This window comes from Mastacembelus armatus, chromosome 5 (genome assembly GCF_900324485.2).
Source record: "Mastacembelus armatus chromosome 5, fMasArm1.2, whole genome shotgun sequence".
Classification (NCBI taxonomy): Eukaryota; Metazoa; Chordata; class Actinopteri; order Synbranchiformes; family Mastacembelidae; genus Mastacembelus; species Mastacembelus armatus.
This window is the reverse complement of record NC_046637.1, coordinates 18,371,739-18,491,783: the sequence shown is the minus strand read 5'-3', so window position 1 is coordinate 18,491,783 and position 120,045 is coordinate 18,371,739. Positions and strand designations below refer to the sequence as shown.

General features: G+C 40.0%; 3 protein-coding genes across 8 annotated transcripts; 1 reads left to right on the top strand and 2 right to left on the bottom strand.

Annotated features, from left to right (window-relative positions):
- The first annotated feature begins 10,361 nt into the window (after nt 1-10,361).
- On the top strand, nt 10,362-16,001 carry LOC113130601 (EF-hand and coiled-coil domain-containing protein 1). Of its 2 annotated transcripts, XM_026307374.1 has the most exons (10): nt 10,362-10,388; nt 10,528-11,127; nt 12,480-12,921; nt 13,029-13,163; nt 13,835-13,914; nt 14,003-14,144; nt 14,558-14,696; nt 14,865-14,984; nt 15,121-15,190; nt 15,299-16,001. In XM_026307374.1, the coding sequence occupies exons 2-10, from the start codon at nt 10,530-10,532 to the stop codon at nt 15,472-15,474; spliced, it is 1,902 nt and encodes a 633-aa protein (XP_026163159.1). In that variant the 5' UTR covers nt 10,362-10,388; nt 10,528-10,529; the 3' UTR covers nt 15,475-16,001. The 2 variants fall into 2 exon arrangements, with proteins under 2 accessions (XP_026163159.1, XP_026163160.1); XM_026307375.1 differs by having other exon boundaries at nt 10,378-11,127.
- A 2,076-nt stretch (nt 16,002-18,077) lies between these two features.
- Nucleotides 18,078-41,540, bottom strand: slc41a1 (solute carrier family 41 member 1). 2 transcript variants are annotated; one of them, XM_026306981.2, is made up of 12 exons: nt 41,264-41,540; nt 39,254-39,366; nt 38,219-38,986; nt 32,730-32,837; nt 29,339-29,410; nt 27,858-28,002; nt 26,485-26,631; nt 25,196-25,343; nt 24,866-24,945; nt 24,502-24,636; nt 24,082-24,230; nt 18,078-22,134 (listed from the first exon to the last, which is right to left on the bottom strand). In XM_026306981.2, the coding sequence occupies exons 3-12, from the start codon at nt 38,702-38,704 to the stop codon at nt 21,949-21,951; spliced, it is 1,656 nt and encodes a 551-aa protein (XP_026162766.1). In that variant the 5' UTR covers nt 38,705-38,986; nt 39,254-39,366; nt 41,264-41,540; the 3' UTR covers nt 18,078-21,948. The 2 variants fall into 2 exon arrangements, with proteins under 2 accessions (XP_026162766.1, XP_026162767.1); XM_026306982.2 differs by lacking the exon at nt 39,254-39,366.
- A 10,220-nt stretch (nt 41,541-51,760) lies between these two features.
- klhdc8a (kelch domain containing 8A) lies at nt 51,761-88,872 on the bottom strand. 4 transcript variants are annotated; one of them, XM_026307410.1, is made up of 10 exons: nt 88,750-88,872; nt 81,882-81,927; nt 68,236-68,368; nt 67,289-67,699; nt 66,343-66,553; nt 63,453-63,617; nt 63,100-63,318; nt 55,824-55,925; nt 54,454-54,602; nt 51,761-52,088 (listed from the first exon to the last, which is right to left on the bottom strand). In XM_026307410.1, the coding sequence occupies exons 4-10, from the start codon at nt 67,451-67,453 to the stop codon at nt 52,035-52,037; spliced, it is 1,065 nt and encodes a 354-aa protein (XP_026163195.1). In that variant the 5' UTR covers nt 67,454-67,699; nt 68,236-68,368; nt 81,882-81,927; nt 88,750-88,872; the 3' UTR covers nt 51,761-52,034. The 4 variants fall into 4 exon arrangements, with proteins under 4 accessions (XP_026163195.1, XP_026163196.1, XP_026163197.1 ...); XM_026307411.1 differs by lacking the exon at nt 68,236-68,368 and having other exon boundaries at nt 67,289-67,479; XM_026307413.1 differs by lacking the exon at nt 51,761-52,088 and having other exon boundaries at nt 54,485-55,925.
- Nucleotides 88,873-120,045: the final 31,173 nt, after the last annotated feature.

Below are 120,045 nucleotides of genomic sequence, written 5' to 3'. Positions count from 1 at the left end.
GGTGCCACCAACTGGTTATGTCAATACACCCAGCTGCTAACACAGTAATAAGGGATAGAAGCAGGCAGATGTTTTCAGAGGAAAAGCTCTAAACAGCCACAGTTCATTAAGCAGCACCAAACAGCAGACAGACACAGTTGAGACCAGCTTAAGAACAATGGAGAACTTATGAGCTAACAAAAACAATGAATATTGGACTTTGATTTGCCAGTTCACTACATCTACCTAAAATGTGACATGATGTCCAAGAGGACAACAAACACATAGTTATTGGGAGGTCTGCTGAGCTAAACATACTTACCCTCACAAAAAGGAGTTTATTCAAGTGTGCTATTAGTATACTTGTTTTAAAAGAAAGTCAGTTTGTATGTACCTAGCCATATACTAAACAACATTTAAACAAAAAGTATACTGGGCTTATACTGACAAGTATACAGAAAAACTGAAGTACTGTATATTTGGAATGTATTTTTTCCTATACTTAAATATACTTGGCTTATATATACAGAACTATATAGAAGTATCTAAGTGTATTTGGGCTATACTTGTATAGTATATTTAAGAATTCTTGACTTGTACAGGGAACCTGTCGCCTGTTCAGGGTGTACCCCTGCCTTTCACTCAAAGATAGCTGGGGTAGACTCCAGCAGATCCCCGTGGCCCTAAATAGGAAGAAGTGGGTATAGATAATGGATGGATGGGTAGATGGACTTATACAGGGCTGGGAATAGAGACCTGTTTTATTTTAAAACCAGTTCCAAATGATCCAATCCATTGGAATCGTGTGCCTCATTCCTTGTCAATTCCTTTTATCAGTGCCAGCATTTTTTTCTGACAGTTGTGCATGGGTCATAACCTCAAAACTGCACCTCTCCTCCTGCCCTTTGTTGTGGAGTGTCATTGTCTTTCTGTTTATACTGACCTTTCTGTGGGCTTACCAAATTAAAAGAAAGCTGTTAAGAGTACAAAGTTGTCATAGTTTCTTGTTAAGGCGAGTACTTATTATAGTACATTTGTACTGTGTAAAGCAACTGTGAGGTAAATTAGCAGTTTAATCAAAGTTTTCTACACAAACAGAAGTATACTTTAATAAACTAACAATGATATATATCAGTGTTATGTGACGAGAAAACACTATATATTTATTTGCAGTTTACCTCAAAGTTTACTTTGATAAACTAAAAAGTTTATGTTAAAAAGTAAATATATTTGAACTTTAACTTTACATTTATATGAATATACATTTTTGTAAGGGTAGTCTTCCCTGTACCTATTAAGACGACCAGTTCTATTCAGGCCATGGTGTGTGATGAATAAATAGCAAATTTTCCTACCTATTCATAGAAAGGTTAGTGGCCTGGTCTACTTCATACAGCTTTCTGTTTCACAATGTGCTGGTTATAGCTCAAAGCTTGGAGCTAGGCTTAAGAGGCATTAAGGAGAATTGTGTATATTGTGTATGTGCTTTTGTCTGTACGCACATGTGAGACAAAGATTATTGATGAATTGTGGATTTCAGGAACTAAGGTAAAACTGAAAATACCAGGAATGTATAATTTGTTAACGCCCAAAAATGTGAGTGTTCAAATTTCATATGTGTTTACAAATGACTAATAGCTACTCTTAGTTTTATAGACACTGTGGGAGTGGGATGTGTTGCCTGTGTATAGTCACACCCTGGCACTCTGTGTGAATGTCTCAGCGCTGCAGCTCTACCTGTAGCCACATGCCCCACCTGCTCTCTCTAAACTTCAGCCTGGCTCTTCACTGGTTCTCAGGAATGCAGTTGGTAAATCTTTTGCATGTGTGTGTGTGTGTGTGTGTGTGCTGGTGGGTAGCTGTGGATGTGTGAGTGGGTAGGTCACTGAATGAGTATGTGCATGTGTGTCTCAGCCATGACCTTGTGCACAGGTGGGACAGGTAGACCACAGCTCCTTCGATATCTCAGGAATGAGGAAATGTTTACATTATCACACAGTGGAGTGGTGTTTACAGTGGGACACACACAAACACACACACACACACACACACACACACACAGGACATAAATCACATCTCCCCTGATGGAGTGAACTCTGAGCCCACTTCTGGTCCAACCTAATTTCCTCTGTCAAGGCTCATGTTGACACACTCCTCTATCACAATCTATCACAGATTGCAAGCCCAGAATGACTTGAGATCTTTGGGTAGAGGGAACTTTCAATATGAAGAGCATTTACATCTTTACCCACTTGTTTCATGCATTTGTTTCCTCAAGGCTAGATTACTGTAACTCATTACTATCTGGATGTCCTAATATCTTAATAAAAAGCCTCCAATTAATCCAGAATGCTGCAGCCAGAGTCCTGACAGGAACTAGCAAGAGAGATCATATTTCTCCTATATTGGCTTCTCTTCATTGGCTCCCTGTAAAATATAGAATAGAATTTAAAATCCTTCTTCTCACATACAAATCCCTTCATAATCAAGCTCCTTCATACCTTAAAGACCTCATAGTACCATATTATCCCAATAGACCACTTCGCTCTCAGAGTGCAGGCCTACTTGTGGTTCCCAGAGTTCTCAAAAGCAGAATGGGAGGCAGAGCCTTTAGCTATCAAGCTCCTCTCCTGTGGAACCAGCTCTCAGTCTGGGTTCAGGAGGCAGACACTCTCTGTACTTTTAAGGCTAGACTTAAAACCTTCCTCTTTGACAAAGCATATAGTTAGGGCTGGCTTCAGGCAACCCTGAACCATCCCTTAGTTAGTTATGCTGCTATAGGCCTAGACTGCCCGAGGACCATCGGTGCACTGAGCTCCCCTACCCTAACCCCCCCCCCACCTCATGTATATTCCACCATTGAATGTTACTAACCTTGTGCTCTCTCTCTCCCCTAGTTTGTGCTCTCTCCCTCCCTCTCTCTCTCTCTCTCTCTCTCTCTGTACCTTCTGCAGGTGTCCCTGGTCCTGGAGCTGTTTATCGCTGATGTGCAGTTACTGGCCCCACGAACTTGCAGTGTCTATTTGTTGTTTATTGTTGCTGTTCTTTTCTCTCTGCTCTATCCACTCACCCCAACCGGTCGAGGCAGATGGCCGCCCAAACTGAGCCCGGTTCTGCTGGAGGTTTTTTTTCTTCCGTTAAAGGGAGTTTTTTCCTCTCCACTGTCGCCAAGTGCTTGCTCATAAGGGAATTGTTGGGTTTTTAGTTTTAGTTTTAGTTTTTGTAAAGTGCCTTGAGATGATTTGTATTGTGATTTGGCGCTATACAAATAAATTGAAAATTGAATTGAAATTGAAATTGAAATTAAACACAGGCGAGTTTAGGCTATTTTTAGGGGTACTTCAGCACCCCTAAATCTCAGTTCAGCCCCCCCGAAAGATAAACTGTTTATCATCATGATTTTGTGAAATCGTGTAGTCCTAAAACCTTAGATTATGTGGACTTGCTTTTTAGAGATGGAATAAACAAATATAGGCTCAAATGGACCAATAAAATAAATCTGATTAAGTGCAGGAGTCAGAAGTGTTTCTGATTTTCTGGACATCTGTATAATTGAGTGGCCAAAATTCAAATTGTCAGTCTGTGCTTATAACTTTGAGTTAACGATCGGAACTGATGACAATTTTTCTTCAAAATGTGAAGGTAGGCCTAATAACTGAAATGTAAAGGAAGTACAAATGTGGGCATTTATGTAAATGGTTTATTGACTATAAGCCTATTTATTATGTAATCTATTTCTGTGGACTTGGTTACAATAATTTACTGACTACTAGCCTAAAAACTAGTTGTAAGGTGGACTATGTTGCTGATAATGTTTAAAGTAATGTTAGATACTCATAACTTCATGTAAGCAAAATATGAGCAGTGTCGGCATGGTGATTTCACCCATCTTTAGTGGCCACATCACCTTTTTATACAGTGTAAAAACTTGTAAAAGCAAACCACACTGGTACTTCAGCATGAATCTACCCACCCGTTTATCAGACAGCTCGGCTGTATAAAGTCTCCCCAGGCTTTTCATGCACTGTTCAGACAGGAGTGGCGTTTTCTCGTTTTGTCACTTCTGACTCCTTTTCTGAGAGAGATGCTACGATACTTTGAGGGTTTGATCCTCATTCTTGCCCTAGATATTAGCTCATCCATACTTTTCAGTAGTCTGGACGTGCATGGTGCTGTTTGAAGGAGGATGGTGACATCATCCATATAAATTTGAAATGGGGTGAAGGGAGTTTAATCCCATCCATTATCTGCTTCACACTGATGAGAATTATCTTAAAAGCTACCTCAAACAGAATGGGAGAAATGGGGCACCCTATGGCGATTCCCACCTCTAGCTGCTGCCACACAGTGGAGAATTCCTGGAGACCCCATCTGCAGGTCATCAAAGTGGGTTTTTACCAATATCCTAATATTGGTGACAATGTAGAAGAACTCCATAGAGTAGCTGATCAGCTGGTGAGGGTCTGAACCATAGGCATTAGTAAGATCAACCCAGATGACGTGCAGGTCCTTCTTGTTTCATTTTGCCCTCTGGATCTGATCCCAGATCATAGCTGAGTGCTCCACACATCCTGGGAAGCCTGGAATTCCAGCTTTCTGATTGTTGGTGTATATGTATCTGTTCTGTGTTAGGAACGTCATCATCCAATACAGAGAAGATTTTCCCTTTCATGTTTAGCAAGACAATATTCCTGAACTGGCTTCTGTCCTTGGAATTTTTGTCCTTTGGGATGAAGACTGAAACAGCTCTTTGCCACTCGGTTGCAATGCGTTGCTTCTTCCAGGCAGTTCTCATAAGACTCCATAGCAGTTCCAACATGCTGGGACAGTTCTTGTAAAGGTTGTAGGGCACACCACTGGGACCTGGTGCTGATGCTGCCTTTGCCTTGTCCACAACCTGCTTGTCCTCGCTGAACTTAGGGGGCATGACTTAACATCAGTGGGGCAGGCCAACGCACGTACCCTGATGAACGTAATGGAATGTTTCTTGCTGGGTCACTGTACTCACTTGATGTGTTGTTCCAGCTGCTCCTTAATGACCTCCAGTTTGCCATTCTTTTTCTCCTCCAACTGCTGTCTGACGCACTTGAAGGGATTCATGAGGAACCTGGCTCTTTCATTTTCCTTCTGTTTTCTTCTCTTCCTTATCCGCTCTGTTCTGCAAAGCCTGCCTAATCTGCACCTTACTTCCTCCCAAAACGCTTTCAAGCCCTCTTTCTCCTCCTGACTTTCTCCTGCCTTTCTCCAGCTCTTGCGGAGATGGCGCCACCTTTGGACCAACCAATCGTCTTCTCTCTCCTTCCTTTTTACCCTTGGTGCAGATCTCCATTTGGTGGAGATTTCTCCAAACCTGCTCTTACCCTCTATCTTCTTACAGGTCTGGCCTCCACTCCTCCCTTTAACAATCCATGTAGTATCTTGGACATCCACATAGTCTTCTTTTCATCTGTTTTCCTCACAGTCGTTACCATATTATCTGTCGTAGTAGGCTCATCTTACACCCCACCTCTTGAAGGGCCTGTGGGTTGTCTCTTTGTTGTTTGTGTAGTTAAGATTAGATGTCGCTCTTTGAGCTGCTAGTGGGTTAGGTAACTAGCTGCCCACTCCCAGCTCCAAACAAACATTTAGAAGAGGTCCTTTCTAAAGCAATTGCATATTATTGAAATCTGTGATTGTTCACTCTTAACCATTACTTTGAAATGTTAAAAACATATAAGCCACAGAAATGACAGATTTAAAATGGGGTTGAATGCCGGTGCAGTTTGTCCATATGGGTAGATGGGGAAGGACCCCACAAAAAAGATTCATAAACTAATCATAGATCCTTGTTCAGCTAGATTTTTTTTGCTAACGTGGGCCTATTATAAAATGTCTTCATACCCCGTAGCCCCATCTTTCACCTTAAGAATCGCTGTCACCTACTGATGGGCTGAGCCCCCCTTTAGATGGAATCCCACACAGCACAATAAGTGAATGAACATCATTCAACGACACATGAGTTTAGTTAGAGTGCACTTTATTTTAGTTAGAGATTGATGGATTGTTTGTATTTTTTAATGCTAATGTTACTTGCATGTGTATGGAAAATATGTATGTAAAAAACAAATTAACTTTAAAACATATAACTTCACAGGCTTCTAACAAGATGTTTTTATCTATAAACTGTAAAAATGTCCACATATAACCTATTAGGACATTGTGGAAACCTGTTCTTAAGCCCAGTGCATGAGCCTCCTCCATTGGTTGTAAAATAAATACCCGGTTTGATTCATTAAGCCAACATTAAGAAGCTAGACAGCTAAAACAGGCTGTGTCACTGTGAGAGCCCTTTTTCACATTTCATATAGTCCTTTTGTTTCAACCATAATATAGAAAATATAAATTAATTAACCTGTAATTATTATTATTTTTTTATTTAGTTGGTTGGACAAGTATTTCACTGTTACATAAAAAGCAGAAAATTACAGTCCAGTTTGGCTGTTATTCACTTAGTCAGAAATCCACACTGCTTAAAAGGTTTCAGTGACCAGTGTTTATTCCCTCTAATCTTGCTAAACTAAAAACAGCCTGTAACAGTGTCTACCTCTTATTACCTTTCAGCATTGTACATTGCATTATTTGCCAATGTTTTCTTTGGTGATCTCAGTATTTCACTTTCCTTTTTCTCACTCCACATCCACCTCTCTTTTCTCTCTATCTCGGTGTCTCCATGTCATTTCAGTTTTGTAAGAGATTTAGGTCAGCGATTGTCCCACTCTAGATACTTTAGATAACCACACCTGAGGGTACAAAGTAGTGGGATCAGCAAAACAATCAAAGCTGATGCACGGCTGACAATAGCTTGTTTGTCCTATTACAAAATAAAACATGCAGATTACATGTTCAGTCATATTCAGTGGCTCTAAAAAATGGCTGTTGACTCTTCAGCACAAGGACAGTGAAGATGAAGATCATAACTGGTTATGTAATATAGTCTGTCTTTAAACATTTCAAACCCAAAATGGCAAACCATCCATCCATCCATTATCTATACCCACTTATTCCTTAACCAGGGTCACAGGGATCTGCTGGAGCCTATCCCAGCTCTCTTTTGGGTGAAAGGCAGGGGTACACCCTGGACAGGTCAAAATGGCAAACCCTATTATTTATTTAATGTTTATGACCTGATTTTCCAGCCTGTAATGGGACTATATTGGTTAAGTGTGACAAATAGCAGCAGAACACAAGGCACAATGAGACATGGACTATAGATACTTTGTACACAGTAGCATCTGTACCTGATAGCCATTATCTGTCTTTTCATAGCCACATATGCTATGACAAAAGAGAAACTATACAAAAGCCTATGTGCAAACCTCATTCTGTCCTTGATATGTGGTTCAGTCCTGTAACATGATGGCCATGACAGAAAATGATCTGAGTGGACAACCAATAACTGGCAAATAGGACAACATGTGTGCACACGTTTAGACACTTTCACAAGCGAGACTAAGCCAGGACGAGACCTCAATGAATTGGTTGCAGCATATCGGTCAGTGTCACCACTTCAAAGAGATGGTATATGTGAGTGGGTGTGTGTCTATAATTGTCTTTTTGTGGATCCTCGGGGGAGAATATGGCAGCCAACACAAAGCCTTAATCCAAGACTACCTCATTCCCTCTCCTAAAGGTGAACAACAGGACACTTGGGCATGCATGCATGAGCACACACACACACACACACACACACACACAGACCTCTACCCCCTCTATTTACAGCCCCTTCTTCTTGCTTCCAGATCCTTTCATTTTCAGATCAGGTCTTTTCACCCAGAGCAGGCAGCAGATGGAGGACTGACTCTCAGAGGGAGGCAGGGACAACAGCAGGGCTGAGGGGACCACTCTTGAGCTGCACATTAACCAATAATTACTTCACAAAAAGTCACACATGCACACAAACTTCTATATAGGAAGAACGGATACAGTGAGCATTTGTCTTCAGCAAAACATCTATTATGTGATTTATGTAAGCCTACATTCTTTTTGTATACTCATTTTAGACAGAGGGGAGGTCTCCCATGGAAAATCTTACATGACAAGCTGCATAACCCTTTTTTTTTGTTTTGTTTTGTTTTTTGCTGAGCTGCACATTTAAGAGACTCTCTGACAACTAATAATCTACTAACATCAGCAGGGTATTTCATTAATCCATGTGGATGGCAGTGGTGAAAAGTACATTTACTTCAGTATGATACTGAAGCACAACTTTTATTTACCTGCACGTCATGTCATTTATACTTACTGCTCCTCTACAATTTACAAAAAACCTTTACATACGATTTGCTCTGCTACAATAATTTGATATATTTGGATGAAATTAGTGGTTGGTTAATCATTTGACAAAAATTACTTGGAATGTGTGGTATCAGTACTTTTACTTAAGCAAATGATCTGTGGCTCAGGTTTGTAATATACAGTAAACCTAAACTTATACTTTTTATTACAGAACAGAACTATTGACTGACAATACAAAAATGATTTTTCAAACTTTGATTTCAGCTAAAAATAGCCAGTGCTTTCAGTAGTATGTGTGTGTTGCTGTGACTGCAGTGCATACTGTATCTTGACCTTGATTGTCTTATCACACACCTCGGCAGCCATGAAGGAAAAACACCATTTCCAAGACACAGCCAAAGGACCTGAGCTGCGTACCACCACTAAGCTCTGCCTGTCTCCACACGTTTGCACAACATGCCACAGATGTTAAGTGTCCTTTAATAGCTTCGGAACAATTTCCAAGTGTTTGAGAGAAATATATTTATTTGTGTTAAGGAAATACACCATTTGTAACCTTAAGTGGAACTGGATGAAACAGTACACTCACTGCCTTTCCTGCTAAAATCCCCCAATGAGTCCCTGCAAGCACTGCAGCCCAACTGTATTCATATTAGTCCTGAAAACCAAAACAAAGACTAAACAGTGAGAGGTAATGTATGCAAAGGTTTAGATTTTAACTCTAAACATGCTTATCTTCAATCATTCATTTTGAATGATTCTTTATATTTCTTTGTTTGTTAATAAAAGTTAGACAGGTACATGTGTGCTTCTATCATCTTTGCCGATATATACAAAGCACACTTCTATTCACATACTTTTTTTTTTTAATTTCTAAATGCAACCAGGGTCAAAAAACACACAGATCCTGAGTTACACAAGCACAGCCACTCACCTAAAATCATTTTTGTTTAGCAGCCAAAAACATCCATATGTTCATTTTTTTTCACATTTTCTTCATATTATACTGTAAAACCCTTATCCTTTGGTCTAAATGATGTTTGAGTCCTTCATATCAAAAAAATGGGAAGCTAAATTTTGTAATGTCTGTCAGTATGATTGAACATAATTTACACTCAATTTGTTTTCTCAAGCTCAGTGAACTTAGTTGGTTTTACATTTTCACAGAAGATACACTGTATGACTATATGAACCTTTTCTTTAATGCAGGTTCTATTATCCCAGAGTCAAATATCATAACATCAAACACCCCCCCACCCCCTCAGCAATAATTTCAAATCTAAAGATGCCCAATCTACAGCAGAAATTGCAGTAAGTCATCAAAATGGACAAGATGAAGCAAAAGTTTATATTTTTTAAGTGATTTAGATCAATTTTCTTTTATCTGACAAATTGTTTTGGTACTAATTCAGATGTACTGAATTCTTTTCATTGTGTAATGCAAGTAGAGTGCAGCAGCAGAGTATAAGTCATGTGTTATTTGTGGTCCAGTCATGCCTAGGTGAATGTAACGAAGACACTCCCTTTGTTTTGGCTGTCGAGTGTGTGATAAGCAGTGAGGTCAGGGTGGGAAAGGTGAGTTGCTCGGTTTAAATGAAACAAATTGGCACTTGCTGTTGGAGTGAAGGTATGATTAGTGACAACTGTAAGCCAGACCATCAGGAACCTTTTCTTTGCACACACACATGACTCATTCAAGATTGTTGTGGTTCGTTTTTTTTGTGGCTAGAGGACAGGTACTACAAAAGTCCCTGCAGATGATATCATTTACCTAAAAAAAAAAAAAAAAACGTACGAACTCTCTCGTATGAACAAAATCTTTCAGGGATGAAGTTGGGCAGTGACTGACCAGTCATACATGTGAGCATTTATCATAGAGAAGGAATTATTCACTTTTCACTGCGCGTAAACTGTTTTGTGGGTATACTTGATATGTGGCTTACTGTTGTAATAAACTACCACAGCACTTTCTTGCATAATTGCTACAATTAAGTGAGAAGCACCTTACTGGCCATAGGTACACACAGACACACGTGGTCAGGGTGCACACCAAAGGGTGGAGCCGGTGCATTAAAGAATTTTTTCCTCCCTGAGGGGATCAGATCCTGACTTAATGCACCGGGAATGAAACTAAGGTGAGCTTTTCAGGGAAATACGCAGCGTCAAACCGAACGCGGAGAAAGTGTTTCAGATTTGAAGTCCTACCTAATGGCAACTGTTGTAATCTGATCTTTATTTGGTATCCTTAGAATTCAAAACTTATTTTATATGCAGTAATGGAGCGCACCGCACTGGCTCGGCCGAGTGTCCAGCCCTTGCCGCGAGCAGCGCGTAAAAGCGAGTGGCTCCGGAGCGCCCTGGCACATCACCACTGGCCCGATCCCGGCGTGGAGAACGAAATCGTCGTCTTGGCCACTGGTATAGACCAATACCTACAGGAGGTCTTCCACCACCTGGCCTACCCAAACCGGGACGATACAGTCTCGGCGGAGGATTTCGCAGCATTGTGCGCAGTGCTGGGGCTCACCGGAGTGGGGAAGGGGACGGTGAAAGGAAAGGAAGGTACTGGGGATGGAGATAAGGATGTAGAAGAGTTTGTGGATGTGTGTTCTGGGCTTCCCTGTCAGCTGTCCTTTAAAGACTTCCACTCTCGGCTCTGTGGGTATTTCCGTGTGCGCAATGCGCGTAAAGGCACCGCGGAGTGTGCCTGGCGCATGCCCGTCACTGAGGACACGGAGCTGGTGGAGAGACAGATACGGCTCCGGTGGCCGCGAACCAGACGCAGAAAGTGTGTCACTTTTGATCTGACGAGAAACCAAAGTGAATCTGTAAATAGATCTATTAAAGGTCGAACCACAGAAGAGGAAGCGACAGGTAGGCGATATTGTCTTACATGTGTTACTACATTTAAATACGGGCTTTCGGGGCATAATTATAACACATTTGATTGATTAATAATAAAAGGAAATACACAGAACAGTTTACATTGTGTTGTAGCAAAGACAGCATGTACATTCCTTACTTTTCTTTAATTAGTGATGTAACTCCTGACTTATTCTCCACCTCTAACATCTCCTACACCTGCAGGACTGGGACCATTCTCCATTCAAGTTAAAGTGCCAATGTAACACTCTGTTATAAATAAAGCTGCAATCAAAATACAGATATATTTCGATTATGTTAAGCCTGTACATTAACATGGTTCTTGTGACTGATATATCACATTGTTAGAAGAAAAGAATTCTAATGCATTAATGTGTGCGCAGCATTTTACTGGAACTTCCTGGTGTACAGTCCAATGAATCCCAGACCAGGAAATGAGGATTCTCCTAAAGGCCACAATATAAAACTGAGAACCTTGAGATGATTAATGACTGAAAGAAGGAGGAAGAAGTAAAGTGCTGAGAGCCATGCTCCTTGTTCTGTGAGAAAGAGCTTCAAAAACACACTGTGTTCTTCTTTTTCCAAGGGGTCACAAGCCAAAAGCTTCTGATTTAGTCTTGTGTAACATTGTATACTACTTACAAGCTTATACTATAATATAATATCTTTAGTTATAGCTGTCAGGGCTATCAAGTTGAGTAAAAGCATAAAGAAGCATAAAATAAAAAATACTTTAAAATTGTGTTTATGTACAATACTTGAGTAAATTTACTTTCCTCCAACAGAAAGCTAATTTTTACATTTGCCAAAAATACTAGTAATGGAACATGTTTTTAGATCCTTTACCTAAGTAAAAGCAAATCTATGATGCCCAAATAATCCATCACCACAAAACATTCTGCATTCAAAAGATTTCTTAATGAAAAGTTCATATGAATTATAATAAGGAAAAGTATGCATGCAGATACATTTTCCCTATATTCTTCTCCAGTATTTATATATTAGTGTTATTGGATTATTCTTACTGATACTTGGTATGCAAGTATTATTTACCTGCTGTAGTGGAGTTAGCTGTAACTGTCAGATAAACGTAGTGGAGTAAAAAAAAAAAACAATATTGGAGTAGAAGTCTAATCTAGCATTAAACCAAAATGCTTAACTAAAGCACAAGTGCCTAAAAAGTGCAAAATACAGTACTGTACAGTGTAAATGCACTTAGAAAAAAAGTCTTGCAAATGTAGCAGGGTAATATTAGAAATACTGCTCTGTGTTCCTGTAGCATAAAAGATCTTGAAATGAGCCCTGATTTGGTTGTGCCTTAATTGTCTTCTCTTCTTCTCCAGATGAGGTAGCAGCTCTGAGGGAGCTAGTGGAAGACCTCCGCTCAGCACTGCAGGGGAGCGATGCTCGCTGCTTGGCCCTGGAGGTGGCACTCAAACGGGAGAGGAAGCGCACCCTCCCTTCTCCCTCCAGGTTTAACTCCTCTGTTTCCACTCCTGCGACGTCCATCACCTTTAAGCAGGGAAAACTGGTACCAACACAGAGAATCAAAGGACAACATAGTGGTGCTGGGGGAGATGGAGCAAGGCGGATGGCGAGAAGACGGGAGATCAGGGACCCCCTTCTCAGGGAGCTGAAACTGATCCGTTCCTCACGGGATGGCCAGCTGGAGGAGGCCATGAAATACAATGAGCGCATGGAGGAGGAGCTGCAATGGGCATACCAGAAGGTACACAAGCTGCAGGGCGTAGAGTCTGCATTGAGGAAGGAGAATGCGCAGATCAGGTTGGAGTCAGTATTTCTTGCAGCAAATTTTAAAAATTGTGGATGATGTTGTAATGGAAGGATAGTAGTAGAATGATGGTTTGATGATGCTTGATGATCTCCATCAGGAGGCGGGCAGAGGAGGCCAGGGAAGCTCTAAGCTTGGGACTGCAGAGGGTCCGGCAGATCCAGGAACAGGCTCAGTGTGTGCCACAGCTCCAGTCCAGGATTATCCAGCTGGAGACTAAACTACATCAGTGCAGGTACAAATACTCTGCATAATCTTGAGTGAGTGGAGGATTTCAGTGTAGTCATTTACACATCATTTGCCTCTGTTGCTCTGCTGATTTGAAATTCAATGCACTAAAGCCCACAGGTTAAGTTACACACTATGTAAGAACACTGGGTAAAAGGAACCAACAAATACCACTGCATTACTGCTTAACAAAGACTTCTTCTTTGGTGACCGCATTAGCAGATTCATTTTCAGCCACACTGCTATAAAGACCATCAAAGAAATATTTGATATAATAAACCACACATAATAGTAATAAAGCTGCACTAATCAGTGCACTAGCTGTAAATGAGTAGACTGTGTGTAATGTGAAAGGGTGTCATAGAACAAACACTCAGATCATTGTTTTACTTTTACAGCCTGCAGCTTTACTTTACTTTTATTGATCTCATCTTAGAGCACAGATAGCCAACTCGTGTCTGCCCTTCTATTTTCTGACCAACTGAACACACCTGATCCAGGTAACCAGCAGTGGGCAGAAGTTCAGATGTGTTATATCAGATTAAAAACCTTCATTAGACAGGTCCCAGCTAGAGAAAAAATACATAGAGCAGGTTCAATAACTCACATACAAATACAGAAATGAGGAAGTCTGAAGGACAGTATATTTGAGTAATGTTCCACTTTTATCACTCTCAGATCCTTCTGTTCCTGCATCTCTGACTCCACCCACCTGCAGATTTACCCAATTGGAACAGAAGACACCTGCAGCAAGATGGGTGAGTGATAGGAAAATGGATTTTCACTGATACATAATTCTTTATCACTATATTTGGGCAGTAAAGTAACTGCTTCTACTGTATTCAGATGAAGAGTGTCTGCAGAGATCAGTGGAGGGAAGAGCTGCCTCTGATGAAGAGGAGGAGGACCGGGGGAGGAGGGAGGGAGGACAGTGCTGTGTATTAGAGGGGAAGCAGCACATTAGCCAGCTGCACGGCTGTGGTACAGGGTTAGTTAACATCTCCCAGGCACACACACACCTGTACATTTTAATTTACCCCGTGCATACCTCAAAATCTAAATGACTATTCTTATTTGGTGGTTGGGCAATCAGACTATGTGGTAATATTCATCTCTGGGTCTTCAATAAATTAGCTCTTTGCTAATATTTGAGAATATGCTACCAGAACTGAAAGAGAGTGATTGCAGATTTTCACCAATCAGAATTTCTGGAGTAGGTGTAGTAATTGAAAGCACCATAACTAAATGCCTGATCCCAATCTTTACCATAAACCTAATTCTTACTTAAACCCCAAAAGTCTAAACCCTCAAACAGTGCTTTGAAAGTGTGTCAAACTGGTCCTTACACACACACACACACACACACACTGGTACCTGTAATTCCTCTCTGCTTTCTCTCAGAGGTGGTCAGAACTATGCCGTCCGTCGTCTGCATGATAAAAACCTTGTAAGCTCTGCTACGGACATCAGAGGGTGCTTCGCCTGGAGGGCACTACAAAAAGAGCAGACAGACGGAAGCAGAGGCTTCGAAACAGAAAAGGTGCGAGAAAATTAACTTGACATTTAAGATGAATGATCACAAATGCAACAGAATCAAAGTCTTTATACTATGGTAGAATTTAAATTTCAAAAATGTTCAGAATTTGAATACCCTTAGATTGTGATGTAATTTAACTGGCATTCATCTATTTCTCTTCCTGTTGATCAGAGGCCTGAGGAAGATGAGGAGGAGAGGAGAAGGCTGGAGGAGAAGGAAAAGATACGTCTGTCTTTGCTGGAGGAGAAACTTACAGATGCCCTTACACTGCTGCTGCAGCTACGGAACAAGGTACAAACGTACACACACACACACACACACACACACAGACCACACATTCTTACTGTTCACATTAAACACAGGTACACCTCTTCACCGCCATCTAGTGTTTATTCCATTCATCCAAAACATCTCTCTTTTTCTATAGAATGTGTCGCGCTCGGCCATGGGAAAGATTGTGATGGACACTCTGGATGTGTGCAGTAGGAGTGGAGATGGTATGTTGGTATAGCTTTCAAATTGTCCAAATATTCGTAATTCGGCATTTATTGCCATGTAAGCTTTTTTAATATATACTGTATATTTTGCCATATTTCCCCATCCAGGTCCAGCCCATGTCCTACAGATAGCTGATGCTCTCTGCCTTCATTTGTCCTCCACTGATCTCCTTGGAGATGGGGAAGATGGAGGAGGAGGCAGAGGAGACAGCAGAGAGAAAGCCCTGGTTCCATCTTCAAGGCATCAAACCAACAGTATCAACCCTCTCCTTATTTCCTGTTAGACAAAACAATAATTATTTTTCTTTTAGTTTCTGCTTTCCCTCAATTATATCTTTGGCTTTTTGCACCCATGTACTTTTCATAGTTGTGCAGTCTTTGCTTTGAAAATGGTTTGGTGTATTTAAAGATTAATTATATTTACTTTATTAAATCTATTAGGATTCTATTCTGTATCTATTTAAATTTAATGAGTAAATATTTTTTCTCAAATTACTTGTTCCCTGTGTAAGAGTTGATACAGTGAGGTCTGACAAGATGAAACATTGGCTGATTGTGTTTTCAGCATTGTTGTTGGAGGTAAAAGTTATATTTCACCGCCTGGGGTTTCTTTTCCATAGGGTCTTTCTCAAGGAAGCAAGCTTTATTTTGATAGAACCTTAACCATACGTCATGGCTGTAAGACCATTTACTGTTGCATCACGGAAAGTCCACAGGGAGATAGTGATTTAATCATTTCTAAAGTGCACTGCAGGATTTTAACATGTTGTTAACCTCATGGAAAGGGTTAAACTAGACAAAGCGCATGTGCATGGAGCACCAAGTTTTAAATAGCGACTGTTTCATTTCTTTCATTTTGCACCAAACAACTTATAACTATTAAAATATTAGTTTCAGGATGGGAGAAGAGGTGGTTGGTTTTCCTTGCTGCTGTTGCCTATTTAAAACAATTATCCTTATTTTCATGCCATGCTACTTTATACTTCTTCCACAGTTACATTAATTTAACATATTTAGTCAGTTGCTCTACAGATTTTATATACAAAGCACATGATGTGCTTATAGAATATACAAATTATCAAAATAGCTAATATTATATAAAACTTTATATAAAATAATCCAAATAAGTTCCATCTTCACCACTTACAAATGTAGTACTATAAGAGAATGGTTTCTCCAAAAAGGCAAGAGTTGGTTTCAACCCAGATCACTGACCGATGGCCATGGCAGGAAGTTGCTACTTTGACCATAAACTACTGTAACCTTGGCAGGCTACATTTGTGGTTAGAATTGATGGTTGGGAGTAAGGCTAGGGTTAGTGTTGAGGTTAGGATTAGAGGTTAGGGTTAGCAAAGTTTAACATGCCCAAATCTTAGTTGTAAGCTGCCACCTTGTCTGCAGTTAGGTCTCTTTCCAAAAAGGACGAAGGCATTGTGAAGGTTTTTTTAAGCTTCAGTACAATGCTAACATATGGTTTGATGACAATTTAGTGATTTATGATACATACGTGTGGTTAGCATTTTTTGTCGAAGATGTTCAGTAATTATTTAGCTATGTCTGTAGACAGATTCCATTCCTTTGATAACTGGGCTGTGTATACCCAACAAAACTTTCTTATAATTAACAAGCCTACCATGTGATCATACCCAATAATAATACCCTAATAATAATGATAATACCCAAACTGGCTAAAATAGTTTAAAAATCCAGTTAAAGGTTCTGGTTGTGACTAACACAACACAAAGTGCTAATGTTATACAAAGCTTGAATTGCTACTAAATTAAAAGTATATAAATTCAACACAAAGATGAATTCATGATCAACCCAAGACATAATGCATCTAGAAAGATTGTTACATCTGAATCAAATCTGAGCCCTTTGGCTATTTTTAACAGCTCAAAAAGCTACACCAATGTTAAGTGATGGTTTTTGTCTTTTCTGTGCCCTTTCAAAGTCTATTTGGTCTGGCAGGCACTGTTTTGGACCTAGTCAGACTTCTGGCTGCCATGGAGAGCTCCTCCCTTACAGGCTGTTTGCAATGACTACGCCATCCATTTCCTATACCCGCTTATTCCTTAACCAGGGTCACGGGGATCTGCTGGAACCTATCCCAGCTCTCTTTCGGGTGGAAGGCAGGGGTACACCCTGGACAGGTGCAATGACTACTCACGCTTTGAAAAACACTTCTTATAGCCCTCACTAGATGGCAGGTGTGGAGGCCACACTTTATAACAGAACAGGGTAGAGAAGCAGAAATAGAGGGGTTGTGAGGAACGAAGTGTCATGAAGGGGGCTATAGCCTACTGTAATGGTAAAATCTGAGTTAATGCATTTCTAGGGATATAAATACTTCCTTTACATTTGCTTACAGTTGTATTATTAGACATAAACTCAAACATAATAACAATGTGACTCATAATTGAGCATGAGTCACATTGTTACTGCACGTAAGTCCATTCAAACATGGTTAGTGAACAATCAGTGACAATTTTTGCATCTGTATGGAATTTTTACAATTGACTGACTGATAAAAGTATTTTCTGCCAACTTAGTGTCATACTACTGCCTCTTCACATTGTAAGCACCCTTACATATCATTTATAAGTTCAAATGTTGAACTTCTTAGCAAATAGTTACCGTGGAGTGGTGTCTTTGGAGTGGTGTTTGTAGTTTCAGAGAACTCCTAATTGTCTCTGGCTCTTTAGCTATTAATGTGTTCAACAGCTAGTCTCTAATTGTATCTGTCTGCTGTTTCCTGCTGAGAAGGTAGGGTTCATTTCTGCTTCTGACATCTGTACTGAGAAAATGTGAGCAGACCCAAGTGCAGAAAGCCTGACACATTTACAGCAGAGTTGATAAAAACACTGAGACAGCCGAGTGGTATGAAATAATATAATCCTTTATTTCCAGCAATTTACAAAGTCCCGCAAGGAGTAAGCCTTCCTCCTGCCTCACAGAGGGAGGGCTTTTACAAGAAGAACACACAGAGAACGCAGAGACCTCAGTCCCAGTAAGAGTCAACATGGTTTTACATCAGGACAAGTGGACCGAGAGTCTGAATCAAAGGCTCAATCTTGATGTGGATGCAGCCTGAGGTTCCCCGTGGGTTCAGGTGCCCGAGGATTTGAAGCACTGGTGTTAACAAGGCAGTAGGTGGGTGGAGCTTTTTAAAGGCTGGGTATTTTAATATGCAGGGGTGAAACATCTGGAATCATGAGAAGTGACACTGTATTTTGTCATTTTCTCTTTGTTTTTTTTTAGGTTTTCTGGCGTATGTTTAGATTGATATCCTATTTACACTGGTGTTTAATTTGATTCCAGACCTTTCAGATGCCCTGTAAAGTCAACCTGCTGAGGTTTTTCACTCTGCCAGTTCTTGTTTTTGCAGATTAATATGAAAAGCTTGTAAGTGATGCTACCAGCCCTCCTCTGCACCACTGCATCATATAAGGTCATTATCACATTACACATCAAAATCAACGTACTGTACATTTTATTAATCAAATCAAATTAAAGAGACACTATTCTGTGGTGAACCTAGCTCCTGATTGGTTACTCTTGAGTTGAGCTTGGCTCTGATAGGTTAAGGCCATTCCATGTATTTATAAGTATGCTTCTCCTGTGTAAGACAGGCTGTGTGTGCGTTTGTGTGAGGTGTGTAAAAACTGGTATTAGGCACTGTGCTATTCACTGCCATTCTATTGCGGCAAATGCCTAAAGCTCTACAGGCTTTTTGCACAGAGAAAAAAAAAAAACATTACAGAGAAGAGAAAAATGACAACATGGTGACAAAGATACTGAGCCAAAATGAAATGATAAAATAAACAACCTTATATATAGAATAAATATAGTATGTACAATTTGCTTTGTGTGCTTCTAAAATAAATAGACAAAGCATTACTTGCCCCCTTATAGAAGTATTCACAACTTTCCATTGACATAGAGGCAGAATGCTGGCACCTGGTCAGTAAGAAAGTGGAGTACACAGAGATGGAAGGATGCAACTTTTACAACAAGTAAAATGCTGTAGAACAAAAGACAAAATAAATGTGACTCTGGGTGAATACATGTGGGTTTGAATCCAGAGGACACTGGGAAACACAGTTGAACAGTTAAGAGAGTCCCCCGGTGATGCCCTCTGGTGACCATTTTGCAGATTACAGTACTTTGTGCATTTGAGAACTGAACGTGCAGCGCTGCTTCATCGTTACAGCAGTTGTTTGCTTGATGAATTTCATGACACAAAACAACAATCATGGAGAGTTAAAAACTATAAGGGCAAGGAGGAAAGGAATAGAAAAAAAAAATCACAATTTTAACATGATCAAAAAAAATTGGTCAGACCATAACAACAAAAACATTTTTGACAGATAAAATAATCAAGTTTTGCACATTCACACTATGTGCCCTGCACATGCATTCTGCTGGCCCCTTCAAAACAGCACAGAAGTCAAGCACCTGATAAGTCAAGCATCACATGCAGGTTTCTCTTAAGACACTGGGTTTTACCTCTGGGCCAACATCTGTACTTGGTACATGCTGTCAAGATTTCTCATGACATTTTTCATTCTCCTCCTCACATGCAAATTCTTAAACAGAGTGTGTGTTTGGGTGAGCTGCGTATGTGTGGGTAGGCATTTGATAAAATTTAATTAAGTATCCTTCAGTCAGTAATTCACTTCCAAAACGGTCCGCTTCACCCCTGACTACATAAATGATTATTTTATCATTTTTATGTATAATGAGAAAAGAGTTTTTACAATAACCTGTAATGAACTCATACTTCATGCCCAGTCACATGAGACGTTAGCACAGCAAAATGAATTCATGTGTCTGTGAGAAAGGTGTTGAAAGCTTGATGAGTCAGGGTGCTCACTAACTGGACATGCTTATTTTTAAGGACTAACTCATGTCTCACAACTCACTACAGACTGTGTTATTCAGTTCATACTACTAAGCAAAAAGAAAGACGTTTGTTGGTGTAATTCAGGTAATACATTTGCTACACCTCAGTTTCCTACATTGTCAACACTGTCAAGATGGTTTGCATCACAGCAGTGTGAATTCGGGTGCTAAAAGATTCAGTGGTCCAATATGGGGTAAATTCTTTATGGGAATCGAAATTAAATAAAGCTTATGAACAGCCACACAAAATATTGGTACCTACATGTGGTATCATAATGTGCCACCTGAGCCCAGATGGGCACATCCTGGATAACTTACACACTTTCACATCATAGGTGGCATTCAATGGCATTCAGTTTACTAAGCTCTGCAGGTTTTTTTCCAGTGCATTGCAACACACTGAGCCTCTTGTCACTTACTGTAAGCCTGGCTTGGGCAACACCAACAAGAACAACAACAATTAGCATGCGCTCCAGTAGAGAGTTGGGAAAGAGGGACTGGTGCTATTCTAATCTGGAATATCTCGAACATAACCCTCATAAAAAAACAAAAAAAACAAAACAAAAACATTGTGAGCTGCAACAAGGGTGGGTGCTTTCCTTCCTAAACAGGACATTTGACAGACATGACCAAAAAAAAAAATAATAAGGTGGTGTAACCTCATAGAAGGTTTGAGTGTAACTGACTCACACCCAGCCGGGCACTTGACACCAAGAAGGGAGAGCCCACTCCGAGCTCACCTACCAGCCTCACCGGCTAAGTGAAAAAACGATAAGAGCAGTGGTATTTCATTGGCGGCCGAAGCCTCCCACATGTTCTGCCCTATGATGGACTGGCCACCAGTCCAGGGTGTACCCCTGCCATTCACCTAAAGAGAGCTGGGATAGGCTCCAGCAGATACCTGTGACCCTAAATAGGAAGTAGGTATAGATAATGGATGGATAGATGGAAGTGTAACTGAATACACAATCTTCATTACCAGAAAAGCTGCAAGCGGCATTAAATGGGTGATTCTCGTCAGCTAACACAGAATTAGAGGTAAGGCTGGCTTATGTGTTTGTTTGACCGTGACCTGACCTCAGATGTGAAATTTCTGTGTCCAGAACTGATTGAGAGTAAGTGCAGAAATTCCAATATAAAATTATGTTTATGGTCCAGTCCCCTGAAGTAAAACCCCATGCATATTTCCTTCTTCTCCAAGGCCAAAGTAAAACGGAGACAACAGCTAGCCCTATGCACTCTACTAAATCAGAAATTAGACATTAGATTTCAGATATTATTCTTCCTGTATATTTGATATAGCACTTGGTGATTAAGCATTCTGTTTGGATATATTTTTTGCTGTCTTTTCTTGTCTTAGTTTCAAGTGTTACAAGTTGATCTTTAAAAATGGGAGGGCTAACATCCCCATTGAAAATAATGAGGACTGGCCCTCCATTTAAAAGAGATATCAATTCATCAACAATATAATCACTGTCAATAGTACAATAATAACAAAAGTAGTAGGACTCAGTTATTAGGTGATATAAAGGAGGAGTAGTGGAGTCTGTGGGGCTGAGATCCACCAACTGTTTTGCTGGGTGGTTAAGGTGTGTGTTTCGTGAAACACAGATACAGTCTGGATTCCAGGCTGCTGCCGTGGTGCATCAGTGTCCTGACATAATGAAGATGAAACACTACTGCACTCTCAGTGTACTGTACAGAGCCCTACAGGACATTAGCCCTTTTATTTTAGACATTGTCCACTCCCAGATAATGTTCAGGCATACATTATCACGGTCACTGTCCGTACATGAGAGTGTATAGTATGTGAAGTTTGTTTTTTCCTTTTCTGTGCGTGTCTGTGCATGTGTTCAGTTGCCCACATTAGTGTCTCTGTCTCCAATGAACCAGCGCATATGGAAGCAGAGGGCGAGGAAGCCAGTCCCCAGCAGGTCGCCCAGAGCAGTCAGATAGGGAATAGAGAAGTTGTCAGGGTCCATTCCTCGGCCCCACATCCAGTGGACCATCCAGTCTGCCAGGTAGAGGAGGATCATCACCTGGGGGAGGATAAAGAACAAGCAAACAGTATTTATTTACAGGAACTGCAAATCTTTTACTCCTTTCAGAGAGGCTTTTCAGTAATTCTTCCTAATGCAACATGAACATGAATCAACTTGATGTTGACAGTGCTGCACAAGAGGACAGGAAGCACTGAGATAACCTTACCAATGCATTTGCAGCATGTTCAAGTTCCTAACTGAAGCTGGGCAGACATTACTCTAGAGCTGCCTTTTCAGCTTGGGTAAATTTACAGCAGGTTTTAGAATTAGTACCTCCTCTAAAATGTTACCTATACTCAGCTGCAGTTAAGAATCTCCATCCATCCATCCATTTTTTATACCCGCTTATTCCTTAACCAGGGTCATGGGGATCTGCTGGAGCCTATCCCAGCTCTCTTTTGGGTGGAAGGCAACCACCCTGGACAGGTCACCAGTCCATCACAGGGCCACATATAGACACACAAAGAAACAACCTCACACACTCACACTCACTCCTATGGGCAATTTAGAGTCACCAATCAACCTAACATGCATGTTTTTGGACTGTGGGAGGAAACTGGAGTACCTGGAGTAAACCCACGCAAGCACGGGGAGAACATTCAAACTCCACACAGAAAGGCCGGGTTGCGAACCCAGGACCGCTAACCACTCAACCACCATGCTGCCCCTGTTAAGAATCTCTTTCCTAGAAATACAGTCTCGGTGTTATGTGCTTCACATCAGCTCGTGTAACAATAAAATACTGTACCCCTATTAGGAAAGATTGTCCCAGGTGGTTTGTACCTGAGGGTGGATAAGGTGTCGAGAAATTTCACTTTCACTGTCATGTCAATTTTTTCACATTTATTTGGCTGTGTGAGAAATATGGCATTCACATTAAATAAATAAATAATTGCTTACAGATGAAACATTTTATCTTAATCACTCAGTAGCAGCTGTCTGTACCTCTACCAAGTGAAGAACTGATAGATGGCTGGTAAAGGGAAGTTCTCTGTATTTTATGACTTCTATCACAGTCAGACTCAACTTCCAGGAAACAAAAAAGGGTGAAGAATAGATATGAAGGAGGCAGAGTGGAAAACAGCACATTTTAAAGCCCAGGCTCAGTCTACTTACTGTATAAATGCGTAATGAAAACTCATGCTCCACCTGCCAGACTAAGCCGCATGTTTCCTAACATTCAAGATATTTTTTGTGAAGTTTAGGGGGTGGGGTGTGGGTGGGGGAGATAAATCTATTCTTTATGATAGTATAGCCTAGCTATGATGGTTCTAGTGGAGTGTGTATGAATGTGTAAGCCCTATAACTGGAAAGGAAGTTCTCTTTTGTGCCAAACTCTGTGCTCAGGAACTACCCTGAAGTCACTTCTCATTGACTTTGGACTTTTACAAGTCAGGAGAATAATTGCTCTGTAATGGGAAAAATGTGGACATATGTTTTATAGGAAGGTGGGCCCAGGAGCGCACAGCCTCTCTTGTTTTGGAGAGAGTAACTTATATTGTCAAAAGGAAAGAAAAGCCATTTGACTGGAGGTTTTCAGCTGTTGAATGTCAGTGAGGTCGATGAATATGGGAGCAACTGCAAATTTACATAAATGTAAAGTGACACATAAAAGTTACATAGTAGCATAATAAAAAAACTTATTGATAGAAAGACATAGTCAGTGGTGGATGAAAATGAATACTGATAGGCACACTTAAAACATAAAATAGTTCCATCAATGTACTTGAAGGTATTTCATTAATTACACTGTATTCCAGTGTTTCACTACATTTACCTTGTGATTCTACTTTATTCTAATGAAAAACCATTAGTTGGGAGTAAGTGACAATACAGTCCACATCATGTTTAGGCCCGACATTTTGATTGTCTAGGCATACTGTCCTCTTCAACAGAAGATAAAGAACAAAGAATGTGTGTGTGTGTGTGTGTGTGTGTGTGTACCTGGAGTAGTGCAGCAGCCAGGTAGAAAGTGATGAAAATTGGTGTCAGAGTGGTGTGGCCTCCCCTCAGGGAGTTGATGGTGTAGAGGAAGACAAGGTGACCCGGGGCGACCAGGAGGAAGAGCACACGGGCCGAACGAGAATTCACAGCTAGAAGAGAGTGGAGTGAGTTTTGAACCAATCAAATACTGAGATAAAAAAAAAAAGATTTTTGTAACTAGGTAACTATGTTTATTCATCATTTAAAAGAAACTACAGCTGTACTTTAGAAGAGAAAATAGATTTCGAAATCTCCATTCAACAATATTTAAAATAATCTGTGGTGTATTTGGGATCGTTAAAAGACAAAATAGATATTTTAGATATAATGAGTAGGAAAACATTCAGCAGTGGAACATTCTGCAGACGCCCATCAACTCACTAGAGCCAAAGAAGGAGGTGCAGGGTGTGGGGCACTTCCTTGGGGTGGGGTTGGGATCCCCCATGGGTAGACCATTCATGTGCAGATAGGTAGAGATTCGACTGGCCTGCACTGCGACGAGATTACCTCCCACACCTGGTACACATGCAGACACACGGAAAAAAAAAAAAAAACATGGAAACAGAGCAAAATATCCTCAGTAACAAGGTGATGACTCTGAAATAAACACCGAAGTTCCAGTTGTGGGAGTTTATCATTTTTGGAACATGAAATGTTCAAAGGCCTGACGTTATGGAGAAAATGTAATGTGTTTATTACTTTCGTTGCAATCAAAAACGTGAAATTGTCTTTTGCGACTCCTCACCGTTGATGACTGGGGTGAACACAGCCATGCCAGCAAAGTTTGGGTTGGTGACTGTCTTGTCAAGAATCAGACCACCGACACTGAAAAACAGTACAGCAAGGCCATGTCATTATTACATAGAAAACACACCAAGATCCATTAAACACTGCCACACACATTCTGCAAAATCTTTTAATTTCATAAGTGATATTTTGAAAATGGAAACAGCATGCTATGTAAACAAAGACGATGATGAGTGTATGTGTGGTACTGTATATAAACTGTATGCTGCATTCTGTCTGACTGATTTGATAAAGGTCAAATGAAGATAATGATCTGTGCATTTTGTACCTGCTAATAGCCATGGCGATGATGACTGGCTCCCAGCCAGAGTAGAGGACTTCTCTGGTCGATGGGATCCTCCTGGCTATCAGCACCCACAGCGGGCACATGGCCACAAACACCGCACACACCAGTGGGTTGGCATAGTCATTATAATCTATGTATGGTAGGAAGTGATTTCTTCAATGAACAAAAACGGTTTTACACACTTTTTCACAGAGAAGTATTTGGATACATTTTTAGGCTTACTTTATAATATATTTCACTTTTGGGTTTTAATGGGGTTTTTTTGCCCATGACCCAAATGTTCCCCAGTTGTTGGTCATCTCATTTCATTTAAAAAAGAAGCCTGAAAGTCTACAGCAGCGGGATTTGACAATGTCAGTGTTTCTGAAAAATAGTTCATTTTCCATAGACTGTTGGTTCTTGCAAAGACAACTCAAGACTTCTGTACAATTTTTATATTTTATAATGTAAAACATGTAACAATGTAAACATTTTCATATCAGCTGCAAATGACTTAAGTCCAATTTAAAAGCATGAGATAAAAACAACTGAAACCTGATTATAATAACACAAACTAACTGGACAGGCCTGGGTTTAGAGTCATAGTAAATACTTATTCTAGTCTCTGGGTGGCAGTGTTAATACTAAACTGACACTGTTGGAGACTAGCACCATATACAAAAGACTGAAGTAAACAGAACACTTACATACTCAAGACCCAGACACCAGCTGTGTTTTTTGGGAGAGAATAACCCAAATAAGCTCAATATAGTATCTGACTGTGGTATTTAAAGCAAGTGAGGCTCTTGTGTCAGTGTTTGTCTGTCTGTTTGTCTGCGGTGTGGAAACGATGGAACTGTGGGGAGTTTAGAGGAGCTGGATGTGTCGTGGTGAAGGCTATCACAGCTGTGCAGTTTCTCGCCCTAAAACCAAGCGGTTTAGGTGTTAGATGTGTGGGCAGCTTTCATCCTTATTTGCCACACACAGCTAGCTGCAGGGACACATGCACATTTCTACAAATGCTGCTCTGTTTTCTGATAACATCTTGTGCTGATAAGGTAATAGAAGCCTTTGAAGTTTATGAGCATCACTGAAGAAATGGGTCTGCATCTTAGAATCATTTGGGATTTACTGCCAGTTAGTGCTTTAAAAGGCTTCCTTTAAGATGATGTAACAAATTTTTCTGACCTGACAGAACAAAATGTTTCATTCCTTGAAAAATGTTGACAGGTATGTGAACACTGAATAAAAAAACCTCTCAGATCCTTAACCCATGTGTTTGTCAGTATTACCTAGTTCCTTGTACAGTCCTGTTGAGATGCCTGCCAGCAGGGACAAGGTGATCAGGTCTCCCAGGCTAGCAGCGATGGGTGTGGCCACGTTGTCAGGGTTGATGCCGACTTTTCGAGAAGCAACAATTACACCGATCATGATGAGCCCTGTCAACATGAAGAAATCTCAGGGCGCTATCTGACACACAGATTTTCTACAGTACAACCATGTATCATCATGCTTCTGGGGAATAGGTGACAGCAAAACACAACAGTAGAAAATGTTGTCTTGAAGGCTGTAACCACAGGGGTTTTTTTTTTTTTTTTTTTTTTTGGTATTTTATTTTTCATATAGAGAGTTGAATCTGGCATAAACAAAACTTGAAGGGTGGGTTAAAAGTAGACTAACTGGCACCAACATACTGTCATATTACCATCACTTCTCTTTCCTGAACACTTGTCCTGACCTTAACCATACCCAATACCTGACTAACTCTGTCCCTTACCCTATTTTTAAACCAAGACATCACCCATCTAAAACTGACAGAAGTTCAGTTTCCCACAGCAACAGCAAGCAGTTGACATTAATTTATGGTAAACAAGTTACTTTCATAGCAATGACAGTTTCCAACATGACTTCACTCAAAGAAAGTGAAAGATAACTTTGCTTAATTGAAAAAACAATAACTAAAATATTTGAGCTGTAATCTGCAATTTTCCTAATCTGATTTTCACCTGAAGTTTGCAGGATTGATTTTTAGATTTGTTAACTCTGGTACTGTACTGATCAGAAATACAGAGTGGCATTAAGGTTTATATGGCATATGCCTTCATGGATGAACCCCAATGGTTCTGGTGATTCCCTGACTTTTCCTCCAGTGCTCACATAAATTTCACGCTTGGTGTTTTGATTGAAATCTAGAATAAATCCATTATATTTAGTGCATTAATTCAATTCAATTTTATTTGTATAGCGTCAAATCACAATTCAATTATCTCAAGGCACTTTACAAAAAAGAAAAAAACCCAACAAATCCCTTATGAGCAAGCACTTGGCAACAGTGGAGAGGAAAAACCTCCAGCAGAACCTACATTTCTTATCTAGTACCATCACCTGGATGCAGTCATAATATGTTCACCATTTAGCCTCTGCTGTATAACACACTGTTCTGTTTAACCTAGAGTGCCACTAACCAAGCTCTATAACTAATCCATTCAGGAGTTCAGACATTTTACTTATGAGGTGACCTTTGGTTGTAACTGTAGCTAATGCACCTTGTTTACTAACTTTAATACTGGCAGACAGTTTCAACAGAATCCATGGGTATACACATGGATGAATGAATAGCTGTTTGCACTGTCAATACCTCTCAGATTGTGTGTGGTGGCCATACCTAGCAGCAGTGAGGCGATGAAGGCAGTGGCCACGCTGGAGGCACACAGCAACACCGCGTGACCCAGCCTGAAGTGGCCCTCTGGGATCCAGCCAAAGATCACAGCAGCAATGGAGGCCAGGAACCCCACAACTGTGGCCTGGACCTGAACACATACACACAGATTCAAAAATGGGTCATGCAGCTATTGATTACAGTAAACTCCAGAGAGATAGATAGAGATTATCTTATTATCTCTGAGCAGCTTTCAAAAGGAGTTCACCGCTAAAGTCTACTTCACTTCTTACAACTCAGATTTACATCCTATGGGAGTAACACCTCATAACCCCACAACAGGGTTATAAACTACATAGCTACCAACACAATAGATATAAAAAAAAATCTAAATAATAAATCACAAGCTTCAATATAATGAACTGAAATACATAAATCCTTACTCATTTAGCTTTTATTCAGTGTGAGAAACAAATCCTTAAAACACTTAAAAATGTGAAACTTCTCAAACGTTCAAAACATCTGACTTAAGCACAGACCCTGCTTTTTGCCTCGGGGTACAAGTTATTTTGAGACCGTGATTTACTGATATCACCTGCGTCAATGCAGGGAGGGGGCATTTGCAGAAATACCTAGAGTATTATGTGTGTGCAGAAACTGTGGTAAGGAATTTTGAGTCAGACTGTGTTTTACTGTCTGATCAGAGCCGGTGTTCAGAAGCCGTTTACAGTGCACAGTAATGCCCAGTAATGATCACTCGGTGTGTTTACTGTAGACACAGTACACTTATGAAACCCAGTTGTTCCAGGTTTGGCAGAAGCATAAATTCTGAAATGCCCTTTAAATGAGAAATGTGTTTCTTTTGTCAGGTTAAGGAATTAAGAGGAAACTGTTTTAGCTTCTGTTGAACAAACGTGATCATGGAAAACCGAAATCAGGGTTTTATAGATTTTTTTTGTGTATATGATAAATCAAGGCTAATGATTACTCTTTTTCATTTGGTTTTTCATTACCCATTTATACAATAATGATCAAGATCAAGGGCAATGATCATGTTGCTGTGACAAAACTGTGATATAGCAATGAGAATGGTGGCACACCAATCATAAATTATAAATCATTTTATCGATTTATATGCAGGCAAATATACTCGCCTCTATACTTGTGTATAGATAATTATAAATGTTTATGGTGAAATATCTTGAAAACTTTGGCCAGCCAGCGCCTTTATCACCTGTTTTCTAATACATCTAATCAAAATATGTAAGAATTAGCACATTTTATCTCGGAAGTCGATCATTTCACAAGTGTTACTGACTGAAAGGAAACTGACTTAGAGCAATCTAAGTACTGAAATGAAGCATATGTAAACCCATTATGTGATTCCCTGCCATTAACTTGGTTTGTTAAACCTGTTTGTATGTTAGCAGGGTCAGAGATGTTCTAACGCTGACTTTGTTCATTACCTAAATGTGTGTTTTATTTACCTGGATAAGGGCTAAATTCCCCATGATCATCTTCCACATGTCCTTGGCTGTGTCCATATGACCAATATTAGCCTAAAAAAGCATAAGAACATAAGAACACATAAGGTCAACATATCACAATTTTTGTGAACGCGTGGGTGTGTGTGAGCACAGCATGTGTACATGCTGTTGCCTCTTGCTCCCATCAGAACAATAAGATGTCAGTTCTCTGGACAAAGACACTCTGATCTGATCCCCCCATCCTGCGGCAGACTCCACTTATCTCATCTGCTCTGTTTCACACGCACATTCACATACACACACTGACGGTCTCAAGCGTCAAGTGGCTGTGGCCACAGTGGGCTACTGTGTGTCCAGAGCAATGATCCTAATGTCCATCAACAGCGAGAGGACACAAACAGAGGACCTCCTCTTCCTTTCTGTCCGCCAACATTTACATATGCAGAGGGAAAGGAAACACAAAATCACACACAGGTCAGTGTGTGAGATTATCCACTTCATGCTTGGGTTTAGGAGACATGAAAAGAAACTCTGTATAAGCTAGTACGATAACAAAAATATATACAGATTTATTTTAAATATTTGAAGTATATTCCAGTTTTATTAACACTTGTGTCTCATATTTGTGGTTTCAGCCATCTTCAGTTAACCTACAGTAACATTACTGAAATCTAAGACTATGGTGACGTAGCTCCAGCAAAGTGCAATGAGACAAAAAACCACAAGCTGAAAGGCAACATTGCAGTCATACTAGAAGAGACCATATTATTTGATAAAACCAAAGTGATTCTAACTATGCTAGAACAATCCAAAACATGACACTGAGTGCTATTTTAGTTCAAATGAAATTCAAAAAGTGTTTAATTAAACGCATATTACTCAATATTTTAGATAATAAAATTGAATGAAAGTTCTATCCCCAAGAATTATAACTTACTCATTATTATTAGCATTTTATTCAAAGCTTTTAACTTAGAATTCATAAGTTAATGATTTATAAGTAATAATAATCATTAGCTTTTAGCTTGTGATTATAATTTTAATTTTAGTCAGTTTACTGTGTGGCTCAGTCACAAGGCTTTCAACAATCTCTGTAGACCGTCACGTCAAGGTAAACCAAATGTTCACCACCTGCTCAGCTCGAGTCACAGAGACCAGACCCAGAATCTAGCAGCTTAAGAGATGCATATTTTAGAAAATGGTCGAAAGAGCCCAGAAGAGAGCTAAACATCGAGTAAATGTTTGACTCCACCGGTGGCAAGAAATGTGGTTCCAAATAAATGCTAATGCTATGCTGTGGGCAGCTACATGTGGAAGTGGGCGACTGTGTGCTAATGTGCCATTCCATGGCTACATGTATCCGTTCCTATATTCTGAGTAATTCAGCCTTAGATTAAAGGATTACCTTTAACTCTCAATGACTGGGAGCCTGAAATACTTTTTCTATCAGTGTGAGTGGGTGTGTGTGTGTGTGTGTGTGTGTGTGTGTGTGTGTGTGTGTGTGTATGTGGCTTTCCTCTCTTTCTCAAATTACTCTCAGCTTGCACCATCCCCACTTGTCGAATATGTCAGGGAGCATGACAGGGGAAACTCACAGGGCCAGACTGACATGATGATCGTGTACGCAGAAGTGTACATCACTAGAACTGATGTGTCTTCTAGATACAACCAGACAAATCATACTCCTCACCATGTAAATGTGAACAGGACTGCCTCCTGCTACAGCAGCCATGCTGAAGTTTCGGAAGGCTAAACTGCCAAAAACACTGATAAGAATGTTTGATGAGGAGACTCACTTTTATACAATAAGGCTTGAAAAACCTTTGCAACTCATGGAAAAATGTGCACTGAGAGAAGCAATATGCAAACAGACTGATTACACAGAAGCAGCCGAAATTCACAGAAACACAGCCTGGTGTTAGGTGATGATGTGTGATAAGTCTTCAGCTTTGAGTGTGTGTGTGTGTGTGGGTGGCTGGATTTGTTGCAATGATGTTTAGATCATAAATGAGATGGAGCAGGGTGAATGCTGTGAAAGTGATTAATGGGTGACATGAGATTCAAAATCATCACCATTTCAACTAACTAACAATGCTATTCTTTTTCAACTGGTTAACAACAGAGAAAATGTCTTTTTTACAAGGTTGTAACCCAAACATACCAGTAAGGAGCATATGTTGAAATGTTTAATACACATAAATTGAGAATCAAGTGCAGCAGTTGTAGTCTGGACTGCAGTTTTTGCAAGTGCAGAATAACCCTCATTTCAGTGAAATATTCAATCGCAAAGAGGTTAAAAAGACCAAAGGAAACACGGTCATGTGAAATGAAATTCCCAACAGCCAGCCAGTATTAAGGATTACATTATTTTTTTCATCAATAAGCGCAGCAGGAAACTTACAGTTCTCTTAATCTTCACATAATTAGTGGCAGCGTGGAAAGAAATGAGGTCCCGCTGGGGCCAGCCAGCAGAGAGCTAACAGTAATGTCACCGGACAAGCCCCAGACTCTGGCTTACTTTGTAATGCTGGATGTGAGAATCCTTTTACAGTGAACTGAAAACTATAAAGATTGACAAATGGCTTCTGGGGCCAATTCAAAATAACATTAAAAATAGTTGTAGCTCCTAATAAGTTTCAAAATCCAGTTCGTTTTGAACACAAATTGGGTCACACTGTTCGATGCTGTAGTGATTTCTTTCAAGATGAAGTATTTTTACATGAAACAAAGCCATATGTGACTCCAAATATGACACAGCTACAGAGGAACAACCGCTGACAGATAAATCAGCGTTGAAGCACTGGTAACACACTGCTGAATCAACTTCCCCATCTAACATTGATTCATCCCTGGACACTGCATTAATACTAAATCTAAACATATAGTCAAATGCAACATTGACCCAAAAAAAGGTTAAAACTTATCATGTTCACAGCATGTTCTGTTTTAGATTTTTAGAAAATTATGAATATTATCAATGTAAAGTGTAAAAATGCAAAATGAAAACTCTAAAATTGAATTAATTAACCATGTTACTATAAGACATTGACTATGAAATACAGTGTTTATCATTACTGCTTTAATTCAGTTTCACTTAGTTGATACTAAAAAGGAAGAAAATTTTCCAATTTGGTGGCAAAGGCAGATTTGTCATAGCTTGCAGAATGACCCAAACACTATACAAAAAAAAAAAAAATCATAAAATATATGGATAGAATTATGTTACAGATTAACCACAATTTTAAAAAAATATATTATCGGAATAAAATACCAACCATACCGAACATTTTTTTGTTATTTTTAGTTTCAGGGTAATTCTGGGTGGCAAGAAAGTAGCTAGTGACAAAAGCCAAGGCCTCTCCAACACACTAACACAGGCAAGTTTTCTTACCGCTGTGGAAAGTCTGGAGGCCAGCGTCATCTCCAGGTTGCCTTTGAGCCCCAACAGTGCTGGAACCAGGATGAACACCTCCGACACCTCAGTGAACACTGTCCAGTGCTGCAACAACCAGCATGTAATATCAGTACCATAGCATCAGTATGTTGAGCACAGTCATATTAAATTGGGCCATATTAGACTCACGGAGACACAGTACAATATCACATGCATCTGTACACTTCATTCTGAGTTGGGAGCAGAATGTCTCGGACTCCCTGACCTTGTTCAGTGATATTGATTTAGTTGTGAAACCAGAGCTGTATGATGGACCAGATAGTCTGGCTCTACAGGCCTTTCCTACTATATATCATGCCAGGTCACATTTAACAAGAACAAGGTCACTGGGACCTCATGCTGAAATGACTTACTATTCTGCTTTTTTTTGCTTTCATTCTCAACTTTCCCAAGTGATTTCCTTCTTTCACCTTAACCTACAAATCTTTTATTTTCTTTCTGCTGCTGCTTAACCACAAACAGGCTGGGACACTTCATATTGCATTATAGCTACATGGTACTTATATTACACTAGTTATCATTACAATATTTCTAATAATATAATCATTTCTGCCATTACACATGGCGGGAATAAATTTAAACTCTGTAGTTTCACTATTAATACTGACGTTTATACAGCATGCATTCTAAAATCACATCAGAGCATTAGTGATATAAAAATAAAATCCGAATATTGTTTAAGTTTAAGTGGTATTTAAAACAGCAGCATGGTGGATGAGTGGTTAGCACTGTTGCTTCACAGCAAGAAGGCTGTGGGTTTGCAACCCGGCCTTTCTGTGTGGAGTTTGCATGTTCTCCCTGTGTTTGCGTGGGTTTACTCCGGGTACTTCGGTTTCCTCCCAAAGTCCAAAAACATGCATGTCAGGTTGATGGTGACTCTAAATTGCCCATAGGAGTGAGTGTGAGTGTGTGTGGTTGTTTGTCTTTGTGTGTCTACATGTGGCCCTGTGATGGACTGGTGACCTGTCCAGGGTGTACCCCTGCCTTCCACCCAAAAGAGAGCTGGGATAGGCTCCAGCAGATCCCCGTGACCCTGGTTAAGGAATAAGCGGGTATAGATAATGGATAGATGGTATTTAAAACTCCTGGTCTGGTTCCAGACTTCTAAAGATCTAAACAACTAGCTAACCTTATTACATCCATAGCAAAACAGCAACAGAAAAACAGTTGCATGATTGTGGTGCAGGAAACTATTAGATGTGACATGATTATATGGAACAACTGATAATTTCCTTTTATTTTTCCAAGCAACCACAACTGCAGTTATATGGCTAATATGAACACAACATTGTGCCAAATTAATAAAACAAAACAAAATGGCAAGAAACAGTAAATCCAATGCAATAGCACATACTCACTTGGTAAGTGCTTCAGTATTAAGTCATCTTCCTGCCTGCTTAACCCCTACATCAGTATAAAAACACTAAAGTTTCTAAATATGTGTGAAAAAATCTGCCAGGAGCTAGGCTAGGATGAACTGGTAAAACAAATTAAACAGGTGGTGGGCTTGCTTAAAAAAAAAAAAAAAAAAAAAAAATCACAGAATGTTTAGTGTTTAGCATGTGCAAGAGAACATGTCCACTCAGCTATGTGTCCAGAGACTAGTAGATGGCCTCTGATGAAATTTATAGTCAGTGTTATTAGACCTGACCCTTGATAGCCTTCTCCCTGGCTGCTGGCCAGTCCTTGAGAGGTGGGTTCCCTGCGAGTCCCATGTCCTGTCACTGTGGAGAAGTGACTCTCTCTGTGCCTCCATTAGAGTTCATGCAGTGATAGCAGGTTTGTGGCCTACTGTGGCCAGAAACTATGCTATTGCTGAGGCTGAGACAATCGATCCATCTGCAGTGAAAGTGCTTATCTTTGGAGCTGGCCCCACAGGCCCCTAGCACTTACAGTCCAGTCTGTCCAGAGCTGAATCAATATTCACTGAGGCTGACACAGAAAAGAAAAGAGAGGAGAGGAGAAAATAGACGAGGCGAGGGAAATAGAGGAGTAGCTGACGCTGAAGCAACATGGAAACACTGTTGGCCTGCATTTCTCACACTAGTGTGTTTGCATTTCTCTTTCACTGTATGGTTCCAACTGTGCATCCCGTTGCACGGGGTGGTCTGATAAGGGGTGTCATTCACAGTTCTATATATGCTGTATCTCTAGGTGTGGCACCAAAACTCCAGTATGGGTTAAAGTCCTTCTGTCTACCCCCTTGCTGTCATCAGGCCAAGAACAGCTCCTTTCCAACAGCCAGCCCCTCAGCTTGGCTCACTGCCTTCTGCCAACCCAGCAGCCTTGTGAGCACCTCTGTGAGCACTCCTCTCTTCTTTCACAGGCGCATGTTTTCAAGGTTTCTCTCTCTCTCTCTACTTCTGTCTCTCTCCCCGATCTCCTTCTTTGCCTCCCCTGTGGTGATATATGTTGTTGTCTCCATGGAACACTGGCTCCGAGCCAAACAAGCCCTCCCTCCTCATGGCCACCTCCTCGGTTCTAGGAACTCTACTGCGCAACCCCAGCACCTCTGTGTACAGACCTATAGGAGCTCTGGTATGCAAGTCTCACAAGGGTTACATTGCCCAGTTGAGTAACTTGGCCCCATTTTATCTGTGATCACTGTACTTGCTGTACTGAGTGGGAAGCTGAACCTGATGGCATGTAATGTCAGGGGCGACACAGAAACTACACCATGTGGCACGTGCTTCATTGTCCTGGAGCTGCAGTATGGGTGAGAGATATAACATCCAGCCTCATGTTCAAACACATGTTACAGAGGGTTGAAACTGAAAGATGAAGTTCTGCAGTGCAACAACACTTAATTGATTAGCCATGACAGAGGGAAACACAGAACCATTCTATCCTCCTAATCCTTTCTAGCAATGCTAATCCTTTCTATCACTCACAACACAACCACGTAGCTGGCTGGGGTACTGTCGGCTGTTAATAGCTGTGAGCTGATATTCTACTCATTATTGTCAAGACATAATGTAGTTCACTGATTGAATATACGGAGTAAATCGAACTGTCATGCCATTGAAAGTTTTCAAAAACACACTTGGTTTAGTTTCTTAGATCAGATATTTTTGTCTTTTGAAGGGATTACTCAGAAAAATCCTAAAAGAAACATAACAGAAGTGCATCTATTTGAGAGGTAGCTGATTCAACTTTGTCCTGCACAGCCGAAGAAGGAAGCCAGTATCCAGAATGATGATTCATTTTGAGCCCAGGCTCTGGTTTTACAGTGGATGTTGTGTAAAAACTAGGCAAGTGGCTGTGGCTGGACCAAAATGGTGTTTGGTGGGCAGTGAGGGCTTGGCTGGGGTTAAACCTTTGTGTCCGCTACAATTTCCTGTTTATTGGTGTCTGTATTTTTAGATTGTTTGTTTTTGAGGCTGAGGCAGTGTCCCACTTTTTTGCTTTATTTTGGTGTTTTAGCATACGGACACCACAGCATGGGACAGACGGCGAGACTCTGAGGCAGACACACACACACACACAGATGATTACGACAGATGATTACTGCACCCAGGGGTTTTAGCATTCTTGGTTTATTGTTTTGCTCGAATTGTAGGTAACAGAATCTTAAGACTTGTGTTTTGCGACTGACCTCAAATCACATGTTGGCCTTTGACAAAGAAAAATAAGCAACACATGATTTTTACATATCATAAGATTTCCACTTTCCAAGTGTGCCTGTGACCCTCAGAGTCCCAAGTTTCTGGGACTCTGGTGGTGAGAGACTGACAGTTTTAGGTCATTCTGCTGCCAAGTCAAAAGGCAGAACTATGCAGACGTTTTCATTCCTCCATACCAGCCTGGACAGTCCTTTCTGGGCCGACCTTGAATGGGAATGAAGCCAGTGTGTGTGTGTGTGTGTGTGCAGTAGATAATCAAAGTGACAAATGTCAAAAGGGTTACATTTCAAATAAATCTAAAAAAAAAAGTCAATTTTCGCGCCGATTCAAGCCGCAACCTCTAAACTCAGGCCAGGGAGACAATAAATGGTTTAGCATGTTCCATTTCTTAAACTGGTTCAGTCTGAGGAACTGGTTCAGTCTGACCAAACTAGAAAGAGAGGGAGGGAGAGACTGAAACAGAGTTAGACAATTACCTTCTTGCAAGGACGGAGAGGGATTAGCTGAGTTAGCATTTCACGGTGTCATGGAGGGGAAATTAGGCAGTGAGACAACCTGCTCGATGCTCAGCCAAACTCACTTGGACACTTGTTTCAAACAAGCGTCTCTTCATATCTCACCGCAAACTAATTTTCAAGGGTTGCCCACAGGCGATAGCATGGTTGACTAGAAGGGAAAGATAAGGCCTGTACCATCTGTATCTCCTGTTTCACTGCCTCACCTCTAAAGGGATGGTGCACAGACGGGAGTGTTTTGGAAATTGGAGAAACCATAGCAGCATGGTGCCTAAGTTGAGGCAGCATGAACATTTTTTGACCTCAACCCTCTGCATTCCTGGTTTAGTGAGGATACCTAACCACATGGTAATAGAAGCTTTGACACTGCACTGTATTTTGTTTTCCCTGTGACTCTCACTCGACTGTAGCATGGTGCCATTTCAGGTGCTCAGATAAAATATAATTGTCCACGTTGTATCTCTCCTCTCTGTGCTGAACTCCTGAGGTACATCATGTTGGCAGGATGCATGTACACAATGTGCCTGGACCGGTCTCCTGGCAGCCTAACCTCTCCAGATTTATCTGCTTTATCTTTAAAGGAATACATGACCTGACATTGGCCTGCATTTTAGACTGCACAGCTAGATATTTTGAGTTAAAAAAAACAAAAAAACACTCGGGTGGATCAACAAGAAAATAAGGAGTTACATAAGTGAATAAATGAGTTATTTCTTGGAGGCAGAGTGGATCCATCAGCTCTCTGGCTACATACTACACAACAATAAATACCATCTATAAAGAATTCTGAACTACCACAAATTACCAGCCCCTGCAGACAGGCATGCAAGCTGCTAAGGGGAAAGATGTTATGTAAAAACCCCCATGGCATGTGACAAATCCCCTAAGGCAAGCTATTAGAAAGGCAATGCCACAGTGACAGACACATGTCAAAGAGAACAGAGCTCACTAAACCAGTTTACTGAACTGGCCCAGGAGCAAGCCCATTCCACAGTCTGGATCAGTACACACGGTCTGCCTGGAGCAATAGCTCTGCTCTAAACTATGAAGTGTTATGTGATGGTTTAAATGGACCACCTGTTGTTTTTCATAGGTAACATCTCCAAATAAAGATGAAACTACACTGGTCCAAAACTCTTGTTCCCTGCTTTCCAATATTCTCCAAAGTAAATTACCTGAAACATTTAAGCAATACTTTTCACAAGCTGGATCATACATGCTCTCTAGGCTTGTTAAAGTACAGAACCTCATCTGATGCAATATAACAGAATATAACAGGATCACTCACCTGGACAATGTCTAGCACCATTCCCGCTGCCACTGTCCCAAACCCAGCCAGCAGGAAGGGGAATACCACCTGCAAGCCAATGGAGAAAGAGGTCTCCTTAAGGGGTGCTGGTGGTTCAGGGCTCTGGTCGGTGCTAGTGTCGTCACTCTCGTTGCTCTGGCTTGCATTTTCCAGCAGAGCGTCCTCTTCCCGCTGACCTTTGGCGTTGGCCCTGCAGTCCATTGCAACCACAATCTCTGACCTCTCCTCATCCTCCCCAGTCTCATTGGTCCTCTCTGTGAAAGATGTGACCTCTGTGAGCTCGAACTCGCCTCCTGTCCCGGGACTCACCTCCTCGGGGCCCTTGGTGAGGATCACTGGGTGGACGGAGCAGTTGGAGTTGAGGAAGGTTGGGGTCAGGGGGCCTCCCTCCTTCTTCGTCTCGATGGCCCCAGAGGACATGTCGATGTCGGGGAGTTTATCTTGTTCTTTCGACCAAAGTACCATGCGGAAGCCTTTTGAAGACAGTGGGCTTGACAAAAAATAGTCAGAATGCTTTGGCCTAACAATTTTGGGGAAGTCAGAATTGAATTCTGATCTGGTATTGAACCTGATCAGTCCAATTAATTTATCCCATTAAAGAGGCTTGCTGGGAGTGGGGATCACTATTAGAGAGGCAAAAACTGCTCTGTTGGAAAAAACCTGCAGCAAGGCACATGCAGCCGTGCGTCTGCAGAGCCCGTGTTCCTCTCGGTGCTTCGGGAGCAGGACCAGTATGTTCTCCATTCACTGCAAGGTGCTCAGGGAAGGCCGGTAAAAAAAGAAGAAAGCATACTGGTTCAAAATAGAAGTGAGAAGAAATCAATGAGCTCAGGGACTCACCATAGAAATCCCCTAAGTTACTTTTAAAATGTCCTTCAAGGTACAGTGCAAGCTAAAAGAAAAAAAAATTAAATCACAGTGCTGAAGGGGCCAGATCCCAGCGCAGACTGGTCAATGCTCTCAGTCCACTGATCAGGTCAGACTGGTCAGTGGACTGGGCTGAGAATGTCTCACCTTACACCACGTGGCTGCTGTGAGGTTTCAAGAGAGATATTTAAAGATCTCTAGTAGAAGGATTGGATTACTGGTTGCAGCACATTACCTCTCCCACCAGAGTAGACAGTTACCTAAAAAAAAAAAAAAAAAAAAAAAATCATTGATTATTTAGTCTGTAAACGTTGGCATTATAAATTTGATGACATTACCCCTAAGACCTTTAAATAATACAAAAACAACAATGCCAAAGTAACTTCCCCTTTATCTAAAAAAAAAAAAAACATAAAAAAACACTACTACTTATTATTATTGCAATATACACAAGAGTTGAGACATTTTTATTTTCATCAGAAAAAAAATCCAGATATTTTAGGTCAATATGCGATGCAACATTTGCAGCAAACCAAGTCTGTTAGAGCTAATCACAGGAAAATTAAAACCTTAAACTCACTAGCACACACTCACTAAGCACAGCAATAATATAACACTTAAAAAAAAGCAAATTTTTTCTGTTACTAAGGTGGATGATAAGATGATAACTGCACTTTGAGTACCAAAAGAAAACTTCCTGAGAGTCATTGTGAGCACCTATCATAGCATTAAAGCCCAGCAAAAGCACTTCACTTTCCTCTGACATTTTGGCTGAGATGGGCGGAAAAAAAAATATATAAACCCACAGTGAGTTTTAAAACATTTTGAACAAATGCGAAATTTCCACCCGGTGGCTAAAAATATTCCAGCATTAACAGAGGTGCTGCTACATCCTCTGGAAATGGAGTATCACACCAATTCCTGTCACACCTTTCAAAATAAACCCCCTCCACCTCCCCAACTTTTATTTTAACACTACCATCTTCAGCAGTTAGTTGAAGTATTTTAGACAAATCTCAAGTTCAAAGTAACTAACACACAAAAAAATCATTTAAGGAAACTGTAACACAACAGACTTTCTTCTCAAGCATTTCAGACATCTATTCTTAAGTGTCTGTTCTGTTGGCCAAACAGGTGGTACAAAGTAATGATATTTGCAAAAGCTTTCATCCTATTTACGAGTCAAACAAAACATAAGCTTACAAACCTCCATCACCAACTTCTACAAGTGGAATTCAGCAACCAGTGAGGCAAAGCTGAGTAATCAGCTTTGAAAGTGGAGGTGAGTCACACATTCCCCTTCTTGTTTGCATTCTCCAAGCCACAGAAAACAATCACACGGCACATTATCACAAACACTCCTCAGTCTATTTCTACTTTGATGACCAATGACAAAATCTTATAGCAGGATTATTAAACCTCGATGATCTCTGCTGTGATCCTCTGTTGTGCAGAGAGCTATTATAATTGAAAGTCACTTTATGTATAGGGTTTGATTAGAGTTCCACTAACTTGATCTAACTAAAAAAGAAAAAGAAAAGAAAAGGCTGAGATGAAGCAAACTATACATTTGATCAAAACTACCACATACTTTTATTTCGAAACCCAACCTACGTGTTTCCAGTGCTATAGTAGCTCACTTGACGCAGCTTTTCCTGCTGCATGTTGCGACATCCGCACATAGACTTTGGCTTCCCCCGCTGAAACAATCCTCTGTTTAGTAGTCAGGACCAATACCACCCGAACCCAACATGGCAAAGGCGTAAATTAGTGCTCCCCTGGTCAGGGCTGAATAGACGAGCCCTCCTATTCTATTCTACTGCTCATTTAAACAAGGGCAGAGGGCTTTCTGTTCCAACACCGAGATGGAGCCCATGTCACTGCCACTATCACCACGAGTATTTCACCAATAAAAATGAATGCAAACGCACCATTATTTCCCCTTTATGTATCACTATCATGGAAAGAGAGGACTATCTAGGATAAAAGTTGGGGTTTTCACACCCCGAAGCCAGCAGGTGACACATTCCGTTAGATAAGATTTTACGTGAGTCCCTAAACCGGCAGCTTATTCTGCCGAAAATTACAGAAGAATAAATAAATAGGACTGAAATGTCCAACAGGTAGTGAGATACAAAGCTCCTGAGCCGTGGTTACCTTTTCGTGTCAGCGGTTCAGAGAGGAGAAGCGGACAACCTGGAGTGACTCCGTGTGGCTTGCTGTGCATGTATCCTCCACCTCTTGGTAACGCGCTCAGGCTGAGGCGTGGACGCCGGTGCGCACGCCTTATGTACGGTACCGGCACTGCACAGCTACCTTAATGGTTAATGGTGGTTAATGATTAAATCCTCCCTCCAGCGTGGTTGAAGGCTGCGTCCCAGTGTCTCCCGATCCCGTCACATTGCACCCGTCCAGTGGCCCCCGCCGCCCGGCTGCTTGGATGCGCATCTATAATACACCCGTCCGGTGCAGGGGGCCAGGAAGCCACAAGGCGGGCCCTCCCTCCACACTCTGAGCTGACGACACGGACCCCCCCCCCCCCCCCCCCCCAGTACCACCACACATCACCAACCTTCCTACCCCTTGGTCTCAATTGCACACAAGCACGTCCCCTGCCTCTGTCCCCATGTGTGTGGAAATTTGTGCCTGTGCGGTGCCAGTCTCCTCCACTACCAGGGAGCCGAGGTAAATGTTTTAATTTAACTAATAGACTCGGATTGCTCAATGAATGGACACACATGCATATCAGTACAATCTAACTGAGCCGGGGTGCGTTTTAGATATTGATCCATCAACGCAGGGGATAAATGAGAGTTTTAAAATTAGCTTATACACCAAAGTAGGAGAGAGGAAAAAGCTGAAAAGAAACCCTTACTTAAGATCATTTTAACACTGCTATATTTTAGGGACACATAATGAGTGCCTATATGCGACACCATGTTTGTCCCTGTGCACTAACCAGACTTGAAAATAGGGTTGAAATAAAACCAGCCCTTGAGTTTGCCCAGAGTGCAGGCCAGCATAAAAAAGAGCATGCACTCAACATAGCTCAGGTCTGGGTCGCCTCAATACCAACACTGTATAAACTAATGCAGTACTAACAAGCTACTAGATACAACAATACTCACTCAGCCATGCTGTTACATCATCATCTCAGATATACAAATTGAAATTGCTTTCCTAGTAATCCAAGCATGACTATATCATCTATTTAGTACAGTCATAATGGTAAGATTGAATAAATGCCCTTCCATACACAAAAAAAAACAACTTAAAACAGCTTTGTTGAGTGATACTTGAGCTGTCCTGCTCACCAACTTTCTGCTTTGAAATCTGTGTTTTGTATTTCTCAGCTGATCAGGTATAAATCTAATACTCAAACACTGCTCGAACATCCATCAATCCCTCATCTACTGCTTATGCTGGAACATCCAGGGTCGCTGGGGCCAATCCCAGAGGACATTTGGCGAGAAGTAGGGTAGACTCTGGACAGGTCATCAGTGTATCACAGGGCTCCACTGAAACAGCAGAATAAAAAGAATTCATCTCAAATTTTGGTTTTATTCTTTTTTTTTTTTTTTTAATTTGTTTGGATAGATCAGAGATTCAGTCTTTAGTGGCTGACTGACTTGGCTGGTACTGAGTCGCTTTTTTTCCTTTTTTAATTTATCATTACTCTTGAGTCTTGAGTTTCAACGTCTCTCGCTCTCGCATCTCTCCTCATCTCTTCATTCATTTGCTAAAATAGAAAAAGCATCAGCAGTACCGAAACTTGCAGAGTGTTAATTAAAGTAGTTGAGAAATAAGAAATCAATATGTATGAATAGACATGAGTTTGGAAAGCACCATCAAAGCCGATAAAGGTTAAAACAGTGCTGCATCGAGAATGACCTATTCAAGCACTCCCAAATAATTACGCCATCTCCTTTTGACTGATATTTGCACTAAAGATGTCACATCTTTCTACTGAACTCTGATTCAGTCTATACAATGACTGCAGCTCCTATAGTCTGAAGTGTGTGTTGGGTTGATAGTTTATTCTGTTAACAAGGTGCCAATAATGCTGACATTTTCAATAAACAAGCACTCCTGGTATTTGTGGAAGCAACTGAAAGCCCTGTATTACCACATTAACAGGTGCAAGGTCAGCACAGATGCTGTTTCAGAATTTGACAGATGACAGTTAAACAGACCTGTTTAGTCCTCACTGCAGCCCTGAATTTGGGGCATTTGCCTCAGATCAGATTTTGATAAAATTTCCAAATTATCAATTTTCCTTTTCTCTAATACAGTGTATTTTATTATTGGTCATGTATAATATATATAGGTATATTATAGATATAGGTTAGTTTTTATTGTGCCTGTGGGGTTACATGGATTTATTGAAGTACCTGTAGAGTTCTTCAAGGCTCAGCACAGACAACACCCATATTTACCTTTGTCTGTCATCAAGCAACAGTTGTGGACTGAAAAAGTGAATATGTGCTTGAGATAAATATAGAAAAAAACTGAAATTAAATGTCTTTGTTGCGAAAGAATAAAGGCTAGGAATGGGTGCTCATGTTCACACTATTTGACACTAAAATCAAGCCAGAAATGTTTGGAGGAACAAATAAAGACACAAAACAGAACACAGAACACTTACACATCCAGCAAATAAACGGCAAACATTTGGACACATGTTTCTGGTGACTAGACAAAAAAATACCTCATTCCTTAGCTACTAAATAACCAACCAGTTTCACCGAATAGTTGCTAATTCTCTCTTTGTTATTTGGAGCTTTTTTATTTTGCCTCCTGCTGCTGCTACTGGAAATATCTTGAAGTATGTTGACTCAAAATACAAAAAATATTAAAATTGCTGGCCATAAACCCAAAACAGTGAGCTCAAAGGGTCACATAGTGGTCTATGGCTTTTTTGTTACATCTTCTGTAGCACCATACCATTATTTCTTTGATATTACAGTTCTTAATTAGCTGAAATAACCACACAGTATAATGTCCTATTGGATACCAAGGCTCTTTTTCATCTAGGCATTGCACAGTATGTGTTTGTTTTTGTGTCAGATAGACTGCATGCTGCCTCAGTCTCCTCATGCTGTTCCTAGGAGGGCAGCAGCTCTAACAATGTCCCCAGAGGACTTGCAGCTTTGTTGTGCTGTTTGCCTGTTGCTATACAGCTGCTCAGCTCAGCATCAGCAGTCCCAGCACTGCCCAGAAAGCAGAGGCTACAGTCAGTCCCCAACCACCTTAAGATAGTGGTAGCCAGTTCACACACGGTGTAAGCACTCAATATCGACAGGGGAATGAGAGTCAGCTACATTGCAACACTCGTGTTCTGTGGGTGATTGTCTTGCTGCTTTTAAGCTACACTCATAGATAACTGGGAACTTTGCACTCTGTGCCCATATTACTCATACTGCAGGTTTTAATTTGCATATTTCTACTGACACACACAAATATGCACGTGAGGAATGGGAGTAAAATGTCTGAAAGAAGATGTGTTCCCGGAGAAGGTTGGACCCTTCTTTGAACACATGCGTTTCACTTTAGGACATATATACAATGAATGATGTAGCCTCTTTGCCACTCCAGGGAATGAGCATTTATTATTCCTGTCAATCCTGTCCTAAAACAAACACAAGTGTTTGTTTTGCAATATTGTGGACTGAAAAAGTGAAAACAAACACTTGTGTTTGTTTTCGGCCAAATGACTTAATTGAAATTGACAAATATGCTTATGTGCTTTCTAACCAGGAATTAGATGAGAAGATTAATAATCATGATCAAACTCAGCAACTCTTACATAAAGTTAGAATACATAAGGGATTATTCATATATATGACATATAACTGAGCTTAAGCTTGTTATTCATTTATTTTTATGCCATTTACCAGAGTGAATATGTACTACTGTTCTGATTTCAGACATGAGGCAGAAAAGTCTGACTGAATTTGCTGGGCAAATTTTTAAATACATTTTTAGAAGATGTCTATGTGAAAAAAAAAACTTTTTTTCAGGAAGCAGGTTTAATAACTCATAAAAATAATTTTCCAGACTGTAAACTGTAAGTTAATGTTTGACCTGTTTATTTTTAGAATTCAAAGACTTTCTCTGGCCTTTATGAGCAAAGATTTCCAGATAACCCAGTAAAACCGCTTACCGAAACAGATCTCTATTCACACAGATAGCGCTACAGGAAAATAACCACACCGTGAACAGTTGAATTACAAAAAGTATTTATTTATTGATTTACGTTGTTATTTCTACTGATTTTGTTAACACACCTGGAAGTCTACAAGCTCCTGATGTTATGTTAGTGTTTTACTCTTGATTTACAAAGCTGTTTACTCAACACAAGATGGGAGGAAGCAACAAGATGTAACATTAAATGTTCACTGATTGTAGGTCTGAGAGGACCACATTCTGATGTTCCATGTTTGTGTTTCTGGATATTTTGGTGATCCGGGCAAAATGACCACTCATGCAGTAGAGGAGATAGAGACATTTTTAGAATATTTTAAGTAAATTATAATAATATTGCAAAACCTTTCAGTGTAACTTTATTCAATTTCATTCAAATTCCTGTGTAGTGTCAACATCAACATCATCTGTTTGTATTACCTCTTAATAAATTTACTTGTTTTACTATCTTATTCTGGTTTGAGACAGGCTGAGGATGTGATTTAAAGCATAGCTTGCCTTTCAGCTGGTGGCACCCCAGCTATCTTATACCTCAAAATGGCCCTGGACTCTACTTATTTGGCAGCTGGTCAGTGTAACTGCTGACATATGACTAATCTTTGCTTCAGGTTGGCAACAATGCTCGATGGGTGTTTCCTTTAGAGTGTAAAAAAGGAACACTATGTCACTGACTGCCACTGATGACAGAAATAGCAAACTCAATGGAGTTATCTAGGTCTTATGTGACCATAAAGTGTAGTATTGGGTCTTTCTGCTGGTAGATTTGCCAGCCTCTTCTTCCAAACCAGGAAGTGAGGTGAGAAAGGAAGACAAAACAGCGTTGGGCCCCCCCCCCAACACCTCGGGAGAGTGGCTGTCCCTGGCAACGCTAAGGCGGTCTGTGCCAGTTTTGGGCCACTTCTGTCCCGGGGCTTCAATGAGCCCAGAAGAATGTCAGAGGGGGAGAGTTGGAAACCTTCCCTCAGCTCAGGATGAATGGCTGTCCACCGAACACACTCCCCTGCTCTCTCTCCCATCCCTTCCAACTTTGGTCCCCTACACATAGTGGAGCGGCAGAAAAATGCAACCAACCTGAGTTTGAGTGTTCCCTTCTATTTATTCTCCATTGAGTTGTTTCATTGACTGGTGTGAGTGCTGTCATTAACATCATCCAGTCACTTCATTCCATCAGGTAAATTACAGTTAATTACAACTTGGATCTGAGCATCATTCTAGTTGAGATCATTAAAAAGAAGTCAGAATACTGTCGATAAGTAAGCTGGAACGATGCCTTCATCTCTCTGTTGACTGTCACCTGTTGCTTGTGTTTGCAGTCTAGTTCTTTCTGTCACTGCCCAGAGCTAATGGCCATAAGGGTTTAACAGACTGACTGTTAAATTAAAAGCCTCATCCTCCAGCTAAGCTCCCCCTACACCATAATGAACTGGTACTCTACCTAAAGATATTTGCACTTTTAACTTAAGGCAGAAAACTCATTTCTCACTCAAAGGGAGTAATCCACTCTTTGGAGGTGTTGACTCTCAGCCCAGCTGCCCCAGGGCTTGCTGAAAGTCATGGTCTGCTGAAGCCAACAGGACGACATCATCTGCAAAAAGCAGAGATGCAATTCTGAAGTCCCGAAACCAGACACAATCCTCCACCTGGATGGTATCTTGAGATCCTGTTCATGAAGATCATAAACAGGACTGAGACAAGGGAAAATCCTGGCAGAGGTCAACACCCATTGGAAACATATTTGACTTTTTGCAGAGGATATAGACACAACTCTGATTCTGGTTGCACAAGGCCCAAAGGCCACATAGCAAAGGCCCAGGTACTCAATCTCTGGATCTGGAAACCTCTTTCTCAAAGTCCAAAAAAAACCCCCAAAAAAACCCAAAACAAAACAAAAAAAAACACATGTAGACTGAATGGGAAAACTCCCATGACCTCTTCAGTAGTTATGCAAGTATGCAAGGGTAAAGAGTTGGTCCACTGTTCCATGAAAAGGGCAGAATCCACATTGTTCCTCCTGGACTGAAGCGTCTTTTCCTATGCACTCTGGCATAACTTTTCCCAGTGAGGCTGAGCATTGTGATGCTTCGCTAAACACCCTCTGGTTCCCTTTTTAAATTAGGGAACCATCACCCTGGTCTACTACATCAGAAGCTTCTCACTACCTTAGGCGTGTGGAACATGCTTGCCTTATCGTAAAGCATTTTTACCTTATTGCCAATCTTGTACACCCTGCAACACTGATCTTTTACATAGGCACGCTGTGCAGTGTTAAGGGTTTTTTTTTTCTGCAGCAATGAATGAATAAAATCAAAATACAACAACTGGTAAGCTTAGCAATGAGTTAAAATGAACATCAATGGCCGCTTTTGTTTAGTCTTGTGTTTTTATTTATATCATTAGAATGATGGTTCAATAATGAGTCAATAACTGGAGGCAGATTCAAAGGTGGAGGACAATGTTACTTACTACTTTACCTACTTTAAAGTTGAGCTGAAACACTGAACAGTATCATTGTAGTTTGTTTTATTAACAAGTTGGATTTTTGTTATCTTAGACAAGATATGGCAACCCAGTTAAACATAATATTCACACAATTATACATAATTACAATACCTGTGCATAATAATACGTAACTATCACAATATTACATTGGTTAATAAATATTATCACAACTAATCACAACTAACAGGTCTGGAACAATCCCATTTATGTTGCATAAAGGGACCTGATAGTAGAAGACTGTTTCTGTAAAGCTACATTTGGAAAAATGAATAGTTGAATACACCAGAAGACAAAAAAAAGTGCTGTGTAGAATGTGGAGCATAAAAAAAATATTAATAACTAAATAGTATAATATAATATAGTATAGTCTATAAGTTGTATTGAGATTTTTTCTATTTTTGAACTCCATCTTGGTCAGCTCTTCATTTAGTCAACAAACAAATTAGAGATGATGCCTGTTCTTCATGGGAAAATGTTGATGTTGGTTGTTGATGATTATATTTTGTCACTTTTTTTTTTTTACTAAATTAGCAACAGCCCTAAAGGACCTAAGGGAGGAACTTTCATTTTTAGTAAATGTATATGCAGAACCTGCCTGTAATAACTGACCTAAAATGTGTGTGAAAGACAGAGAAGGAAAGCTCTGTGAGTGGAAATGGCTTATTAGCGAGCTTTAGAAGGTGTGTTATCTTTGGGCGGAGCCAGACGAGCTGTTCTTCCCCTTTCCAGCCTATAAGCTAAGCATGCTATGGGTGGTAGCTTCATATTTAGCTGACAAACAGAAACATAGGAGCAATCCCATCTCCTCCTACTGTCAGCAAGAAAGTGAATAACTTTATTTACCAACATGTCAAACTATTATTTTAATCTGTCATTTTTTAAAATATAATAAATTTGTATGGGCATTTTTCATGCATAATGAGCTCTTTTACTTTATAGCCCTTTAAATACACTTTACTGATAATACTACCTACATTTAGTATTTTTATTTGCTACTGAATAATTTCACAGTCGACTATTGTCCTATAATTGGGTTTGTTCATCATGTCAGCATGTCACCTTGTGATCACAAACATCATAGTTATAATTAAATCTGGCACCATTCTTGAAGTTCATTAAGGAAGGTTGTGTACAATGTACAATACACATTAAATACAAATCATGACTACAGGGTATACAGTATTTTTCAGGATAATCTGATTGATCTTTTTTTTTTATCACAAAATAAAAACCATATGAAAGATATAACAAATGACCATTCACCATCATGTACTTTGGTCAGACTACCCTCCACTAATCTGACACTCACCACTGTACACCCATCTTTACTTACACACACACACACACACACACACACATACACACACACACTGAATTTCCTGCTAAAGTAGCATTTGACTGTGCAAATACACTTGTTCCCATAAATTATGCAACAGCTTTGGAAATCGTGTTGTCAAACCAACTATGACCTCAAGCAAACAACCAGAAAAACCAGAAAAGATCACAGTGCACTGTGCTATTGCAAATATTTCTTTTACATTTCACTCATCTGTCATCATTGGGTGGACGCTCTGAAATGGCCTTAAAGACACTAACAGACACTATTCAAATGAGGTGTGTAAAAAAGGCGTGTAAAAGAACAAAAAGCCAATAATGTATTAACCAAGAAAACAGTATTAAATTATTATTTGCCTTTTAACTATTAATGGAGTAACACTGGTATCTGTTTTAGTTGTTTATTCGCATCCTTTTAGAAAATTAATAAGTGTCAGCTTCATTATTGATATTTTGGGGGAAAAAACCTGAATCATTATCATTAATGTACATACCAAAGTGCATCAGCTGTCAATAGTACACAGCTAGTAAGATAATCATGTCTGATTTTCTAGAGAAATTTGCATTTTATCCATTGGATACAAGACACATTTATTTTGTTTGTGTTATAGTGAAAGTCATGGGCTGTACAATTAATCTTCCTATTACCTGGATGGCAAGAGTCAATAGTTTAGACTAATAACTGGTACCCCCCATATCCACCCCTGCCCCGTGTCTCTCTGCTGCTTCAGTAGGGCAATTAGCTTGAGTGAGTTAATGTGGAAAAAACACAGAGATGAATACAGCGGCCTGAAAGAGTGGTCACAAACACGCAGCCAAGCCTCACTTGAATGCAATCAGCCCATTTTAGACTGGATGATGTCTAAAATGTGTGCGTGTGAGTGTGGTTGTGGGAGTTATTTATAGAGCAAAATTTGATCCTTAGTGGGCAGCAGAAAAAGCTTCACAGAGGAAATCAGCATGGATGTCAAGTAAGTGAATAAGCATGGCCTAAATGGTCTTACCAGCCATTACTAACCCCTGCTGTAACATTTTGAGTATAGTAATCACTGCAGTATGGCATAAATTGTGTGCGAATCACTTCTGATGGTAGGACTCTTTAGTACCTATCAAATCACATCTTTTAAGCAGTGCCAGATATTTATCAGGCACAACAGATATGATATGGTAAGCAGCTAATATAGAAGTTCTAAATAAAACCCTTGTCCTATTGAGAGATTTACAATCAGACAGCAGGTGAATAAAAATGTTACTGTGTCATGATAGCTCAGACATTCCTAATAAAGTTCTTCAGTTTTTATTTATGTCCAGTGATTAACGTTAATTTGAACAGAGGGTAACAAAGCAAAGAGGTAACCTCCCACTTTGGCTTCACCATTCAAATGAATGTCAGTACATACAAATGAATGTCAGTACCTATGCTTTGTTCTGTATGGTACTGGTTCAAGAGATTACATTCAGTTCAGCACAAAACCAGTAAAAACAACCACTGAAATACCTCAGTATATAAACAAAAATTAAATCTTCAGACACTATACTGGGCATTTTCTTCTTCGTTCTGGTTTTGGTATTGTTCATCATGATGTACTACTTGTTTCTGAAATGTTTACATTTAGCATAAGAAAGCCTGTCATTACTATTTAAAGAAATTTAGTAGAAAAATAAAAAGGTCAGCTTATGCTTCATGCTGAACACTATAATGAGTCAGTTAACCCCTCAAAAGCTCATTGCTACATTTATGTGTGTAATTACTGCCATCTAGTGGAGATTAAGTACAAAGCAAAATGCAGATCATATTTATTCTGAATTGTCTACTCATACCCTTAATATTACATGACACGATTTGGTGTACAACAGAGACTGAATGTGTTTTGTGTTGTAGAAAAAATTAGGAATTTTAACACTGAAAATATTCCACAACTTATTCATCTGAGACGAGCGTTTAGCATTGGCTAAAATTACAACGAACATAACACCAGCCAGTAAAATAACTCTTAAAAACAAAACTTTAACAACATAACCTGAGTGATATGTTATTACTTCATGATTGTTACTACACAGCACATGTTGCACAAATCAAAATACAAACAAAAGAGAAGCTGTATTGTTGCAGGAATAATATGTATCGGTCATAAGATCTTTGCCTACAAGAACAGTCTGGCAGTCACTTAAACAAACTTACTTTCATTTGACATACCTCCACTTTTCATATATGCATATATAGATCTATGATTGTAATCACATGTAAGAACTATTACAGCACAGAAAAGGGATAGCACAGCATCGCCAATGCAATTACAACATACAATACATTAAACTACAACTTATCGATTATTGATTATCAGTTCTCACTTTGTGTTAATTGCTTTAGTGCAAATGTTGTTACAGTACATTTCACTAGCAAACACCCTCAATTTGTAATAACCTTTTTGCTAGATGACATTATTCATATAGAAATATTGCAGTCATGTTTTCAAACTAAATTAAACATCATTGTGCATTTGCAAATGCTCAGTTGCTATCGAGCTACACACTGTAGGTCTATAAATAGACACATTAACAAAGAGACACAAAAAACAAACATCTTGAAATGCATATACGCAATAAGTTCTCCATATATTTTCTGTCTACATTAATAGACATAATAGCTACAAAATATTCTCTTCTCCAAGTATGCACTACAACATACAATGCAAAAGTGTTACATACTGAAAGTATGTAGAAACACTACTCAGTATAAAGAAAGAGCCAGCTCCTCCATTGTTCATGTGTGCATCTACATGTGGGTCTGAGTGTCAGTAAAGCCCAGCAGGGGGCAATGTTATCTTTTCCAATACATGAGAAAGTTGGAGAGGAAGAGGAGTCGATCTGCTGCATTCATTTAGCGTGGCTACAGATACTCTTCTTCTTTTATATACAGGATCTCATGGGCAGAGCTAGGAACCTGAGAGAGAAAGAAATTACATTGTCAAAATGTTCCATACTGGCATGTACTTCAGTACCAATCAGTGTGTCAGGTATTAAATAACCACTTATCAAAGCCAGTCATGCGGTTAAAAAGAAAATCTCTCATACACAGCCTCTTTTTCACCCACAGTGGCTATAATATAAGGATGATAAAGCACTCTGAGGTGCCCTGGTTTGGAAAGTATTAGTACTGTCCTTTTATTAGCTGCTGTGGCTTGTCTTGCAGACAGGTGGTGCAAGTTGGTCTACAACTGTAGGTCTGAAACTGCTGCCACTGTGGCTGCAATGGTGACTGGGCCTGGTTTCATTTTCTTTGCGTTAATGACACTGTGTGTGTCCTTGTCTTATGTTGGAACACCTTGTTGTACAATATCCGTGAACTGATGTACACCTCACAAGGCAGCATTCTGTGCTAGAGTTGCTTCCCAGCTGCTCCGGTCTTTAAGTGTGCAAATGATTATAGACACAATCCAGTTTCCTTCACAAAGAACGGGAAAACCGATTGGAACTCTGCACAGCCTTTATCTGACCCACAACGGGACAGATAAAGAATGCACTCTTACAGTGCATTCATTGCAATGAATGACATACAATATACATTTGCTTTGATTCCAGCAACTTTCTAATACCTGGCCCTACATATCAGACAACACGGGGGAGCCTGACTGTGACTGATCTAGAAGCTAGAAAGTTGATATGTAATCTCAGCAACATTATAAGACAGAGGTATTTTTTCATCAAAAGACAAAGTTACAGCTGGAGAAGAATATGAATATGATATTCTGAAACTAAACTACATTTGAATTCAAATGCATATTTAAATCCTTACATTTGAATAGCGACCTAGAGGTTGAGTCATGGCAACTGGTCTTCTAGTTTTTAGGTCAAAACGTTTCACTACTTATCCAACCAGCTTCATCGGTCTGAGGGAAAGCTGGTATAGAATCTCAAATTTATCATTCAGGTTGGTTTCACTCCACCCCTAGCCCAAATATGCTCGTTAGCTGAACTACGTAATGGGACAAGATCATTAGATTATTAGCTCCATAGCTCCTGAGTTGGTTTCACTTCACACCTGGCCTAAACAGGCTCATTAGGTGAACAATAGCAGTGAGCACAGGTGAGGGCACAGGACCTGATGGTCGACGCCTGTGACCCCTTTGATCCACAAACTGGGCGTGAAGTGTGTCCTTTCTTAACCAAGACCAAATTTGGGATGGTATCGACCCATTGGTTCAGATATGTGGATGACACCTGGGTGAAAATCAAGACCCAGGACATTCAAGCCTTCACAGATCACATCAATGCAGTAGACACAAACATCAAATTCACCAGAGAGGACACCAACGAGAACAGGTCTTTTTGGACTGTGATGTCATCATTGGGTCTAATCTAGAACTAGAAGTCTACAGGAAACCCCCAAACACAGACCAATACCTGCTATTTGACTCCCATTACCCACTGCAACACCATCTAGGAGTCATCAGAACTTTGCGCCACAGAGCAAAAAACATCCAAACCTCTATCGAGGCCAAGAGAAAGGAGGACACACACACGAAGACAGCCTTCAAACCTGTGACTACCGTACTAGTGGGCTTTCAACAAGGCAGCATCCACTGATTGGGTTTAATGATGATGAGAACTAATTGTAGTGATGGGTACAGTCTTAAGATAATTCCAGCATAATATGTTGTGACAATAACAAAAGCCATTTATGCTTTTATGCTTAGCTAAGGAGGAATCTAAGAGGACTTACTGCTGCTACTGATGGTAGGTTTAAATGTATTTGTTTTCTATTTTTATATTTCGTTTTGAAATATTTCACTACTTATTTCTTACAATAACAACCTAAACTGTAGTGAAGACATTGCCCTCGGTAATTTCTGGACACACTTTTTGTTATTATAACAGAGGGATTTTTCCATGACAAATTCCTTACTGGATAAAGTAGGCCATTACTGTCCAGTGCTCTCATGTGCGGAGTGCAAAGCAGGGACAGATCGGCGTAGGCGTGACCGTAATAGACAGACATGTTGTTAGTAGGTAGACAGACAGCTAGGAGCCTTTTCCAAACACATATCTGCTCACTTCACACACTTCACCACAGAGTGTCACTCCACATGAAATCACAGTCAGCAGCTGCAGAGGCACTTTGCATTAAAGTGAGAGTATAAATAAACAAGTACACTGTGGGATACATTTGTCTTTTTGAACTGTGAGCATCTGCCACCATCAACAATCATATACAATATGTCTTGTTCGGTTACAATAATTATGTCTTGTTTTAATGTAAATACTGTAGACTGTGCAACCTTTGCCATCGAACTGAGCCCTGGTTGTACCTGGTTGACTCCTCCCACCACCAGGAGGCGGTCTCTAATAACGATGGAGGAAACAGAACATCGGGGGAAGGTCATGGGAGCCAACCTCTCCCACTTCTTCTTCTGAGGATGAAAGGCCTCCACTGTGTCCAGTGCTGAGGGTTCATGACCTCGAGAACATGGGGATACACACTTGCACACACATTAAAAATATCAAAGCCTTTGAATTTTCCTTCCTACTGTCTTACTGGCATGCAGGCTTTACAGGTGGAAGGTAATATAAAATATATGTACTACAGCCAGTCCTTTTTTCAGACTTTCTAAATTTTGACATCATCAAAAAAATCATGGTCATCAAATTCAAAGCAGTCAATCATATACAATCATGACTGTCAATGCTTCAGCACATTCAATTCAAAACAAAATAACTCTAGCCTCAGCTCTAACTTAAGTAGGTATTACACTATTAATTAAAAGAACTGTGCTGAAAAATGCCCTTTTAACATATAGTGCCCAAACTACAGGGCTTTAAATATAAACACGCCTAAATGATTAGCATGACTGCACAAAAGAAATCCAGGTGTGCAGGATGTTGGAGCTGAGTTAGTGAGCAGTAAGCCATGAGTGAAAGTTCATTTGCCAGAGAATGAATTCTACTTACTTGAGGCTCTTGAAGATTTTTGCCTCTCATCCGAGAAGCTTCATCATTTCTGACTGACTGGTGGAGAGTCCAGGTACTTAATCTCTACAGAGTTGTTTACCCATTAAGGGCTGTTAAGATTACATATAGCTCCCTGACCCAACCATCATCTGGGCCAATGTGTAATTTGGTGTTAATTGTCTTTCATAGGATGTCAAGATTGAATTGTAAGTGGATGATGAATGGCGTTGCAGACCACCCCTATATTTAGTAATGGTTTCACCAGTTTGACACAGATAGCTTCTTTCACTCCTCTTTCAAATCATCGGTCTTCTCTAAGCAAAATGTGCTGATTGCTGTCTTCCAAGGAGTGTCCCTTGTTCGTCAGATGCAGATGGACTACTCAGCAGTCAAAACTGAAGAAGCTTCTCCATCGAGAGAGATGAAACGTCTTCAAGAACCTTAAGCAAGTCCAGCTGTCACCTTTACCACTCTCGGATATACCATGACCTTGTGACATTGATTTCAAATCTAAATTAATGAGTCCCTCTCTATTTAAAACAGCTGATGAGAGGTAACAGGTTTATTATCAACCTCTGCTATAAAGTATTGGCTGCTTCAAACAAGCAATATGAACGCTTCTAAGTATGTGTTTTAATCTGTCAAGTTGTTCTGCCATGAATCACAGCACGCCAAATGCACCACAAACCTATTTGAGCAGCAGATGTTTTTGTTGACTTGTTTTTCTTACCAAGTCCTCCTGCTACTATCATCCGGCCACGGAGGAAAGCAGCAGCAAAGTCAGCTCTCTTTGTTTTCATTGCCACTGTTTCCTCTGACTTCAGCCAGGCACCTAGAGAGGAAGAAATGACAGCTAGAGTTAGCAAATGTTTGTGCATGAGTTTATAAAGTCTCTGAGGTGAAGCCCAGTGGAACGGTAGTCCACCTTCAGCTGGACAGGAAGCTGCTGATTTTGTTTTCAATGTAACCTGCACACAGGACACACACACCTAGGCACAGACACAGAAAGGTTATAGAAAACATAATACAAACAGAAGCAGTGGCTAAAATTAATCTGTCAGCCTTCTGGAACGGGTAATATTCAGACTCTAAGTGTAATACTGTGTATGCTGGTGCATTAAAAATAATGACCGGGTATTATAAATTCCTGTATAATTCTATATGGATTTTATTTACCCTTATTTTGAAACCAAGAGTACATGTTAATACTTTTCAGCATTTATTTCCTTCTTTTCTCATACTTCCAAAACGTATGTTCATGTATTTGGGTGCAAATATGTTGTGATGTAGAATTTATTTATTAATACAATATGCTTTTCTTTGTGTGTGGTTTTATTTGATTTATTATACTGCAGAAAGGAAATGTTTAGGCTCAACCTTTGCCAATCAAGAGCATATTAGTGGATTATTTCTTGTGTCAGAGTTGTTATAAAAGATAACATACCACTAACTTTCCAGAATTCTAAAATCCTGCCTGAGAGTATTATAAACAGTTGCGCATCTGATATTTCTTTAAACACATTAATCTCTTACTCAAACTGGACTTCCTGGATCACATTACACTCACAGGTACCCAAACACACTCCCACAAATGCAACCCCCAGGGCTCAGTCTGAATCTACTAACACACAGTTTGTATTATTCACTTAGATCCTACCTTTCTGCACAGATATGCAGACGAACCTAATATCTGTTAGTACAGTGAAGTATGCAGTACATGTCCCCTCAACTGCTTCCCATGCTGGACTGGTCCAAGGATGAAGCACCTTTTCTTATTCACCACTAAAACAGCTGTTGGCAGCTGTAATCCCAGTTTATTTCAGAGCAACTTGCAAGCTTTCAAAGCAAGCAGATCTGTTAAACTGCAGCTGTATAAAACATTACAATTTTAATTTAATCTCCATAATTACGTGACAAAGAAGACTGTCTTCAACAATCCTCATGTGGTCCTTCACACTCAAAGATGGAGCACTTCAGATGACAAAAAGTGTACTGAGAGTGGAGAAAATGAAAACAAAGCCATCAACATAATGTTTCTCATTCCCCAGCAGATTCTGAAGAAATGCTCTTCTTCTTTCAGGCTTTGCTGCTGCCAACTCTTGTTTATCTGAAAGAAAACCCAGACTGGAGGGAATCATGACAGAGAAAGAAAGATAACTTCATTAGGGTGCAAGGGAGGCAGAGAGAATTAGAATGAAATATACATATAGAAAAAAAAGGACAAGAAAATGTCTTGCTCTATATCTTTGTCCACCTTTTTTCTCTAAATCACCCCCTCTCTCTTATTTCTCATACCTGTGATTTTTTTTCTCTCCTCCTTCTACCTCATTCTCTTCTTGTACTCTTTTCATTCTCTCTTCTCTTTCTAATTTATTCTCAGGCTTCTTAAATAAAAGACAGAGACAACAAGGTTAGGAGAGACAAATAAAGGCACACAGAATGAAAGATAAGTAGCCAGATGGTGAGTCTTCCTACATGTTGCAGCAGTGTGTGATGAAGAGTTGTGTTTTCTTTCCAGCCTGGTTAAAGTACACTGAGGGAGAACACAGTAAAGCTCACAGCTGGCCGTCCACTGTGCTCTTCTTAGAGGAACAGCCTTTCTTGCGCAATTCACTGTTTTATCAGTCTGTGTGGTTCAATAAATTGTTGACCATTTTCACACCATTCTTGCTCACCACAAACAGTTTATTGTTACTTTGAGAATATGTCTGGTAAAAGAGTTGCAAATGGCATTGTCAGCCCTGGATCTTTTGGTTGAGGGGTGGACTAGAAAATTAAGGAGAAACCACACTAAATGCTACACTGATCCATTCAGCTGAACAGCCAATGAGAGTGAACCACCTCAATTTCGGGAGCCATTGCTGATTGCTTAGTGTTTCACCAGCCTAACATGCTAATAAGGGATGGTGAACCTGATAAACACATTATACACAGTAGCTGTGTCCCAATTCACGGCCTGCATCCTCTGAAGGCCGAGTCCTTTGAAGGATGCAGCCCTGAATTGGGACAGAGTCAGTAGGTGCGAGGTTTAACTTAAAACTTAGAACTGTAATTGTGAGTAGTACCAACCTCAAAGCACTGCATGGCACAGGGAGAATCTCATAGAGTTGTTATCATGGTTGTGCTGTGCACATGAAAGCAAAAAACTGAATAAAGTTTACAGATTATAAAAATATAACTACTTGGTAATGACATAATATGTCCTATAGTTACAAGGCATTCTGATTGAAAAATTGCAGTATCGATTTTTACTGCAATGAATTGTTAAAGACCGTCAAAATGTATATTTTGACTCAAAAACATTATATTCTTCCTTCTATTTTACTGTGAGCTAGGTGCTGGGAAGATCCATTTTATTCCATTCATCAACCAATTGAAAATAAAGTATGACATCTATCTCAGGCATTTTTAAAAAAGTGCTTACAGTTTTACAGGCAGGATTTTCTTTTTTAAAAATACAACTGCGTCAACACATTGTACTACAGGCTTATGGGCCAATCCTCTGAGACTGAGTTGCTACTGCAGACCTGACTCCTATTTGCTTTGGAGGGATTACACAAGTCTTCATGCCAAGATTTTCTTTGTAGGATGCAGGGAAAACACCAGCATTATTCTACTCCAGAGGGAGACAACAGAGGAGAATAAAGGGATGGAGAAACAGAGAAAATGCAGAAAGAGAGAACACAGACAGAGAGAGGGAGTGACAATAGAATGAAGGAGATGAGGCGATCCTCTGAAGACTGGGCTTTGTAGTCTGTGTGGTGGTAATTTCATCCACACTCTGCTTTGTAATTGTTTCTCATGACTAAAACTTGAAAAGAATGGTGATTGGTTTCAGGACTAGGTTTTAGATGGATTCTTTCTGCCTGTCACAGGTGAAATCTCAGACACTGCTGACCACACAGATGATCATAGACCATATCTCCTTTATTCTTATTTGTTTCATTCCATCAGCTTTTTTGCCTTTTGGGCAGATTTTACCATCTCAAGCAGGATATAAATCTAATATACAACACAGGAATAAATTTGTTACTAGATGGTCCCAAGGGGACTACAACATTTGTGTTTATTGTTACTGTTGCCTGAGTTCTACTTGCTCAGGCATGAGGGATGGATCAGAGTGCTTCTTTGTTAAATGCAGTAACATTAACTGAATTTGCAAATTCATTATTCGAGTTGAGAAAAGCAAATAAATTAGTAATTTTAAAATGTTGGTTAGCCCAAGTCACAAAAAACCTGTACACTTCCTTTAGACAAATAGTGCCAGCTATTAAGGAGCCACAGGAATTAAACTCAAGGTCCCTTTGTGCATTTGTCTTTGTGGTTCCACAGCATCTGAGAACATGTGAAAATGAGACAAATTAGTCAGACAAGCGAGTCAACAATAAATCAAGATGTGATTTTTGAGAGAAATCCTAAAAAAAACCCAGGATTCATTCCACTTGGAAATCTGTTGCTGCTTGTGTACTACAAATAACGTACTGCGGTTTATGCAGATATAACCTCTGAGCAGTGAAAAACATGTACACAGTTTGGTTTGACTCATCTGAGCGCAGTATAAATACATATTGCATAGTTTTAATAAATATGCAGATATTTGTCAAACAGATCAGAGAACAAAGCCAGCTGACAGTAGATCCAGCTGAGCCCCTGTCACCAGAGGCAGTTGCCACTTCAGATGACAGTTCAAAGGAAAGGGTGTCTCATTTCTCTAAAAAAAATTAAAATAATAATAAGAAGAAGAAGTAGAAGAAGAAAAAAGAAGACTGAGGAGAGGAAGAAGATGAAGGTGGAGAAGAAGAACAAGAATTTCCTTGTTTCTTCTCTCCTCATGTCTTCAGGAGGGTGTGGGTGCAGGGAAACTGAAAGACAACCTGTGCAACCAGTCTTATCCTCTTGTCTTAGTCCCTCCCACATAAGATACAAGGATAAGATGCAGGGGAAAAATATGAGGAAGGAAGAATTGAGAAAACACGTCCTTTCCTTCATTCGGTCATCTGAAACAAGTTCAGTTTGTACTGACAACAGCACAGATCGGGCAAGGAATGATCAACTAAGGGAACAAATAATTACTCTTAATTTCGCATAGTGGGAGGTACCCTGATCATTTCTCAACATGCACTGGGGCAATGGAATAATCATCACTGTCATCATTTTATCAGTGTTAGTTTATCAGCTTAATTGTTTCTGTAGTGAGCTGCATTATTTCTACTGTTGTTCATATTTTCACGTCATGATACAATAAGACAATGTGACTGAATGCAATTTCAACTTGAGTGAATTTGTTTGCACATATATTGAGAATCTCATCCTTGAGAGTGTGCTGGCAATTTACGAGCACCAAACAACACTACTAATATTTTCACTAAAGAATCACATTAATGCTCTGTCTTCTCTCACTGAAGAGCTCTACTTACACTTGAGTTGGCTGCCTTTCACTACCATTAAGTAAAACTGTTATGATAAATATTGTTTAGTGCAATGTAGATTGTATTGTGACACATTTGCCTCCATGTGTTTTTTTCAACTTTATCTCACTTTCAATAATGTATCAAATGTACAGTGTTAACTTATATAACAACTGCAATGCAAAAGTAAAATGTCTGACAATAAACACATGATTATTTGATTCTGTGACGTCTACACCATTGGCAAACTTGACCACATACCTAGACATATAACAGCAAGATGAAATAAGGAATCAATTTATGTATGAATGTACATATAAGCAGAACTTAACAAAAGAAGAAATTATTAAATTAAATTCTGTGAGCACATGCATGTTTTAGTGCTTAAATAATATCAAACCACTGATAAATGAGGCACGTGGTGTGTGGCTGGTTTAGATGAAATACTTATACTATGTACTCTCCGCAGGAAACAGCATCTGGTTCAGAATAAACCACAGTTTAAATGCAGTGGATGTCTAAGTGATCACATGACTTTGACCCAGACAACACAGACTTAAGGTGCTACATCTTAATGGTAGAGGTTCTTGCAGTCTATGAAAAACTGCAGGTACTGTTAATAAAGATGGAAAAACAACATTATTTATCATAAAGTATCAGGTCACTGAATCACTGAATGTGATTATAAACTTAGCAAATAGCAAATTTATTATGCAGTTTCATCACAATATTCTTTGGGAACCAAATATAGGCACTTAATACATAACTGAACTGACATCAGAACACAGGCAAAAAAAGAAAAAAAAACAAACAAACAAACTCAAAACCACTCTGCTGGCTGGCTGGAAACAGAGTAGAGGAAACAGAGAAAATAGTTTTTTGTAATTTGGGTTAGTTGACCCCTTAGACAAATTTCTAGAGCCACAGTTTTTCATTCTATGTGTTAATTTTCTTTCACATCTCGATTCTTTGTGTTTTCAGATGTAGTTGTTGCAGCTTGCAAACAGTGCTGAAACATCACCTAACAGGCGTGTGTCTTAATACAGGTGATATGTAACAGTAATAGAACGGCACTATGACAGCAGATTGCGTGACTGTGTGTGTGTGTGTGTGGGTGTGTGTGGGTGTGGAGATAATAAAGCAATCTGTTTCTGGATCTTGCAATTTAAAGTGCTCCTCATCTCCACGTCTCTGTACACAGCTCATTCTAACTGAAATTAGTTTGGAGAAATGGGGTACAGCTGCCTTCCCCATATGTGTGTGTGTGTGTATGTGTGTCCATGTCTATGTGCATATACATTAGTAAATGCATATGAATGCTCCTGTTTGTTGGAGTATGTTTTCATTCCATCTTTCTTTCTCTCTTACACATAAGGCAAACCTTCTCCACCAATATCATACATTAACCTTATCATTGCTGTGTTCTGCTTTATTTGGGTTTCACCCGACCGATTCTGATGTGTGACCATATATTCAGCTGTCTAAAATGACTTATCGATTTTTGCTCTCCCATTTCTCCTTCTGGTCCCTCCTCAATTTGTTCACCTGTTACTCTGGGGTGTCTTTGCTAGATAGAGGGATAAGTCATCATGCTGAGTTCTACGACAAAGAGTGTGCACAGAATTAAGAGAAAAATGAGCCTGTTTTAGTAGAAAACCATTACTGTTCACAGGTAGGTTGATGTTAATGCCTATATTGTATATAAAGAAAATAGAGGAATAAAATTGCTCTTTCAAACCCCAAAAAATGTCTGTGTCAGACTTCATAGACAGTTCCTTTATTAATTTAAAACTGTTAAAGGAATAGTTAAAACATTTGGGAGATATCTACAGTATGTTGTCATTTATGCAAATGAGATCCCAAGCTATAAATCTCATTGACATTCCTAAATCTCACTGTACTCTTAAAATGGTGATGGACTTAATGAAAAAAGGAACGATGCATAAGAAAGCGACATTGTTTCTTATTTCATGTATTCTTCTTAGTTGTCAAAACATGACGTCTATATTACCCATAATGCAACTCAACTACTGACAGCTTGGTTGGAGCTTATGTTATTTTTTAATCATTGACAGAGCAAGGCTAGTCTCCTGCCTCCACTCTAACCACAACCTGACTCCAACACTATACTTAACACAGTTTTAAAACCAATAGCAATTTTCTGTTTACACTCAGAAAGAAAGCAATTAAGCATATTTACCTAAAATGTATAATTATTCATTTACACCCGTGTTTGGTATATGCTACGTAAACTTCCGCAAGAAGTCAACAAATCTAAATGTTTTGGATACAGAGCTTCATAAAAGCATTATGAATTTTGTATGCATTTAAACTCTGCAACTCCTTGACATTTTGTCCTTGTGATGCACTGCTTATAAGTGAAATATTAAAACTTAAGATGACATTTATTAATCTGCAGTTCCAGCTGGATGGTTTCATACACATTTTGGTGCAATTAAACCTGATGTATTTGGCATTTATGGGAACTCAGATTTTAAAATAAAGTTAAGAGGGCTTGAACTAGCCTTTGACACAAATGTGTTGTAATGAGTTGCAACAGGCATTTCTGACTGTGTTGTGCATAGCTTGTCTCTGTACCTTGGTTAGTGTCGAAAATGTTGACATTCTTGGTGAATTTGGAGCTCTGATGTCCTCCTCCCTGCCGCAGTCCTCCCAGCAGACACAGCTTCCCAGCTGTGTCCCACATCACGCCCCCATATGTGCGTTTACATGGCATCATTGGTAGCGTAGTCCAAGAACGTGTCTCTGTGTCATATACTTCAAAGGCCTTCACTGGTCGTTTACACTGACGGCCACCTAAAAGATGAGGTAGAAAGAATAGTATATAATTGTGTAGATGCTTATATAGAGGGTTTCAACTCTGACAAATAATTATTTAACACACACAGCGATACTGTAGCATGAACACACCCACACTGATCTGTTTGTACCTGCCACATAGAGTTTATTGCCCAGCAGGTGTGTGTTCGCATCATAGCGTGGAGTTGGCATGGGAGGAAGTTGTGCCCACACGTCCTTTCGAAGGTCATACTGCTGCAGGATGCTACGAGGGAGCAGGTCAGCACCCATTCCCCCCACAGCCAGAGCCCGGCCATCTACACACAAGCACGCAGACAGACACAGACAAATGCACATGCACACACACACACACACACACACACACACACACACACACACACACACACACACACACACACACATTTCCATTAAGAAGCATCCATTATTATGAACTGAATTAGCAAAGTACATTTAAATTTAGTCTGTGAAAAAAACTGTATGTCTATGAAAATCTTCACAAAAATGTTGCTAAAATTAGTCAAACAATAACAACTGGTACAGCAGCAGTCAGTTTGTGAAAGACTAATCCCAGCTGATGAAAACAACTCACTGGCACTTTACTTTATGAAGTGCCAAAAATTTTCTAGGCTAGACAGTTGGATGAGGAGTTTGCTTGTGACGAGGCAAAGGACTGTGACAGACATGGGGAGGACAGGGAGTGCAGCAGCAGAATAAAAATGCAAGAGTCAACGTCTGGCACTTTGCTATGACACCTCTAGCATAAGAATGGAGGTGGTAGTGAGAATGCTAAAACAGGAAAAAAAAGTAGCATTAATAGTCTGAAGAGAAAAATTGCTACAGGGAAACAATCTGCATTTTGATAAAGTTTTATATTGTTATTATTATGTATTATTAAAATTTTCTATTTTTTAATTTGTTTCCAATTCCAGTCTGTGTCTACTGTATGCTGGATACAGTAAATAAAATTGGGAAAAGTTTCCCAAATACTTTATATTAATTTTGGTGAAAAGAAAAGCCCATTACCTGAGGTTCATTACCTGAAATTTGGAAAATAATGATCCTGCAAATATCAATAAAATGGCATCATTTTATCATTTCAGTGGTTTTCAGCCATTTAAAAATACCATATTTGTTTTAATTTGGCTCTATTGAACATTTTGTCAGACTATTTGTCTCTTTTTCAGCTGCTGTAGATGAATTTGGGGAATGAACTGCAAGCAAAGGGCCAAGGATCGAACACTGGTCAGGGAGATGGAGAGAACACCACAAAGAAGCCAATAATTCTGTGTGCATACAGCATCTATCTGTGTTCCAGCAGACACTGACAGATGCACCAATGGACTAAATACAAAACATCCAAGGCTGAAGGGACTGTTTATTTATATAGACTGCTGGATGGATTAACAAAATGTGAGACTAAATATAGATGGTATATCTATATCTATATCCATATCTATATTTATATCTATAAATATAGAGATAGATATCTTATTATTATATTATTACTGCAAACTAAATGCTGCAGCTGTGGCTGTGGAAGTGAAATCAAACAAACTGACTGAGTTCTAATTACCAAAGTTTAATAGCTCAGATAGATACAGTTGCTGTTATTTATAGGGGTACTTGATATAGTATCACACTTCCATAAAGCTGGGGTACCTACAATAACTGTGATGATGAAAATCCTTCTTCAGGGGAACAAAACACATCATACAATTCTTGACACGGGTGGAGTACCTCTCCCCCTGATAAAATTAACCACAAGTGAAACAATGGTGGAGTGCACCTTTAAAAGATATAAAAGAACTCATCAGTAGAATCAGATCTCACAGCCAGGCCAAATAATGAAGGAAAATGTATCAGACTGCAGTCTAAGTTGGGAAATATTTTCAAATACAAAAATCAAACCTGTTTTTATTGTATAACCTGAATGCACCATAAACATATAATGAATTCACATAGTGAACAAAACTTCAGTGTATCCCCATTTAAAAGCCTTTGTATGGATACCCATTGTTGTGCAATGTGAAACAAGTTAGGAGATGTTCAACAGGAAAAACTCAGGAAAAAAACAGGAAAAAAACATGGTGAAGAGATGACTCCCAGAACATCTTAGTAAAAAATATGTAAAAAAAACAAAAAAAAAACTTTGCCATGGAATTTTATAATTGGTATTGGCTTGCCTTGTCTAGCATCCTTTTCAGTTACAAAATAGTACATTCATTAAGTACCAAATAGTACAATACACTATGAAGATCATTGATATGGTGGAAATGGTACATTTTTCTGAATATGAGAACAACACTGCTTTGCTCAAAATTCAATTTATTTTTTATTATATTTGGATTTTTGTTATACTATTTAATGGTGTTATTCCTCAGGCAAGTATATCAAACTTAATGTCAGCACTGTTTTTTTTTTTTTAAATTGGTGCAGGATGGGAAGCAGTAGCAGGGATTTGCATAACTCATCACATTTTTAGGTCAGCTATTTGCTGGGATTTATACATTTCTTGTATTTTCACTGTTAGCTAAAGCAGATTTATGAAAAATCCTGTTTTATTCTAAATACAAAAGTGAGAACATTTGTCAAGGGCCACATTTTCGCTGGAGGGCCAGATTTTGCTGTGGTCTCCAGTTTAACGGACGTGGGTGTTATCAATACTTTTCTGTTCAGCATTAACTGCTGCTGCACTTATGATAGACATATTGTAGATGGAAAGACAGCCTCTGGAGCAGTTACACTGACAGTACTCATAGTATTAAATTGAACAGCTATAAAAGAACATATAATACTACATGATATAATATCAGTTATGCTTGAAGCTATAATAAATAATTAAAAGAGAAGTTTTTGCACTCACATGAGAGTGAGCCCAAAGATAATTATTGATATTAATTATTTTCAGTCTCATTATTGCTAGCATAGCACAAAACACCAAACCACACAGCAGTTGGCAATTAGGAGACAATTTATAAACCCTGGGTTTAGGGCTAACAGCTAATATGTCACAGTCCACACCTTTCACGGTGATGGATACACCCATCAGGGCCTCCCGCAGTGTGTTCCTCTTTCTCCACCTCCCTTCCTCTGTGTTGTACATCTCCACCACCTTCAAGGGATTCTGGTCCTCCCCCACTCCTCCTACCACCAGGATCTGTTTTCCTAGCACAGCCACAGCTGCCCCAGCACGAGGGGTTGGCATTGGCGTTAAATTTATCCACCGATCCCCCTGCAAACAGGGACAAGCAACTGCATTCAGACAAAGCATTAAATACAAATCCACAAAGGACATATCGATTCCAGAATATTATTGAGCCAAAAGACAAAGTATTTAGGTTATATTCACCAGCTCACACAGGACTCTCTTAATAAATTGATAAAGGACATAAGTGAGATTTCATTGATATTTAATAAATTTAATATTTAAACACTTTTAGAACATTTCAAACATTTCAGCTGAAGTTGCAGAAGTCTTTTATGTTTCAGAGGTACAAGCATTTCCTTGACTTTAGTCGTTTTTAGTACCACTGTTTGCCTTACACTACAGAAGGTTTATTTCCAATTTAAATCAATTGATTTTTGACAGCAGGCTTAAAATGTAACTAATGTTCTGTTAAATCATTGCATTTACACAGTCGAAACTAAAATGACTACAGATAGTACTTTGCTGTTGACTGGTCAAGACAATTGTGAGTTTAATAATCCAGCTTCATTTTCCCCTTCCAGTGTAATAAAACATTTCATGTGTATTTGTGTTAAGTTTTTTGTTGTGGCCTTTGTTGTTATAAAACTACATATTGTTGCTTAAATTTTCTTTTATAGTTTTACAATAATTTTTACCAAAACACTGTTGCACTGGCTTCACTTGTATCAGCACTTTATCATTATTGTGCTGTCTATTTCTGCTTGGGGAAGAATGAAACATTAGACACAGTATCCAGGTTGCATCTGTTTGCTGTAGTACCTCAGGGGAGTAGAGCTCCAGGCTGGGGCAAGGTCTTCCTGCAGCATCGCAGCCCCCGAGCATGTACATCTGGCCCCCCACCTCTGAGAGTGTATGGTAGACACGGCCGGTGGGCAGTTGTGCCAGACTCTGCCAGTGAAACTCATGGGCTGAAGGCACTGCCATTGCCTCAGCACCCAAAGGGAGACTCACTGAGGGTGGGAGGGAGGAATCAGGGAGAGGCAGAGAGTCAGTAAAATTTTTGGAGTAGATTGATTGGGGACGGAGAGAAAAGTGAAAACGTGGGAGAGGTCTCCAGGGTGAGGAGGTTCCTTAGTAGAAAGGCAGAGGTAGGCAGTGGGAGAACTGGCAGTTAAGGAACGAAGCTGAACTCGTCTTCCCTGTGGATTGTTTGTTGCCACACACTAGGCCCTGGAGGAAATATGTGTTGGATGAAAATTAATTAAGTAGTGCAATATAAAGCAGAGCAAAACCTGAAAAATTGAAAAATGTTAAGAAGTTCAGTGAAGATCTGTTTGCAAAATTTTTGTTGAGTTACAGGTGTGGACATTTACAGCCATCTACAAACTCTTAAAGACACATTGTCTGATAAATTGATACAAGGCACCGTTTTATTGACAGCCGTTTATGGCGTTACATCAATATCAAAGCTAGGGGGTGCCACCGGGTGAAAAATATAGACCTACACATTTTCTGATTTAAGATCATGTTCAACTGCTCAGTGTCATTAAATTAATTACTATGTGATTGTTGTATTTTCAGCATTATGTACATATAATTTGTCTGATAGAGACATGTCGCAAACTGCTTATCCAGTTTAGCTAATCAAATGTCAAGTCATTAGCTAATGTCTACATCCGAGGGAGTGATAACATTGTTGTTAGAAACACTATATCATACACACTTTTAGAAGAAATACTGTTTGACTAATAAATAATTAACTTTACCACAATATAGATAAAGCACAGAGAGTATTAAACCAACACTCGTTCTTATCTGCCATGTTGGACTTCTGGAGAAGTTGTCAATCAATCATTCGATGTAGAGTCAATCACAAATCACCTGGCCGAGCGAAGAAAACTATAAAATGGAGAGAGAAAAACACATTGGAGGAGGGAAAACCACAGTTTGAGCGTGATTTTATGATTAACATACGCACAGCTCTTCTGTGCACATAAGCTTCACATTTGTGCTCGCAAGTGGGATATTTGCGTTTATATACTGTTAAAACGTGCAGGTCTATATTTTTCACCCTGTGTTTTTTGCGCCCCCTAGTTTTGATACTGATGTAACACCATAGGCATTCTATTTATCAAAATACAGACCATATATCAGCCCAGCCTGTGACCTATGAAGCTTATAAGAAGAGGAGGAGGAGTTCTCATTAGATAAAAGTCAGACGACCCAAACACAACCTAATGCCATCTTTATCTGTTACGAGTTACCAAACAAGCAGCAAAAACAAATGCATAAAATATGAAGTCTATTCTTGTTAACAGGAGTAAACAATGAGCAGTCATGCACCATAAATGTTTGTACTGGGTCCACCTTAGACCCTTCCACCTAGGGGTTCACCTTATCATACAGTGTTGGAATGCATTTTTCACTGAAATGCTGCAGACTTGTGTACGTCAGTTCTGAGTCAGTATGATTTGCATAAAACCCACATTTTTAACTGTTCCACAGGCAGGTGTCCTTTCAAATAAAACATTGTTTTATCAAGACTTTTGGCCTCTGCCTAGCTAGTCCCATTAACACATTGATTTAGTTTTTAGTTATGTTTTTATCTTCCAGGTTTCCTCCAGGACCTGGGTGCTAGAAGTAGATATGCAACTGGATATGATGTAACACATGTACACACACACCCACATACACTAGAGGCTGGAGCACAGAGAAGTAACACAAAAATTGCCAAAGAATGGTTTCATTCACCATATCAATTCCAACCTGTCGGGAGCCACTGAGAAGTGTGGTAAATCATAAAGACGGGACAGACTTGTCAGCCTAGCCAAAATACCCACTGAGTCTGTTTTCTCACCAATAAGAGCACTCATAGGTTATCAGGTTAGCTGAATAGATGAGACATGATGTGTGTGTGTGTGTAGTTGTTAGTCTTTTAGGTCATGGTGTATAATCAACATTTGGCAAGTATAGAAGTCTGGAAATTATTTGTGCATGTCAAGCACACAAAGGGGTTTCTACGATGTGCTTGATACATGTTGCCTACTGATAAATTACTTTAAATGAATGAATGCTTCTTCTGTTCATTATTGAATCTGTACTGTGCATTGAGTGACCACTTATGCATTTGGGAGTTATATAAAATAAAACATAAAGAAAGAAAAAGCATAAATTTATACAATGTTTGTCAGTAAATGCAAATGCCGCCTGGATTGTGTGCATATGTCGATGTTGCGGCAAGCGTCGGTTAGATAACAGACATGGGCAAGTCCGGCATATGTATGATACAGTTTTGTGTCAAATGATACCAGGCACCCTAATAGCTCATCTGGTTGTATTGCATTAGCTAAAAAACAGATGTGTGTATAAAATGCTATACATTGTTTATTTATTAGATGTTGATTGATTTTTTTAAGTTTAGTGTACATGAAAATTAACACTGGAGACATTAAAATTATGACAGAACAAATATGAAATTATGAAACAAAAACACTCTTGGCATTCTCTCAGTCAGCCTCATGAGGTAGTCACCTTGAATGGTTTTCCAATCATCTTGAAGGAGTTCCAGAGGCCAGAGGAACTTGTTGGCTGCTTTTCCTTTACTCTGGTCCAAATCATCCCAGACCATCTCAATTGGATTTAGATTGGGTGACTGTGGAGGCCAGATCATCTGGTACAGCACTCCAGCACTATTCTTCTTGGACAAATAGCTCTTACATAACCTAGAGGTGTTTTTGGGGTCACTGTCCTGCTGGAAAACAAATGATGGTCCCACTATGTGCAAACCAGATGGTACTGCATGTAACTGCAAAACACTGTGGTAGCCACACTGATTAAGTGTGCCATCAATTTTCAGTAAGTCACCAACAGTGTCACCAGCAAAGCACCCCACACCATCACACCTCCCTCCACACTTCATAGTGGAAACCACACATTTGGGAACTGTCCATTCACCCTCTCTAAGTCTAACAAAGACATGGCAGTTAGAACCAAAAATCTCAACTTTGGATTCATCAGACCAAACGACAGTTTTCCACTGATCTAATGTCCATTCCTTGTGTTTCTTTGCCCAAGCAAATCTCCTGTGTTTGTTCTTCCAAAGTAATGGTTTATTTGCTGCAATGAAGGCCTCACACAGTCTCCTACTAACGATGAATGTTCGAATTTGTCTTCCACTTGAACCCCAAGAAATATTTATATGGGCTGTAATCTAAGGTGCTGTAAATTGCCAGTTTCTGAGGCTGGTAATTCTAATAAACTTAACCCCTGCAGCAGGTTCTTGGTCTAGGCTCAAAGGGCCTTGTGAGAGCTAGTTTCATCATAGCATTTGATGGTTTCAGAGACTGCAATTCGGGATACGTTCCAAGTTCTTGAGATTTATTGAATTGTCCGACCTTTATTTCTTTAAGTAATGATGGGTTGTCATTTCTCTTTACGTAACTGTTTCTTACCATAATATAGATTGTACAGTGTAGTTGTAGTAGCACTAATGACTGTACAAGACCACTGATGATGAACATTAAGAAAGTAAGAAACGAGAGAGAGAGAGAGAGAGAGAGAGAGAGAGAGAGAGAGAGGGGATATGAATCCTCACATTTGTAGCCTAAGCAACATTATAGTACTAGACAATGATGCACCATAATTGCTATAAACTCTGATAAGCATCAGATCATTCACATTAGATATGCTAGAGGCTAAAACAAGTCTGACATGTCTGATTAAAATTATTTTTTTCCAGCATTAGAGCTACATGAATTCTTATCTTCTCAAGAATAATGCAAGTTTCTTGGTGCACAAGCTGAATTGCTTTGTCATAAATTGTATAGGTTCAATGACAACCCACCTTGCCCAATAACTAAATGTTTGCGTGCATTTTAGTGAGTCTAAACATCATTTTTTATGCTGTCCATGCATGAATGCCAGTTGCAGTCATGGAGCTGAACTGATGTGCTGTCTTTCACATTTCAGTCTACTTCCTTGTCAATGCTATGTCAGGCGCTGTTTTTTTTTTCCTGTGTCATCCCTCAGGAGCGTTCTGTTTCCTGTGTGTAACCCACTTCTCCCGCCTACATATGGTTTCCAGGGAGGAACAGGCAGGAAGTCTGTCATCGACGTGGGAGGAAGCCTCCAGAATAATGCACTGCAAACCTAATTCTGAATATATCACACACTACATCACCTTAAATGCACCCTGTATCACAACCTTATCTGTCACACAGGGGGAATAACGCTAGTCATTACTGCCCGTCAGGTATGTTTTGAGGAGGTCACAGGGAGATGTAAGTGAAAATGTGACTGCTGTTAAATTACCAGCTGAGATTTAAGGCAGCCTCTCAGCAGTTTATGCTTTAAAGCTTCATCTCTTTTTAACTCATGTCCCAACCACTGACCACACCGCCACCCGTTCCTCTTTCTCTCCGCATCTGCCTCAGTTTTACTGCCACGCTTTATCTACCTGCCATACCTTTGATCATCTCACAGACAGAGGAATAAAGGACAGAGGGGGAAAATAAAAAGACGACTGTCCTTCAAAAAAAGATTTCCCGTTTTGTGAGCAGCTATGTTGCCATAGAAACAGTTGGGCTTTTCCCAAGTGGTGTAGCGTTTGCTTTTTGTTTTTTTAATATTATTATTTTTACACATGATTGCTTATCGCTTGGGTTGTTGTTAATAATGCTTTATGAAAAAAGATGAGAACAAATACAAGCCGTTGTTCTCCTATAGACTGACCCCAGCAGGCGTGCATTTGCTAACGAGACAGGGTAGGTTTCTCCCGGTCCAACTTGCAGAGTTCATTAATTGCAATCTGTAACCGATTTGGTTTGCTACATCATTTTTTTTAATTAACTGCATGAACAGCTTGAGATCAACAGTAAGCCCACCAGCATCATCTGAAGTCATTTACAATCAGCAGGCCTCCAACTTGAAACTTTTAATTAGGTGGCGTATTTATTCGTCCTCTGTTCATGGGCCATCTCTAAATGTAAAGCTCCATTAAATAAATGAAGCCTAACGAAGTACATGCTAATTTCATATTATGTCTGGTGTTGATTATTGTCTTTCCACATTCCATCAAAGCCTGAATGAAAACAAACCCCATTTATGATAAACAGGGTATAGTGAATAAGAAACATCTCAGCTCAGTCTCATTTTTTCTGCTTATGGACCTAAGACACATAAATATGCAAATAGCAAGATTGCAAATGCTAACCTGAAGCCAAGGCACAAATCTAGCCAGTAATAAAATTTGTTACAACAAATTGGAATATTTGAGATGACTAAACTGGATCCAACTGCACTACCATGTGAGTTAATCCCTTATTAATCAAACCTGGAAGCGTTAGTCCTCCCGAGGAATTTGGGGATCAGAATGAATTAACTCTCACATTTGTAGCCTTATATTATTAATTTTTTATGATGCCATTTTCAGAAATATAATGAAGAACATTTTCCAAAAACACATTCTAAAGGTAAAATTTAATTAAATTAGTTCAGTTGAAGCAATTTGAGGGTATATTTGCCAAGGGGTTCTTCTGCAATCCACCTGAATCCGCAGATTTCAGTTGCTGTTTACTAAAGGGAGACAAATAAAATCTAGAACCACACGTTTTAAACATAAAAAGTCTGTTTACAGGTCTGAGGAGAACCACTTTCTAATCTAGAGCAGCTGTATAAAACCTTTTTTTGTCTCTAGGGCTACATGAAGTCTTATAAATTACCTCAAAATTATGTCACTTGAATCAACAAGATTAAAAGCTGGAGTGAGAAAAAGAAGTAGGCATACCCTTGGCTGAGGATAGCACCTCAAGGCTATGATAGCATCTACAAGCATAGTAACCCTGAACCTCAGGCCAAACTGTTGGTGGTTTTCCTGCATTTTTGGTGATGTAATAATCAAGGTCTGACAAGGACAAGAATGTTTGGAACAAAAAAAGATGACTGTTCTGTGAGTAACTGGTTTAGATGTGAAAATAAATTGGTAGGTTACCCTTTGCTAAATATGCCGCAGCTTTGTTCTTACTATTCAGCTGATAAGTTAGCCAGACTGTGAGGGATGAATGAAGCAGCTGTAGCCAATCAGTTAATGCTACCACAACTTCTGTGCCCTATTTAAAACACTATTATCATTAGTACTGGATTACACTGGAAATCACAGATGGAGTCTTTGCTGCCCTTTGGACAGTTCGTTGAATCTTTAACAATTTTTTTTTTTTGTTAATATAGTATTCCTCAACTCCTATTAGTAATGGAACTGCACTGAACAGAAAGGGTTTCTTCCATTTGGTGACTTGTAGTTATGGAATTGAGCAGGTATGAGGTGTACCCACTTTAAACTATCTTAATATTCAGATTGAAATGTGATTCAAATTGAATTTTGAGAGCTATGTCTGACCACTGGTTGTTAGATGATCTTCATGATCTTCAACCTCAGTTGCTCTTGTGTTGAGCTCACAGGAGGTTGTTATTGGGGCTTGGTACCCAATCTCGGGTGGGTATGACATCATCTCCCCCCTGACCTCTCGTCCTGGCTCCCCCTTGCCGTAGCATTTGTGTTGTATCTCTTGAATCTCTAGTTGTGATAGCATCTGCCGTTTGCAGAAGTTGGAAAACTGAGCTACTAGTTGTTTTGGCACTATTCTAGAGTTTGGGTTTCAAAGTTTCCATAGGTTCCACATCCTTTTCATATAACCCCTCTCCTTGGGGTTACTCATGTAGTAGCAATCCAACAGTTGTTTATTCTAAGCCCTCATCTATGAATGTCATGTTCCAGTAGCCCACTTTTCATCAGGTTGCCCTGGTTCTCCAGCATGTGACGTGGACCTTGTTGACCCAGGCCTAAGGGCCCATATTGAAAACAGACTTGGGTTCAGACAAAAAGTCTGAATAAACAATTAATCAAAAACATCATTGATTCATTGATCGTTAAAATTGTTAAAATTTAAATTAAAAGTGTTGAAGCCCAATCTGACATACAACAATCTGGAAAGGCAGCCCTATACATCAGCAACAGTGTCAATTAGTGTAGGGCCACAGTTGAACTGAAACTATGCAGAAGTGTAATCACTGTATGTACGTGAGTGTAAACACTTATTTTTTACTATTAAAAAATAACCCTAATGTTGTTGGCATAGGCTTTAAATATGAAAATTTAAAACAAAAACCTGCAGCAGAAAGTGAATCATAAAACCATAAGATTTCTCTTTGCACTTCTGTTTGTGACAAGAGCTGGTCTGATTATATGGGAACCAAATTTGATGCCAAAAGTAAAGTATTCCTGCGCCCAATCTGCATTAACATGTTTGTTTCAGCTTTACAGAAATAAAAGTAAAACCCATGAAAACTGGCAAAAAAGCAGCATTTGTGGGTATTATGGTGTTCAACATGGGTTTGAAATTTAGGATGAAAAAGACCATAGTCTTGGCTAATGCTTTGACCACCACATTACAGGTTGAAAAACAGCAGCAATCTCTCTGCTGTATGGTTAGAATTCTTTAACATCCTCCTTCCTCTGCATCTCTCCCTTAATCCTCCTTTCTAGGCTGTCTTACAGCATGGGCTGTGATTTGGGAAAGGGCTTCAATAGCCTCCTACACCAGGTCATTTTTAGTGCAGTAACCTATTTTTCATTATTTATAGGCAAGATAAAACACCTGGTATGCTTTATTCTCATCTACAACTACCCCTCCCTTTTCTCTTTCTCTCCCACTCTGTCGTTGCAGGCAATTCAGCAAGGGATCATTTATTGACTTGTATTTAATTAGTCTGCAGTATTCAAATAGCGCATCTGTGCTGCAGTCTATTTGACCTCAGTATACCACCAAACTTACCAAAATTTGTAAGTGTGTGCATACGTGCAAGCAAGCACACTTATCTGGAGGTGCGTCTTGAAGTGTATAAAAATGCCTAAGAAGGAGCCTGAGCTTTATCTGACTAGCAGCTTTTCACAGTGGCCTGATTCTAACAATGAATTTGTCCTCCTGAGCTCCAATAGCAGTTCCACCTCCCTAAGACTGATAATATCAACACTGTTTTGGCTCAAACAAGCCTTATCTGCTGAAGTTCAGCAAAAGCCAGGTACTTCATAGCAACAACTTGCTATTGATACAGATCCATTTTTTTAAATGAGAGGAAAAAGTAGACATGGGAAAGTGAAGGCACAGCTGCTCTTATCACTATAGACTTCCAAGTAAATAATCTGACACATTTTCAGAGAAATACGTGTTTCACTGCTGTTCTGTTCACAGATCAATCCCCCATTGTGAGGTAATTAAAAGTAAATCATACATTAAATATAGGTAACAGTAACAAAAAATACAAAATGCTGCCCCCCCACTTGGTATTTAATTGTCCTAGTTTTAACCAGAACACTCCAGCTCAAGTGAAGTGTCGAGCGAAGAAAGGCAAGGCAAGGCAAGGCAAGGCAAGTTTATTTATATAGCACAATTCATAGAGTAATTCAAAGTGCTTTATAGAAATAAAAGACAGGTTAAAAATACATAAGCAAGAATAAAAATGAAAGGCATGCCACCGCTTTGTCACCATATTTGCCCCTTATGATATTGACTATTGGACCAAGCTGACCCATATTTGTGGGTCCCCTACTTTCAGTTTGTCCCATCCCTGATGGACTAAAAGTACCTCAACACAAACTATCTGAGACTATCAGACGATCCTGAGTCCCGGACTCTTACGTCTAGGATCGAGTAGACTACAGCTGGAGGTTCCAAACCCCTTATTTAAGTCTACAGCTGTTTAGACCCATATTCTAAGGATAACACTAAAGCGCCTAAAGCGCTACTAAAGAGTCCCTGACCCAATTGGCTTTAGATCGAAGTTTCCTAACCTAATCAACTTAGAGTAGAAAACTACTCCTTCCCACACCCTAGACATGGTCATTGCCCACATCCTAACTCCGTATTCCAACACTGATATTCTGTTGGAACCTCCCTGATCAGGAATTGTGAACAGTTTCTGATCACTTTAAAGGCCAAACATCTCTGATAACTTCAGTTTCCTATCAATGTGCTACCATTGCAGGTACAAGTCCTCATTTCTTCTCTCTTTAACATGACCCATAAACCCACAACAGGCACATTCATGGAAAATTCACAAAGTTGTAATTAATGTGCCATACATTAAAAAATGTGTTATACATTAAATATCAGAGACACACATCCTCACGTAAATATGACGCTGATTTGACATTCATCTTGTCACCTAAATTGTATGAAAACATCTTTTATGTATGTCAAACCAGCAGTGTTACTACACATCAATTTCAGCATGGCAGAAGTCTAAACTGAACTAAACTGACTCATGCAAAACAGGTGGCTGCCCAAGCCATGAACCAAGACAGACTGAATGTGTCTTGATTACCTGAGAGTTCTATACAAATACCATCCCCCTTTTGTATATGGAGGATGGTAAAGATCAGTTATAGATAATATTCCTGGCAAATAAAGAAAAAACATAAAACCCTTGTACAACCACAGTAATACCTAGACCAGCTTTCTCCCTCTTCATATTCTCAGCCAACAGTGAGAACCAGCATTGATATGAATAATTGATTTTACTGTATATCTATTCATTTTTTTCACGAACCTGTTTTAATTACTCTTAAGAGCAAAAAAAAAAAAAAAAGAATTCAAATCAATCACTGATGCTGCCTGTTAAGAACCTGAAAGCAATCGACATTTATATGATCACTATCCACAACACTGTTCTTTCTCTCTGCTTCTTCTGGCACAAGCATTGTCTCTCTGTAAACGCAGCATCATGTCTGAATTAAGTTAAAAAGCATCTGCATACAGTAATGAAGCAACCACAACAACTAAGGCCCATTATTTTGTAGAGATTTAGTTTTACATAACTGACTTTCCTGATGCACAGAAACAGATGTTTTACATTTCTGCCGTTGTGGGAATTAATAGACAAACTGGCAGAATGAGCTACCCTGGTTAAAGGAAAACCTAAATAAACTTAAAGAAGCTTGAATGTCTTTGAAAGGAATTTATAATAAAAAGAAATATTACCCTTGCAGTATTATTGACACCTGATTGCTGTTGAAGAAACATCATAGTAAAAACAGTTAGCTACTGAAGTAAAAGAGAACTTGCTCTAGAACAGCATTTGCACAGCAGCAGGACTTTTTTTCTCTTTTTTAATTGAGACCAACACAATATTCTGTACATGAGATTTACCCAGCCTCTTGGGTGTAACAGCTCAAGGCACAAGAACTCTTTTTCCCTGCATGAACATACAGCACATTCCTGCATGGACACATTCAGCCTCTCAGGCTGACAGATACATAGCTCAGCTCCTCTCAGCAAACTGAATCTCTACCTTGCTCCCAGCAGTGGCTACACACACCCTACTGTTGGTTAGTTCCAAGATGAGGTGAAGTTCTGGGTTACCTGGCTGCCCAATTCCAACTGATCTAATGGTCCAGGCAGAATTAACTGAATGTGCTTCCTTAATGGACCAGGGCAGAACAGTATACTACAGTGACTATAGAGTCACTCAACCAAATCTCTCTGATGAGTCCAAGCTGAACTCTAGATCAATAGGCCAGAGGGAGAGATGGCTTCCCTCAGCCTCCAGAGAGCAAAGCGAGCCAATGGCTGCTCTCTCTGCTAATCTTATCTCCACTGTGCACACATAAACACACTGTGTGCTATCTATAATAAATGTCCCTCAATAGACAAAGAGACTATGGTGAGAGGTAATAATGCTGCATAATAACCCGGGAGCAGCAATACTACCTGCTGCTGTCACTGGAGCTTCTTTTAGCTCTGCTACTGCTGGCCACCTCACAGTGAATGTTATCATTTACATATTTTACCCAAGATTGAAATGGCAAAACATTCCAGCCCAGCTGTTCCTGTGTCTATATTGGTACTAATGAAGTGAATTAGCAGGCTAAATCTGGCAGCACAGGGTCCAGGTCCTATAATGAGAGTGCTGGGACAAAATCAGTTGTGGCTGATTGTTGGCTGAGGCTGTTATGGAGCAGTTGGCATTTCTCTTATCTGCCTTTATAAGGCAAATAACTCACTCTGCCCTTATGTGTTTTTGCATGTCTCTTATTTGTGTCTCTGTGTGTGTTCACAGGACAGATGCTACGGATGTGAGAATACTGTCACCGTAGCAACTCGTGTTCTGTCATGTTAAGGAGGAAAAGAACAGCTCACCTATTTCTTTCTACCACTATCAGCACATCGCATGAACACACTGACCCTCCATCAGCCTGTAAGGAGCAGAAGGTCCCTGGGATATGCACACAAAAAGACAAAATGTGGTATAGGGAAAAGCCAGCTAATATGAGATTACCTGTCAGTTCAAGGTGGAGAGTTAAAGCCAAATACTTTCTAATTTAAAGTTTTACATAAATCCCTATGAACTTAAGGTATGATCAATGATGAAAAAAGTAATCAAATGCCATTTAAATAAAGGTTATTATCAAAAACATTTTCACATTTTCAAGTAATTGGATCAGATCTATTTTTCAGCTATTTTTAGCTGCTTCAACAATAATCTTCAATCATGGAAAAAAGTAAAAGCCATATGTCTTTGCCCAATAGATTACATTTTCCGTTGATAAATCTGTTAAAACCCTGTATTCTGAGTGAAGAAGCAATGATCAGTTTGAGCAACCAAGCTCACACAGAGCCGCCACCTTGCATATTTCTTGCAAACTGGGTACTCGCTTTCCTGGCTAAGTACAGTGTAATGTTGTTTCTACATACGGTGCTAGAACCATGGAGTTTAATTATTTATAATAAAACAGTAGCAAAGATTCCTGCTAGGTTTACTTGACATGGCACAACAGAAGTGGCATATTTATGTTGCTTAAAATTGTATGAAAAATCGATTATTTAATGTTATTTTCCACAATGGCTGTGTCATAATGAATTTCAGACAAGTGACTTGAGACTAAATAACTTCACAGTTATTTGACTACATAACCTCTGGTGTGTATAATGAGGAAACCAAACAGTCATGCTTCTGTAAAATGTGAAAGTAATGTATGTAAGGTAATGGTAGTGGTGGTAAACATTATGTGCAGGTTCCAGCAGTATGTATATGATGCCTGTGTGCTAAAGGTTAAGGAGAATAAATAAAAAATATTGCTCTTTTACAAATATAACTGTTTGTGAGGGCCTTGTCTTGACCATTAACTAATGGTCTGAGTCCAGCATCATTTTGAAAATCAGCGCTACAGTAAATACATACATAAATGTATTCACACATCACTCTTGCACAGATGCACAAACATCTTAATGAGTTTTCATATGAGAGTTGGAAGCGGTTGAAGCCATAGAGAAACTAATCAGAAGCCATGGCTGCATTTTGCATGTTGCTGTGCCAGGAACCATGGAGACGAGACGGATAGATACTGGCACTTAAGAAAAAGCAAGCATTAGCAGAGCTGAGAAAACAAAGCTTGATATATGCACACAGACATGGCATGCCTGCACCAAACAACATGCCTGGTTATATAAGGACAATGTATATTCAATTTCCACTGTACTCAAACACAGCAGCCTGCCTGGCTCAATCGCTTATATATTCAGGTCATAGTGGTTCTGAACCTTTTCACTGAATGTTGTGGAGGAGTCAAATTAGCGTGAGCTCTAGTAGGGCAGTGCAGTAAAGGCTTGAGTGGAGAAAAGAGCAGAGGAGGAAGAAGCATAGGGAAAGGCAGGAGATATGAAGGAGAGGCAGAAGGAGGGGTGAGAGTAATGGTAAGAAGTAGGAGAAGTGGGCAAAGTTAATGGATGGAGGATATTACATGGAGAGGATAATGAGAGGGAGGGACAGCTTAATGAGGGGGGTGATAGAGACTAGGTAGCAAAGCTAAAGGGTTATATGGAGCACAGGCTCTATTACAGAAGGGAGTTGGGGACATCATAATCCCTATGGCCTTATAAGTAATTACTATGTGATAGAGAGAGAAAATGGTAAGACCTATCTACTGTCAGCAGAATTGGAATTAACTCCCTAATGGTTCCTTCTCTGCACCATGCTTGTGTGTTTGTGTGTGTGTGTATGTAAGTGTGTCTATTTCCTGCGCTCCTAAGATTTGACTGGATGACTTTCAGAGTGAGCATATTTCTGCATAGTGAGCTCATTTTTCTCACAGCCTTCATGTCTATAAGAGAGTTAGATTATGTTTAGGAGGTGTGTTTATGGGTAAAGAAAGAAAAATGTTTCCCTTCCATGAGTCTGGATCATAAGACAACAGGAGGTCTGGACAGTGCATTCTGTGCCTTTTAACACAGCAGAAAGGCTACCTTTATCTGGCTGACTCACAGATACAGTGTAACCAGGCTGCTCACCTTCATTCTAGCATGAAAACATCCACACTGACAAGTAACAAAAAGATGAACAACATTACGTCTCTCTAGATCTTAACTCGTCCAGTACTGCATTCTAACACTTTAGTATACACTGTTCAATAAAAGAGAGCCACTGTAAAGTTGACTGCCCTAAAGAAATTAAAGTTTGTTACTGTTTTTGTTATTAGTTGCAGCCAGGCCTATTATTGAACCTGCTGAGTGACCAAAAATTCATGCAGTGATTTTAAGCTGCACACAGTCTCCAACACTCCTCTTCCACAGTACAAACTCAACCTCCCTGGTAGAAAAGCAGGGCAATATGCAGTATGTGTCATCTATATCATAATTTTCATACATTTTTATTACATTTGCATTTTCATAATCTGGTGCTAGTAACAGCTCTCTTCAAGCAGGTGCAGTATTAAATGACTTGTAATATTTATTGAGGTTTACATGAGCCTTGTATTTACACGGTGGGATTACGAAAAGTCGTATAAAATTTATTGTAAAGCACGAATGGATAATGTCAGCTTTTGCCAAGGTATCAGATATTTTTGTTGAAGGACCATTTTCTTGTTACTGCTACAAGGTAGGCAAAAACATTGACAGTGCACTTAGAATACAAGATGTATGTATTTACAGTTTTCTACGAAGATGAAGAAATACAAATCATGTGCCACCCACTGGCAATCAAATTCAAAGTTTGTAGTGCTACGTCAATTTGAAATCTTAAAATGTCAGTTGTCTTGTCAGAAAGACGTGACCCATCATTCCAACAGCAATGACTGACAGCCACATTCTTTATCAGTTTTAAACTGCTTCTGAATGTTGACAGGAAGGAGCTCCATCCTCACTTTGTCTTATGAGCCCTGGAGCAAACATTAAACTGAGGCTGACATCATACGTCATCAATTTAATATAACCACTGCAAACTATGCATTGCAATTGACTAAAATGGTATTTATGAGTTTGTGTGGAAGGAATTAGAAATGAAGTTGTTGAGGAAAGCATGGGCAAAAGAGGTGAAGAGTTAAACCTCTTCAATTAGCATGAAATTAATGACAGTACTGTACCTTCAGGGAACCCCTGGATGATTTCTCAGCAATGTAATTCAGTTACCTGTGAAGTCAAGAACATAACAATAAAACTCTACTCCCAGAAAATGGTCACCCAACTCTGAAAGCTTTTCAGCCTCTTTTAAGGACATATTTTTGCTTTTGCAGCGTAAAAATGTGCTGTAGTGAAGTAGTACATGATCCAGACACAATAATCAGTTTACAAACCTGACCATGGTTTTTTTTTTAATTTATTTTAGATTTTAGGTAGGCATTCATTAGTCTATTATGGAATATGTTCTAGGCCTCCGCAGAGTGCTATATGTGTGAATGTAAGCTGAGCGCCACCAACAGACTTTGTAGTGTAACACATGCCATGGTGCGGTACAAATGACAAACAGTTGCAGTGAAAGTGGCCACTTGGAAGAGAGTGATATTTGGAACACTACCACTGATTTATTACAATAATCTCAGAACATTAATTATCAATGAACAATAGCCTACTAAAGGCCTAATACTGTTCTGTCAAGGCAAAATACTTAAAAGAACTTGAGGAAGAGGTTGCACCGTTATTTGTCATTCAGATAGGTTCAGCTCTTCCTTGTTTTGTGCAAGGAAGGTGTTCTGGTGAGACACCTCACTCATGTTATCAGAGAACAGGGGTTACATGGATGAGTAACCTTAAGCTCTCTTTCAAACATTTGTTTTGGTGTCTCACTATGGGGGTATGCAGACTCCCATATTGCCACATAAGTTTATCATCAAAACTGACTGCCAGCTTAGGACAGCTGATGTGACCCCACACTCAGGGCAGTGTGTGCCACCTTTAACCTTGCAAGTGTTAAAGATAAGACCCAGTTTGCTGTTTCATGTTTCCTCAAGAGTGATACCCAGGAAGTTGCTATTCCTCTGGACGAATGGGCATGCAGCCCAGATGGGCGTTGCGGCCCTTTGCTGGTGTAAGCCATGTCTTCTGCACAGGCAGTCCAATTGGAGAGACGTTGCCTTTGTGGGGTTTGTCACATGAAACAAATAGTTGATCAGATTTTCTAAAGGTTTTTGTACTCTCAATATAAGTGTCCAGAGCTCTCGCTGGACAAAGTTTGTTTAAGCATTCCTGTTCAAGGTAGGAAAACGCATAGAGAGTTTTGGGCACAAGGCCTGGGTTTTGCCTACTTTTAGAATCACTTTGTATGAAGTGGCTACACAGCTCATGAAACAGCACGAATGCTGTCTTATATGACAGCACTTTAATGTACACCACATTAAGTGGCTCAAATGGTGGATAAGAGATTGAGTCTAACACTAAACATAAATCCCATGGGGGAACCAGTGGTTTGGACACCATGCAAAGTTCAGCGTGCTCCTTTCATAAACTGGCAGACTAGGGGGTGCTGACTCACTGAACAGTGAAAACCCAAATGACAGGCTGAAATAGCTGCCAGATATACTTTAATAGTAGAAAATGTTTTGCCTTTATATAGTAGCTCCTGAATGAGAGGATCTCAACTTCTGAGCACTGATATGAAATCACGTGGGATTTCTCACACCACTCTTCAAACATCAGCCACTTAATCTCAGAGATGTTGTTGATGGGACCTTAGCACTCTGAATGGTGGCAACGACCCCCTGGGGAAGCCCTAATACATTCAGGTTTGACCTCGCACAGGCCAAGCCCATAAGGCTAGGTGTTCAGGATGAGTGTGAAAAATCCACAGAAAAGGGACCATTTCTGCTACCCAATGGCACCTCGTTTCCATGGGGGCAATCAGGATCATTGTTAAGCATTTTTCTCTCTCTCATCAGTGTGGGAGAAATTAGAGCCAGCAGTGGGAACACATTGAGCAGAACCCGTGGCCACTCGTGGGCTAGTGCATCTATTCCCAGAGGAGTTTCCTGGTCCTTCAGGGAATAACACAGTGGGCACTGAGAGTTTCTTTTGAGGCAAACAGGTCAACTTGTGGGTGGAAAAGTGAGCCCAGATTTGTGCCACTACCTGTGGATGGAGAGTCCAGTCTTCATGTTGGGGGTTGCCCCTGGATAACAGGTTTGACCCCAGGTTTTGGTCTTCGGGTATATGGGTGGCTATCAGTGACAATAGATGAGTATTGCTGGATGTGACATGTCTCTGTGTCATGCCCTTTGAAAGGAGTCTGGGATTTCTCCAGTGGTGTAATGCTCCCACACAACTGATGGTCACCCTGACGCAGCGATGGGTCTCGTACTCCATTGTTATTCTGATGTGCTGTTTTGCGAGCAATTCTGAGACTGCCACCAACAGCCAATCATCTATATACATTGCTTTACGGATGCCCTGCCTCTTTAGCGGGGCAATTACTTCTTCTCTACATTTGACAAATGGGATGTGAAAATATGCGTCCTTCAGACCAGTCCCGTGGGTGTACTAAATGCAGCAGGGTTCCATTCGTCTTAGATGCTGATTTAGATGCTCATAGATCCAGTATTCGACAAAGGCCTCCTCCCTTTTTGGGGTTGAGGAAATACCTAGAGTAAAACCTGCATTGGCTCTCCTACAGTAGCATTTTCCTCACTGCTCGTTTGGCCAGGAGAGAGGAAATCTCTTCCTGCAGAATGTTGGCTGATTCTGCCTCTGCATGGGAGAAAATTATTCTGTGGAAGTGGAGTTGCAAACTGCAAGAGGCAGCCTCTGTAATGTCCTCACTACCCATTCTGAAGCACCACATTCCCTCCCTATATTTGTAGAAAACGGGCTCAAAGCCTGTGTTGCCATTTGAAGAACAATGGCTTCAGCTTATGATGAAAATGGGCTTTGCAGCTCCGCGTGGACTGCACATGCATAAAATGCCGGTGCTTGGGCTGCACTCATAGGTGGAGGAAATACCATTATGTTTTTCAATATATTTATTTTATTTTTTTTTTTTCACACATTGTTCCTGTGCCCTCGGCAAAATGCCTGGCTGCACTGGGTGCATTTTTAATTGAATGTGTGTACTTGTGAGACAGTGATTCGTTGTCTCTTCTTACGCACATCCGCTGTGGGTTCTAACTGGGACGTAAACTAGGTGGGAGCAGTAACGCTTGCTTTTCTAAACAGACTCTAGAACTGAACTGCTAGGGCAGTTCTGATGAACTTATGGGGCTTTCTAGCCTGTCTGTGAGGCAGGTGGGACATTCTGAACCATTGGCGGGTGTGGGTGGTTTCTTGGCCCATTGATTTGACTGGTTTGGAAATCCATTCACCGCACGGCTTCTCAGACACCTCTCTGAATGTCAGCACACCAGCTGGTTGAGCTTTGTAAACTGCGACAAAGAGGAGGGGTGGGTTGGTGTCATATTTAGGCCCTTCTTGGGAGGCACAGCTTTAAGGCGACTTTTTCTCCTCACATTGACGTTGCATGGTGGCAAAGCCGACACTCATCCAAGATGTCCCGCTTCTTTCTGTCAGAAAGTTCTGACAGGGACAGCCATCTTGCTCTCTCCTACAGGATAATGATGCTCAGCGGTCTCCCTGCACCTTGGACCGCTGCCCTGGTAAGGTGGAGACACTCTTCTGTGCAAACTGTTGTTTTGGCAGATGAAAATGGTTTTCCTTTGAAATGCTTCAGTTCTTCTAAGCATTTGGGACAGATGGGAAAAACTTGCTTGACAGTGTGTTTTGCTTTGGGCAGCCTTTTACCCACATAGTGAAAGGTTGATGTTTCGGCCATGGGGTTGTTTGTTTTTCAGCTGGCCGTTTTGCCACAACTAGTAGCTCCATGAGGGACTGAGGTCCTGTTGTGTTATCACCTTTGGCACCATACATGTCTTCTGTGGAGACTCGGCCAGAGGGGGCAAAGAGGGTGTCGTTCTCCTCATCTGAGACAAGATGGTCTGACACACCTCCAGAGAACATAGAGAGTAGCTCCTTGCTAGCTTTGAGAGGGTCTAATATAGCAGCGTCCTCCACAAATTTCAGCCTCCTCCAACAGCAGAAGAATGGCAACCATCTTGTCGTCCCATGTGGGGGAACTGATTCATACTCAACAGGGGGCACAGTGGGAGGTAGCATCAAGTCCATGTCAGACACACTAGCCTGACGAAGGCTTTTTAAGGTAAACTGGGCACAATGTTCACACAAGCCTGGCACTGATAATGCCGTCTGGGCATGTTGCAGCCTGAGGCATGCAACACATACTCTGTGAGTGTCTAAAGCTGAGATTTTGCAACTACAGGGACACTGTCCAGTTGGTGGTTTGCTGTCTGCCATGAGGAAAAGCATGGTGTAGCTAGCTCAGGTCAGCTAGACCAATGAATACGTTTTGCAAAGTTTTTTAATAGGGTCGGGTAGCTATGGACCTAGCTAGTATGGCGGCTAGAAATTGTGCTACTTGGCTTGGTGGCCAAGGAGTGTAGCTAACACTGTTGGCATGGGTAGCTAACCGCAGTGCTAGTTGTGTGGTGACAGCTAACACGTTCTCTCCAAGCCCACTCTAAAAGTAGGCTATCAGACAACCATTGTTCGTGCTAGCGTCCTGTGACTGAAGCGTTAGTTCATTCAATAGACAGTTAAGTTAGGTACTCACATTGGCAGTCAGGAGAGAAAGAGGCTTTCTGAGTAAGGCGAGAGGAGGATTTTTAAACAAGAGGAATTGGCTCCGCCTTGACATGAGCATCACAACTGCCAGCCAGTACTGGTTGGAGTAATGATATAGAGGCTTCTGAGTATAACACTGAGGGAGCATTCCCCTTAGTGAGACACCAAAACTAAAGTCTGAAAGAGAACTATATCATTTGTTACATCAATCCTACTAATCACACAGTTGTTTTGGCCAATAGATTTCCTTTTCCTTGCAGGCCCCTCCCTCTGCTCTTTGTAAATAAAGCCCTTCAAAAGTGAGTGAACACATGCTGTATAAACACGAACATAAGTCTTTCATAAAAATATAGCCACATGCTACACTTATGACAAACGTAGCATGTGCAGTATATAACATGTATTACATGGAACCAAAAGCAGCTAAAATGATTCACTGATGCAGCGATGATAAGTATTGATATCATTGGACAGTTTTTCAACTCAATGATAGATACAATATTGAGAGAGCTCCTGGCACAAGCTCTTGTCACACCCATATTCAGTGCACCCAGATTGGTCATTAGCAGCAACAGGCAACTGTTTTCACAAAAACAAAAAAAAAAAAAGTATGCCATATGCACAGCATTTAACATCTGCCTACTAGAGCAAAAATTGATTCATGTAACTTTAAAATGTAACTCCCCTTACCTGTGCAAATTCTATATTGAATAGTTATTGTAATTAACTAATATCATTGACATAATCAATTGAAATAATAGTTTATATTAAGGAAAGTTAGGTTCTTAGTTTCTATCCCTGTGTTCTAATGGGGACCACTGAAACACTTACATTCTTATGTAACTCCAGGTTGAGATGAAAATGTCAAACTTTTATACAAAGTGTGAAAGTAGAAGAGAGTGACAATGCCCCTCAGGGTGAAGGGAAAATAAATAAATGTCATTCTTCCTCCTGTACATCTATGCTGAGTCTGAACCTAGACAGAGTGAAGACAGACAAGTGTGGTGAATATTAAGTAAGTGACCTTTCAGATAAGGCCTGGATGGTCTTTATATTCCCTGTCATCATTGTCATGAAGACTATAACAATAGATCCATCGTCATCAATCATCATTCCAAGGGGCTGTGGAAGGAGTTTAAAAACTTCTTCAACTGTGACAAAATGATGTATCTAATTAAATCCTATCAACTCAGCTGCCAGTTTATGGGGAAGACCTTGCTTAAACTAGTGAGCTCTATTCCAACACCCATGCAATCAATCTTGCCTATATGAAGGGTGTAATCAATTCAATTCAATTTTATTTGTATAACCCCAAATCACAATAAAAATCATCTCAAGGAACTTTACATAGAAACCCAACAAATCCCTTTTGAGCAAGCATTCGGTGACAATGAAGAGGAAAAACTCCCTTTAACGGAAGAAACCTCCAGCAGAATCGGGTTCAGTTTGGGCGGCCACCTGCCTCGACCAATTGGGGTGAGTGGATAGAGGAGAGAGAAAAGAACAGCAACAATTAACAACAAATAAACTGTGCAGGTTGATGGGGCTGGTAACTGCACATCAGCATTCTTTTTTTTGGTTATACTGGGAGTCTGAGGTGTTGAACTGAGATGTGTTGAGAGAGCTGAATGAATACTAAATACTGCAAACACCTTTCTACAACAGTTTTGACAAAACCTCAAAATCTGAATATTCATGCCAGTAGGATTTAGAGCATGGCTGATGGATAAGACTGCACTAAAGCAGTCTTACTAATTGGCACCCATGGCTTGAGTCACTCACAGGCACTTTGTGTTGTTCTTTAGTGTCACATCATTAATATTCCTTAAATATTTGTCTCCATCACCAAAACGTTTAATTCTTCACAAAATGACAAATCCTACACACATGTTGCTGTTTATCATAATATTAGAAATGTTAGCTTTGGTTAATTATCATACACAAAGGCAGTGACAGGAGCAGCACTGACATTGTGTACCTCATCATGGTGAGAAGGCTTAGCTAGTACAATACTTTAATTGAGGCCACAGCTAGCAAAATGGAAAGCAGCATGAAGTGTCACCTCTGAAAATAGTTTTGTTATTAGCCTACAATAACCTTATCACGAAGCTAGCCCAACTGTATGCTAGTCTAAGCAACTAGCCGAAGTTTAGACTAAAAAACAGTAACTTTCTGGAGGTTTCCTGACCACCGTGTAGCCTAATGTAACGAGTAACGAAGTACTGCTAGCTAAACTACTAAGTTAGCAACGAGTGTAAACGGTTCAAGTGACTCGTCTGCCAGGAATAAACCATTATATTTGCAGTAATTCCTCATTTCCGAGCTACTTACTTTTCCCGTCTCCGTCTCTGCTCTGTGCTGCTTCGGCTTCTCCCTCCTCTCCTCTCCTCTTGCTTGGAAGCGAGATGGAGAGAGGAGGTGGCGGTGGAGGAGAAAGATGGGAGGCGAGACGCGCCGCTAAAAGCTCCAGCCGCCCCGGGAGCGCACAGCGGAGGAGCGGCGTGCAGCACGACGGGGCTCCGCTCACCGAGCCTGAAATATCGCCATTATGTGGGTCACAGATGAAGTATTCATACCCGGCTTTCATCGCACAAGTTAAAATTCATCCCTGCGTTGGTACAATCCGGAGAGAGAGGGAGAGACCCTGTGTGTTGTGATAACCTATATTTGGTTAAGGAGAGCACACGGACACGGGCGGTTTCGTGTATTTCAATTGAAAGAGATAATGATATGAATCAAAGTGGATTTACTGGACCTCCAGTTGACTTAAGGCTAGCTATATCGATTTAAAATAGTTAATCAATCCAAAGACATAGACTTATAAGGGTGATGATTTTAGTTTTTATTAAACCTTTATCGTGGTGAAAAAGCTTATCTATAACTCATCTTCTGACTGTAGTTCAGTACACACATATCCCTACACGGATGCATACAGGAATTATTGACGGGTAAAAGGATTAATTTAGTGCTGTTGAAGGTTAACTAGACGAGCTTTAGTTTGAATTTTGTCCATGACAATAATAAACTTCTATAGCACATAAAGTTGTTAAAGCAAATCTTTAACTTTAAAATGTAGCCCTTTTTTCTCAACAAAGCAGTTTTTTCTAATTACTACCCTGTGCCTTAAAATGACCACCATCCTTTCAAGTCCAGAATCCACACAGTAATCCACACTGTGTGATTTAGCCAGATACACACTCCAGCTTCTGTGCTACTGTCAGTCCCTTGAGAAAATCAAGTGCCCCATTATTTTCTTTCTTTTTTTTTTTGCCCACTCACCCTTCCCCCCCCCCCCCCCCCCCACACACACACACACTCCCACCCCCACCTTCAACACACACACACACACACACACACATACCATTTTTGTAAAAGCCAGACAGAGGGACTGTCCCAGAAATCCAGCTCTGAAGATGGGTACCAACTTGCTGTCAGCACTGCTGTCTGCCCTCCAGGGACCTAGCCTGATTACAGCACCATCATTCTCTTTTAGTTGTAAACACACAAACGCACACACACACACACACACACACACATACACAGAAACTGAAAGTTGTGGTGCTGCTCTCTCAATGCACATCTGTAGTTTGCAGCTCATTGACTATGCCTTTTCAACTACATTATTATTTTCTACGAGCCTTGAATTTGTGTGGTCTCCTGTCACTGTATTTTTATGCTCCCCGAAATCTTGGAGTCTGAGGGAGAAATGACTGTGGAGATATCGTTCTTGATGACAGCTGGCCAGTCACATAATTGGCTTGTCACTCTCTATCACTGATGTTTCCATTGGAGCAGAAAACTGGTCTGGGGGAAAGGAATCCACTGCTACATCTATAATTCAACAGAGACTCAAACTGTCTTCAGCCAACCGTTTTAACTCGGCAAAACCTATCCTATAATATTTTGCAGAGGTAGGGGATTTACTGTTACATTGGTTTGTTACCAGGTCATCTGGAGCAGTAATTGGACCAAGATCCTTTTTTTTTTTTGGATATTGTGCAAACCAATGGCTAAACATTAGTCTTAAAAACTCAAGTTTAGTGCAAATACTTTATTGATCAAACTGACAGCCTGATCCCTGACAGATTGCTGGCTCCAGTGCTGAGATTTTACCAACAATGTACTGAGTCAGCTCCATAAAAATCTGTCTAGGCTGGGATTCCAGCGTTTTCACTTCCATCTTTAGATGCTGTGTTACTAGATCAAACCAGTTCTGACTTTACAACTGTTGTGTTTGGATGAATGCTTTCATGTTTATTTGTAGGAATGGCTAATGGGAAAAGATTCCTGTTATTTCACTGCCTTATTACTTTCTTTTTTAAACCCATCTGGTTCAGTTTCATTTTAAATGTTGCATAAAAAAATACAATACCACCACCAGAAGAGAAAGATGTTCAGAATACTAACCCATTTTTACCAAGCAGAGAAATGACTGAATAGAAATTCATTTTTTAGGTCATTTTCATTTTTTTTAGGTTAGATCATAATGCATCAGACTTGTACATATAATACATTTAGATTACGGTAACTTGTGACCCTATAGCCTAACGTTACTACACACTTCCCCAGATATATACAGTCTTCACAGGATCTTCCCACAGAAAGTTTACAGTTGCAGTCACGGATTTACATGGGATCTGGTTGATCAACCCCATCACCAGATAATAAAGTTGACATTAAATCATTCGACAAAAGCCTAGATTTTTTTTGTTAAATTCTCACTTTTTACAAAATCTATGCATGGCAGCTGAATTACTATCAATACTGTCAAGTGGTTTTCTAGACGAACTAGGCCAAATTGATCAATACCACGCATACTGTCTGTTCTTACTTCAATAAGACTTGATAATGATTTAACGGCGAAGAATAAATAGTAGGTTACTCCCAGAGTATAGTAAGTCTAAAATGACAGTGCCTAGTTTTGTTTTTGTTTTTTCAAACACATATAGGCAAATGATAGTTTTGTGTACTTTTAGTTTGGTTTGTTTTCATTGGTTTTGATTCATTATTTCCAGGTAAAGTAATGGTTTGACCTTTTGTCTCTTTGGCCCTGAACAAAGTATGGAACTAGAACCGTTATAGCTTAGCAGGTCTTAGCATAAAGAGTGAAAAGAGTGGTAAGCTGCTAGTCTGGCTCTGTTCAAATGTAACAAAATATGCCTACAGAACTTCTAAAATTTAGTACAGTATGTGCATTCTTTTTTGTGGTTAATGTAACAATTACAGGACCTATACTTTTAGTCTATATGTTAAACTACAGTAGGTTTATAGGCACACAAACATGAATATTCATTTTGTCATATAACCCCAGCATAAAAGCATGTTTGCAAACATGTTTGCAAAGAGGTGATACTATGATATTCTACTATAGTGTTATTCCAACTTTATTAGATAGAAGACCTTTTTATGTCTCAAAATATCACTGCTCCCATGCATAAAACAAGGACCACAAAAATGTTTTTCAATTTAGGGTAGACAAATGTAAACAGCTCTGTCCTTAACTCAGTTCAACAGCTTTGGGATGAATGCCAACATTGTGTCAACAAACAACAATCACGGCCCTTTCTAATGTTCATGCACCTGAATAGAAGCAAATTCTTGCAGTCATACTCCAAAAGCCCTGAAACCAGAAGAGTGTAGGATGTTATAGCAGCTTTTCAGTGCACATGATATTCAGTTGTGACATACTGGGGTAGTGTTGAGGCATCCATACATGTTTGAGAATGTAGAGACACACCACACATTTATACTTAATGTATTTCTATTAATAAATATTACACGGCACATACCTGTAAATTGTAACTGTAAAACTATGTTTTGTAAACTTGCAGAATCAGGCTAAAATGTTGAACAAAATTACAATCACATTTCCTGTCTCAGAAGAGACCACTCCTGAATCAAGAAGAAAAAGGAAGGGGGCCTGTTACTGCTCCTTTCTGCATTTTAAATACTTCTTGAAATGTATTCACTTTAGACATTTATTATAAAAACATACACAATGTGCTCTGTCTCTGTGGGCAACATTAACACACATATACCTGTTCAACTGTATTGAGCATGGCAACCCTCAAAAGTGAAGCTGGAGAGAGCTGAAGTGTACCATGTGTGTACTGAAGACAATGCATATTCTGCAAAATGAAGGGTACAAGACAGAGAAGTCTTTCCCCATGCACAAAACAGAGTGAGCCCCAGGCAAAGCTTCACTTCTGGGCCCAGCTTGCTAACCGCCTGCCTTCATCCACTTTGATCACGGAGGCGAGCTGAGGAAATTCAGGAGAGCTCGACTTCAATCATCCAGTGAAGCTCAGTCTGTGAAGAGAGTCAGTGTAGTGTAGCTTCGTGTGCTGGGAGACGTTTGTACGGTAATTTGTTATGGAGGTGGGGGCTGGGGGGGTTGTTTTTCAAAGGAACCTTTTGAAGTTTACCAGAAGTGTACATGGATGCATAGCAAGATTAGAATATACAGGAGTAATTTTCCTGTCCCAGGACGAGATAAATCAATGAATAAAATTCTCAATTATGGCTTTCAAGCTTGAGTCAAACATCTTTTTGTTCTCATCTGACTTGTGAAAGTAATTTGACAGGTGAGACTGCTCTGCCTTTCCCCATGAGGACTGACAGACATGGCAGGCAAGTTCTCTGTTACACAGAAGCTGCCTGGGTGTGTGTCAAATGTCACATATAGGGTTTTTAGTTCTTGTAGCTCTTCTTTTTGCAGCAATATGAGTTACACACCCTCTGTTGGTGCTGTTGTTATTGTTGTAACTAAATGTTATTGACAACAACCATATCATTCAAAATGTTGATTCAAATACTTAAAGCTGCAGTACTTGATTTATTGACCACTTGGGGGCAGCAGAAACAAGTAAACACAACACTGACATATCATCACTATTTAAGTTGATATGGTTAATTTGTTAGCTAACAGTTGCATATGTATCCATTTAGTATGAATGGACAGTATTCAAAAAAAGTCATGTCTCTGGTCCAATGCTCTCATTTTAGCACTGTTTTTGTTTTCAGTACCAAATACCAAAATATTAAAATATCTGGCACTTTAGCTGCTAAATGTCTCCCTGACGTTTGCGGCTGAGCAGGTAATCTCAAACTCACGATAAGGTTTTGTAAAGACAATGTGAGCTGCAAGTACATGCTGACATTATTTTAGAAGTGTAATGACAATGGGTTTGGACCCACATAAATCTGATGTAGGTTTCCTTAATCTGCAAAGTATATTGTGTTATTATGTTTTGGTCTTGTTGCTATTGAGTAGTTAGAAACACCATTCTAAAAAAATGGCCATGTTGATCTTTGGCTGCATGCTGAATGTGTATGAATCCAGTGTTTGCTAACAATTCAACTTTAAAAGGTGAGAAATTAGTGTTTTACTCTCAGTTACTTTCTGCTGCCTCCAAGTGGACAAAAAATAAATAGTGCGGGCTGAGTGGCACAATTTTATAGATAATACCTTGCTTTTTACAACCCATTTGGTCAAATGTCTAGTTTGTTGTTACATATTAACATTAAGCATCTAACCATGTTATCTGTCTCATCACAGTGTTTTTCTAATCTGATTGTACCTACAATAAAGGTTTATGGCTTTCATAACTTCCCTGGTTGGGTTTTGAGTTGTATTTAAATTTCCTGTCTGCTTCAGGTTGTTGACTCTAATAAAGCTACATAAACATAAAACAGTCAACAGTGTTTTCAGTATGTTGGTACTTTAGCAATCAGTGTTAGCTCTGCTTGTGGGAACACATGCAGATAATTTCTAAGAAGCCGTAGGAAAGAGTAAGAACTACTTCGTGAGAATTTATAATTGCAGCACCTAACTGGCATTAGATTGAAATTGTGTTGGTATACTTCACTACTTTCAAACAAGAACAACAGTTATACACAGTCTTCACAGTGCGTCACTGTCCATTTTGCTGGACAGCGAAACGTTCTGTGGGCTAACTGTAATCCACGCAGCTGGTCATGTGCAGCGCTGGTCTTAACAGTTCTGTGCACCAGAAAATTAAAAGCAACCCCATCACACTCACAGGGTGTAAAAATAATCATGCCTACCTTGAATCGATGCTTCATTCTGTATCCAAATTAACCCACAAGCCATCCATAAGTAGACTCTATTTTATAACATCTTAACACAGTGTTGCTTTTTATTTTATTGTTTGATTTCTATTTCCAAATTAACATGAACTATTGCAGGTCAAGCCAAAATTATTATGTAAAACTACTCAAAGAGGTGCTCCAGCAACAAAGAATGTCCCATTGTACTATTGAATGAACTGCTATAAATTTATCAGCCTGCTTGTCCAATTCAGATTTCTGAGGTTAAGCCTTTTGTCTGCCCACAAAAGTGATGAATCACAAAGAAAGAGAAAAGCAGAAAATGAACTAAACACCAGTGAATGTAGAGTGTAGAAAATGAACTCAATGTGCAGCAATTTTTTTTACCATTTGCTTCCTTATTTAGCTTGATACTATTTTAAATATATACTCTTCAAATCCCCCCGCCCCCCCAAAAAAATCCCCAAACACCCCCCAGATCAATCAAAATCCATATCAAAACACTAAGCCCATGGTAGCATTTCTGGGGATTTGTAGGATTCAGTGATATGTAGAGGATTTTATGCTACACAATTACACACAGTTACATAATCAAAAACATACTTTAGTAAAATAACAGTGGCTTCTAAATATGTTAATAATATTAATATATATTAAGAAATGTGTCTGCATGCCCACATTGAAAAATTCTTAGATTTGCTATCTTCAAGAATAATAGAATGATTTAATCTAACTTTATTTATTTTTTTGGATTTATATTAAATATATGATAAACCTTTACTAATAACACTATGTTATTGCTATTTTTATAGCATTTTATCCTCTTTCATTCTTTTTGCAAAGATCCACCAACTTTTGTTTGTGTTCATACTGCAGTAAGCATCTGTTTTTTTTCCAGTACTGGCTTCATTTTGAAATGCACTGGTGTGTGCATCAGGAACGCTCCCTTCCATTGCACCGGTGGATGTGGATATTGCTGTAATCCTCAGGAAGCTGAGCAGAGCCCATCATGGGATTTTATGCCCTGTTCTCTCATCTCCTCATATCCTCACTTCCTCATTTCCGCATACCTTTTCCTACTGTCTTTCAATCACATCTCTCCTGGCCTCACTAGTCAGAGGACATCCCCCCATTTCCAGTGGGAAGCAGTCATGAAGAGTTGTTGGAGGTCTTGCTAATCACTAAAAAAAGTAAAAGACAGGAAAAGTGAGCAGAGTGCAGCACAATCAATAATGGTACTGTGGTTTATTGGTGTGGCGCTAGAGGATGCATGCACACACAAAAGCACACAACCCCAAATACACACACACACACACACACACATACATAGGGTTATAGAGGTCAGTCTGAACAAGACAGTGATGTGGTGGGTTTAGTCTTAAATGGTTGTCGAATGACATTAACAAACAGGAATCTCACGAAGTTGGTGTGCTCCCTATCTGACCTCAATTCCTCATTTCCTCTGCCAGCACACACACACCAACACACACGCACACACACAAATACAAGCATACACACACACACACACACATACATAAGTGATCACAGACCTGAATGTGCTCACACATATATATAACAACACTCACACATACATACACTCGCACACCTACATGCACACTTAGACATACAGACAGGGAGTTATTAGCAGTTCCTCTCCATTAGGGAGTACAGCTGCTGTTGTTGTGCATTTTGGCTGCTTTACTTGATCAGTTAATGGCACTAATTTCCCAGAAAGAGCCTCCACCTGGCTTCCACGCCACTTCATCAGCCTCTGATTAAAAGCTGAATGTTAATACCAGCACTCTGGTGATCTACAGTACTTCTATGTGTAAAATAGGGCCACAGATTGGGATGGAAGGCGGATTTTGAATATTTGAAGAAAGCATCTGGTGGTGATGCTTGAACAACTGGTAAAGAGAAAATGTGACTTGGGAGTGCTTGAATGAAGTTCAAGTATATAAACTGACTGAGCTGACAAGCGAGACACTTCACATCGCAGAACATTGTGCGATGGAGGCCTCAGAGTAGTAACAGCAGGCTTTTACCTTCACGAGGACGTACAGTATGTGACCAGCAATGTAGTGTCTTACCTTCAGAACAACGTACTACAGCTTTCTCAAGGTCACCTCATAACAATTCTGAGCATCTTCATTACTTCTGTTGGCCCTCTGTCGTTCCCATAGCAACCCTGCTGAGCTGACAGATGAGAGGCGCAGGAGTCGGCCTCCCACATAGTTGGAAAAACACACACACACGCAGGCAAACACACATTAAAACAAATGCACTCACACACATACAGGCACGCATAATTACGTCTGGGGAAGCATACGTTGCATTGTTTAAAATAAACCAAGCATCAGAGGAGAGGTGTTAGAGTAAGATCGTCGTACACAAATAGGCCATTATGGTAAAAGTGGAACACAAGGAGTCCCCTATGAAAACAGTTTCTTCTCTTTCTACTCCCGAACTCTCGCTTTTAGATCTGTGTCTGTGTCTCTCTGTGTCTGTGTCTCTCTGTGTCTGTGTGTATCTGTGGGCAGGCCATGTGCGTCTCTATGGTTGTTATCAGTACAAACAGAGATGAGGGTGGGAGAATGGGGGCCACACTATGTACCAGTGAGAGAGGAGGATGAAAGAGTAAAAAAAAAAGAGAGAGAAAATCAAACAACCGGCATGAAGGAAAACACTAGGGATTTGTTTCTATCAGCACATACCTACTTCTATAGGGAGCGTTATCATTTTTATGTATTAAAGGCATGTCACACCACAATACACAGGATAGCAAGTGCCAGTTGTTGCCCATATCAGATGTGCATTTCCCTGGATGGTCTAACAGAAAGGAGAGAGACTCTCCAAAGGCTCCAATGGGCTCGTAATGAATAAGACATTGCATCAGAATTGAAAAGACTGTGAAATCTCCTTCCTGTCTGCTTGCCGTGAGACAAGGGATGTATCATTACCAACTCAGTCTTTTTATGTCCTTGGACGTGTGAATCCAGAGTGTGACGAGTGGTGAAACAGTCCAATAAATCTCATGGGCACAGTTCTGAGAAAATCAACACTATAAAATCCAGTATCAGCCTTGCTCTTAGGCTGAGGACTTACTTAGGACTTTAGGTATTTAGATGAAGCAATCAGGTGTTTATTTCCATATATATGTATATATATGTATACACTTTAATAGTGTGATATTCTACAGTAGTTGGTATGTAGGAATAAAAAAAAATAAACACTATATTAATAAATAATAAGCAAGACTAAGATTCACTGAGCTACCAGTGTGGTTGTAGTTCTTGCAGCCTGACCAATAGTATGACCCTGTCCAACAGAAAGTACTAAACAAATACAAATACTGTAATTTTTCAATTGTTTTCAATGGTTAAAATTCCTAAGCATTACATTTTGTGGTGATAATGCTTAAAAACTATGTTAATGGAACTTTATAAATAATATTTACCTATATTGTGGCTTAAAAACAATAACTATTGGCCAATATGTCATTGCTCAATTATATATAAATAATAAATTTTTTTCAAATATCAGTCTCTAAATATCAAGCTCAAAATGTCTGCATGAGTGTATCTTTTTGTACAGCATGCATGTTTACTATAATTTTTGTATTGCAATTAGATTTGCACATATTTCATCATAAGGTCATCATAGATTTTAAAATGTTTGGATTGGTGAAATTGCTGGTTTAAAAGTTGAGCCAAAGTTATTAAAGTCTTTCAAAATCGATTATGACTATGTAACAAAATTTTGTGACAATCTGTTCAAGAGCTTTTAAGACATGTTTCTTAAAATTACAATTGTCAGTCTCCTTGGCAGCACCATCTGAAATATCAGGTGATCATTGGATTTATAATCTGGCAACATGAATGTTTGTAGCTATATTGATTAAGTAGCTGCAGAAATGTTTCAGTCTGGACCAACTGGCTGACCAGCTGGCTAACTGACAGTCCTAATCCTAAAGCCATACTGCTAACATGGCTAAAAATAGGTAATGCTTATATGACAAAATATTCCAAATCACATATATTCACAATCCACAAATATTTCCACCACATATTTTTCATAATGTGTTAAACATTCAACATGTTCATTGCAGTTTTGTAAAATGATAAATATCATTTATATGTGCCAAATCATAAATATGTAAAACCACATATGAGAACATACTGTATGTTCATTTAAATTTCCTCAGCACCTAGAAAAGTGTGAAACAAAACAACTTAGAAAATGTAACATGCTAGTCACAGTTTGATTAAATCTCTGTTAGTCCAGACTTTAGTTTTTGCCCTTCAACTTTAAAGATGAAGAAGTATTTGTAGCCTTTTCCATTGCAGAAAACTGGCCCCTTCCACACTGTGATGGAGTCACCCATCGTGCTCTCTTATCTCCCAAGGGAAACACCCTCAGTCCTGATGCCTGGATATCTATGTAACAACCCTGTCTGCCAAAAATCCCAAGCGGCTGCCACAGCCTGTAGAGAACAGAGACAGCTTGGACTGGAATCAGACTTCTGATAACAGTCAAAATGGCTCAGGCTTCAATAACTATTGAAACACCAACATATACACATGCACACACACACATATGCACAAAGTTGATCAGAAGTTTGATAAAAGCAGGTTAATTATGACAGGTTTAGTTTGCATTTACCCAACCTGAGTTACTGAGGATTTAAAACAACCGGACTGCATCAATGTCAGTGAAGACCTGATGTCTAAGAAAGCTGCAATACTGCCAACTACCATTGGGTGTCCCTGCTTCACCAGTATCAACAGAATATCTGTGGACAGGATGTTAATGCCTGGGGAACATGTGAATAGACTGCCAGTCTAAGTTAAATCCATCTGTTTTCTTTTTAATTTATTTTCCTTTTCTCTCTATGTGTCTTTGTACTTCTGCCATTACATGGACCAAATGCCCCAGCAGGCCATCAAGCTGTCACAACTAAACAACAGAATAGGTAAGCCAAAAAGACCTTGAGTGGTCTGACCAGACATGTGAAACAACATGGTTAAAAATGCTGTTAGAAAACTGCAAATATATGTTTGTTTATAGCAGCTGAACAAAGTGGAACACTGAACAGCTAAGATGCCTGATATTTCACCCAGGAGTTGGTAGAGTCTAAAATCAGAGCTGCAAGGACAGCACTGGACTTTGTTTTCCCCAGGTGGCCTGAAACATGACAAAATGAATGATTATTTTGCTCTATAACTGCTGCATGTGTAAGAAACTGTGGAAATGTCAGCTGAGCTAATAAATCTGTTATTGCAGGTTTAAGGTTATCTGGTAATTCAAATATTTAACAACATCCTTTATTTTTTTAATTCTAATGAAGGCATAGCAGGAATAAAAACACTCCATATTCCATGTGCCAACACCCTGAAGCTAAATGTTTTTGCTGCAGGCCCATAACTCCATTATTTACTTCATTATCCCATGTTTGTTGATTCTCATTTACCAATCTCAGATTGCCCAGGAGTCATTTACTGGAAGAGTATTGCTGTTTTGATGTGCCCCATGTATGTTCCAGTTTCCAGCTTTCAAAAAAAAAAAAAAATTGGGGCAGATTCCTGCACATTTCAGTCAAAAATATCTATGCAGGCCATTAAATTAACAGAAGTGCTTGAAAAAATTAGAAAAAACTACAGAGCTAAATAATGCTTCAATACTAGAATAAATGTTTTTTATAATGCATATTGTAAACTCATTATAAGCTAAGGAACTTTCCATTGAGTTATGTAAGGCAGCCTCTTGCAGAGTTTCTTATAGTCTTGACTTGATATTAGAATCTGAAACCTTTATACAGTTAAAGTGAGTAGCGCCACTTGAATGTCAAAAACATGATCAAAATTTGGTATGAGTGATGTATGGGTCGCATGCTCATTGTACATAGCGATATTCTTAGTTAAGTCCATAGTGCTTAGTTGCATTTTTTTCAATAATTTTTCGAAACTTTTGTATACATTTTTGTGCAATATTTCAACAGTCTGTCAAATATCTGGCAGTTTTTTTTTATTGGGCAAATTGAAAGCTGGACTGAGACTGTTGTAAATGCCAGATTTTACTTCCACTATACATTCAAATGCCCAAATAGCCCATGGGCATTTTGTACAGGTGTAGCAGGTTAAGAAAAATCATGATATGTTAAAGAAAAATCATGATGTAAAGAAAAATTATGACGTGGTAAAGAAAAATCATGAGAGAATAGGTAGACCCACAGAGAGATGGAGAGTGACAGAGACACCAGGAATAGATTCCCCGCTGCGCTTGTATCTCCCTTTCATCCCTGACGTTTGCTCTGTCGACGTGAGTGAGCTACTTTTTCTCTCAGTTTTCTGTTTCTGAACTGCCAAAGATGCTCCTGTGGCTGCTTTGGAGCTGCGCTGCGTCTGTACTACCACTGAAATAGTGGGAGTGCCACTGTAATTGTAGTATGAAGACTACGATTTCTCTCTCTCTTTCACTGTTTTCATATTGGAGTTTGCCTAGACTTCAGGGTGTGAGGAGAGATTTTCCTTCTCATTAAAAATCCTGTTAGAAGAGCAGAGAGAATGGCAGGTGTACATAAACACAGATATATGAACTGATACACACACACACACACAAACATAAACACGCGCTGCTACACTGAAGGTGCAGTCAAGCTAAGAGAACCTGACAGAGTAATCACAGGCACATGCGTGCTTCATTCTCTCGTTTTATCTCATCTCTGTTTCATCTCTGTCCCACCTTCCTCACAGTCATTCTTCCCACCTTAGAACCCTTTTTTCACTGTTCTATTTTTCTCCTCTCTACTGCTTCATCTGAACCCTTTCCTGCTTTCCTTAATTTGTTTTATTTAAGGGAAAAGTTTGATACGAAATGAAACCACTACATTATAAAAGTTGTTAGCATTAACAAAACTAGCAAGCAGAGCTGTACACCGTGAGAACATATTGTATATTCTCAGTGAGAGTTTAATAATTTCGGATGGGAGCCTTTAATGTTTAACTTTGAATGTCGCATGTAGCATGTAGACCTCTCTCCTACATTTTTTATACAGTTTGCATGAAAAAGTTTTCATTTCTTTTTATAGGTGCTTTGAATAAAGCCATGAAAAGGTCATGTCTCTTCGTGTTTTAGCAGCTTAGAAATAATGTTTTGTGAAGATCAGATCACATTTCGTGACCGATTTACGCAGAAGTTGCGAACAGTGCTCTTAGTTTTTCTTGCAACTGTATTTACATCAGCTTTTGCCATCTCTACTGTGTATAGTTACCATTGTTATAGGTGTTGTTTTCATCTGTCACAGGGTTACTGGAAGTGTCTGCATTCTGAAAGTGATTCAGAAGCTGGATTCATAAATTTTGACTAAAATCCTCTTCACTCAGTTCAGCTTGAGAGGAGAAGCTAACAGTTATTAGCTGTTATTATCAAATTAAATTAAATTAAATTACCATTTAACCATATTTATGTAGTGTGTGTCTTGAGCCAGATTTTGATGGTTGACAGCTGATACTATTAATCCTTAGCTACCTAAAAGTCATTTGACTCAAAATAACATTATTGTTGAACCTACATCCACATCTAATTATCTTACCTTTTACTTGATATTCATTTATCCATGTTTTACATTATTGTTCAGTTTTTATTCATTGATGTAATACATTTGGTCATAGTTCTCATTAATGTCATTTTTGTTGTGAACACACATTTATATTACATATTGTGAAAGTGAAGACTGAAATGCTCTCTAAACTTTAACAGGCTGATAAAAGACAAGACTCTGAGTAGCACATCTTCAAGCATTTTAAATTTGCAAATGATGACAGAACAGTTTTGGGAGCTTTAATCTAGTGGGTGAACACCTCCAATTTTAAAATATTGCGATTCTGCATGTGGCCTCCATTCAGTGTAGGATAGCATCAGCAGGTTGCAAATCTAAGGGGTCTACCAGAAAGTTTGGTGCAAGCAAATTATGGACCAGCGCAAATAAACATGTAACTGGCAGATGTTTTCCAACGCTTGCCACAAACCCAACAATGTCTTATGTTAGGAATGACTGATTTCGTGATTTCGCTTTGAAAGAGTTTACAGAGGAATACAAAGTAGAACTATATTTTCCACTGGCACAGCATATTACTATCACTCAGCACTGTGTTTTCTAAAGTGCAGCACCACGCCCAGGAGACACAGGGATGGCTGTGGACAACAGTGCAATCTCCCCCAAAACTGTGCAGCATTCAGTGTCCTCTTTCAAGTCAACAAAGAAGGCATACCTCAGTGATTTAAGGTGCTACAACAGTTTCATTGGCTCCTCTTTGATGCTTTTTTTCTTTTCCACCTTCTCTGTCTGTGGTGCTGAGTGGGTGGAGGTAGAGGGGTAATGTGATGCAGAGAAGTGACTGGAGCGAGACAGAGATCCGAGAGAAAACCCAAGTTCACACCGGGGTGGCTTACACCATTGCTTTGCTCTCCGTTCACACACACATAAACACACAAATGAACACAAGAACAACTGCGTACACATACACACATGCACGAGTATACATATTCATGGGGTTGTACGTGCATACAGTACACGTAGACACAGACACATGCTCACACACTCACACACATTCGGAGCAGCTTATGAGTTGTGCACCTCAATACCAGCAGCAGTATAGCCCATCTGTGAAAAGGTAAATTGAATTTTACAGGCACAAAGCCGACTCCCCTGCGGTCTTTAGAAAAAAAGCCCCACTTTGTGAGTCTAAAGCTTTTCTAAAGCTTTCGTCTCTTCATTGCTTTCTTCCCTATCCTTTTCTTCTGCTTCTTCCCTGTCTCTGCCTCTCTCTCTGTGGGGGAAATGAAGGTGTGAGAAACGCTGATCGATATGCTCATTAAAGAGTTGTGTCTTTGCGAGGCCTGCAGAGCGTCTGCTCAAGGATGCAGACAATAGAGCACAGAGGCAAGCGCTCTGCTGTGGAAAAAGCTTGGCATATCACCACAACACCATCCAAAACCAAACAGCAGCACTTTCTCAATCACAAAAAGGTAATGGAGAGTAAAACCAAACCCTTACTTTTGCTCCCTCTTCTTCCTTTTACTGAAAACATTATTTGCTCCTCCTCCCGTCTTCCCCACTGCCTCTTTCCTTACCCAGAGATGTAGTTAAAGCACTTTTATTCTGCTTGTGTAGAGGATTTTTCGATCTGTCCGTGTCTCTATTATTAGAAGCCCCCATGTTTCTGTATTGAGTTAAAACAAACAGCTAGTCACTCCCCCCCCCCCCCCCCCCCCCCACATGCACACACAGAGGTACTGAGAAAATGCAGTTTTATATGTTAAATCCTAATTAACGACAGCACTACCGCCCCCACTGCTTCCATGTGTGTGAGTGAGACTGTGCGTGTATGTGTCAGGCAGGTGGGATAGATACTGACAGGTGGAAAAAAATTGCCAGTGAGAGGTATCCATCTGTGCAGGATCCACCATATGCATTTCAAAAACTGTGCAAGGTTTCTATGCCAAATGATGGAGAGAGATTGACACTGTTCCATCTGCCAGTGCAGAGTCTGTATTGGAGGTATAAACAGGGGCAGAGAGATTATTACAATCTCCCATTCAGTTTGAAGAACCGTTGACTGAAATGTCCCTTGAGAAGAGGATAAAAATAGTAGTGGATTCAAAATGGTGCAAAATTCTGATCAAGAAAACTAGATTTATTCAAGAAAATTAAAGAAAACCCAGCATAAGTTGATTTGAAACATTATTTGTCAAAACAGAGGAGATCAATCCAAGAAATAATTTCACATTTTTGGGAGTCAGACTAAACAGCCATCACTTGTTGGTCTGGGTTAGGGTTATCATATGAACCAAAAAACCTAAAAATAATTGTATTGTATTGGTTTTTTTTTTAATCTGCTGACAAATCAAAATATAAAAATGAAAAGTAGTGTTTTTTTTTGTATTTTTGGAAATTTATCTTGATAGCTCTCCCTGTTCCCTGGCAACTCACAGGCACGTTGTGTGAAGGTTGGAGTGGTGGATGGCTGTGCTGAGGAATTTACCTCCTGCAGGCCTGCAGTTAACATTTTTATTAACTAGGACCACAGTCTTTTCCAAATCTGTACCACATAGAGGGTCAAAACACACTATAAACCCATCCTTAGGCTACAGATGCCTGGTTAGGACAAACTGTACCACAGGCAGCCTACAGTGGAGAGATAATGTTAGCTGTCTAAACATTCCTGGCCCTATAGCTGCATTACAGCAGCAGAATGTCAAGTGACAAGGCTGACAGTTTAGCACTGTATGATACATACTTTATACAAATGGCTGACATTGTTTTTATAGAGGCTGTATTTAGTTAAGTCTGTTTTGATGAGGAGATAGACAGCTAAGCTAATTCAGCTTTAGGGTTGCATCACAATGGCTATGGGGATGGCGAAGTACACCTAAAACTTGAAACAGACATTAGCTGATGAAAGCTTTGGTAACTTGGTGGAAAGATAGCGATGGCAGTGTTTGTGTTGTGTGGCAGAGAGCTGAGGTGAAGCAATGAGTCCTTCCAGCCTCTGGAGCAGGCTTCAACTGCTCCTCCATGACTGCCTGTTCCAAATGACACATTTCTATGTGGGAGGCGGGGCTAAAAATATGTACAATATTTTAACCAGGACAATGTAGAAAATCTTTGTGAATGTACCTTTGATCATACCCTACACAGATTTCGCAGAAACTAATGCCTTATACAGACTTTCATATTGAACTGAAAGGGAAAGTTTATCCATCAACAATTTAATACTGAGGTTCAATATTGAGCACATGAATACATATATTTATGCACATATTGTCTCCATTTGGTGATTTACCCTCTCTAATCAGTAAATATAAGTAAATAAATGTAAAAATGAACAGAAATTCTTTTTTATTTACAGTTTACAATTTCACATCATTGCTTCCTTTCATTGGTGTAAATGTGGCGTGTTTGCTCAGAGCTGTGAGTGTTGATAGATTAGAATGGAGACTGGGAGGAAGGCTCCATTTGTGGCTCAGATTCCCAGAGTTGGACTGGCCAGCTCTGGTTGCCTGGGTTACTGTATCCCTTGTGGATGGTCAGCTTGCTGTTGCTATGCTAATGAGAGCATATCAAAGCCACAAGCGGCAGCGGCTGCCTATCAAGTGTATGTGTGTTATTTACAGTGTTATACCACAGGGTCAGAGAGAGGCCAGAGCTTTTAACATGAAATGTCACAGCAATTAAGAATTTGTGAAATTAAGCAGGCAATATCAAACTTAACATTTTATTCATTAGCATGGAGCTTCTCCTAATGGGATTTCTCCACACTGTGTATCTTTATTCACCTCTCTTCTCACCTCCCCTACTGGCTCTCCCTTTTACTTTCTCCTGTTTCATTATTTACATCCTATTCTCTCTGTCTTTCTGGCACAGTTTATCAGTTTAATCAGCCTGTGTGGGGGAGGAGAGGAATATGTGGAGGGGGAGAACAGGAGGGGAAGAAGGGAGAAGGGTGGGGTGGCACACGATCAGCATCATTCTCGCAGCCTCTCTGTAATGCATCTTTATTAGGCTCCCAACATCAGCCCAGGAGACGGGTCTCTGCTATCACTGTCAATTAGTAAGGGAGCCACTTGAGGAAACGGCTTGCTCCTCTTTATTAATATCTCTAAACAACCACACAGACGGAAGATGTATAGAAAGAGGCTTTCTCTTTATTAAAACACAGTCAGAGCAGCAGTGCAAACCATACAAGAGAATGTCATCAGGCAGTGCAAGGTGCAGTTGCAGAGCTTTAAATTTCATTTACTGAGAGAATTTTTTTTTAAAAAAAGGGGAAAGGAAGAAGGGTGCTTTGCTTTATTCAACATAAGGACAGATATTACATTATCATTTCATCATGGCTTTCTGGCAATATGGCTTTTTCAATCAGCAGATACAGGCATTATTTATTCATAGAAGCATTTTAAAAGGCACACAAGATACAGCATAGCCAATCTCCACAGAGTTGACACAATCAAATATACATGAATATAATATTAAAGTGAGATCAGGGGAGGGGTGAACAGAGGACAAATTAAACTTTATTCAGATGGGGAACAAAGAAAGGAAATAGAAAAAAAGGATTGGGGTGGAGGAGCACCATATTCATTCCTCTCTTCATGTTTATTTCTTCACTGAGAGTTCTATTCGATTTGTCCATATCCACTTCTGCATGTGCGTCAGTCTCTGTTAGCCTGAGTGAACCTCTAGTGTTGGTGTGGAGTTCATGTGTGTGTGTGGGGGGTGGTGTGGGGGCAGTGTTGTCCGGCAGTATATCCTTGCTTTAAGGCAAGTGTCTCTTTAATGAGGCTTTGCTGCAAAAGGAGCTCCCTAGGACTCTTGACGTGCTCAGCATTTCAAGCGCACACTCTCCTGCACCACACAGACAACAAGCACATCCTCTCCATCATCACACAAACATATTATCTTGCAGGTTGATTCAGCGTGTGTGTGTGTTGGAGAGAGTATGCCCTGCCATGCGAAAACATTGATTGGTGGATTTCCTGAACAGAGTGGGAACTTAAGTCAATGAGAGACAGCCTTTCTAAAGCAGTGTATCTGCCTTTCCCGCGCTGTACCTCGCTCCCACTCTCATACATTTTCTTTCTCTTGCCCCTTATCCTCTTCCTTCTCCATCTCCCACTGTGATACTCTCTGACCTCATGTTTATGTATCTCACTATGTTGAGCTGTTTGTCAATGCCAAAGGTGCCTCCTCCTTCGTCATTTTTCACTTTCCATCCTCTGCCTCGCTAGTTTCCTGCCGCAAAGGCCCAGAGATATGAATAATATAAAAACTCCACAGAAAAAGAAGATAACATTACACACACTCAGATGCCTAAGAAACAGGCTGCTGTGTGTACTGCTGGGTGGCAGCGAATGCAGAGGGCTAACAGGGGTGAAACAATTTGCAAGATGCTACGAACAACACACAAATCCTGTCAAACAAACTTAAAGTCTGGACGCTTGGAGAGAAGGAACATTAATGGCTGGATTCTGGAAACCACAGAGGGGTTTATGATGTGCTCAGTGGCTTTGGCCACATATTGGAGGGAAGGCACGGGCTATCTGTAGCTTAGTAAATGTTATGAATAGGCTCAACCAACACAAAGTGTATTTGCTGCTAGAGAAAGCAAAGCCACAGCTTCCTAAACAAAGCCTCAGCCAGCTAGTTCTCACTTATTTGGAGCTCTAATGAAATAACACTTTCCAGAATTGACTCAAGACGCAATCGGGACAAGTGTTTCTGTGTGTGTGTGATGCCACGCTTCATTGTTTTTCAAGGAGAATGAAGTGTTCAAGAGCAGATCAGCTCATTAGTGGTCCGCCTGAATTGCTCTTAATGAATACGATCAGCCTCTAATGAAAAGTATTGTTCTTGAGCACAACCAAATGAAAAGGTGTTTAAAGCATGTGCCTGCAGCACACACACACTTCATCAATGAGCATTTGACGAAGAGGGCAATGATGGCGACTCAACACCATGGTTACAGGGGCTAACACCCCACGAGAAATCAAACTCTCATTTAGACCACAGCCACTGCTCAATACCCGCTCCTGTATCGACCAGCTTCTGTGTGTGTGTATATGTCTGAGTGAATGTGTGTGTGGATGAGAAACTGTGAGAGAGAACAGAAGGCAGGGCAGGGTGAACAGAAAATATAGGTTAGAGAAACTGACTTATTTCCGATTGATGATGATGATGATTTGACATCAAACACGTGGTACATGTGACCTGTTTACAGCCTTTAGCCAATTAGAAGAGTTTTTCGTTTACTTGAAAACACAACTCAATATAAACCCATCCCTTCCATTTTTTGGAGTGATTGAAAGTGGTGTGTGCGTGAGCACAAATAGCCAGAAGCGGTTTTAGAAGTTCTTAAGTATTATGGATTTTGTTAAAGGTGATGAGAAAAAAATATAGTGTCCATCTCACTGTGCAGCTTCTTCAACCTTCAGCCCACTAAAACTGAAGACCCCAGGAGATTTTTAGCATTCCAACTGTAGAGAAACTGAGTATATTCTGGCAGAGCTGCTGCTGACTCTGCTGTTGTTTGTTTTAAATGTTCTTATTACTCCCATTAAATAATGACACCTTAAGCAAAATTGCTCTGAAATTCAAATTATGGCAGGGAACTAGGTTAAATTGCAGTGTCCCATTAATGCTCCTGGTATTTACAGAGATGTGCAGTAAGTGGTGCACTCAAAAAAAAAAAAAAAAAAAAAAAAAAAAGTCTATCCTAACTTTTAGTTGTAAGTGTTCCAATAAATGGTGCCTACTGTCACCCCAAGGCAACTGAGGTGGCGAAATATCTCACTAATTTGTTAAAAAAAAATAAATACTGTGAATAAAAAAAACCACTGCAGTATTTTACAGATTATTAGGACAATGTTTTATTTTTTTTTTCCAGTCAGTGAAGGCCAGGGATCAACATGAGGCATTTGATTCAAAAGTTTAATTTTGGTAAACTGAGTAGAACTACTGTGTATCCCTGAAAATGATTTTTAAGGGCAGTCCACTTGATATTAAACCAGAATTTCAGTTTACTTGTTAAAGATTAATATTCAAGTTGTCCTTTGTCATCAGGGCTTGTGACTTTTTTTTTTTTTTCCAGAAAAACTGGAGGTGCTGGACTTAAAGGTAGTTGGCATAAGGAGGCAGGAAGGGTCTAATATGAGACATTACGGAGTTGCATTATGGGAACTGTAGGATCCAGTAATTTCGCGGCATGAGCGGTCTGCACAATCTTGACCGGTGCTTCCTCCATTTTCATTGTTCTTCTTTGAATCTGTTTCTTTTGAGCACCTTAACGTTATGAAAGTAAAATACCATATCACTTGTGAGCCCATTTACCTTTTAATTCAGTGAACTATTCAGGTAGGTTCTCTATCAGTGTTATTTCCCAACATGAAGGTCTCTGATGTGTGAAGTACCAAGTCTCTCTTCAATGGCACATTTTCATGGGCTAAGAACAAGAGCTACATTATTAGTTTTGTGACAAGCATTTTAAAAATAATAATATAGAAGGGTTTTTAAATGGTTTATTTAGCTGAAGACAATAGTTTAAACCTCTAAAAGAACACTTAAGTGTTAGGTTTGCCAGAAAATGTCATAGAGATACATGGTTTTTACTGCTCACTGATTCTGCACACTGACAGGAATAAAAACACCTATCAAAACTGAACACATTGATTTCAGTCTATACAATATCCACTAAAGTAGAATGTAACCTTCCCCTAGGCTCCTATAACCCCCAAATACTGAGAACATGTCCTCAGTGTCTATGGGCCTGTAGAGCACTAAGCGTGAATTATGATATAACATGCAGTAGCTTTGAAAGCCAGTTGATTGTCTTTCTCTTCAACTAAACACTAAATCAACTTTTTTTTTTTTTTTTACCTGTAACAAGCATATCTGTTAAAGGTGTGCCACAAAAGATACACTCTTCCTATCAGCCAAAGTAAAAATGTTGAAGGCTTTACCGATTACTTAAATGGAATTTCTGGCATCAGAATGTTTGATGGCGTTGAATATTTTCTATTAAATTGAAAAAAGTAAGAACTTTGTCCCTAGCAAGGATGGTGGCTGGACCTTTTCATTACCTACACCCTATCCGTACCATGAGAGGGACATTTTCTGACAGGATTTTTCTGTAGTGGGCTCCCAAATTTCATGTTTTGCTGGCATTTGAGGTGCCAATATGTTAAGGCTGACAGGTGCAGCTTTAACAGTGACTTATAAATAAATTTCACTAAACTTAATCACATCGCTCCTCTGGCATTGATGTCTACTCTCAAGGGAGCGAAAATCACTTTTCAATCACAGTATTTGGGGTTGGCAGGAGAACATGGATAGCGATAGGATTGGGTGAGGTTGGGGCTGTGGGTGGTGGGGGATGGTAATGCACATGGTGAGGTTGGCACAGCAGGATGCAATCTAATCAGCCTGCCACCTTTTTTTTTTCATCTAGACATGAAGAAGAATTAGATTTTTAATGGCTGTAGCTGTATCTTACAATCTCACAGAGTAGGTCTGTATCATGGACAGCTTGTTAAGAGGCTAGATGTGTCCAATCAATCACCGTAGGTGGGTTGACAGCATGTGCATGTGTGTGATTGAATGTGTATAGGTGCTTTTAACTGGGTAGCACTCTCCAATCAGTGGCGTTTGTGTGTCTGAGAGTGACTTGTTTGCGTTTGATATCTGTAGACTGGCACAAATTGGCAATCAGGTGAGGTTGGCATGGACAAGGGCCTCTCCTCATGGGGATCCTGACTCCAATTGGCCCCTTCTCTCCTCTCCCATCCTCTTATCCTTCTCTTCCTCTCTCACCGAAGCCATTTTAACTTGATCCTGACAGGTGCTCCTGACAAAACCCATTACAGTCTCAATTACACTATATATCTCTCTCCTCCACATCCATTCATTTTTATCTCCTCTCTCTGCATCCCTTTTCCCCGTTCCCCCTTCCGATGCTCCGCGACTGTTGGGAGCTCTAAGCAGTCTTCGCTTGTGCTTCCCTCCTGACTCTATCACCAGTCTATCAGTGCTCTGCTTCTCAGTCCTCCTAATTAGCCTTGGTGGGACCATCACTTTCATCTTCATTAGGAAAACCGAACAGATGTGGGTGAGAGGAAAAAGTAATGAAGGGACAACAGGCTGAGGCCCAAGAGGAGATGCTGAAGGGGAAAAAAGCTTTATGTGGATTGAAGGTTGCGCTCCCTGAAGCGAAGCACTAACATAGTCATAGATCTAATTGCCTGCATAGTTCTAGTGGTGCTTACAGATGGTAAGAGTGTTCACCATTAATACCTCCATCGATTCCAGTATAAAGTTGATGGCAACCCTGTTGCCAAGGTGAGCAAGCAAGGTGAGCTTGGGCAGCTGCTGCTCATGTGTGCATGCATCATTATTAGCCTGTCTTCATCATCACAACATTGGCTACTCTCACATTTCTCAATTAAAACAAGAACTTTTGGACACTCATTTGATTTGATTATATCACTGTGGTTATCACCCAGCAAAAGGATTGATACATCGTTGAGAGGAGCTGTGAGAATAACAACTTTCATTAATTATTAAAATTTGTGGTATCTACAGCAGACTAATTAACCTGAATGTTTTTCGGTTGCTGCACACAGAGTCAGTTTCTACCATGAAATAAAGCAGCTGTGTTCAGAATGAGTCCAGCAGCATATTTATTTTCAGGAAAAGTCCAAATATTTTTTTCTCTGGAGAATCCCATGCTTTTTTTTCTGGCTTGTTGAGTGGTTTGTTGAAGGGAATTTATCTGCTTAAGTGCAATAATATCTGCAGCATTACTGCAAGAATTGAATTTATAATAAAATATAAGACAACACTCAGCCCAATAATAAAAACCCCATTTATAATCCTTGGCCTGTAAATTAGTGTAAATAGTGTAGTCGTCTCAATGCAAAGATATATATCACTTGTATATGTCACATGGACAAGAATTTCAGTGTTTTGTCAACCATTAATTAAATGCAAAAAAAGAGGGCTAGGTTCACGCACATCACCAATAATTAAACAAATATATACATTTTAAAAATACATTTACACCTCTTCCTAGTTGTGTCTGGACAATAAAACACCTTCAGCCTCCACCCACCATCCAATCATATTTCCCCTCTCCTCACACCTGTTCAATGAAGTTATATTGATGAGATTAAAGCAAGTGGATATCAGCAACCTAAAGCACATTATACATACATACATACTAAATTATGTGTGCGTTTGTAAGATGCATTTTGCAGCATGAGATCATGTTGACCTGTGACTTAATATTAAGTGTGTGCCCTGCAGTACCTGGAAATTTATCTGCAACTTTTGGAAATGTAATGCTGCCATCTTAAGTGAATTTTATGTACAGTATGCAGCACTTGCAAATCGCTTTTGTGAAATGGGCCCCCAGTGACCTGAAAGGTTAAATGCACCCTGCTGCTGCACATTTGAAACGGCAATGCTGCAATGTCCCTGGGTGATAGTCACAGTGGTAATGTTTCTTCTAGCACTACTGCATGAGTATTTAATTCCTCAGTAAAACATTGGTGGTTGGGTTTAGAGGGTTTCATTTCCATGAGGGAGGAACTATTAGGGTTAGGCATCTGTGGGCAGACAAACCCACTCTCTGTATTAAAACACAGGTTTTGGCCGTTTGGGAAATACGTATCCTGCATTCTATTTCTAGTGTTTATGCCAAGAAAGTCTGCTTCTTTCTGGGTTCCTGCAACCTGTCCAAGACTATCAAGAGCAGTCTGAACAGCAAGTCTATTAGTTTGTTTCCTGCTAGGATTATTCATAGTATAAATTTATGTATGCACTCGTTTTACAACAGAATTGCCTATACTCATATTATCTAATCAAGCTTTGGTTCAGTGTCTCACATTATACATTCATTTCGACTCTTTTCTCAAATCCGACCTCTTCTGGCGCCCTTGTTCCCATCACCTACTCACTCTCCATTCTCCTGCAGATGTTTGTGTGCGCGTATGTGTGTAAAGAGAAGAGGAGAAAGGGGGCAGGGTGGCGAAGTGTTGAAAGAGATGAGCGAGAGGTACAGGAAGCAGTGAGTGATGAATCTCCCTGCCGTCTGTAACATTCTCCGCTTCGTCGGCTCTTCCCTCGTTTCTGACCCAAATCTAATGCGACAGGGCTCATTTTCCTGTCCCTACCCACTCACAGATACACACACACATGCACACACACCTCCTGCCACCTCCATCTTCTCCTCCCTGTTATCGCTGGAGTCGTGCACCACCCCTCTATTTTTAGCTGTTTGTCCTTGAGTTACAATCCCTGAAAATTGCCATGATCCATAAAAGACTGGGTTATGTTGCTTAAGGGAAAACACACACCTACCTCTGCCAAGACCATTTCCCTCCAGCTCCTCCCCCCATCACTAACACCTCCAGGGGTGTGTGTGAGAGCAACAAATCGTTACCAATTTCAAGTCTTTCGCCATTACTGGAGCGAATATTCTTCTCATTAAAAGAGGTGAAATGGAGGGAGTGTTAAACGAGTGTAACGCCAACAGATCAGGCTGTTCTTTTCTCTGCACCCACACTACGCACACATGCTCATCCCCAGCTCAGAAAGTTATCTGCTGTAGCCAATTAGCATGACTGCTCTGTCTAGCATTAGCCCCCTCTTCCATTTCCAGCTCCCACATTCATTACTGTCTCTCTTTCTTCCCCTCCTATCCTCCTCCAGCCCCTCCTCTCATTCTCTCTTTCTCATTAGATCTGCATCGTAACACAGTGAATCATAATAGGTGCTCTACACTGTGAAATGCCTTTAGCTTTGTCTCATTTCACCGCTTGTAGCAGCAGAATGAGTAAACAGACAATGTGTTCTGCACAGGCAGACACACACCAAGAGACGCAATGAGGGTCATCCATTAATTTGACTTAAAGCAGCTTTTTGGTCGCCTGAAGAATTCCCTGATATTCAGGGTCAGAGGAAGAGCGAGTAGGGGCTAATCAATGGGAGCTGCCATGCAAAGCCGCACACTATCCACTGATAGGTGAGCCCAATGAAGACAAGAGTTTTAGAGATGGAAGATGGAGAATAGGCAGAGGGAGGCAGAGGTGTATTGAAGGCCAAAAGGTAGAAGGTTTTGAGAGAAAGGATGGTTTTAAGAGTGGCCCGGGGGGTGGACATGGCAGCACTGAGGCGAATTCTAAACCCTGAATGTAAATATGTGTGAGGGGATTATCACAGAGTGCCAGGCAGTGCTTTTGGGGCTTTGTTTCTGTGACACCGTGACGTTGGCTTTGTTTCCCTGACAGCAGACGTGTGTGTGTATGTCATTGTCTGTGGTTGTGTGTGACATCCAGGCATCTGTTTCCTGCTGGAAAAGGTTAATTACATCTCCACTGCCTGACTGGACGTGCCATGCATAATCACACATGCTAATGAGACCTGTATACGTGCGTGTCTTTGTCTTTGTGTCTCAATGTGTGTTCTGAAAAAGGCAGTCCTATAAGCTAAATAGATATCTTAACCATTTGTTTCACGTTCCAGAATGTATTGTTGCAGCCAAGAAAAAACACTAGCATATACACGCACGCTTACAGAGTCACTCAAACAGGTGACAGCTGGAAACGCACCACAGTGGCATTTACGGACAGACACTCCACTCCCACCAGGAGACATTAATTGATGGGTCTGCATCAGTGTGTGTGTGTGTGTTGTAATTACTTGTCTGCCTATTAATGAGGCAGAGATGCTACGGCATCAGAAGACGTATTTCTCACAAACCCTGTTGCTCATTCTGACCCTTCACTCCTATCTTCACACTCCAGCTAAGCTGCTGATTGGACAGCTGCTCGGCTTTAGATCAGGCCCAGCTCAGCGTGAAAAGCGAGATAGGCTCCAGCCCTCCATGGGTGACTTTGGAAATTACTGTACATTGTCTCACTTGGCTGAAGTTTTCACTAAGTTGATCTGACACAAGCAGGTGGGTGAAGAGGTGCTCCACCAAGGTCTGGCTCCAAATCAGCCTCTATGGAGGAGCTGCGTTCAAAGATGTCAAGGGAGATATGTGGTATGGCTGAGAGGAGTGACTGTGAGAAATAATGGATTTCTAGAATCTGTTGCCATTTCCCACCTTACAAAGTACATCTGGTATGCCAATAAATGAATCAGAATGATAACCAAAAAAAAGATTTCTTTTTTTTGGAATTACATCAGCAGAAGCAAACTTCTTAGTCAGCTGGCAGGGGAAAATTAGATTGGGGTAATGGGGATTAGTTAAGAGTTCAGACTTTTATTTTCATCAGCCTGACTCATCTTGAGGAATATGGCTTAAGATGGCTTTGTAGTTGTTAAGTTTAGGGAGTTTAAAAAGTAGAAAAGCAATAGATCCTGAAATTGTATTGTAAAAAATATACAATATTTCTGTAAACAATTGGGTAAAATCTGAATCAAAAATACCAATTAACTGAGAATTTAGAATAAAAGCATGTGCATAATGAAGCCCCATTACCATCTGTTATCACAAACACATTATCAGATAGTCAGCAGGGCAGCAGGAAACCAGGCCATACATTCCAGTCCATTAAAGGCTAAATCCCCCAGTGCAGGTGAGGAGAGTATGGTCGACAGCTGCACTGTCACACCTCTGTCTCATGATCCCTCCATTGTTCTACCACCTCACCCTCATCTTCCTCCACTTGGTCCTTTTTCTTCTTCTTCCGTCTGTGGCAGAAACCATTCAGGCCACAGAAGCAGGCACAGGTGAAAGGCATGGCCTATCTGCTGCACTGCATCCACATAAAGCTGCAGAGGGGGGTGGGGAGGGTTGTGGGGTGAGGGGAGAAGAAGACAGGAGACATTAAAATATTTTGCCTTTGTGTAGCAAGACATCACACTGCTCATGTGGAGTTTTGTCCCAGGAATTCTTTTGAATACATCTGGAGTCAAACACAAAATAATGGGTTTTCATTGTTTTATGCATATTGAGGCACTGGGAACATATCAACTTAATTTGATTCTCTTACAATTTACCAAAAACTTGGCCTTCAGTAAAAAAACTTGATGAAGTGAGAAAGGAGATTGTCATTTCATTCTGTTGACTTTCTTTCAAGAACAATGCCTCCCTTTAAATTACAGGCATCCATGTCTAGCACTGATCTTACAAATACAAGTACACAAATTGGAAAATTGAATAAAAAGGAATTCAAGTAGTATTGACACATACGTGACGGTTTCACACAGACATTGATAATATTAAGTTAAATTAAATTTGTACAATGGGCTGCACAGTGGAGCAGTGGTTAGCAATGTCAGCTCATAGCAAGAAGCCTGGAGGGTCTTTCTGTGCGGAGTTTGCGAGTCCTGTGCACTCCAGCTTACTCCCACAGCACCAAGACATGCAGGCTGGACTGACTGGTGTCTTAAAATGTTTAATTTCTTTCAACTATGTGAAAAGCCAAGTTTTTTGTTTGTCTTGTTTTGGCAGTGGCTCTAAAGACGTAGCCTGGCCAGCCAGACTAACACCTATTCTACACAAAGAATTAGTCTGGAATCTCTTCAGTTGCGAATAAATTCCAGGGGGCAGACCAATGGATGCAGAATAAACCAATCAGAGAAACGAATGATATGACCTATTTGGTAGAGTAGAGACAGTGAATGACTGTTGTTGTTTTTGTTGTAAACTGTTGTACTACACTGTTATCATGAGTTCTGTGCATATTTTTGAACGGAGTAAACAGCAAAAGCCAGTAGTAGAAAGATTTGCAGACTTGGAACTGGCACTGAGCAACGTTGAGGATGGGTCAGTGTGTATGTGCAGGGCTTGTTTAAATCTGATTTGACGACTGGAGCGTAAAACCCGCCCTGTTGCAGATTAATGGCTGTGATTGGCCCAGCTCATTTGAAGCCGGAGGAAAAGAGTCCCTATGACAAGGGGTCCAGACCCGCATTCTTTTGCTAAGAAAGGAGTGGGTCTAACTAAATACTGCAATATTTATGAGCCCCAGCTGCCATTACAACAAAATCCAGAGGGGGGCGGTCGACAAATTCAGACATATCATTGGTGCAACATTGTACTCAATCCAATGAATTACATTCACATTGGACTAATAATTGAATTGAATTTGAATTCTCTCATGGAGAGAAACAAACAAAATGCCATTAATTCAATACTAGAAAGGGTTTTCCATGTTATGCAATATTGTTGGCATGATGGTTGGGAACCAACGGTGCATCTAAGTTTTAATATGGATAACGGTGAGTTGTTATGCAGCAGTTTAATAAATTGTAATCTATAGGTTCTACTCCACATTAATGCAAAAGAATGGCAAGCTCATTGGCTGTAGTATTTGACTCCCTTATATGCACACGTCTAACTTTTAAACAACTGCCCGTAACCTAACATTTGTATGCCGAATGCAAATGTGAAAACCTGTAAATAACCATTAACACTACATTTCAGCTTGTCATGTAAATTCAAAGGAGCTACCATGGGAACAGCATTTGTTGGCTATCTGCCAGTCAACCCTGACAACTACATCGCCTGAAACATATCATAGCGAAGCGTGACTTCACTTCTTAACTGTCTGAGATTTACCATAATTTATATTGATGACAGGCCTGCAGCCAGACCTCTGGTGTAATTCAGTAAATATATAGCAGACAGATATAATCTTCAAGACAAGATATACATGACTGTGTGTTTGTGTGTGTTTGACGATGTTTTGCAGTGTTCTCAGCAAGAAACCAAGTGCAAAATTACTGAGGTTCAGTCAATAAGTCAGTCCATACACATACTCTGTGGTAAAGATTGACATGGTGGTCTATTGAGTGATGTCACTCAAAGGGGACAAAAACTGGTTTACGCCTCTCACATTTTTCTGCAAATATGTGTTTGTGCTTCAACTACCCTGTTTCCTACTCTCGCTCTGTCTCTGTCTCTTACACACACAAACAAACACACATACACCTACAAAGAGCCAGAACTAGTCTTGAGGCTCACTAAACTCCCAGCGTTAACACTTTTTGCTAGGGTGCTAGCAGCCAATCACAAACGAGCACCGAGATTAGGAGACGCAAGGTAAAACTGAGAGCTTCATTAAATACCAACCTGAGTCAGCAGCACCAGCAGTCCTGGCTGGGGAGTGTATGCTTTAGTGGTGTCTATGTGTGTAATGCAAGTGGGGGAGAGTGGATGACAAAAACACAGGCACAGACCAAACATAAAGTGACTGCATTCATGCGGATATGTGTGCGTGTGGCTACAGGGAGTGATGCACGCCTCAGCCTAGCTCATATGGGGGCAATTAGCTGAGCTAGGCTCTGGGCTGCCTGCAAGCACAGACAAAAACGCCTCAGGCCATGTAGTATATGCAGGTATGAATGTGTGTGTGCGTGTACTGTACATATATTCTATTTAACATCCACGTGCAATTCTTTTATCCATCATCTGTTCCATATATCCTTCTGATCCTGGTCTGCAGATTTCCCACTCTGTACCCAATGGCTTTCGACCCTATGTGACATGTCAGAAAAAATCACATAGGAATAGAAAGCCATAAAACACAGCAGCGAGCCAGTCATACCGGTAGCAGAAGTAAAACTTTTCTCTCCCACAATGATTTGTGTGCGTGTGTCCATGAGTGTGTGTATAGCCCTCTCACTTCATGCCTTTAACACCCTCAGCTTGTCTGACAGCTTACAAGGCCCTGCAGAGGATTTACAACAGTGCTGAGACACCTCTCTCCACTGTGTATCCTTTGTCTCCTGTGTATTCTCCAATCCCCCCCCCCCATCCTTCGATCTCACTCTCCTTCTCTCCCTCTCATCACAACCCTCCCACCCCCCTACCCCACCTCGCTGACTCTCCAGCCCCAGCCACGCTGCCAGCCATTGGGAGTCACTGTCTTGTTTTGGTGGTGTGTAATTACTAGGGGTTCTTTCACAGACGAGTGCAGAGATGAGACAGATGAAAACACAGCCTGCAGACCATCTGAATTATTAACTGGCTGAAAATGGATGAGTCAACGTTAACAGAGAGAGGGGGAGAGGGACGCAAAGCAGCCCACGTGTATCCACTAATACATACATAAATGAATAGCCATGGGCCCAAGTACAGCGTGGTGCCATGCATGAACCAGCCATGGTGGGATCCAAACCAAGTTTAGACCAGTATTTCTGGCTGATGATATTCGTTAAGGAAAAAGGAAATCAGCACTAAAATTGAATTATTTAATACTTTGATAAAAGTTTTGTGTGTAAATTATTCATTCCAAGGCAGTGATACGCTCAAGTATTCCTACAACTGAATGGCTGGGTGGCTCATTCTGTTTTTAACAAGCTGTAACTTCTGCAATTAATGCATTATAATAGGCTTCAGTAGAGATCTGTTTAAAAAGTAATGTTGGTTTTTGGTCTGATGTCGATATTTGAGCATTTAATTAACATAGCCCCTACACATACAACATTAACCTTAACATTAACATACATGTTTTATACAGTTGTGACTAATGTTATATATTTTATATTTGCATTTATCAAAAATCAGAAAAAGAATCAATTGTAAGCTTCACCTGAAATTACATCCATGCCAGTAACAACAGAAAAAATAAGGCTGTAAACAGGAAAACGCAGCTTACAACTAAATAAATGGTATTATGTTGTAATAAACATTGAAGCAGTGTGTCTGGGACAGCCCTTATGAACACTAACTACATTTTTTATGGTTGAATAATTGTCTGTACTGTATAGGCACACAACATCCCCACTGTTATGTCAGCTGTAAAGCTTCAATACTGGGTTATAATGCTGATATCAAAATGGCTTTTATGATGCCATATCAGAGTATGTTCTTGCTGCATTGTGACATCAAGATGAGGCGCAGTTAGGTATTGGATCCTGACCACCATAGCTCGCCATTTTCCCTGAGTTTCATGATGTACCAGGTTGATCGGTTCCTGTCTGTTTCAGCAGACGCCACTGAACACAGTGTAGAAGTTGTCAAACTAGGCAAGAGAAGGCAGTAAGTT

What these genes read in the sequence shown, in the direction of transcription:
- LOC113130601 (XM_026307374.1), top strand. Translation starts at nt 10,530, where the DNA reads ATGGAGCGCACCGCACTGGCTCGGCCGAGTGTCCAGCCCTTGCCGCGA. An exon ending in AAGGAGAATGCGCAGATCAG is followed by an intron (nt 12,922 to 13,028) that starts GTTGGAGTCAGT and finishes GATCTCCATCAG; the next exon opens with GAGGCGGGCAGAGGAGGCCA. An exon ending in GAGGCTTCGAAACAGAAAAG is followed by an intron (nt 14,697 to 14,864) that starts GTGCGAGAAAAT and finishes CCTGTTGATCAG; the next exon opens with AGGCCTGAGGAAGATGAGGA.
- slc41a1 (XM_026306981.2), bottom strand. Translation starts at nt 38,704, where the DNA reads ATGGTACTTTGGTCGAAAGAACAAGATAAACTCCCCGACATCGACATG. An exon ending in CACCTCCTTCTTTGGCTCTA is followed by an intron (nt 24,231 to 24,501) that starts GTGAGTTGATGG and finishes ACTCTCTTCTAG; the next exon opens with CTGTGAATTCTCGTTCGGCC. An exon ending in TGGCTGCTGCACTACTCCAG is followed by an intron (nt 22,135 to 24,081) that starts GTACACACACAC and finishes ATCCTCCCCCAG; the next exon opens with GTGATGATCCTCCTCTACCT.
- klhdc8a (XM_026307410.1), bottom strand. Translation starts at nt 67,453, where the DNA reads ATGGCAGTGCCTTCAGCCCATGAGTTTCACTGGCAGAGTCTGGCACAA. An exon ending in TGGAGCTCTACTCCCCTGAG is followed by an intron (nt 66,554 to 67,288) that starts GTACTACAGCAA and finishes CCCTGTTTGCAG; the next exon opens with GGGGATCGGTGGATAAATTT. An exon ending in CAATAAACTCTATGTGGCAG is followed by an intron (nt 63,319 to 63,452) that starts GTACAAACAGAT and finishes CTCATCTTTTAG; the next exon opens with GTGGCCGTCAGTGTAAACGA.